The 144,179-nt window shown below is 37.2% G+C and overlaps 6 protein-coding genes and 2 non-coding genes across 9 annotated transcripts in view; 3 read left to right on the top strand and 5 right to left on the bottom strand.

Moving 5' to 3' along the window:
* The window catches only part of ABCF1 (ABC transporter family protein), a 5,873-nt gene extending 4,817 nt beyond the window's left edge, over positions 1 to 1,056 (top strand). The window contains exon 6 of the mRNA XM_059573707.2: positions 1 to 1,056. This exon is cut by the window's left edge and continues 459 nt beyond it. Within this exon, the coding sequence (XP_059429690.1) occupies positions 1 to 599 (599 nt within the window). The 3' untranslated portion in view covers positions 600 to 1,056.
* An 11,974-nt stretch (positions 1,057 to 13,030) lies between these two features.
* LOC148584129 (uncharacterized) lies at positions 13,031 to 16,442 on the bottom strand. The gene is made up of 4 exons (XM_088518755.1): positions 16,133 to 16,442; positions 15,116 to 16,045; positions 14,253 to 14,440; positions 13,031 to 13,987 (listed from the first exon to the last, which is right to left on the bottom strand). Exons 1-4 carry the CDS (start codon positions 16,440 to 16,442, stop codon positions 13,031 to 13,033), a joined length of 2,385 nt encoding a protein of 794 aa, XP_088374881.1.
* Positions 16,443 to 20,117: 3,675 nt separating this feature from the next.
* Positions 20,118 to 20,564, bottom strand: LOC132162942 (SAUR-like auxin-responsive protein family). The gene has a single exon (XM_059573151.2). The coding sequence runs from the start codon at positions 20,562 to 20,564 to the stop codon at positions 20,118 to 20,120; it is 447 nt and encodes a 148-aa protein (XP_059429134.2).
* Positions 20,565 to 31,112: 10,548 nt separating this feature from the next.
* On the bottom strand, positions 31,113 to 31,250 carry LOC148584128 (small nucleolar RNA Z247). Its single transcript, XR_015913058.1, has one exon. It is a non-coding gene; the product is annotated as a small nucleolar RNA Z247 (small nucleolar RNA).
* Positions 31,251 to 94,080: 62,830 nt separating this feature from the next.
* LOC132164701 (Ribosomal L18p/L5e family protein) lies at positions 94,081 to 99,224 on the top strand. Of its 2 annotated transcripts, XM_059575252.2 has the most exons (3): positions 94,083 to 94,227; positions 98,367 to 98,424; positions 98,646 to 99,224. In XM_059575252.2, the coding sequence occupies exon 3, from the start codon at positions 98,658 to 98,660 to the stop codon at positions 99,036 to 99,038; it is 381 nt and encodes a 126-aa protein (XP_059431235.2). In that variant the 5' UTR covers positions 94,083 to 94,227; positions 98,367 to 98,424; positions 98,646 to 98,657; the 3' UTR covers positions 99,039 to 99,224. The 2 variants fall into 2 exon arrangements, with proteins under 2 accessions (XP_059431236.2, XP_059431235.2); XM_059575253.2 differs by lacking the exon at positions 98,367 to 98,424 and having other exon boundaries at positions 94,081 to 94,227.
* Positions 99,225 to 113,373: 14,149 nt separating this feature from the next.
* Positions 113,374 to 115,850, bottom strand: LOC132164565 (Heavy metal transport/detoxification superfamily protein). Its single transcript, XM_059575097.2, has 5 exons — positions 115,656 to 115,850; positions 115,354 to 115,549; positions 114,698 to 114,903; positions 114,271 to 114,358; positions 113,374 to 114,147 (listed from the first exon to the last, which is right to left on the bottom strand). Exons 1-5 carry the CDS (start codon positions 115,662 to 115,664, stop codon positions 113,657 to 113,659), a joined length of 990 nt encoding a protein of 329 aa, XP_059431080.2. The 5' UTR covers positions 115,665 to 115,850; the 3' UTR covers positions 113,374 to 113,656.
* Positions 115,851 to 117,172: 1,322 nt separating this feature from the next.
* On the bottom strand, positions 117,173 to 122,149 carry LOC148584127 (uncharacterized). Its single transcript, XM_088518754.1, has 4 exons — positions 121,988 to 122,149; positions 117,844 to 118,080; positions 117,660 to 117,800; positions 117,173 to 117,523 (listed from the first exon to the last, which is right to left on the bottom strand). Exons 1-4 carry the CDS (start codon positions 122,147 to 122,149, stop codon positions 117,173 to 117,175), a joined length of 891 nt encoding a protein of 296 aa, XP_088374880.1.
* Positions 122,150 to 129,976: 7,827 nt separating this feature from the next.
* LOC132164839 (small nucleolar RNA snoR8a) lies at positions 129,977 to 130,064 on the top strand. The gene has a single exon (XR_009438441.2). It is a non-coding gene; the product is annotated as a small nucleolar RNA snoR8a (small nucleolar RNA).
* Positions 130,065 to 144,179: the final 14,115 nt, after the last annotated feature.

Genomic DNA, 144,179 nt, shown 5'->3' with positions numbered 1-144,179 from the left:
AGAACATTGATTTTGGGGTAGACTTGGACTCGAGGATAGCTCTGGTTGGACCCAATGGAGCTGGGAAGAGTACGCTGCTGAAGCTAATGACTGGTGACCTGGTTCCTAATGATGGAATGGTCCGGCGGCATAATCACCTTAGAATTGCACAGTTCCATCAGCATTTGACTGAGAAACTTGACTTGGAAATGCCTGCTCTTCTGTTTATGATGAGAGAGTACCCGGGAAATGAGGAGGAGAAGATGAGGGCAGCAATTGGAAAATTTGGACTGTCTGGGAAAGCCCAGGTGATGCCAATGAAGAACCTATCAGATGGGCAAAGGAGTCGGGTGATCTTTGCATGGTTGGCATACAGGCAGCCCCAGTTGCTGCTGCTGGATGAGCCAACTAACCACTTGGATATTGAGACAATTGACTCGCTAGCTGAAGCATTGAATGAATGGGATGGGGGTTTGGTTCTTGTTAGCCACGATTTCAGGCTCATAAACCAGGTAGCCCACGAGATATGGGTGTGCGAGAATCAAGCTGTTACCCGGTGGGAGGGTGATATCATGGACTTCAAGCGGCATCTAAAGAGTAAGGCTGGTTTATCTGATTGAAGCCTGTAGTAGCAGGATGGATCCAAGGCTCTCGATATTATTATTAGAGAACCCTGGTTTACTTATTAGTATTTTACAGTTGAAGCCAAGGATTATAGCTTCCTGAGTATCCGGATTTCTTCTCATAGATTGTGAAGAAGACCAAAGAGCAGAGTAGGGCCTGAAGGCTTTGTGATTCTGGTTATTGTTTCGAGCTAACAGGTTCCATGACCTCTGCCTCCGTTATTAGTCATCATTATCTTAATAGCTGATATTTTTATTTCATCATTATCTTCTTTGCGGTTCTAATTTACTTGGTTGTTGACCAAGGTTGATATTTTACAATTATCTATTTGTGCTTATAGCCCTATTGCGAATTGTGAACCCATCTTTGTACCTGTGCTTTATCCCGCGAAAATTTATATGTTGTACTGGAGAGCCTATTTGATTATTACTTAATTTTGCCCTTAAATTCTTATTAATCTTGCACTGTGAAATGTCTGCTGAAATTTGATTCTGCTGCCCAACTGGTTTCTTATAATACGGTCTTCACCGATTTCTTGGCAAGTCATGGTTTATGGAGAACGAAATATGCTATGTTCTGTTTTTCCTCCCCTTGCTGTCTCTCTTTTGGGAGGGCAACACTTGCCAACTTCTCTTGAGAAGGGATGTTTTATTACATCAAAAAGCTGCTTTCGTGCACCACGAAGTTTACCCCAATTGCATGGCATTCAACAAAATAGTATTATGGGACACGTCTTCCCTCGAAACTACTATTTGTCACCTTGACTCCTTTCCTAAGAATTGACGGAAACTTGGGTATGTGATTTATACGCGTAATTTTTATTTATTTATTGAATTGTTCACATTTTCTTTCAATAAAGGGGAAAAAAAAAAAAAAGAATGAAGAGGTTGAGGGTGGCTAAACCACTTCTTTTAAGGCCCAAGGGGCGGTCCTTTCTGTATTTTGGTCTTTGGAAGTGGCTGAACACCCCTTAAGTTGGAGGGGTAGTTCAATCTTCCTCTCAAGCCCCCAACCCTCCCTCTTTCTCTCTCTTCTTGTTTTAGATTTTTATTACAGTTTTTGTTTTGTTCCCCTTCGAAAGGTTTTTTCTCCCCCTACATAGAGGTCATATTTTAACTCTCAAAATAAAAGTATTATGGGTATCTCAAAATGGTATTTGTAGGTCGTGTTTTCGTCCATTTTATCGTGAAAATACCAACGAAAGGTGCTAACAAAAAAAAAAAAAAAAAAAAATCGTAATACATGGGGTCTAGTGTCAAAAATAACAAATTGAAAAGCTATTTACAAATGGTCTGTTAATTCCTGGCAATAAATATAATATTATAAAAAGAACGTGGACACAAATGATGATATATTAAGATGAGGCTGGGCTAAAGTAGCTTAGTAAAATGGATGAGAGACCTCTAAATGAAACAATAGTTTAATGGTTTGGCAAAAACAAAAAAAAAGACGTAGTAAATTGGCTCGAAGCTTCATACGTCTAACTTAGCGTTCTTTCTAAAGACAAATTTCTCAAGAAAAACCTAGCTGTTGCATGTATTTCATTAGGTTTTAAAATTTTGAAACAAGCTTTTTAAGGAAGATGATTCATGATGTTAAGCGTTAGCCCTTGGTACATGATGTTAACCATTGATTCCTGACGTTATTAACCCTTGGTTCATGATGTCAACCAACCCTTGGTACATGAAGATGAAGCTAACCACCCTTGGTCCATGATGTCAACTCTTGATTCATCAAGTTAACTTTTAGTCCAAGATGTCAACCCTTATTCAAGATTCATAATGTTAAGCCTTACCCCCACACCCCCCCCCCCCCCCCCCCCCCCCCCCCCCCCTTTTTTTTTTTTTTTAATTGAATAACATGAAGCCTACCCTTGATGCATGATATCCTCCTTTTATTTTATTTTTTGTGGTATGTATAGACAAACATTACAAACAACGAAGCAAAAACTTTTTTTCTTGCTCCTCATGAAAACATGATTAACCCCATAGATCTTAAGACTTTCAGATCTTCTTACAAATAGTAAGTATGTGATGCTTCGGCTTTTGAATATCAAAGCCGTAAGTGGAAACCTTTAGTTTCCATGTGACATTACGACATCAGAGTTATAATTTTGCACGGAATTTATATATATATTTTTTCTTTCTAAATACTCTAGGCATACTTCACAAATAATACCATGAGTTGACTAAACTTTCCCGAAATGATATAGCCATAAATATTGTTTTAGGTTGCATAATAAATTCACACTAGGTGCTTCGATGCAGTGTTAGGGCTGTTAAGTGAGCGAAGCGTCTCGCGAGCAAGCTCGAGCTCGGCTCGCATAAGCTCGGCTCGTGCTCGACTCGAATATTAAATGAAACACTTCATGAACACAAATCCTAGCTCGAATATTAAACGAAGCAAGCTCGGCTCGACTCGGCTAAGCTCGTGAACAGCTCGTATAAGCTCGAGTGTGTGTGTGTGTGTATATATATATATATATATATATATATAAACTAAGTAATACATAATTAATTATAAATCTCATAATTATTAAAACCTTAAAATTGCATTTATATTTAAGCGTTAGATAATGGAAAATTCTAGACTCTTCATGATCAAAGAGAGAGAGCAATCATTAAAAAGACCTTGATTCAATTAGAACATATCCAAACGAAAGGAAGAAGAATCAAGCAGAAACTATTGAGGGAGATTGTGAAAGGTATAAACTATTGAAGAATCAAATAGACCCAAACACTATCACTACCTGTTAAGAAAACATCAATCTCTAAGTTTGCTTATCTATAAAAGGATGCATATCCTCTCTCTTTGAAACCAAATGCCTTGCTGTATTGACTCAGGCTCCATACTCGACTAGTCAGGTTAAGCAAATGCTCATATGCAAACTAACTTCTTAAGCTGTTTAAGAGTACTTGAAGTTAAAAAAAAAATTGAAAACAAAAACATTAAATATAAGAGCCAGCTCGCGAGCTGGCTCGGCTCAACTTATTATTAGCTCGAGCTCGATTTTTTTGGCTCGCCCTTAAGCTCGACTCGAGCTCGAGCTCGAGTCAAATTTAAACGAGCCAAGCCTGAACAAGGGAAGCTCGCTCAAGCTCGGCTCGTTTACACCCCTATGGACAACCCTTATGTACTCTGGGATGAGGTTATACAGTTAGGAGTTAATAACTGGGGGAATAAGGCTCACAAAGGTATTCTATGCCGCCTAGTGTTGGGTTTTGTAATCTATAATCTTTGGCGCACAAAAAATGAGATTAAGCACTCTGGCCAGTCTAACACTAAAGAGAAGCTTCTAAAGAAAATTCTTTGGGAAGTGAGGGCTAGAATAGTTGGGAAGGGAAAATTTCCTATGACTAGAGAGAATCTTGTCTTAGTCTTTGTGGAATCTGCCTGCAGATTTGTTGTTGTAAGCTATTTTCTGCAAGTTGTGTTTTTGTGGTATGATTGTTGTTTTGTGTTGCTCTCTGTGAGGGTTGTCTCTGGTTTTGGGGGGGCTTTGATCTGTTGGTCTTGTTTTTGTTGGTTCCTTTTTTCTGCAGTTTTGTTGTTTTACAAGTTTGTGTTCTGGTTTAGTTTGATTGGTTAGGCCTTTGTGAGGCTGTGCTTTAGCCCGTTGTGAAGGCTTGTATTTGGTGCTACTTTGGTGATTCGGTTTTGTGCTTTTAAGGAAGTTGCTTATTCATCAAAAAAAAAAAAAAAAAAAAAAAAATTCACATTAGGTGTACTAAGTAAGTGCCATAGGCGGCACTGATGTAGTATTTTTGTGTGCAAAAATATCAATAATAAAAATAACCACTCGCAATAGAATGAATCTTGGTGAGATAGGGCTATATTGAAGGTGTCAAACCTCAAGAACTGCACCTGCGTTATTATTAAGCTTGTCAATATTGAAAGTAACTCAATTTAAAGAAAGTTGATTTGTTTTTATTTATAAATTAAATGCATAAAAGTAAAAGTAAGATAAATAGTAATGAGAGAGAGAGAGAGTAAGGAGTTGATTTCACCGCTAACTGCATAACAATAGTTAATCATAAATTAACAAGAAAAATTAAGGAACTTAAATATACAACATTCGGTGCCTTATCAGGCACATAAATACATATTTATACATATCAAACATATACAAATTTTAAGACATTACAATCTAGAATATAAACATTACTAAAACTAGCTTCTTAGAGACTTGTACAAAATATACAGCTAATGGTCTAGTAACCATCAAAGCTGGCGAAAGAACCATTGCCTTTAGCCTCAAATCCTGCATCAAAGTCTATGTAAATATGACGCTATCATATTTTCATAGACAAACAAGTGAATCTTCTGCTTTCATGGTAAAAAAGACTGAAACAATTTAAGAACAAAGATAATGAATGTACGAATATACAACGTAGTAACCATTTAGTTTGAGTCTTAGAATTTATCTTCTTTCTCTCCTCTCATATCAAGGCTCAATACCAGCCCATCTTAGGGTCTGTTAGATCCTCATGTTGGGAATATGATTGCAAAAACAAGATTGCGCAGCGGAAATAGAAATTTTCAAATTAAGATCGAACTTTAAGAAGAATAACTATAGAGTTATGATATTTAAAATAGGACAGAAATTTCTTTCAATTTGGGTTGAAGGAAATTTCCTTTAACCAGTTTAAAAGATTGACATGTGTCCTTTTTTACATGTGAGAAGCACATGTTTTTTTTAATAAACTTAACAGATTCTTACTCTTCTAACAAATGAAATTATTTCTGTTTGAAAGGAGTCCAACCGTCTCTCTTTCATGTTGTTCATCTGAATCATCTCCCAAAAGAGATCGATGACAAAGAGAATGAAACATTCGCTGTTGTGGCTTATTCGGCACAATCCGAAGCAAAAATCCCACTCTCTTCAACTCAACCATACCCCACCTTCGCGATCGGGTTCAAAATATCCCTTGCAGCATTCTTATACTTCTGCTGAGTTTGGTGGTTTATTGTCCGAATCCCAGAAAATTGAGACATTATTTTCAGCAATTTTCGATGCTAACGAAAATGATGGGTCAGAATGAAATTATCCCAGTTTCACTAAAAGTGACAATCTACTCAATGGGGTAAATGGGTTTAGGCTTTGATTTAGGATTCTTTTGTGCAGAAAAAGTTGCGGAATTTGAGGAATACAACCATAGGCAGATGGTTATTTTTGTTTTAATGTGAAATTACCAGGAAGAACAGCGTAAATTAAGAACAACAGAGAAAATTGGGGAGATTGATATTGACTAACCTTTGAATGTTGCTGATATCGCCTTATTACAAGTTGAAGAAATAATTTCATTAGTTAGAAGAAGGGACTAGTTAACGGTGTGAGAATCTATTAAGTTTATTAAAAAAACATGTGTTTCTCGCATGTAAAAAATGATAATGTCAATCTTTTAAACTGATTGAAGGAAATTTTCTCCAATTCAGTTTGAAGAAAATTTATGTCTTTTTAAAAAAAAGCTGCAAAACAAAAATTATTTACTTGAAGGCCACGATAATTCTTTAGCTTTTGGGCAAAACTTTCTTTCTTGCTTCTCCGAATAACACATACAGTCTCTAGGATTATGAAACCTTCAGATCTTCTCTGGGTGTGCATTTGTGAGCTTAAAAATGCGTTTAACATTAAAAGAGTTCGTTCGAAGAAAAAAATACCATTTTGGTAAAAAAAATTGAAAGCACTTTTAAGGGTTCAAAAAACCCATAAATGGTCAAAACACACTTTTGGCAAAAACTTAAAAATAAAGCTTTTGCCAAAAAACACTTTTTTTTGACTTAAAAGCTTTATTTCTCAAACACAATCCCAACCAGACCCTTACTCTTCAAAACTTAAATTTATTCTCGAGAGTTAACTTAAAAGTATTAGTTCTTAGTGAAAACTAAAAAATTGTAATGATGGTGTATTTTGCAAGAGCTATAGGTTTCTCTATTTATAGGTTTGGAATACTAGTTGAGGTGGGACAACTAGTCCATGTGGGACTACTACTAGGAGTGGACGTCTAGGGTTGTGAAAACCCTAGCCACCACCTTCTCTATAGATGATGCATAGGTCTAGAAAATTGCTCTTTGGCCCATGTGTCTTCCATCCTATTATTGGGCTTCGGTTTTATCCCAAACTCAGTCCCCCTCTCTTACATGTTTTGCACAATTTCTTTCTAGCCATGTTTCAATGAATAAAAACAAGCAGCCTAATAAATAAAAAGTCTGACTTTGTTAACTTACATCAGCTTGGTGAGGGATCCAAAGGAAAAAACAAATAAAAATTAGCTTTAAATAGTCCCGACAATCCAAAGTCACTATTTAATTACAATTGATTATACTAAATAATTGTAATTGCACTCTAGTTTATATTTTGATTAAATCAGTTAATCCATTATACTTACTTAATATTGACTTTTGATTCCTGTATGAAATCTTTTGTAGCATAATAAAAGCCAAAGCCAAAGACACTGTCACTTTAATTCTCTACCTCTTTATCTTTGAGTCATTGATTTTATTTATTATTCTCGTACTTGTGAAAGCCTTATCACATGTACATCACTATTTTGGTATTCTTTACCAAAATGATATGGCCAGAGATTGAGAATAATCAAATTCATACAATTTATCTCAAGAAGAAATTTCTTATCATTTTTAAGAAAAGAACTTGGATTCCTTCTTGATAAAAGTTTCTCACAATTCTACAAGTGATCGCCCAACACACCGAGAATGTTGACCATAGTAAAGGTTCCACTGATAAATGTATCAAAGTGGTATGCATTTCAAAACTGAGAACGCATCTTCTCAAGATTTAGAATCAATATCAAAGAAGTTTCGGGAGTTACAGTCTTTCCCGTCGATAGTATTTTTTGTGAAAAAACAACTCCCATGGTCCGTTTAGTGCATAACACCTACACATCAATCCAAAGCTTCCAACTTCACTTGATTAAGATAAATTATCAAGATTGATGTGCGAATATAATATAAGGTCAACTTGAGCATTTCCTCTCATTATATCGCCCGATAAGGCACAATGCCCATGAACGGTTTCGAAGTAGCGATAGAACGAAGAAAAATTGCCGTAGAATTGATGTATTGATGTCCGTGGATCCTGATATTGCTTCATTCAACCCCATTCACTACCCATGATGACACGACCCCCTCGGCCAAGGAACCGACCTGAAAGGAGCGACTCCTCCTGGATGTCTACCACCTCTTACAAATAAAAATGGGCTAGCCAAGGAGTTGCCCCGAATCAAGTGGACCGAGTGCTACCCCTGTCCACTGTCTTCGTAAATGTAATGCCCAATTTCATTACCAATAGCAAACAACTCAATATTTAAGACTACAAGGTTTATGAACTAATACATTGTGTGTTAATCCCGTTACTCACACCAGAAACCATGTTTATAGTAATTTAAGGACCTTTCATATGCATAATATACATAATCACAACAAGCATGTAAAAGATTATATAACATATGCTCACATGATTTAATAAGTGAATAACAACGTATATTCATTACAAACTTTTTAATGTCAACATAAATCATTGTAAATCATTGGGATATAGGACATAATCCCCAATAAACTCTCACTAGGTCTCAATTCCAATTAGGTATACATTTGACTCTCATTTCCTTTAACTAAGATTTGAAAATTTTCTGTGGCAACGTCTTAGTGAACGAGTTTGCCAAATTCTCGGTCGATGAAATTTTAGCCACAACTACATCTCCTCAAGATACTATCTCTCTAATGAGATGATACACTTGTGCTTGATGTGTTTTCGTTTCCTATGGTTCCTTGGATTGTGCAACTACTACATTGATGTCACAAAATAATGTGATAGGGGACTACTCTATCCTCATGATACCAAGATCAACTAGGAACTTCTTGAGCCATACTGGTTCTTTTGTTGACCCAGGAGCCGCAACATATTCAGCGTCTATAGTGGAGTCAGCAATGCAAGATTGCTTAATACTTCTTCAACCAATGCCTCCTCTACCTGCAGTCTTTCAAGAATCATGATTTGATTGAAATTTAGAATCTATGTAATGAGTAGCTGTCAAATCCTCACAATGGTAGACAAGCATATAATCCCTTGTTCTTCGAAGATACGTGAGTATATGCTTTACCGCTACCCAATGTGGTGGTTCAAGGTTTGATTGATATTTGCTGACCATGCCAATTGCAAAACATATATCTAGTTTAGTTCAAAGCATAACGTACATGAGGCTTCCCACAGCTGAAGCGTAAGGAACAACCTTCATATGCTCTTCCTCTTGAGTTGTCTTTGGACATTGTTCCTTTGCAAGAGAAGCTTCACGTCTAAGTAACCATTTCTTGGAGTCCAGCATGCTAAATATTGCCAAGACCTTATCTATGTATGCAGCTTGGGATAAGCCTATCTCCTATTTCTACGATCTCGCAAGAGCTTGATACCTAGGATATAACTTGCCACTCCGAAGTCCTTCATATCAAACTGATTAAACAACCAGATTCTTACTGTTGATAATGTCCATACATCATTTCCAATGAATATGATATCATCAACATATAACACCAAGAATGTTACTACCTTATCTTGATACGTCTTGTACACACATGGATCATCGAGGTTTTCTTCAAAACTGAACTGTTTGACTGTTTCATCAAACCTAATGTTCCATGATCGGGATGTTTTCATATCCTATAAATGGACATTTGTAACTTACATATCATATTCTCTTGGTTTTCAGCTATAAACCCACATGGTTGCATCATATAGATATTCTCATCAAGTTGCCCATTTAGGAAGGTTGTCTTAACGTCCATTTGTCAAATCTCATAGTCAAAATGAGAGGTAATGACCAAGAATATCCGGATGGACTTATGCATGCTACAAATGAAAATGTTTCCTCATAGCCGATTCCCCTTCTTTCTAAGTGAAACAATTTGCAACTAATCTTGTTTTGAAGCTTTCAACATTCCCATCCACCGCTTTCTTTCTCCTGTAAACCAATTTACAACCAATAGGTTTAATGCCAATAGGCGCCTTTACAAGAGTATAGACTTTATTGGAATACATAGATTCCAATTCATTTTTCATAGCTTTGAACCAATGATATGCATTCACATCATTAATCGTTTCAACATAAGTTCTTCGATCTATTTCAAGTTCATCAGGTATAGCCTTATGGGCTTTTCTAAGAACATGAATTTGTCAGGTGCCCTGACCATCCTCCCACTACGACTCAATATGATGGTACCCAATGTCTCACTAGTAGTAAGTTGTGGTGTATTTGATACAACCACCTTATCTTCGGGAACTTTTGATGATGTGAGATTTCTTGCCCTTCCAACAACTATTCTAGAACCACCTCACTCTTTGATTTGAAATTGTTTATATAGTCCTCCTTAAGAAACCTAATGTTTGTGGTGACAAATACTTTGCTATCCTCATGACTATAAAACAAATAACTCCTTGTCCCTTTTGGATATCCAACAAATAAACATACTTATGTTCTGGAATCAGTCTTTCTTTTCAACACATGTGATGGGCAACCCTAAATGTGGACATATCTCATGCTAGGCTTTAGTCTTGACCATAGGAAATAGACTTAGATGAAACCAAATTTAGCAAGCATGTTGCTGTTTCTAGAGCATATCTCCAAAATGACATAAATAGAGTAGTATAGCTCATCATTACTCTTACCATTTTTGTAAGTGTTCTACTCCTACTTTCTACCACACCATTCTGCTAGGGAGTTTCCGGTACAAGCAATTGGGATATAATTCTTACTTCTGACAAATGGTCTTTGAAGTGTCTGAAGAAGTATTCGCCACCTAGATCAGACTGAATGTCTTTTATATGTTTACCTAACTATTTCTTGGTTTAGCCTGAAACTCTTTAAATCTTTCAAAAGCTTCAAATTTTTGATGCATTAGGTAAACATAACCATACCTTGAGTAATCATAGTAAATGTGATGAAATACTCATAACCTCCTTATGCTTGGACACTCATGGGACCACATACATCAATATGTACTAACTACATCAAATCTTTGGCTCTATACCTTTTGTAGGAAAGGGTCTCGGTCATTTTACTCTCTAAACATGATTTGCACACTGGGTAATCCTCAAAATCTAATGGGCCTAGAAGCCTATCATTGACTATTCTTTGAATCCTCTTTGAGATAATGTGACCAAGACATATGTGCTGAAGATATGCCTCATTAGTTGAATGAACTTTTCTTTTAATGATAAAGAAATATGAGTAGAGTTTAAAACATAATTGTTAACCGAATACAAATTAGGAGAAATAATATACAAACCATCCATAATGATACCAAAACATATAAATAAATTACTTTTCTTTATTATCATGCTATCCCACATGGGTTAAGGTGTGAGTCCTACAAATTCAATGAATGATTTTTTTTAAAAATTTTGTACGAGTGAAGGATAGGAGAAGGACAAATAACCGTTCTCCTTTTTATATGTCCTTGTCAACACTCATATTTTCAAATGTTCATCTTTTTGAACAATCACTTTTTTCAACAGCAGCAATTCTTTTTTTATTTTTTATTTTTTATTTTTTTAACGATCATACTTTTCCAAAGGACAATCAATCACTTAAATTAACGATTTATAGTTTTCGAATCAATTTCTCAGGAGCCAAACACAACACCAGTACATAAACTGAAAATAGAGAAATCCGAAATTTATCATATGAAGTTCACAGATATATAAATTTCAACTTAAGAAAATTCAGGTGGAGGTTCACGTTTGCTTGGGACATACAGAGAAAAATTCAATTACGGATGTATTGCGTAAGTCGCAAGACAAATACTGTATTTTGTTGCGATACATCCCTTTATTAATTTGCAAGTTACATCCCTTTTAATTGGTGTACAACATGCAACTTATCTTGGATGTTCTGCTCTCATCTAATTGTCAGCCATAAATTCAATGTCATTCATGGGATGTAAACTAAAAGTGGACATGAAATTACATATTATTTTTTTCAATTATCTTTCAATCATTTATTGTAAATTCAATAAATTCATCATTAAATTTATAAATTTATGTGCATCTCACACAAATTGAACGATAGATTTATATCTTCACCATATAAAAATGGATAAAAAATAAATAAAAAATTATCTCATCAAAATGTTGGAATTAAAATAACACAGAAAAAATCAAATCAGGAGTAGGCTGTGAACTTACTCGGGAACAACATTAATGGTTCAAGATTCCTAGAAATATCTTCTTTTGTGTTTGGGTAAGTATACCATGAAATATCACAGAGAATGGATTCGCTGAAAATATTAGTAATCACTCACGCATATTTTTACTACTAATCCTAGTAGGACTAAATTAACTAAGTGAGACATTTGTTATATTTAAATATTAATTTTATTTTTCATTTAAACATGATTTTTATTGCTTCTTGCTCTTCATTTTTTTTCCCTTCTTCCAAACAATATGTATCTCTACTGCAAGACATTTAATTTGAACAAATAACACATCTAAGCTGCGTTTGATAAACGATTTCGTTTCAATACTATTCATCTCACTTTTTCATTTTTTCAACATTCTTTTACTTTTTACATTACATTAATAATTTTTTATTATTATTCAAATAAGAAAATGACTACAGAACAAAAAAATTTCATTTTCCCATACAAAACATTCTTACTTTTTATTTATTTATTTATTTTTTATTTTTTTTACATCAATCAATTTTTGCTATATATCAAATTATTAAAACCCCAAAACCCTTTACCAAACGGACCCTCAATTCATTTAACGGAGAATTTGATTTTCATATACTTTATTCTAAACATTATTTTAATAAACTAACTTAATTAGTCAATAAGTTAAGTTTTACGTTTGGGCAATATTATTTAAGGTGCCATAGTTAAATGTCAATATCTTGAGATTCAAATTGGATAGAAATTCCACTTAAACCAGTCTGAAGTAAATATCTTCAAGTCCATTTAAAATAGTGTCAAATGTCTATAAACATTTAAAAGGTAAATTAAATTCTTAACGTCATTAATAACAATTTACAAACTTAGACTAAATTTAATGTGCCTTTCAAATGTTTATATACACTTGACACTATTTTAAATGCATTGGAGGATATTTTATTTAGACTCGTTTTGAGAAAATTTCTGTCCATTCAATTTTTTTGTAATTTTTTTACAACAATTAAGCCTTAATTAAAGAGCATTAACTAACCGCTTTCTCATAATTAGGGCAATTTCCGGTGGTTTTTTAATGGTTCAGATTTATAATAAAATCTAAAACCAAAGATGTTCCATAAATAAACTTGAAAGGAGAAAAAGGTCCGACAAAATGACGAAATTCAGATTATGCTATGGAATTTTTTTTTTTGAATCAAAAGTAACTCATTTTATTCTCAATAGTGGAAAAATTAAGAGCTGTAAAGCTCTATACAAAAAGAGCCCATTGCTCTAGTGTAACAACATCCAGAATGGAGTTGGGTGTATCTTCCAGCCAAATTCTCTCACCTACCTCCCTGATGGCGGCCTTAGCTAACCTGTGAGCAGCCTCATTCGCTACTCTTTTGACATGGCGAACGTCCCATGTTCTGAAGGTCTTCCTTACTTCCTGAATATCACCCACAATATGTCCATATTTGCTCCATGAAGGACCTGTGTTGGTGATGGCATCAACCACTTGCTTGGAATCCCCTTCTAGTATGACATCGAAGAAGCCACTGTCTCTACTAAACTCCATTGCTGCTAAAGCCCCCAAAGCTTCGCCCACAACTGGTTCCTTAATAGAGTTTAGCGTTTTGCTCAAAGCTGCTAAAACCTGTCCTTTATCGTCTCTTATAATTACTCCAAGACCCAACCGGTTCTGTTTTGAATCTATCGCAATGTCCCAATTGGTCTTGACTTTACCCATCGGAGGTGCCGTCCATTTCTCCTCCTCCATTTGATCCACGTCAATATCATTCATTCGCCCAGCCTCCTGAATCGACTGGAAGAGCTTTAGATTCTCCAACACCTTGCTAACAATAATTTTTGGGTGGGTGAAGTCTTCCCCGTGTACCACAGCATTCCGTCTACTCCAAATGCCCCTAGCAATCACTGCACATAACTCAGCATCCTCCTTGTTGCAGCGTTCCAGAATCATTTCAATAATTGCTTCAAAGTCTCTCTCCATGGTTAAGCTTTTTTGGATTCGGACATTGCAGCATCCCCATACGTCCTGTGCTGCAGGGCATGACCACAAAGCATGGGCCGTGGACTCTGGTTCTCGTTTGCACAGATCGCATAAGTCATTATCCAGCACCCTTCTCATCATCAGGTTAACTTTGGTTGGGAGAATGTTACTGCATGCTCTCCATAAAAAGGATTTCGTGGGATTTGAGATCTTCATCTGCCAAATTGAATTCCATAGATTGTTACCTCGTGTACTGTTGGAACCTTCGCCGATGGTTCTTTTCTTTCTGTCCATCTCTAGATAATATGCACTCCGGACCAAAAAAATCCCCCGTGCTAGTTGCCCGCCAATAGAATTTGTCACGTTGATTGTAGCGGCAAATGGGCAACGAACAAATGATGTTTGCTTCAGTTTCACAAAATAATTCCCTTACTACTTGAACGTTCCAGCTGTGTGATTCATGATCAATTAACATGCTGACCTTTGCATCATAGTTGAGATCTAGACAGGGAGATTGGATTTGGTAAGATGAAGGTCTTGGTAACCACCTGTCCCCCAAGATGTTCACTGATTTACCATCCCCAATTCTCCACATCAAACCTTCTTCGAGCAGATCCATTGATGCCGTAATACTTCTCCATGCCAACGAGGGTCTATTCCCCACTTTTGCTTTCAACAAAGTGTCATTAGGATAATATTTCGCCTTTAGGGTTGTAGCGACCAAACTATCCGGATTTTGGAGGATACGTCACCCTTGCTTAGCGAGGAGCGCTTTGTTGAAACATACTAGGTCCTGAAAACCCATTCTTCCTTGTGATTTTGGCCGTCCCAATTTCTCCCAACTCATCCAGTGAATTTTCTTCTCATTTTCCTTGTGACCCCACCAAAACCTTTGCATAATGGAATTGATCTCCTTACATAAAGATTTCGGTAGCAGGAAAATACTTATACTGTACGTGGGAATAGCCTGTACAACTGCTTTCCAGAGAATTTCTCTGCCTGCCTGGGATAAAAACTTGGTTTTCCAGTCATTGACTCTTTTGCTTACCCGATCTTTAATTGATTGGAATTCTCCGATTCTGGATTTTCCAACCAAAGCAGGGAGACCCAGATATTTGTCATACCTTTGGGTAGCCGGGACTGCCGCTAATCGAGTAATCACTTATTTGACCTCAATGCAAGTGTTCCGGCTAAAAAAAATTGAAGTTTTATCCCGATTTAGCATTTGTCCCGATGCCCTCTCATACAACTCCAAAATCTCTGATAACCGTTGCCATTCCGAGGGGGTAGCCATGCAAAATAATAGGCTGTCGTCTGCAAAAAATAAATGATTAATACGCGGACCTTTGGGCGATGTGGACACCCCTTTCAGCTTTCCCAAATTTTCTGCCTGTAAGAGTTGTGAGCTTAAGGCCTCAGCACATAAGAGAAATAAGTAAGGGGAAAGGGGATCCCCTTGCCTAATTCCTCTTGTAGGACAAATATTCCCTGTTGGCATTCCATTAATAAGAATTGAATACCTCACCGTTGATATGCATTTTAGAATGAGGTTCACCCATCTGTCTGCAAAGCCTAGGTGACGCATGACTGCTTCAAGAAAATTATATTCCACCCTGTCGTATGCTTTGCTCATGTCTAATTTGAGCGCCATAAAACCAGTTTTACACCACATTCGGGTATGCATGGAGTGTAAAGCCTCATAGGCCACCAAAATATTGTCAGAAATTAAGCACCCTGGAATAAAGGCACTTTGATTTGCAGCAATGATATCAGGCAATAAAATCTTAAGCCTATTTGCCAGAGTTTTAGAGATAATTTTGTAGAAGACATTACAAAGAGAAATCGGCCTAAAATCCGACACCTTCTTAGGACTGGCAATTTTTGGAATTAAAGCAATATGAGTGAGATTTATGTCTTCTGCAAAAATTCCTGACAACATAAAATTTGATACAGAAGACCATACCTCCCTCCCAACCTCATTCCAGTGTTCATGGAAAAATCTAGCTGTGAGGCCGTCTGGTCCTGGTGCTTTTAAATCTGCCATCTGTGATACCGCCAAACTATGGAAATATTTATGAAAAGCCTCCTCTATCTCCTCTGTTTTGGAACATAGAACACCACCTTCATCAATGATCTTCTCAATCTGGTTTGATCTTCTCCTTTGATTCACACAAGCATGAAAAAACTTGGTGTTTTTGTCTCCATTTTTCAGCCAATGCTCCTTGGCCAATTGCTTCCATTTCAAGTCCTCTTTCTCAAGAATCACGTTAATTTCTGTTTGAAGTTAAAATATCTCTCCCAAGTTTTCAGCTCCCTCCTTTTCTTGGACTTTCAACAACTGCATCAGTTTCTCCTTGAGACCGTGGTCCCCTACGTTGCCATTCCTCCTCTTCCACTGCACAATTGCCTTTTTGCTACTGTTCAATTTGTTCTGAACACGGTCCCACACATTTGTTTGGACACTTTTTGCTCTCCATATTCTCCTTATCACTTTCTTATTCTCCTTGCATTTTCCCCATCCAGCCTCATATCGGAACAAGTGCTTCCCACGAGACTTACCAGTGTGATTTTCGACTAGTGACAGCAATATAGGCAGATGGTCCGAATTGCATGCAGCCAGTACCTCCAGCCGGTTAGCTGGAAAATGATCTATCCATTCCGAGTTTGCCATAGCCCGGTCCAGCCGCTCTTGCAGTCTTGCGTAAAATTATGATCCCCCCTCTTATTGCTCCAAGTAAATTTAGGACCCGTAAAACCAAGATCGTAGAGGTGGCAAGCCTCTAGTGTATCTTGAAAATCTTGCATTTGTTTTTGAGGTGTTTTAATGGTCCCAATTTTTTTTGAATCCCCCATGATTTCGTTGAAATCTCCTACGCAAACCCATGCCTTCGGTTGGAAAGAGCTTAGAAGCTCAAGCAAGCTCCACGCCTCCTTCCGTCTCGCTACTTCCGGATGCCCATAAAAGCCTGTGAATTTCCAGGCATTAGGATTATCCAAAGAGCCCACTATCACGCTTATATGTCTGTGACTAAAGTTCTGAATATTAATTCCAACCTCGTTATTCCACAATAGTGCCAATCCTCCTCTTCGCCCCACACTGTCAACCGTAAAAACACAGTCAAACCCCAGTTTTTTTCTGATAACCTCCATCCGTGGGGCTCGTAGCTTGGTCTCTATTAAGAAGACCATTTTGGGTTTCTTCTCCTTTATCAACCGGAAAAGGTCTCGAACTGTCCGAGGGTTCCTAAGCCCTCAACAGTTCCAACTTAATATGTTCATTTCTTTTGGCAGTGCTGCTCAGTAGCCACCGCCTTGGTTGAATCTCTTGTGAGCTTCCCCTTTGTATCCTCCTTCCCTTTCTTTTTCACTGGTGTTACTATCCCCATGTCCTCCTTGTCATCTGCATGTCGTTTGCTTGAAAGAATTGAATTTTGCTGGCCCGAGGCCCATTCTTTGTCCCCTCTTCTGGCTTGTTTTTTCCATTTACGTAAAGAGCCTCCCAGTGTCGACACCATAGGCCCAGTGGAGTCAGACTGGCCCAAAGGCCCACTTGATTCCTTCCCTTGAACGTTGGAGGCTTGCTTTATTGCTTCACTCCACGTGGCGTCATCCCCTCCTTCCCTGTCTTCTGAATTCTTGGAGCAATTAGCGCTGCTCTTGTCCAAACGTGCTGAACGTAACGCCTTCATGCATGCCTCCATCCTTTCCTTATCAGGACACATTGATTGCGTGGGAATATTACAAACGTTACATGATTGAATATTCGCATGGGCTGTGATTTGCTCATCAATGCACTGATTTCCTCCAACAGCTGCTCCTTTCTTTCCTTGCTCATCATTGCTTTTATTACCTCCATTAAATGCTCCTTTATTCTTCGCCATATTTTCCTTGCTAGCCGTTTCTTCCTCCATAGGAAAATAATCTTCCCTTGCCTTATATTCTGCATTGAAACGGACGTTGAGTCCCCTGATTTGTCACAGCTTGTCTCCCCACTACCAGGTCGCACATAATTGTTAGGATTATCTTCCGGTGACAGGAATCTGGCCGGACTGGACCATCCCCATTCCTCTTGCAGATTGTGAGCCCCTCCCTATGAACCTCTGCGTCTATCCACTCCCCGGGTTTGATAAGTCGTACTGAGCCACAGACCATATTCCATGGCCGCTCCCTTGGTGCGTCCCAAGCTGCTTTTCTAACAACCCGCAGGCCCATGCCAAATGATCCCACAATCATAGCAGAATTTTGGAATTTTCTTGTATTGAAAATGGATCCAAAGTGATCGATTTTTCAGATTCAACATACGTCCCCGAGCTAGCGGTTTCATAATGTTAATTCTGATTCGAACGTGTAAGTATTTTCCCCATCCAATGCCATTGATGAGTGCCAAATATTGTATATTTGAGCCCCTTAACTTATGTTTGTTAAGCTATTAGCTGTGTTAATTTATGATGTTTTTGGTTAGTTTTGGTGTTTTAGTGATTTGCAGGTTGTTAAGAGGAAAATACGGCTTTAAGGTGATATTTGCAACTCATTCCATTAATTCTGGGGCTTAAGACACTTCGTGGAGCATTGGCAGCAAATTGGGATCGAGCGATGATTCGCACTCGACGAGTCCCACTAAAAAGGCCATATCTAGAGTTGTATAGTTCGGATTGAGGTGATCTTGGTGTCATTGGAAAGCTAACTCAAAGATCTACAAAGTCATATTTCACAAGAGTAGGCTAATTCCGACTAGAAGTGCGCTAGAGCGCACATTTAGTACGATCAAGCGCACTCGCGTCCTGTGCAGTGTTGCACGAGTGTGATCGAGCGCACCTAGAGTGCGATCGAGTGCACTCGGCTGACCTAGCAGCGCTAAAACCCTAAAATTAGCTTATAAATATCATTCTTTTCCATTGTAAACGGACGGAGACAAGCCAGGGGTGCCGTACTTGGTCAAAATTGGTGTTTTCTAGGTTTTTGGAGCGTTTGCTTCAATTTTCCATTGTAAGTTTTATTTTCTCATGATATCAATTGAATTGTGGATTGTTTTTGTTATCATGAGAGGATAAATCTTTCAACTAAGGTTGAAGATGAAGCTTCGTCATTGATAAACTCATGTATTCTCGTATTTTGTTTATACAATTTTGACTTTGAATAAGGATGTTGTAGATTTTCATTCAATTAGTTGATTTATATATTTTAATTGAATGTGATGAACTGTTATGTGTTGGAGTTGGATATTTGATGTGTTTCATCCTTCGGAAGCATCGAATCATTTGATTGAAATCGGATATCCGTTGTGATTCGTTAACCAAACAGATACATAGGATGATTTAATTTCAAATCGGATATTTGTTGTGATTTGTAAAAATGGGTGGATTCATTGAATGATTTAAACTAGATATTTGTAAAACATCGAACAACAGTTTGAGCATAATAGTTTGTCGATTGTAGGAACAAATACGAGAATATAGAGTTAAGATTTGGCGAAGTGAATTATAAAACCTTAGTGTTCTTTACCATTTTATTTCATCATTTTCTTTAGTTTATGTTTTATTTTTGCACGACAAAAATCATGAAATTCGAAACTAGGTTAAAATAGAGTTGGTTTAAATAGAAATTGGTTTACACAACACAAATCCCTGTGGATCGACCTCGCATTTGCACACACGCTATATTGCACACGACTCGTGGGCTTGCGAGTACAATTAAATTTGTACATATTCATTCGTATCTACCTCCTCAACAGGTCCCACGGTGGATCCTAACTTGAATCCCATGTTTCTGCCCATGCACGCTAAAGGCATGTTTAGCATTCGAATCCAAAATGTCTCCGAATCAAAAGCCATTTGATAAGGAGGAGATAATCCATCAAAATTTGTAACCGAGAATAAATTCCCCTCAAATATCCACGGCCTTCCTTCCAAAATCCTGATTTTATCCCATTCATGCTCAAACTCAATGAGGAAAAGATTATCCCCCAATACTTTAAAAGTTAATGAACCTGTCGGTCTCCATCCCTTGATAAGCCTTGCTCGAACCAATTCTTTCCCCACAATCCTTTCGATCAGTAATTTCCCTACTAAACAATGGGAACGCCCTTTGCTTGCTATCTCCTCCAGACATTCTTCCTCCGCATCTAGACCAATGCTTTCCTCTTCAGTCAGTGACAGCTTCCCCCACATATGCGTCAAGTCTTCCTCCATGCCTTCTTCGAACAGTAGAACACCCCAAAGAATGCCCGATAGTCAGATGATAATTCTCACAGTCTTGGAAAGACGTGAAAAAATGCCTTCTACTCAAGGTTGTGGCGAACAACTCTAGAGAGAAAAAATCCTATGAGAGAGTTCATTATGCTATGGAATTAAACGTACATCATGTTCTTGCTTCTATAGCTTTGCACCATGGTTTTACAAGAACCCCAGTTAACCCCGACACTTGAGCCGCCGTCGGCCAATATCCTCTCAAGCTCGCTTGGCCGGCAAGGAATCGTAAGGTCACCCTCATGGTCAAAACCGTAATCCTCGGCTGCCTGCTCCAGCAGCCTAAAAAATGTTGGGTGCGTCAAACATGTTAACGGAACCAGAAATCTTTTGGGCTCGTCCCCCCCATCCACTACATCTACCGCAAAATGTCCTTCCTTCCCATCTTCTGGCACACAACATGAACTACTTGCCTCGCCAACTTCTTCATGCCTTGATTTCCTTCTACCCGATGAAAGGCTCTTATGGAGCTTTTGCACTACAATCTTGAGCTTCACAATGCCGTTGATCTTCTTCTTGATCTTGGCGCCGGTTCTGAGCTTAGCCATGAATGATGGATGATGAGAATTTGGTTGGGTCAATTTTTTGGTGCTCCTTTTAGCACCTCAATTCGAGTATATATATATAGTGTTAGAAGAAATAAGATTGGACCGTTGATCTAAATTGGGGGAGACCAGCATATGTGAGTGAGTAGTCCTAGTCTTCAACTGATCATGAAACGTCCCTTTTTGGCTTGTCATGTCTGCCTTCAAATTATTAAAATTGGCTTGTTTGGTACCTTTTCCCATACCTCTGTTTCTTATCTAACTTTTACTTCACTCTTTATTTATCAGTTTTTATGCAAAGAAATTTGGAAAGTACAAATCTTTCGTACCCTTGTAGCTGTTGCAAAATGTGTACGTTAACCACCTGATCATCTCATATAATTAAGTAGACAAGTGCTATATACATATGTCAATTTTTTTTTTTTAAAAGTTGGATATTAAATGATGTATCACCATCTCATGAGATTTATTATTTTGGAAAATGTGTCACCAACTCATGGAATTGTAACATATCATTTGGGAACCAACTTTTGAAACAAAAATTTAGGATGTTTAGCATTTCTCAATTAATTAAGACTTAGTTTGGAGGCAACTCATATTGTTAGAATATATTCAGAATATATTTTGATATTCACCATAATTGCTGATTTGATATATTTTCCCTGTATATATATATTTTGATATTATTCTACAATATTGTACATTAATTCCGTGATTATATTTCCTAGTTTATCTGGCCTTATTCAACTATAAATAGGCCTCTTTGTATACAGTTCAATACACATAGAAATACAATATTCTGTTTATCCCTATATTCTCTAGTATTCTCTAGTTTATTTTAACATGGTATCAGAGCCAGGTTCTGGCCTTGTCTAGAGAAGTAGGAAGTCAGTTCGTTCTTCACGCAATTTAAAAGCTTTTTCAATCTTGTTTTGGTATAACTATTATACCAACATGCTCAAAATGGTTTGATCTATCTTGTGGAGTTCTCAGATTGTCATTCTGAAGTTTAACGCGCTCTCACGCACCGTCGTAAGTGTCTGTGTCACTATTCACGCGCCACCGCTGGCCACCACGCACTGCCTAGTCAGCCATTTTTTCAGAAAAATACCGCCAGAATCGAGATCGGAGGCTGCCGATCTACTGGCCTGTCGAAAGAATGCGCCACCAGGAGACCCCACATGCCGCCACGCACCGCCACAACTTTCTGTGGAATTTTGAACCCCCGTACGCACTGTTTCCAACCACCACGCGCCACCCCTGTCAGCCGTTTTCAAGAACGAATCACAGTTTCATGATCGGAGGCTATTGATCTGTCAAACTAGTTGAAGCACGCGCCACCAGGAGCCACCACGCGCCGCCATGCACTGCCACGCGCTGCCACCTTTGTAAGTTATTTTTTTGAGTTCACCTAGTTACACTACAATTGACCACACTAGATTATTTCTGATTTTTTGAGCCCACAGACTTATAATACACTCAGCCACGCTAGATCTCAACCCCTATTTAACCAAGCTCATATCGCCTATCATACACTCGGCCACACCAGATTTGATCCTCTCACCAGGCTCACAGAACCTATCCGACACCCAACCACACCGGATTATATTCCAAAAAAACATAAAAAAAAGGCTGTACCTACTACCACTATCCCTATTATTCTCGATGGCTCCAATTACCTGGCTTGGTCTCAAAATATGAGTAGGTGGCTCAAAGGACATTGTCTTTGGGAGTATGTTTCTGGTGAAGAACCTAAACCTCTTGCTGGAGAAGAGGAACCCGTTGCGGCATTCTCTACCCGCCTCTGCACATGGAAAAGTATCCTTTACAGGATTATCTCTTGGTTATCCAACACTTGTGTTGTCTCCAGCAGCATGACATTTGGCAATCTTGACAATGCCAAAGATGTCTGGGACATGTTAGCTCAGCGCTACAGCACTACCGACCTTGCTCAGCGGTTTCAGATTGTGACCAAGCTTCATCGCATGTGTCAAGAACCAGGTCAGAGTATTACTGATTTTTATTCACAAATGACTTGTCTTTGGAATCAATTAGCACTATGTTAGCCTAAGTGGAGGAATAAGATTGATGCCTCTGAATACATCGCTTTTCGCGATAGCATGCGCTAAGCCGAGTTTCTTGCTTCTGTTCGAGATGAGTTTGAGCATACTCGAGCTTCTCTTCTTCACCGCTCACTGCTGCCATCCTTGGACAGTGCTCTTAGTGAACTCGTTTCAGAAGAGACCCGATTCGCCACTATGAAGTTACACACCTTTGAGATGGTTATGGCCACTGCATCTCGCAATACACATGCCCCTAATTCTATTTCTGCCGGGTCTTCCTCGTCCAATCGGAATATCCAGTGCTACTATTGTCAGAAATTTGGCCACAGGTATAGTGAATGCAGAAAAAGGCTCTCTTGTGGGAATCATCGAGCTCCTAGTCATAAGGCTGCTGCGGTCACTCATACTGATACATCAGATATGTCTTACACCGATGTTGCACCCCAACCCAGTACCCTTTCTCCTGCAGAAATTGAAGCTCTCATTCATCAGGTTTTATCTAAGTCCAATCTTAATACCGCCATGTCCACCACACCAGGTAATTCCTCTTGTTATATTAATTCTGCTTGTTGTAATCACATGACACCGAATTCTTCCATCTTTTCTGCCAAATCTGTGTTACCTAGGCCTACCACCATTTACACTGCTAATGGTTCCCATCTTAATGTTAGTCACGTCGAGTCTTTTTCTACTCATCAACTCTCTTTGTCTGATACATACTTGGTGCCTAATCTCTCGTTAAATCTTTTATCTGTTGGTCAACTTTGTGAACTTGGCTTAGAACTGCACTTTTCTAACCGAGGTTGTGATGTGTAGGATCCACTAACGGGACAGCTAATTGGGACCGCCTGTAAGATTGGACGTCTGTTCGAGCTTTCATCACTCCATCTTCCTCTTGCTGTGTCTGCTGCCACTCCATCTCGGTCTCCCTCTACCACCCTCAGTTTATGGCACTCTCGTTTAGGACATGCATCTATTTCTCGTATTCGTTCTTTCGCTACAAGTGGTTAGTTAGGGTCTGTTGAGTCTGAGTCATTTGATTGTGTTGCGTGTCAACTTGGAAAACAAAGTGCTTTACCTTTTAATAATAGTGCATCTGTTTCTTCTGCTCCTTTTGATTTGGTGCATTCTGATGTATGGGGCCCTGCGCCTATTTCCACCATGGGTGGATCCCGCTATTTTGTCATTTTTGGGGATGATTATTCTCGATACACATGGCTTTATCTTTTACAAAATCGGTTTGAACTTCCAAAAATTTACTCTGAATTTCAACAGATGGTTCAAACCCAATTTTCCCGAAACATAAAAATTTTTCGTTTTGATAATGCCATGGAATATTGTGAATCTACCTTCCTTACAACCCTCAAACAAAATGGCACTCTTCCCCATCGCTCATGCTCAAATACTTCTCAACAAAATGGTCATGCTGAACGTAAACCCAGGCACATCTTAGATATTGTTAGGGCTTTGCTCCTATCTGCTTCTATCCCTGAACACTTTTGGGGAGAAGCCGCTCTTACCGCTATTTATACCATTAATAGGGTCCATCTCCCACTACCTTAAATAGGTCCCCCTATGAACTCTTGTATGGTTCTCCCTCTGATTACCAATCCCTCCGCATCTTTGGTTGTGCCTGTTTCGTGCTTCTTCCACCCCATGAATGAAAAAAATTAGAACCTCGTTCTCGCCTATGCTGTTTTCTTGGGTATGGCATTGAACACAAAGGATATCGTTGTTATGATCCTATTTCCAAACGGCTCCGCATCTCGCGGCACGTCACTTTTTGGGAACATAGGTTCTTTAGTGATATGGAGTCTTTTCCTACTAGTCCCTATAATTCTTCTCCTATCTTCACTAATGTCTCATTTGATTTGCTCCCCGACACTACTGATCTTGATGCAGGGATGACAAGCTCTCTAGACAACATTCCGACGGTCGACCCCAATGACTTTGCCCCGCCTGTTGATCCATCTACTCTTGAGCCAGCTCCCTCTGTCCCTCGTCGTTCTACTCGGGTAACATCTCTTCCTTCCCACCTTCGTGATTATTACTGTTATTCTGCTTTTGCTACTCTACATGAACCTCACTCCTTCCGTGAGGCTCATACTAACCTTCTTTGGCAGAATTCTATGTCTGAAGAACTTAATGCCCTTTCCAAAACCCATACTTGGGACTTAGTTGATTTACCTTCAGGCAAAACTGCAGTAGGGTGCAAGTGGGTATACAAGATTAAGACAAAATCTGATGGATCTATTGAGCGATACAAGGCACGTCTTGTGGCAAAGGGGTTCAATTAGGAGTATGGTATTGATTATGAGGAGACTTTTGCGCTAGTGGCTCGCCTTACTTCTGTTCGATCCCTCCTTGTTGTGGCTTCTATGCCTCGTTGGGATCTTTTTCAAATGGATGTGAAAAACGCATTTCTTAATGGTGATCTTAGTGAAGAAGTTTATATGCAACCTCCTCCTGGGTACGATCATCCGCCACACAAGGTTTGCCGACTTCGCCGAGCTTTGTGTGGTCTGAAACAGGCTCCATGGGCTTGGTTTGCCAAATTCAGTTCTACTATTGCGCAGATTGGGTTCGTTTCTAGCCCCTATGAATTTGCTTTTTTTATCCGGTGATCTGATGCTGGTCTCATTCTACTTTTACTATAAATTGATGATATGATTATTACTAGAGATGATATTGTCAGTATTCGTAATCTTCAACAATTTTTGAGTCAACAATTTGAGATGAAAGATCTGGGTTTTCTAAGCTACTTTCTTGGATTGGAAGTGTCTTATGATCCAAATGGTTACTATCTCTTTCAAGCCAAATATGCTTCAGATCTCCTCTCCCGAGCTGGCCTTACCGCTTGTAAAATTGTTGATAGCCCTCTAGAGACAAATGTCAAACTTCGTGCCACTGATGGTGAGCTACTGTCTGATGCCACTCTCTATCGACAGTTAGTTGGAAGTCTCATCTATCTTGCTGTGACATGCCGGATATTGCCTATGCAGTCCATCTTGTTAGTCAGTTTATGACTGCGCCATGCTCAGTTCATTATGCGGCCGTTCTTCGCATCCTTCGCTATGTGAAGGGCACTTTGTTTCATGGTTCGCATTTCTCCTCTCACTCATCATTAGACTTACATGTATATTCAGATGCTGATTGGGCAGGTGATCCCACTGATCGCCGTTCCACCAAGGGTTATTGTTTCTTACTTGGTGATTCTCTCATCTCTTGGCGTAGCAAGAAATAATCTGTTGTTGCCCACTCTAGCACTGAAGCTGAGTATCGTGCTCTTGCTGACACCACCTCTGAGCTCCTCTGGCTCCTACAAGAAATGGGTGTTTCTCAGACCTCCAGTTCTCCTATCTTTCATGAACATACTAAACACATTGAGATTGACTGTCATTTTGTACGCCATCATCTTTTGTAGGGGACTCTCCGTTTCAGTCGTATTGCTTCCGCTGATCAGTTAGCCGATGTGCTCACCAAAGCACATCCACCTGGACGGTTTCGTGATCTTGTTTCCAAACTCAAGTTGGCATCTACATTACCACCTTGAGTTTGAGGGGGGATGTTAGAATTTATTTAGAACATATAATATATTCTAAATATATTTTGATATTCACCATAATTGCTGATTTGATATATTTTCCCTATATATATATATATATATATATATATTTTGATATTATTCTGCAATATTGTACATTAATTCCGTGATTGTATTTCCTAGTTTATCTGGCCTTATTCAACTATAAATTGGCTTCTTTGTATACAGTTCAATACACACAGAAATATAATATTCAGTTTATCCCTATATTCTCTAGTATTCTCTAGTTTATTTTAACACATATAATTAATTAATTAATATGTTCTTGCAACTCCAACCACCTATCCTCATTAAAACTTTGGTGACAAACAATGATTTATTAGGAAGCCCTTGTATCAATCTATGTCTAAGATTTAGACCTTCGTTAGAGTTTTTATCATAAAAAAAAAAAGCTTCAAATATATATATAACCCATCATTTTTAAGCTTTACCAAAACACAATTTTGGACTTTTTAAAGAGCAAAAAGTTCAAAAAAAAAAGAAAAAATTAAATTTTTTTTGGTCAAATGAGGTTCTTTTTTATGTGGTACTTCAAATTGAGATCTTGTGGTACGCGTAGCTCAAGTACATACGGAAAATTATGGTGGACGGCTAAGAGCATTCCCAGCAGCTACCCAACTATTTTCCCTAAGTTTAAGGATCCAAACTAGTTTTGCTTCCATATCCAAATACACTCAACAACAGATTCCCTTAATATTTCCCTATATTATTAAAATATTATTTTTACTTCAATTGTTTTTTGTTTTTGTTTTTGTTTTTGTTTTTCTTGAAACTCTTTTGCTTTCTCTCTCTCTCTCTCTCTCTCTCTCTTGTTTTCATCTCTTTGTTTGGTCCGTCTCTATTGTCTCCACTAGCCAAAAATGTTGTTTCGAAGGAAGTTGGTGTTTGGGTGGCAGAAGAAGGATTTCAATGATTTTGCAAAAAACCCATTTATGAATGAAACATATTAATGTGTGTAAAGTCTTTGAATCTATGTTTGTCACCTTATCTCAACATGGTATAGGTGTGTATATTTATATGAGTAACTGAATACAATTGTGATAAGAGTTAAACTTTACAAGATAACAGTTTACAATTGAATTCCATAAGATAACAATTTACATTATCTACGATGTTATCTTGTATTTGAACTTGTTATATGATGATTAGATATATCTTGAGTCTTTGAGTTTTGCATTGTCTTCTTATCCATGAGTTGTGTTGTTGAGAGTATATCCCTAATACGCCCCTTCAAGCTGAATGGTATAGAGACAACGTTAAGCTTGTCTTTGAGAATACTGAATCTTGGAGATGAAAAGTGCTTTGTGAGATATCTGCCACGTGATCTTTGCTGGAGATAAAATTGATAGATATCAATTTCTTTGCCACCATATCTCTAACAAAGTGAAAGTCTATCTCAACATGCTTGGTTCTAGCATGAAATACCGGTTTTGACGATAAGTATGTAGCTCCAATGTTATCACACCATAGGGTTGGTGGTTGGCTGATTTTTATGACAATTTTTGAGCAAAGTGACGTGATCCAAGTGATTTTTGTAGTAGTGTTCGCAAGAGCCTTATACTCAGCCTCTGTGCTTGATCGAGTTACTGTGGGTTGTTTCCTACAACTCCAAGATATGAGATTATCACCAAGAAAAACATAGTAACCTCTGGTTGATCGACGGTCATCACGGCTACCAACCCAGTTAGCATCTGAGAAGGCTTGAATGTGATTACAGAGGACTTTTGAAACTGAAGTCCAAACTGAATTGACTGTTTGATATATCTGAGATGCCTTTTTATAGCCTGCCAGTGGAGTTCTGTTAGTTTGTGCATAAAATGAGACAATTTATTGACACAGAACGAAATATTAGGAGGAGTGATGCATAAGTATTGAAGTGCCCTGACTGTACTTCGATACAAAGTAGGATTAGCAAAAATTTCACCCTCAAAGGCCGAGAGGTGAGTGGTAGGAGCCATAGGACAATTCACGGGTTTTGCATCTATCATGTTAGTGCATTTCAAAATATCCATGATATATCTTTGTTGAGATAACATAACTCCCTTAGAGTAGGGTAATACTTCAATGCCCAAAAAAAAGTTAAAGACTCCTAGCTCTTTTATAGCAAAGTCACAATGTAGAGCTATGAATAAATCACGAATGGTAGCATGATTAGAACATGTAATCAAAATATCATCTACATAAATCAAAACTAGCATAGTGCATGTAGGTGTGTGATTTATGAAAAAGGAGCTGTCTGACAGAGAACTGACAAAGCCTAACTTAATAAGCTTGTTGCTTAACTTAGAAAACCAAGCATGAGGGGCCTATTTCAATCCATATAGAGCCTTTTTATGTTTGCAAAAATGAGATGGAAATTGAGGATGACTAAAACCTGGGGGTTGAGTAATGTATACTTCTTCAGACAAATTTCCATGAAGAAATGCATTTTGTATATCAATTTGATGAATAGGCCAACCTTCAGATATAGCTAAAGATAGAACTAGGTGTGCCATTGTTGGCTTGATAATAGGGCTGTAAGTCTCACTATAATCAACACCCTCTTATTGATAAAAGCCTTTTGCGATGAGTCGGGCTTTATAACGGTCAATAGAACCATTGGCTTTTCTCTTCAATCTGAACACCCATTTGCAACCAATTATATTTTGTACTGGAGATGGAGCAACCAAATTCCAGGTCTGGTTGTGTACCAAAGCATCAAATTTCACATTCATGGCTTTTCTCTAGAGAGAATTTTTCATTGCTGAGGAGTAGCAGGTGGGTTCCGGTTCATGAAAGGTTGCGGTAGCAATCAAGGCATGAGGTAGGGGATAACGGACTGTGCCATCAGTTAGAGTTTTGGGTTTTGTGATGTTGTTCTTGGCTCGGGTAGTCATGGGATGATTGGGTAGAGTTGGATTGGTTGGATTTTTTGGTTAATCTTGCGTGGAGCTAGAGGTTGAAGAAGATAAAGATAAGATGGGTGGAATTAGGACAGCTGTATTTGGTTGATTGGCTAGATCAGTTGTTGCTTGGGATGGGTTATGTGGAGTAGTTGCCGCTTGAGTTGGGGTATGTGGGATTAGATTAAGTAGACCCGTGGCTGGTGGGGTTGGGCTACGTGGTAATGGATTATGTAGAGCCGTGTCTGGTTGGATTCGACTATGTGGACCCGTGGCTGTTTAGGTTGCTGAAGAATGCGCATCCGTTGAGTGTGCTGTTGAAGAACCAATAATTACGGGCATGGGTGAGAGAATAGGAATGGATGAGGTAACATTCACAACTGAATTATTTTGTGCTGGAGTTTGAGTGGAATTCAATGAGCATGGAAATGTTATTTCATCAAAACAAACATCACGTGAAATATATAATCAGTTAGAATTGAGATTTAGGCATTTGTAGCCTTTGTGTTGAGGACTATAACCTAGGAAAAGACACTGAGTTGACCTGGGTTGGAGTTTATGTGAATTATAAGGACGTAAGTTTGCCCAACATGCACAGCCAAACGTACGAAGAAATTTATAATCAGGAATACGTTTGAACAGTGTTTCAAATGGAGATTTATTTTAGAGCAATGGAGTAGGCATTCGATTTATTAAATAACATGCCGTGGAAAAAGCATCATCCCAAAAAGATGAAGGCATGTTAGCATTTGATAAAAGTGCAAGACCAGTTTCAACTATGTGACGATGCTTCCGCTCAATACCACCATTTTGTTGCTGCGTACATGGGCAAGATATGCGATGTGAAATGCCATGAGAGAGAAGTAATTTGTTCAAAGGGTGATATTCGCCTCCCCAATCAGATTGCACAGATTTAATTTTGGATTCAAAGAAACATTCAACATAAAGTTTGAATTTAATAAAAACATTTGTGACATCACCTTTACAAGAAATGGGATATAACTAAGTGTATTTACTACAGGCATCTATAAATGAAACATAATATTTAGAATCATTTTTTGAACAATAGGGGAAGGACCCCATACATCCGTATAAATGAGTTCTAATGGACTTTTTGCATGAAACTGAGATGTTGCAAATGGGAGTTGCTTGCTTTTGGAACTAAGGCAAGCCCGACATAGCTCTGGAATTTTATTTGACATAACTGGCAGACTAAACGATGAAAGGACTTGACGAACTAGCTTGAAAAACGGATGACCTAAACGTGTGCCACTGAGAGATAGAGGTACGCTCACCAACAAGAGCAGATGATGTCACTTTATTATCGGAAAGGAAAAATTGGTAGAGACCATGATTATTTGGGCCTTGAACCAGCACCCTCCCTGAACGGCGATCCTTCAAAAGAAAATATTAGGGATGAAAATATTAGGTTTTTTGTAATGAGAGGAACATGGAGAACATCTAATAAATCACAATTTAGAGATGGAGATAGAAGGCGTGAGTTTCCAATATGATGAATGGAAAGCCCTTTACCATTGCCTATGCGGATTTGATCGGTTCCAGTGTCCTCCTCAACTTTGAGATTGAGATTTGACAAATCTGAAGTTAAATGCTGTGTACCTCCAGAGTCTGGGTACCATATGGGGTTCGGATGACTGCTTGGCATAGCAAGATATGCATGTAAAGAAGGCTCAGATTCACGTTTATAGCTATTGTCAAACCTGGAGTAGCAGTCAAGGGCAATACGGCCAACTTTGCTGTAAACCTGACATATGGGACGATTTGATGATGATCCGTGTGAGAATCCACGACTGTAATAGCCTGAATGACGTCCACTGCCACGAGAGGAACATGAGATGTTGTTGGAAGCCGTATGACATCCAATGGAGTGGTTTATGTAAGAACCACGAGTAGTACGTCCTCCACGATAAGATGGACTGCGTGAGGCAGTATTTGCACCAGCAATAGAGAGATCTATTGCTTTGAGATTTTGATCTAGCCAATTCATGGGCTAGCAAATGACCATAAAGGTACTCTACGGAGAGAGGTTCAACTCGTGCATTAACTGAAGTAACAAACGGTCATATTCGGATCGAAGACCAGCAAGGATAAAGGATACCATCTCTTCATCAACGAGTGGTTTATCCACGGCAGCCAGTGTGTTGGCCATAATTTGAACTTTTGATAATAATCGGCTATGGAGTCATTGCCTTTCTTGAGGGTGATCAATTTGTAGTGGACTTGCTGAGTGCGAGCCTTCGATTGCGAGTGAAATAAGGTCTCCAGCGTGAGCTAAGCTGCACGAGTACTGTCACACTGTGTGACATGAGAAAGCATTTGGACTGACAAGGAAGAATTTATTGTTCCAAGAATCAGCTGGTCTTGCATGTACTAGTTGAGATACACCGGATTCAGAGAGATGGTTTCAATACCATCTTTGGTCAAGGATAATGTTTTTGGTGGAGCACAGATGGTGCCATCAACATATCCGAATACATTTCCACCTTCGAGGTGGGGAACAAGTTGCGTTAGCTAGTAGCTATGTTATAACGGTCTAATTTGATAGTATTAAAGTGGGAGAAGGTAACGAGTTGTGGGGTTGAAGAAGCCATCAGGAAAAAACTTGCAGAAGGAAAGGAAAGTGAAAGAAAAATGTCGTGAGTCAGAAAAGCTCTGATACCATGTAAAGTCTTTGAATCTGTGTTTCTCACCTTACCTCAACATGGTATAGGTGTGTATATTTATATGACTAACTGAATACAATTGTGATATGAGTTAAACTCTACAAGATAACAGATTACAATTGAATTCTACAAGATAACAGTTTACATTATCTACTATGTTATTGATAAGCGCTGAATGTTACACATTCAAGCCCTTTAAATCACATATGTTAATTCCTTAGCATTGTTATTTGTTTGATTTAGTATTCTTTTATTGTTTTCAGGTTATAAATAAAGATGCAATTAATTCGATTGATTTTGGGCTTAAAGCACACTTTGAGAAAACCTAGAAGATATGATTAAGCTTAGCCAATCATCATAGAGGACCTATATGATGTGGCTAAGTTTAATCAAATAAAGGAAGGGATTAAATCTGAATTTTTCTAATTGGAGTCAAAATCAGATTGGATTCAAATTTGGATTCTATACATGTCTCAGTATTTTTACCATAACTTTCTGCTCAAATATTCAATTGAGGTGATTCTAGCGGCCGTAGAAAGCTAACTCAAAATACTACAAATCATTGTGAAATATCATTTTCCTAATTCGGACGTTTGCTATTCCAAAATTGGTCCGCAATAAAAGAATGCAAATCTGGACAAATCCTATTTCGATTTGTGCTTGGATTGCTTCCTAATTTGACAAGGAGAGTGAATTACGATTTTTCTAGGTTTCCTAGGGCTCTTAGGACTTGCTTGCTCCCTATAAATAGACCCCTAACCTTCAAGAGAAGGTGTGCTTAGTTTTAGATACAAAAATCTTCTTGGAGGCTTGACAAGTTGAAGAGGAGATAATCCATGGCAGGAGGCCATCCTAGCACCCCGATGAGCGGCTAATTCTGTAATAGGGTGTTAATGTAGCCCTTTCCAAGTAACAATGGTTTAATTGTATTTAATTTTTAGATTTTTAGTTTATGCATGTTGATTGTATAACTATGAGAATTGCTACCTTTTGATTCTGTTCTTAATTTTTAAATGCAATTGTTTTTAATTTCAAAATCAATATTTGTGAAAGTCTTCTCTTGTCTTAGAAAGTCTTTTACTTTTATTAAAATCAAATCATTCTTATTTTCTGTGATTATGAGGATGATGGTTATACAATGGGTTTAAGTGACATATGATCAATAGGATTTGATAGGTCATGCCTAGGGAAGACGGATTGTACTACACTCTAGTTTAGTATAATTTAGGTAGACAGTCCGTGCCAACCAAAGATGGGTTACACTTATTCATTGATTGTATGTATGTATCCTGTTATAGAATTTGATAATTCATACCTAGGGGAGACGGGTTGTACTGCATCTTAGTGGTTAGGTGGACGATCCGTGTCAGCTGAAGATGAATTATACTTATTCTTTAATAAGGTAGTTTAATGTAAAGGAACATCACAATGACTCCAAGCCGCTTCCGAGGAGAGCTCCTCCTGCAAAATAGGTAAGGGGTTGTTAAAAGGGTGTGGGTTTGGAGACTGATGACACTCCATGCCCAAGGGATCAGTCAAAGCTTTCTTCTCTGCTGATTAATTAGCTAATTAATACACCACCATTTTGCTAGTGTTTGTTACACTGTCTTGCTGCATTTAAGTGGTTTTCAGACAAGATAATACTTAGGTTCTGTAATATATATATATATATATATATATATATATATATATATATATATATATATATATCTATGTTATGATTGCATTCATGCATTTGGTGGATGACGATTTAGTTCTATCTCTTGGAATTCTACACATTCATGTCATCTTTTAGAATTCCTATAACATTCATGTAATACATTGATGTAGTCTTTTGATTCATGTACTACCTTTTCATATTCTCCCTTTCATATTCCTCAACCTCCCATTATGATTCCATGCCTATAAAAATGAGTATTGAGTAGCATGTAAAATACACAATAATAGAAAAGAATCATACATAGTTCTTGAAGAACTAGTTTCACATATTGCAATCTCTTTATCTTGTCTTGTCATTTTCTTTGATTTACAACACGTTATCAGCACGAAGCTTTAGCCAATTGTTGTGTTCTTTTGATCTTTAACATTAAAAGCTATCCGTGAGGTATTCTCAATTCATTGTAAGTTTCTTTAACATTTAATAATCTTATTATCTATTTTGTTAATTAACATTCTAACATATGCTTAGAAATTTTTAGTGTTTTAAGAACCATATTATAGCATTTGCATATTATGATCCATGTGAGATTTATATGAACTAGAATGTTATTATACTAATGCTATGAATATGATGTCTTCTAATTTTGTATGCCTAAAGCATATAAAAACTGGGTACCTTACGGTAAAAGATCCCTTGATCTTGTGGAATAATTTAAGGGAGAGATACGGGCACCAGAAGACAGTTATCCTCCCAAAAGCTCGTTATGATTGGATGCACATGAGGTTGCAATATTTCAAGAGTGTCAGTGGCTATAACTCCGAACTCTTTAAAATCAGCTCACAATTAAAATTGTGTGGAGAAAAAGTCACTGATATGGATATGTTAGTAAAAACATGTACCACATTTCATGCCTCGAATGTGCTCCTGTAACAGCAATATTGAGAGCATAATTTCACAAGATATTCTGAACTAATATCTTGTCTTCTAGTGGCTGAGCAAAACAATAAGCTATTAATGAAAAAACAACAATCTTTTCCAACGGGTTCTATAGCATTTCTTGAAGCAATTGGAACCTCATTTCATGGTAATAAAGGAAACCATGGTCGTGGATGTAGACATGGTAGAAAAAAAAATTATAAAGGTCAAGGGAAACGTACTCATAATTCTTGCAAAAGAAATACTCCATACCTCCAGAAGTGGAACCACATTGAGACGAAATAAAATGAAAAGAAAGGTTTAAAGAATAAACCTACAAAGAACTATAAAAATAAATGTTACAGGTGTGGTATGAAAAGACATTGGTCACGTACCTGTCGTATGCCTAAACATCTGGTAGACCTATATCAAGCCTCCATAAAAGAAAAAGGAGATTGAAATGAATTTTGCTACTCACAGTAATCCTGAAGATTCTCCAATTTTTCTTGATACTCTAAATGGAGAGGATAACATTCATCTTGTTGTTTCTGATTTCTCTCTAGACTCTAATACAAAAACTGATCTTTTGATTGGTGATGAATATGTCTACTATAATTAATATGTTTTCATTATGTCTTAATCACAGTATGTTTACATTGTCAAATTTAATTGTATTTTGTTATTTTCTTTTTGATTAATGAAATTCAATATATATTTTGTTATATATGGAGGTATGGGTCATATTGACGGAATGATTAATTCCAAGATGATTGGTGAAGATTTGTATCTAGCAGACAATTGTACAACGCATACAATTCTTAGAGATAAGAAATATTTTCAATACTTGATATAAAACAAAGCTAGTGTCAATACAATATCAGGTTCATCAAATCTAATCGAAGGCTTTGGAAGAGCGAATATTATATTGCTAAAAGGAACAAAATTTTGTATTGATGATGTTTTGTATTCTTCTAAATCTAGAAGAAATTTAATCAGTTTTCAGGATATTCGTCTATGTGGTTATCATGTTGAAACCACTCTAATGAAGGCAGTGATGAATATCTTTATATTACTTCAACAATTTTGGGCCAGAAGCTCATATTGGAAAAATTGCCTGCTTTCTCTTCCGGGTTGTATTATACAACAAGAAGAACAATTGAATCACATGTTGTGATGCACCAGAAGTGCTTTAATCCAAAGATGTTTATGCTTTGGCATGATCGTCTTGGATATCCAGGAACAATTATGATGCGTCGAATAATTGAGAACTCTCATGGGCATCCCTTAAAGAACCAGAAGATTCTTTTACCAAGTGATTATCCTTGTGCTGCATGTTATCAAGGTAAACTTGTTATCAAACCATCCCCTTCTAAGGTAATTGTTGAATCTCCATCATTTTTACAAAGAATTCAAGAGGATATATGTGGGCCGATTCACCCTCCATGTGGGCCATTTAGATATTTTATGGTTTTAATAGATGCATCATCTAGGTGGTCACATGTTTGCTTGCTTTCTACTCGTAATGTTGCATTTGCTAGACTTCTTGCTCAAATAATTAGATTACGAGCTCAATTTCCTGATTATCCAATTCAATCTATTCGAATGGATAATGCGGGCGAATTTATATCTCAAGCATTTTATGATTATTGCATGTCAATTGGAATTAATGTTGAACATCCTATTGCTCATACTCATACTTAAAATGGTTTAGCTGAATCGTTTATTAAACGACTTCAGTTAATTGCTCGACCTTTGCTTATGAAAACAAAATTACCTATTTTTGCTTGGGGACATGCAATATTACATGTTGCATCATTAGTTCGTATCAGACCAATAGCTTACCAAAAATATTCCCCTTTGCAACTTGCATTTGGTCAACCATCAAATATTTTTCATTTTCGTATTTTTAGTTGTGCTGTATATGTTTCAATTGCGCCACCTGAACGCACTAAGATGGGACCTCAACGTAGACTTATAATTTATGTTGGTTTTGATTCTCCTTTTATCATTAGATACCTTGAGCCTTTAACTGGTGATATTTTTAAAGTACGTTTTAAAGATTGTCATTTTGATGAAAACATATTTCCATCACTAGGGAGAAAAAAGTCGTTGCTAGAAGCACGACAAGAAATCACTTGGAATAATTCGACGTTATCTCATTTTAATCATTTTACAAATCAATATGAACTAAAATTTCAGAGGATCATTCATTTGCAGAATATTGCAAATTAATTGCTGGATGCATTTACTGACAATAAGAAAATAGTTAAGTCTCACATTACAGTTGCTAATACTCCAGCGAAGATAGAAGTCCCTGTAGGACAATCAATTGATACAGCAGCAAATGAGTCTAAGGCACGCTTGAAGTGTGGAAGACCTATTGGTGCAAAGGATAAGATTCCCTGGAAGAGAAAAGCACAAGGAAATGAAATCGGCGCTCTTGAAGAGGCCTTACCCACAAAACAGGCAATAAAAACTGATCCATCCAAATTTTCTGTACAAAATTCTCCTGGAAAGGAATCCCCCAAAGAGGAACCTCTTGAAGAAGAATCTCCTAAAGTGTTACCCTTGAAGAGGAACAAGTACCTGAAAATAATGAGATCTCAATAAATTATGTTAGTACATGAGAAATATTGGATAGAAACAAAATTGTTGTCGACAACATATTTTCATTTAAAGTTACATTTGACATTACTAGAAGTAATGATAATATTGAACCACAAACCGTCGAAGAATGTCAATGTAGAAATGATTGGCTAATGTTGAATGAAGTAATTCAGGCAGAATTGAACTTACTAGCAAAACGTGAAGTATTTGGACCTGTAGTCCAAAAACCTGAAGGTGTATCGCCTGTTAGATACAAGTGGGTATTTGTACGAAAACGAAATGAGAAAAATGAAATTGTGGGATACAAAGTAAGACTTGTTGCACAAGGTTTCCTGCAGAAACCTAGTATTGATTATGAAGAAACATATTCCCTTGTAGTGGATGCAATTACATTTAGATTTTTGATTAGCTTGGTAGTTACAGAAAGTTTGGATATGCGTTTAATGGATGTGGTTACAGCATATTTATACGCATCACTTAATAATAATATATACATAAAAATTCCTGAAGGATACAAAATGCCTGAAGCATATAATTCGAAATCCCGAAGTATTTATTTTATCAAGCTACAAAGATCTTTATACGGGTTAAAGCAATCCGGACGCATGTGGTACAATCGTCTTAGTGAATATCTATTGAAAGAAGGATCTGAGAATAATCCAATTTGTTTATGTGTTTTCATTAAGAAATCAGAATCTGGATTTGCTATCATTGTAGTTTATGTAGATGATTTAAATCATGTTGGGACTCTAGAAGAGCTCATAAAAACTGCCACTTATTTAAAAAATGAGTTTGAGATGAAAGATCTTGGAAAGGCAAAATTTTGTGTTGGCTTACAGATTGAACATTTTCCAAATGGAATTCCTGTTCATCAGTCAATATACAGAGAAAAAGTCTTGAAACACTTTTACATGGAGAAAGCTCATCCTTTGAGCACTCCAATGGTTGTTCGATTACTTGATGTGAAAAAAGACCCTTTTCGCCCTCGAGAAGTTGACGAAGAAATTCTTGGTCCTGAAGTACCATATCTTAGTGCAATTGGTGCTCTGATGTATCTTGTAAATTGCACACGACTTGATATAGCATTTTCAGTTAATTTACTAGCAAGATACAGCTCTGCACTAACTCGAAGGCATTGGAATGGGGTCAAACATATTCTACATTATCTTTATGGAACAACTGACATGGGATTATTTTATTCAAGAGGTTCAAATTCACAATTAGTTGGGTATGCAAATGCGGGTTTTCTTTCTGATCCGCATAAAAGTAGATCTCAAACAGGATATCTATTTACGTGTGGAAGTACTGCTAATTCATGGAGATCAGTCAAGCAAACACTTGTTGCCACTTCTTCAAATCACTCAGAGATTATTGCAAGTCGGGAATGCATATGGTTAAGATCAGTAATTCAACACATTCGAGAAAAGTTTGGTTTATCCACAATCAAAGATAGGCCGACAATATTATATGAAGATAATGCTGCTTGTATCACACAGTGTGACGACACGCTTAATAAAACATGGCTAGAAATTTTTCTTTTAAAAAGCATTACCCACAATGAAGCGGATTGTCACAGTGGCATGGCGATACCGCAATATATCATGAACCCATGCATTAACATGATTGACAGTATAATATGCCACATAGAGCTACATGCATTATCAATGATTTGTCATAGTTCATATCTTTACAGTGGAATATAAATAGCGTTAGACATACGTATCACATCAGAGCTTATTAATACATCTAAGTGATTAAAGCTTACATACAAAAGAATGGCTCTACAAAAGTGTCACATGCGACACGAGCCATATACAAAATAACAATGTCTAAGCATATACATGAATGCTCTACAAAAGAGGGCTATCAACTAGTTCAACAAAATAAACACCTAATTTATACAGGCCTCAAACACTGTGGTAACCTAGATATATGGCCACAGGGTTATTGTCTATTGTCCTTATACCTGCATCATTAACATCGTTTGCACCACGGGAATCGCCATCACCCATGATACAGGCAGAATTATGAGCCCGTCGTCTCCATAAAATAAAGATGCTCAGTAGTATAAAACTTTTCAGTTTTATCCAAAATAACAATTGAACTTTGTTCACACTTACAAGATACATAGCTCAATAATAAAACATAGGGAAGTCATCATACAATGTCTAGCCATAACAATATACATATATGTTCTGTCCCATACCAGTCACATATGCATATTGATACGTCTAGTATAAAAATCATACAAAACCAATCATCATCATCATACAATCATTTACTATGCATGCTTATGCTCATGCTCATCATCTTGTGCTAGTTTCATTGTGAGGCCAACTCTCGGTAGTGAGACAATACTCAATCACCACGAGAGTTATACATGAGGCCTGTTCAATGGTAGTGAGACCATACTCAATCACCACCAGAGTTATACATGAGGCCAGTTCTCGGTAGTGAGACCACACTCAATCACCATCGGAGTTGTCACCCCGTTTTCCATTATGCATTGGGCCAGCTCCACGATAGTGAGACCATACTCAATCACCACCGGAGTTGTCACCCCGTTTTCCATTATGCATAGGGCGAACTCTATGGTAGTGAGACCATACTCAATCATCCCCGGAGTCGAACCCTGTTTCAGTTATGCATGGGCCAGCTCCACGGTAGTAAGACCATACTCAATCACCACCAGAGTTGAACCCAATTTCCATTTCATTTCTCATGCCATGTTCATGCTTATGTCAATAAATCCTTGAACTCATATGCTATCATAACTCATATCATAAAATCCTAGAATCATGTCATAAACTATGCCAACCATCAAAATGCTCATAACAACATAATCATCACATTATCTTGTAAACCCATAAAAGGTCATAGAAACATTACATCAACCATTCATCCAACATATCTCATAGAACATCATCAATAGTCACAGTATCTTAAAACATCATTCATCAATCGTTCAACCAAAACATCTTTTATTCTTTAAAAATAGTATCTTTTTGCCTAGTAAGTAAAATACTTACCTTGTTCAGTTGAGTACCCTCCAGTGAACTCTTGACTCAATTGCGATACACCTAAGCATTTACATAATAAACATATAATTAAGTTCTATTCTTAGCTCAACTCTCACTATTTAAAAAGTACTAGAGCACTACAAGTATCATGTTCTATAGGTTCGCCCAATAATTAATATTCTCTTCCTAAGCCATTTAATCTAGCAATTTACCCCCAATTTTATAATACCCATAATATTCCCAATAATCATTATGATTCTAATATGACATATTAGAACCTAAACCCCATAGATATCAATTTCCATAGAACCCATGAAAGCCTATGATTAATTAACACTTACATGTAATTAACCCATTCAAATAGCATTCCTAGTGTTTACATACCAAAAGCCCAAAATTAATTCAAACTATATAAAATTAGGGTTTATACCCATACTTCAATCATTGGCAAAATTGAAGTTTCATTCCATTAATTTAACAATCCAATGCGTAAATAATGTGTAGCAATTCACTACACACAAAAGCCCTAAGCCAATTTTAGGAATTTAGTCATACACCCAAAAATTGACCTAACTTAGAGGGAAAATTAGGGATTACAAAATTACCTCAACTCAATCGGTAAATTGGATGTTTGAATGCCAACAAACGTAACCCGGTACTTGGAAATGGTAGTAAAGTGGGTTTGAATCAAAGCCCAAACTCAAACCTAGTTCATACATGAAAGAGAGTGAAGTTGCTTGAGTGAGAACAATGGGTTTTAAGCCATAAAGAAAAATGTGTACAGCCCTCTTAAGGGTGATTTTTAAGTTCAAAACCCATCTCCAACAATCTCAAACCCATATGGAATAGCAAGAGAAAATGAGGAGGAGAGAGTGAGAGAAATGAACTTACTATTTAGTTAACTATTTGCTATGCCTTCACTATTAGAAGCTCAAAATTCATGGCCAACCTTCATGCTTCACGTGAGAGAGGAAGAAAGGAGAGAAGAGAGGAAATGGGGGAGACTTTCGGATGGGTTGGTTCTTCTCAAGTGAGGAGAAGCTAAAAATGTGGAAGATGGTAAGCTCAAGGTGTAGTTCACGTGAGCCAAGGGAATGGATAAGGGTGTGAAGCAGAAATTACAGAAATAGCCCCCTAGCTTAAATGAATTTGAGGGAGAATGGGCCAAAACATGACATTAATGCTTGGGCTCAAAATGGGTAGTTTAGTTCTCTTATTAAATGGGCTTTTCACTATGACCCACAATATAAGAAATGGCCATCTTATATTATTTTACCACACAAATCTAACTTATTTTTATTTAATCATAATAAAGTCATTAAATAATTTATCGGTCATTACACACAAATCAGAGGAGGATATATTAAAGGTGATAGAACCAAACACATTTCACCGAAGTTCTTTTATACACATGAGCTTTAGAAGAGTGGTGATATTGATGTCAAGCAGATACGATGTGACAACTTGTCAGATTTATTTACCAAAACATTACCAACTGCAACATTTAAGAAGTTGGTGAATAACATTGGATTGCGCCGACTCAACGATCTTTCATCATAAACAATTGAAGTTCTTCATGCCAGTGAGGGGGAGTAAAATGATTATGCTGATTGTACTCTTTTTCCTTTGCTAAGGTTTTTCCCATTGGGTTTTCCTTTGCAAGGTTTTAATGAGGCAGTCCTAAAGCATATGAAGACACACAAGAATATTGTACTCTTTTTTCTTTCGCCACAGTTTTTTTTCCCACTAGGTTTTCCTTGGCAAGGTTTTACCGAGGCATATTATTAGTGTATGGTCATCCAATGGGGAGTGTTATGAATGCATTCATGCATTTGGTGGATGACCATTTAGTTCCATCTCTTGGAACTCTACACATTCATGTTATCTTTTAGAATTCCTATAACATTCATGTAATACCTTGATGTAGCCTTTTGATTCATGTACTACCTTTTCATATTCCCCCTTTCATATTCCTCAACCTCCCATTATGATTCCATGCCTATAAAAAGGAGTATTGAGTAGCATGTAAAATACACAATAATAAAAAAGAATCATACATAGTTCTTGAAGAACTAGTTTCACATATTGCAATCTCTTTATCTTGTATTGTCATTTTCTTTGATTTTACACACACACACACACACACACATATATATATATATATATATATATATATATATATATATATATATTGATATTGTTGAAAAATCAATGACGGAAAAAAAGAGGATAACATTTAAGTGGTTTTGAGAGAAGGTGATACTTGGTAGTGATATACATCACATTTTTCAGCTGCCTAAAATTTACTTAGGGTTTGTTTGGGATTGCGTTTGAGAGGCCTAAAAATGCCTTTAACACTCAAAAAACTTATTTGAAGAAAAAAGTACTCGTTTGGTAAAAAAATTAAAAGCGCTTTTAAGGGTCCAAAAAGCCTAAAAATGGTCAAAAAGCACTTTTGGCAAAAGCTTTTTTTGACTTAAAAACTCTATTTGTCAAACACAATCCTAAACATGCTCTTAGTAAATATCTTTTGCAAAAATTTCACTCTCGCGCCTAGCTACAACAGCAACCTCTATGATATTTTTGGGTGTGCCGGCCTTGTGCCAGGCCGGCCCCCATATATTTTTCATGCAAAAGTTAAGTGAATGGGTCCCTTCACTTGTGCATGTTGATAAAAGTGTTTCAAGCTCCTTGTATCTGATGATAAGATGGAAGAAAAAGAGGTAGAAAGAATCATCTGACGTGGGAAAATCTTTTTGTTGATTTTTGTTTCGCATTTATTTATGAATTTCTTCATAATATCAAACCCGCCAACTCACACCAGTGTTTGATCAAAATGGTCCTGTGGAGTTTTTTATTCCTTTTATTTTATTTCTCATTTTCAAGAAAAAAAATCTTGGTTGCATAGCAGCGCCGTGGCCACATTTTTCTGAGAATCTTGAGCCTCTATGGTTCTCTTTTTACTGCAATTCTTTTTTGTTTTGTTTTGTTTTTTTTTGTTTTGTGTTTTTGTTTTGTTTTTTTTTTTTTTGTTTTTGTTTTTGTTTTTTTGTGTTTATAATTGTTGTGCATCGTAAATGCAAGATGGTTTATTTTTTTGGTTGACAAAAAAAAAAAAATTGTGGTCACTCATCACAACTGCCGCATCTCCATCAGCGCCACCGTCCACGGCTCAGCTCCGATCTCTGCCCCCACCAGACCTCAATTCCGAGGCACCGCTACTAGCTGGACATCGCCAACAACAGTCCACCACCCAGAAACAGGTGCTCAGCCGCACCGCTCGCATCCCGATCTCTTTCGCACCCAGCCATATCACCGGTCTTTGCCTCACCGATCACAGCTCCGCTTCGACTGATTCTAACGCATCAATCGTCGTCGCGCCGTCCAGCAAAATCCCATCTCGCCAATATTGCAATTGAAGTCACCACGGGCTTCATCTCGCACCAGATTTTCAGGGTTTGTTTTGTGGAGAAGAAGTATATTTGGTTAAGGGATTTGATTTACCCTTATTCAAGTGTGCATATTTTCTTATTCTAGTTTAGGAATAAGTTATCCTGGTTTAGGTTTTTTTTTTTTTTTTAAAAAAAAAAAACTTAGATCTGTTTGGTTACAGGATTAAGGTCATCCTTATCCCATTTTAATGTAATTCACAACATGATGTTCTTGAAAAAAAAGAAATCTAGGTCGAAGAAGAAAAAAAACCAAAAGATGCCAAGTTGCCCATTTTTTGGCCTAATCATTATTTGGTTTATTGTTGGTCCTTTGTTGACCTAGACCGATTTTTGGCCCTTTGTTGGCCCAACATCTTCGGCCTTTGTGGTATTGTTAAAAACCCAGGCCTATTTTAGCCCACAGTTGGCTTTCATTTCTGGCCCATATTTTGCCCATTTCAGCCAAAAGTTGGCTATCATTTTAGCTCATTTTTTTGGCCTTGTGTTATTGTTTATAACCCATGCTCATTTCAGCCCATAGTTGACATTCTTTTGTACTAAGGCACATCTCAGATCACTGTCGCTGACCGCCTTCAGTTACCGCCATCAAGTGTTGCCATCTCCAGCAAAAAATAATAAAACAAAAGAGAGAGAGAGAGAGAGAGAGACGAAGAAGAAGAAGAAGAAGAAGAAGAAGAAGAAGAAAATCAAACTCAAGACTTCAGAATCTTCGGCCTTGAGTTTGAGGGAGAATGCTAGAGAATATATTTCCTACGTTGAAAGGAAATATATTAAATTGTATAAGAGTGATTGTAATCAAGTTTGATGGTAATCAAATCAATCAGATTTGATTACCATACTTATCTATTTCAATTCTTCTGTAAATAGGAGCATTTGTATTGTAATATCAATTTAACAATAAGAGCATAATGTATTCTTTTGGGCTTTATCTGTGGACGTAGGTCATACACCGAACCATGTAAAAGTCCTTTTGTCTATTTTATTTTATTTGCGTATTGAGAATAATTATTATAAGGTCTTTGCACAAACCAAGTCCTTTATGCCATCCAATAAGAGTATGACAAATCAACAAGGAACATCATAACAAAAATATGTGATGCAGCGTGACTTAGTGGGCTGTAGCGAATAACAACAATAAGGAATAGGATAAATAATTCTAGATCTTGAGTCTATCAAAGATCTAAGAATTTTTTTCAAAACGATAGAGTCTATCTAAGGTTTGAAGGAAAAAAAAAAGAATAAACTCAACTCTAAGTATTCTCATTGATAAAAACTGATTCATAAACAACAACTACCTTTATGTAGGCGATAAGCATGTATTTATAGGCACCCAAACCCTAACCCTAATTATACTACGAAATAAAGTCGAATTGAAAACCTACAACGCCCGTCTAGACAGCCATGACTAAAACATGGAAAATATTAAAAAGCTACGGAGCTCGTCTGGATGGCACATAAGTTCGTCCAGATGGCCACCGACATAAACCCTAATAAAAGCAAAATAACATAGGTGTCTGGACTTGCGGCAAACGAACCCTAGACGAGGACTCTCGGGTTGATGACTGTCTTGACGAGCTGCAGACAGGATTGCAGACAAGGCATTCTGATCTACATCATTCTCCCCAGGTTGGAGAAAATTTGTCATCGAATTCGGCCGGTTCTTTCCATGGTCCTTCGGATGCCTTATTAGCTCATTTCATTCGTTCTTTCTCAAGATCAAGACAAGGCAACACCTCGCAAAAAATGCGATGCTCTTCATCATCAACATACCTTGATGATTGTCGTGAAGGCCCCACACACCACTTTGCCATGTAGACTTGTCATGCTTCTCTCGTGCTTTGCCCTTCCCGGAAGCCATAACAATTCTCAAAGAACTCACAAAGACCCCTTCACTCTTTGATAGAAAGTCGTCTTTGCCCCACAGACCTCATCACAACTTTGGTTAAAAGTCTTTGACAAAATAGCATCAACTCCAAGGAAATCAACTTCCAAATCAAAAACTTGTCATTTAGGGCTTTTATCAAGCACTAGATGTATAGAACTCACCTAGTCGTTGGGGTAGGTGTCATAGATTGGTGGAGAGGCCTAATCTACCGAGCAATCTTCCTCAATAAAGCCATCTTCCTCCTCCACGACCGATTGACTCCTAATCTCCACAGCCTCCTTAGAAACCATCTTTTTGTCGATTGTTTTCTATTTTTTTTGTCACCAGGAACTCTTTGGGTTGTGCGCAACCTTGGAATTTTGGTATATCAAGTTTGAACCTGTTCACCCGCCGATTGGCATGAGCTTGCGCAAGGTGCTGACGTCCGTGTGTTTGGCACTCCGCAAACGGGTTTTTGGATCCATTCCCATTGTGACCACCCATGTTGGATAATCGGATAGTGAGGTCTTCAATTTGATCCCTGATGTGGTATTTTTGTGACCAAAAATATCAATTATAAAATTACCACTCTCAATAGAACGAATCCCATAGGATAGGGATATATTGAGGGTGTCGAACCTCAAGAACTGCAGGGATTTTAATTATCAAAATTTGAAAGATTAAAATTAATTTAATTCAAAAGAGAATGATTTGTTTGTGAAAATTCAAAGTGCATGAAAATAAAGAGTGTAAATATATGAGAGAGAGAAAGAGTAGGGTATTGACTTCACCACTATCCGCACATCAATGGTTAACCATATTTAATTCTAGCAATTCATTCTACGCATGTTATAATTTAAACAAGAAAATACATGAAAATAATTTCATACAATCAATGGAATAGCATAACCCATCTTCGGTTGGCATGGATCGTCTACCTAAATTACACTAAACTAGGGTGTAGTACGATCCGTCTTTCATAGGTATGGTCTATCTAACCCTATTGATTGCATATCGATTAAGAACCATTGTATAACCATCATTCTTATAATCACAGAAAATAAGAATGATTTGAGTTCAATAATAGTAAAATACTTTCTAAGACAAGATAAGAATTTTACTAATATTGAGTTGGAATTTAAGAACAATTGCATTTAATATGAAGAACATAAATCAACTGTAGCAATCCTCAGAGTTATACAATCAACATGCATAAATTGAAAAACTAGAAATTAAATATAATCAAACCATTGTTCTTGGAAAGGATTACATCAATACCCCACAATTGGTTTAGCCGCTCATGATCTTCTAAGCTCCACAGACAATTTACTGAATTTTTACCCTAGAAAGCGGTCTGTCTGTTTACAATGTTTAGAGCCCTATTTATAGGGATTAGGAGAACCCTAAAAACCCTAGAAACTCTGAGAAAACCGGAGGTCAATCTCCCAGTTCAATTGGGAGACTGAAAATAAATCCACGCTGGAAAAGGATTGCTGCCGTGCACCACATGCCCGTGTGCGCTCAATCCGAGGTTTGTGTGCTCAAGCTTAGCTGTTGTGCACACGAGCATAGGCATGCGCTCGATCCTTGGCCGCAGACGCTTGAGCGCAGGTGCGCTTGAGCTCAGGAATAGCTGTGCTCGATGCCAAGTCCAGAATGCCTAGCTTTTGCCCTTTTAAGCCCAATTTCCAATGGTTTGTCAAATAAAACCTAAAACACAAAAATCAAACAAAATCAAACAAATAACAATGCTAAGGAATTAACATATGTAAATTAAGAGGCTTGAATGTGCAACATTCGGCGCTTATCACACCCCACAACTTACATATAGCTAGTCCCTTAGCAATACAAAACAAAAAATGAAGTAAAAAATAAAAAGATAAAACGATCTTTCGTGAGATGTACGGTTGCATTTAGCGTATGCAACAAGCCTTTTAAACCCCTAGGAGTTCCCTAGAGGACGAGTGAAGTCTCGTGAGGGTTTTCCAGGAATGATACCCACAAACATTTTTCAAACATGTAGTTCCCAAGAATGCAATATCATGACCATCATGGTTCTCATTCATTAGCAGGCTTAATATAACAAACACCATCTTCACAATTTCAAGAAATTACAAATTAGCTCCAATCATGGCAATTATGAGATATTTCACGATTCAACTAGTGTATGTAAACTCAACACATAGTCATGGGATTTCAAAACTAATCTCAATCATGCATGGATCAATACTCAAAATTCATTAGACTCCCCATCGAATAAAACAACCAAGGCAAAAATTCTCTTTTCTCTTTTTTTTTTTTTTTTTTTTTTTTTCAATTTTTTTTTTATAGCACTTAGCTCCCTTAAGCTTTCTGATTGACCCATGTATCGAGCGTTAGGCCAATGACTCCCAAACCAGACAGTTTTAGGGTATTAGGTGTAAAGACACCCCTAAGGACTTACTAACTCGGGTCAAAAAGGCTACGAAGCTAAGTTATATATATATATATATATTTTATCAATCAAACCAAACTTCTCACTTTTTGACGCAAACACTCACTGCTTAATGAGGCAAGAGGTCGGGTTACTTGGTGGAAAGCTCAAAATGACCATTTTTTTTTTTTGAAGAATGTATGCCAAGGTCATTTTCCCGATTAGTTACCCAACTACATTTCAAATATTAAAACCAGATATCACTGATTCTAGATTTTGTGGCCCACAGACTATATGCTAGTGTGCTTGTGAAAATCAAATTGAAACAAGTAATATCTCATGCTGCCAATGAAAGTAACACACTTTGAGTTCCTTAATCAAGTGATCATGTGTTTGTCATATTAAGCCCATCAATGAATTTCAAATCACAACAGGAAAATTAATTGCACGCTCAGAACTAACATGTATGCCCACACCCCCCAACTTAAGATACACAATGTCCTCAGTGTGTGCATAACGACAATAAAGCAATGCAAGGGATAGGAGTACCTGACCTGTCATTGCGCAGAAGAAGATGCCCCCGAATCAAGTGGCAGTCGTGCTAAAATAGAGCGCAACAGTGCTTGCTGTGCTTCAAATCTTTCATCTGCCAGGCGCTTGTCCTCCGCCCTTTGGATAGCAAGCTCAGATCGAAGCTCCATTAGCTCTTTATGGAGGGACTCATATTATGACACGCTCATAGTGGTGGTCTCTGCCGCTCCCTCTCTCTCTACTGGCTCAGCTGCAGGTGGATCATTGTGCATAGGGCCATTAGCCTCCTTAACGACCTCAGTTACTGCGGGCTCCCGACGTCGTCTCGGCATGTGGGAACAACTCTGGTTCCACTAGATCAGTCCAAACTGAGGGTGAGTAGAAATAGGCCCATCCTCGAGTGTACCCTCAATGCCTTGAGTCTGAAGGATATGGGTGAGGGGAAAAGGGAAGGGAAGTCCCCATGAAGATGACCCCTGAGTGCAGCGCACCATCGCCCCATCCCAAAACTTGTGCATATGATCCCAAATGAGCTGGGGAATGGAAATTCAGAAACCTCTCTAAAAGGCATACAGGGCCGCAAGAAAGGGACCACGTCGCTGAGTCTTGTGTCCAAATGGACACACATTCTGCTGCAAAATGAAGTCTACGAACCAAAGTCGGGAAGGCAGCAAAACCTTGCTTGTGCAGTTGTGGAGATCATCGGTGTAACGGCCATGGCAGATGTCATGCACAATGTGCTGAAGTGTAAGCTCGGAAGGTAGGTCGGAGTACCGAGGGGTGCCATCCAGAGCCAAATTATCCGACGGGCACTCATGAGAACATTGCAAAGCAGCAGCAATGTTGGCGGTGGTCAACTCAACATCTATGCCCACCACAGATGAGGAAAGGATGCCTGGCCGAGTATAGTCGAAAGTGAGATGGTGATAAAATTCTTGGACCAGGCTTTCATATGCAATGGGACTGACTGGCTGGAATAGCGCTGTGAGGCCGCGGCGTTTGCATTCTTTGATCGCCCACTTGGTTGCTTGGAGATTTTTGAAAACAGTGTTGATCGCAAAAGAGGTCTCCAAGATAAGCTTTCGTTGCTTCCCATGGCGTGGTGAAGGCTGGGCGGGGGCCTCGGAGGTGGTATCCCCAGCAGGGGAAGACCAGGAGGTGGGGGTGTGGGCCTGAAGCATGCTGCTGCTTGGTTGAGGCTTCTCGTCGAACACCTGATGGGCACCTCAAAAGAGAAGTGGTAGAGAACCACTCTACACAGCTGCCCAACCCCATGCAAAAAGAAGCAAATCCAACACAAAAGCAATCCGTGTGTGGAGAGGTTCCCATAGACTATTTTTTACAAGAAAAAAAAATGATGGGGAAAATGGGCACGGGGGAGTTTGGGGAGGGTAATGTGGTGGCGGCATTGGGTGGTTCGGTGGCCGTGGGGGGGTGCGGCGGTGATGGGGTGGGTATTCGGTGCAGTGTGTGGTGGTGATGGGGTGGGTATTCAATGCTGGGGAGGAAATGGGGGAAAGAAAAAGGGAACTGTGACCTAAAAAGGTCACGTGAGGCCTCTAAACGAGTGCGCTCAAGCGGCACTAGAGTGCGCTCAATCGCCCTTGCGCAGAGGGGTGAATGGATGGCCTGGAGTATGCTCGAGCGCTCCTAAAGGTGCTCTCGAGCGCATTCGTGCAAGTGTACGAGTCAGTGTTGAGCTGCTGCGCTCGATCCCACTCGGGGTAGGCTTGAGCGCAGGCCTTTGTCTGGGATCGAGTGCATAGTGGGAGCACTCGAGCCCAGGGTGCCAGCGTCTTAATTCAAAAAATAGACAGGATTCATCAAATTGATGGATTCCACGTCAATACCTAGCTTCAAGTGCTAGATGCAGGGCTTCAACCTTTGACCGTTGACCTTGAACAGAGTGCCATCCTTTGGATCCCACAATTCAACAACGCCATGGGGAGACACCAATGTGACTATGAAAGGATTGTCCCATCTTGAACGAAGCTTCCCAGGGAAAAGTCGGTGTTTGGAATTGAAGAGCCATACTTTCTGGTCCTGACCGAATGTCTTGGGCATGATATGTTTGTCATGAAAAGCCTTAGTCTACTCCTTATAAGGGCGAGCACTATCATATGCATCTTGTCGCAGCTCCTCCAACTCTATCAATTGAAGTTTCCGGTGGGGCCCGGCTGCTTGCATGTCGAAATTGAACTGCTTAATTGCCCACAAAGCCTTGTGTTCTAATTCCATAGGGAGGTGACATGCCTTGGCATATACCAGTCTGTAGGGAGACATTCCAATTGGTGTTTTGTAAGCTGTGCGGTAGTCCCATAATGTATCTTTGAGGCGCAACGACCAATCCTTGCTGTCTGGCATGACTGTCTTCTCCAGGATGTGATTAATCTCCCGGTTAGAAACTTCCACTTGGCCACTTGTTTGAGGATGATAAGGAGTGGCTACTTTATGTATAACAAAGTACTTGAGAAGCAAGGTTTTGAATAACCGATTGCAAAAGTGTCTACCTCCATCACTGATGATCGCCTGAGGAGTACCAAATCTGCTGAAAATGTTGGCTTGATGGAACTTTACCACAACCTTGTGATCATTGGTCTTGGTGGCAATGGCTTCTACCCACTTAGAGACATAATCCACTCCTACCAAAATGTACTCATATCCACAAGACGGTGGGAAGGGTCCCATGAAGTCGATACCCCAAACATCAAAAATCTCGACAATGAGGATGGGGCTTAATGGAATCATGTCCCTCCGAGACATAGGTCCTAGGCATTGACATCTCTCACAAGCTCAGCAAAATTCATAATCATCTTTGAACATGGTTGGCCACGTGAATCCGCATTGTAGAACCTTGGCTGCTGTCTTCTTGGCACTAAAATGTCCTCCACAAGCTAGAGAATGACAGAATGTAAGAATGCTAGAAAATTCACTCCCAGGGACACAGTGTCGGATGATCTAATCAGCACCATACTTGAACAACTCCGAATCTTCCCAAAAATAGAACCGAACTTGCTTGAAGAAGCGGTCCTTATCTTGCTTAGTCCAATGAGAAGGAATCCGACCTGTAGCTAGATAATTGACAATATCAGCATACCATGGTGGATTTCTCAGAGTAATCGCAAATAGTTGCTCATCCGAGAAAAAGTCATGAACGGGAACCGGCTGGGGTGTCTCAAAGAAAATTTGTGATAGATGGTCGGGAACAACATTCTCAGTGCTCTTCTTGTCCCGAATCTCAATATCAAATTCTTGTAGAAGTAGTATTCAGCAGATCAACCTAGGTTTTGTTTCCTTCTTGGCCAGTAAATGTCGCAGAGCAGCAAGATCCGAATAAATGATGACATTGGATCCTAGTAGATATGAGCGGAATTTATCCAAGGCAAAGACCACAACTAGCAATTCTTTCTCGGTGGTTGTGTAATTGACCTGAGCATCCATTAGAGTCTTTCTAGCATAATAAATGACATGAGGGAGCTTACCTACCCGCTGTCCCAATACTGCACCCACAGCATAGTCAGATGCATCACTCATGATTTCGAAGGGCAAAGGCCAGTCAGGAGGTTGCATGAAAGGGGCAGAAGATAACAGAGACCGGAGCTTCTGGAATGCCTCTTGACATGCTTTATCAAAGTGAAAAGGGGTGTCCTTAGCAAGCAAGTTACACAAGGGCCTTGAAATTTTACTGAAGTCCTTGATGAAGCGGAGATAGAAGCCGGCATGCCCTAGGAAAGAATGAATCTGCTTCACTGAAGTGGGCGGCGGTAAATTTTCAATTGGCTCAACTTTGGCCTGGTCCACCTCAATACCTCTTTTGGACACTATATGGCCTAAAACTATACCTTCTTGCACCCTGAAGTGGCTATTCTCCCAACTTAAAATCAGGTTACTTTCTGTGCAACGTTGAAGCACAAGTGAAAGATTATGGAGACATTTATCAAAAGAAGATCCAAAAACAGAAAAGTCATCCATAAATACCTTCAAAAAATTTTCCACCATGTCGGAGAAGATAGACATCATACATTTCTGCAATGTGGCAGGTGCATTGCATAATCCGAAGGGCATGCGATTGTAAGCAAAGGTGACGAATGGACATGTGAACGTCATCTTCTATTGGTCTTGATGATCAACAGCTACCTGATTATACCCGGAATAGCCGTCTAGGAAGCAATAGTAGCTTTGGCAAGCAAGACGCTCCAAAATTTGATCAATGAATGGGAGCGGGAAGTGATCCTTCCGGGTATGGGAGTTGAGCTTTCGGTAGTTGATGCAAACATGCCATCCCATGGTTGTGCGCTGCGGAACCAACTCTCTAGCTGAGTTCTCTACGACAGTGATGCCAGATTTCTTTGGAACTACTTGAGTGGGGCTCACCCATATACTATCTGAGATAGGGTAGATGATGCATGCATTAAGTAACTTGACTACCTCTTTCATCACTACCTCTTTCATGTTAGGATTCAGCCGGCGCAGTGCCTCACGGGAAGGTTGAGCATCTTCTTCCAAATGGATCCGGTGCATACAGATGGAAGGGTCGATGCCTTTCAAGTCTATATTAGTACATCCAATTGCGTCTTTATGCTCCTCTAACACTGCTAGCAGACTGTCCTCTTGGTCCTTTTGAAGGTCGGAAGCAATGATGACCGGCAAAGTGTTGCTAGATCCAAGAAATGCATACTTGAGCTTTGTTGGCAGGGGCTTCAACTAAAGCTTCGGTGGAAACACTAGAGAGGGAACAAGAGGAGTGTTTGATGTCACAGGTAGGGGCTCCTTTACTACTCTCCATGGATGAAAGTCTGCCCTTGCGGCTGTTTCTAGCAAATCATGGACCTCTTTGATGTACTGGTCGGTGTTGAACTCTTCAAAGTCGAAGTGAGTCAAGCAGGCTTCCACTGGATCCTTGGTCAGGAGAGTAGTTAATGAATCTTTTACATATTCTTCAATGCTGTCCAAAACGAAACACTCATTTTGATTAGGAGCATGCTGAAATGTAGTAAAGATATTCAACCTAACCTTCATATTGCCAATGAGATCTCCATGACTCCAGTTTGACAATTGATGCATGCATTAGCTGTGGCTAAGAAAGGACGCCCAAGGATGACAGGAATCAGCTTATCAGGATTGGGCACAAGCTTGGTGTCAAGCACTATAAAGTCGACTGGGAAGAAAAATTTATCCATTTGGATGATCACACTTCTACTATCCCTTTAGGCTTCTTAATAGACTGATCAACTAGTTGCAGAATCACAGTGGTGGGCTTCAGCTCCCCTAGGCCAAGCTGCTGATATACTGAATATGGAAGTAAATTCACACCAACAACCAGATCTAGGAGTGCCTTATCAATTTCCCTTTGTCCGATGATGCATGAAATTGTAGGAGCCCCGGGGTCCTTAAACTTCGGAGGAGTGTTGTGCTTAATCAGGGAACTCACTTGCTCAGCAAGAAGGACTTTCTTGGGGATGTTATTTCTGGTCTTCCTCTTTTGAGTACATAAGTCTTTAAGGAACTTGGCATAGGCAGGTACTTGTGCGATGGCATCAAGAAGGGGAAGATTGATTTTTACCTGTTTGAACACCTCCATCATTCCTTGTATTTTCTCTCCTTGTTTCCCAAAGTGGGAAGGTGCCTTGAGACGTTCTGGGAAGGGGGTACGTGTCTCATATGGAATCTCTGGAGTGGGAGTTGCTGATGACGAAGCCTCATTGCTTACTTGCTTGCATTTATCATTCTGTAGATTCTGTGCAATCTCTGTGTGCTCATCCTTCTTCTCCTCCACATGATTATCAATTATTCTTCCGCTTCGTAAGGTGGTGATGGCTTGAACTTGCTGATGGTATGTGTTGTGCAAATTTATTTAACTCGCAAGTGCACGAATCAATTGTAGTTAATGGATTGCAAGTGCGAGGTCGAACCCACAGGGAATTGTATTTTTGAAAGAGCAATTTATATCTAAACTAATTAAATCCTAATCTAGTTCCAAAATGGTTTTGATTTTTGAGTTTTGAAAATTAAAGGATAAACATAAACTAAATAAAATAAGTAAATCTAAGGATAAAGGTACTAAGGTTTGGAAATTCACACTCACCAAATCATAACAACATACTTTATGTTCATTAATATTAATCCGAAGTTCTCACAAATTAAATCATAAATATGTTTTACTATGCTTCAAAGAATTAATCAAAACCATCCCATGTATCCATTCATTGACCAAATCACAAAAGGAATCCAAATTCAATTGAAACACCAGATGTATCCGTAGAACAAATCACAAGGGATATCTAATTTTTATGAGTTAAAAGCTAAGCAATCAATCATATGAAATTATCTCAAATCATCACATGTATCCTTGAATCACAAGAGATATCCAAGAATCACTCCATACAATTGATTAGAAGTAAAACAATTGAAATATAAAACCCAATAAAATCAGAATAATAAAAACTTACATAAAAGTGATGTTGTTCTTCATCGGTGAGGCTTCATCCCCAACCTTAGTTGGGAATTTAGCTCCACATAAAAATAAAACCTAAACTAAAGAAAACCTAAACTAAAAAGAGAAAAACTGTAGAATTTTGCTCTCTAGGATTGTGTCTATTTTCTTGAATGCAAAGAAGTCTATTTATAAGCTTAGGAAAGTCCTAGAAGCCCAAGTAAACTTAGATAATTCGGAGGTCTGTCTCCCAGTCAAAATAGAAGTCTGAAATCGGAATAGGATTCGTCCAAATTTATGTCTCTTAATTGCGGGGCGATTTTGACATAGAAACCGTCCGAATTACGAAAATCCTATTTCACAACAAATTGTAGTATTTTGAGCTAGCTTTCTAATGCCGTTTGAATCACTTCAATCCGATATTTGAACGGAGAGTTATGGTCAAAATACTTAAGACGTATGCAGAATCTGAATTTGAATCCGATCCGAAATCTTATCCAATCTGAACTTTAATCTGATTTAACCTTTTCTTGGATTTGGTTAGACTTAACCACATCATCTAGGTCTTCTCAAAGTATGCTTTCTTCCAAACTTCGCATTTTTCCCTTTAAAGCTGCAGTTTTTCTTCAATGACTTACAAAACACTAAAAACACAAAACTAACACAAAATATTAAATAACGACACAGCTAAAGGATTAACTAATGTAAATAAAGGGGTCCAAATATGCAATATTTGGCACTTATTAGTATGAAGTGCCCTCATCTACCATGTAGTCCCCCTTAGGATTTACCACTGGCTGACTTGGAAGCTTTCCTTCATCCCTTCTATTGAGGGTGTTGGCAAGTTGTCCGACTTGAGCTTCCAGCTTGGCAAGGGATTGGGAATGTGAGTTCACTATCTCCTATTGAGATTTCACCGTGTGCTTTATCTCACCCACTTGGCCGGTCAGCTCACTCATCATTTTTAGCATCCGGTCCTCAAAATTAGAATCTGAGTGAGGTGGTATGGCCTGGTATTGCTGCTGTGGGGGCCAATAAGTGGAATGAGGTTGGTAGGGCTGCCTGTTGGATTGAGCTTGATTGTGTGGCCCTGAGGCTGGGTTGCCAGAATTTGAGTTCTTCCATGAGAAATTTGGATGATTTCTCCACCCAGGGTTATAGGTATTGGAATGTGGATCATTACCCGGTCTGGAGAAAGCTGCATTAACTTGCTCATTAGCAACATCAGTAAAATTTCCAGTAAGAAGGCAGTTATTTACATGATGCATAGGACTTGAACAAAATGAGCAAGATTCATGTGGCGTGTGCGTGTGGGCAGTATTAGGAGCAAAACCTGCAGACATTAAAACTTGATCTAGTTTCTTGGTGATAGTCTCAACCACTTGGGTGGCCATGTTTGGGGAATGGCCTGCTTCATACAAACTCTCTGTCTTGAGTGCTTTAGGTGCTGGTGCCCTTCGTCTGGTGGAAACCTGCTGAAGAGAATTGTTACTCAAATTTTCAAACATAGACCATGCTTCATTTTCACTTTTTAACATGAATGTTCCCCCATAAGATGCATCCACCATTTTTCTATTGGACTTGGTTAGGTGATAAGTGCTAAAATATTCATATTTTCAGGCCTTATCTTACATGTTTTAATCCTTTGGTTTTGGTTAATTAGGTCATTTTACTTCCTTTTTGTGTTTTTGATGTTTTTACAGGCTTTTGGAAGAAAGCGAAGTAAAACTGGGTGATTTAGGCTCAAAAAGAGAATATGGGAAAATTGGAGCTCCCTGGTACTGCGATCAATCGCAGGGTACCTGCGATCGAGCGCAATACCAGAGGAGATGCTGCATGAGCCAGGCCAGGAGCGATCGAGCACATGCAAAAGAGGCATCAATCGTAGACGTGCGATCGAGCGCACATGGGCTGTGATCGAGCGCACCCGGGTGCAGGAGGCATTCCAAGTGGTGGCTACAATGTACCTATTTCCATAATAGGGTTTTTCCAACTCCAAATTGTAATAGAACTGAAACCCTACAAAAACCCTAGGGTTTACTACTTTTCCAAGGACTTCTAAAGCCTATAAATAGACTCCTAAGCCTTTAGAATAAGGGGGCTTGGAGAAGGGAGAAGAATAGGAGCTCTCAAGTCAAGTCTCGGGTTTATTCTTTCTTTTCTTTTCTTTTATTCTATGAAGATGTTTAACATCAACTCTATGTGTAGCTAATTTATTTAGTAGGGCTAGATTGAAGCCCTAGTTATGTTAAATTAATATTTCAATATTGGCGTCTTGTGATGATCATGTTGTGCTATTTAACTTGATTAATACCTGCTTGCATGAATTCCTCGTATATGTATGCCTGATCAACATGTGGATGTGGTATGGACTTGTTAGTTAGATCAATTTGGATGACCGAGTCCTGGGTTTAACTTAAGTAACAAAAGAATCCACACCGCGATTCTTGGGTTAATCAACATAGGGAACTAGGAGTATGTATCCATTCCCTAGGCCTTGTGTGTTTGTCGATTTCCATAGAACATATGCTTTTCTAAAGAACAACTTAGTATAGACATGCTAAATCCTTTAGTAAAGAAAAGAATTAGAGCATGGACCAAGTGGCTAATTCGTTGCTTAGGGAAATCAATAGCTTAAGGCGTTAGAGTTTAACCCTTAGGTTGGCAAACATTAAATATGCATAACTTGATCAAAGCATTGGCATATTGATATACTAGTTTCACATAATTAATGGTGGATATCAGAGCCCTACCCTTTGTTATCATCACATCAACAATCAATCTTTATTTTGTTTTTGCTTAAGGAATTTATTTTTAAACATAAATTCATCAATCTTCGTGGGAATGATCTTGTACTTGCACTCTATACTACCATGTTGACCTTGTGCACTTGCAGGTAAAACGTACAATTATTTACCTATTAATTTAGGTATATTTTTGCACAACATTAGGCCATCATAGAAACACTGCACTAGCTGCCATTTCGGGACAGCGTGGTGTGGACATGATCTAAGTAAGCCCTGCAGCCTATCCCAAGTCTCATGGAAATCTTCTCCCTCATCTTGGGAGAAACTAGTGATAGCTCTCCTAGTGTCACGACCGAGTTTGACCTCTGGTGGCCCACACCGCTAATGATGGTCGTCCTATAGTGAAAGCCCATTAAGGCCTCGCCGGCCACGAAACAACTATTAGATCCACGGCCCATATCATGACACACACATTTGACCATAAAGTTAACATGTATTGTAAGCCCATGGCCATTATACCGCACGTACCAGTGTACCATGTCATACGATGTAATTTATCTTGTCTATATTTTACATGCATGCTTTTACAAGTCTCACTTTTTTACCATATTCAGCACAACATTTTTCTCAAAAATGCTAGAGGTCATGTGCAAAAAAGTGTAATAGTGAGAGCTGCAAATATGCATGTTTTTGTACACAAAATAGTCGTGCAGTCATGGAAAATAAAAACGAGCATTATGTGAGTTAAAACTCACTTGGGTCGATTAAATCCTCCAAGTAATCCTTTAACAAGTTTGGATCCTCCAAATCTTTGGAAAACCTTCTATTAGTCCTAGGTCTGACTAAAACAACCCTAGAGCGTGGAAACAAGAGCTATCGGACGGCCGACCAAAATAGTGTTCCCTATAATGCTTTTGACTGTACGTCTTGGCTCGATGTTGTACATCTGCCTAGAACTTTCAAGTGGAACCTTATTTTGTGCCTTCATCCTCCTATCCTCCCACATCGATTTCTAAGGCTACCAAAAGGTCTCCTGAGACTATGTATCTTAAAACAATGTCCTCATGCAATAGAAAACATAATGGAATGCTAAACCCAACTCTAAACAACATCACAGGTATAATATGTCTAAGTTTCAAACCAAAGTCTAACCTACTCTAGAAAGCATTAAAAGAGCATAACTTAGAACGAAATGTTAGGCACAGAGGGTTACCTCCTAGAGGCAACCTTCTAGAAAACACCTCTCCTTCTCCACAAAACACACAATCTCATAAGAACACACTCACAAGAGGTTTTCTGGGAGCCTGAGAGTGAGAAATATATTTGAAGGATGATGCTGGGGTTAGGTATTTATAGAGGAAAAAAGTTGGAGATACTCACCAACTCTTCTGAAAAGTAGCAGACGTCTGATACTATTAGGGCGTATGTTCGGTACTATTTACCCAGTGCTCCAAAGGTTGTATCGTACATCCAGGTATTATCCAAAGGTTTTCCAAAAAGTAGCATACGTTCGGTGGTCCCCCATCGTACGTCCTTGTACTATTTGCAGGCGTACGTACGGTGGTCCCCCCACGTATGTCCTCTACTAATGACAGGAGCGTACGTCCGGCAATCCTAGCATACGTCTAGTCAGAAAGTTCAAAATACCCAAAGTGTTCTTCCAGCTGTTCCTAGTGACCCAAAACCCAAATCAACCCTCTAACTAAGCTACCTAAGCTTAGTTAATTATTTGAGTCACTACATTCTTCCCTCCTTATAAATATTTTGTCCTCGAAATTTCTAGATAAAGTACCAAAAGAACAACATTCAAAGAGGAATAGAATGTTACCTTTCGTCTATGGTATTGTCGATATCGTGCGCAGTAGGTTCCCGGGCTACCTCTTCCCATCCATTAACTGGCACTTCATCATCCTCGAACAACAGCGGAAAATCACCTCGCAAGTCATCTAATGGGTTATACTCAATGTTACCAACACTATACCAGTCGTCATCAATCTCTACTCCTAAATCCATCAGCTCACAAAATGAGTAGTTCCACATACAGTCTGGGTCAATTGGTATAGGTGCCATGATCCTGTAGAGAAAAGCAAAATATTTCTTAATCAACTATTCCATTACGCAAAACAGAAATAGGTATACTATCCAAGTATAATCTTGAAGAAAAGAGTCATACACAACCACTCAAACAAATACGGATAACGACTCTGCATGTCTTGCTCCGCCTCTAATGATGCTTCCTCGACACCATGGTTACACGATAGTACCTTAGTGATAAGGATCATTTTGGTACGTAACACTTGCTCCTCCTTGTCTGATAAGCGCCGACTGTTGCAATTCAAGCCTCTTAATTTGCATATGTTAATTCCTTAGCGTTGTTATTTGTTTGATTTTGTCTTGTTTTTATTGTTTTTAGGTTATAAAAAAATATGCAATTAATTCCATTGATTTTGGGCTTAAAAGCACACTTTGAGAAGACCTAGAAGATATGATTAAGCTTAGCCAATCATAACAGAGGACCTATATATTGTGGTTAAGTTTAATCAAATAAAGAAAAGGATTAATTCTGAATTTCTCAAATTGGAGTCAAAATCGGATTGGATTCAAATTTGGATTCTGCATATGTCTCGGTATTTTGCCCATAACTTTCAAGTCAAATATCCAATTGAGGTTATTCAAGTGGTACAGGAAAGTTAACTCAAATTACTACAAATCATTGTGAAATAGAATTTTCCTAATTCGGAGCACCGCAATGCCAAAATCGCCCCGCAAGATAGGAACGCAATTCTGGGCGAATCCTATTCCGATTTGGACTTAGGTTTTCTTTATCCTAATTGGACTCGGACTTAAATCTCCAAAATTTCTAGGATTACTAGGGCTTCTAGGACTCTCCTAAGCCCTATAAATAGGCCTCTAAACATTGAGAAAAAGGACACACTGCTTCCTAGAGCTAGAAATCAGAAATTTGTCTATGGAGCTTAGAAGATCATGAGCGGCTAAATCCCTTCGTGGGGTGTTGATGTAATCCTATTCAAGCACAATGGTTTGATTGTATTTAATTCTAGATTTCTAATTTATGCATGTTGATTGTATAACTATGAGGATTGCTACAATTGATTTATGTTCTTCATATTAAATGCAATTGTTAGTAAATTTCAAAATCAATATTTGTGAAATTATTCTCCTGTCTTGGAAAGTATTTTACTTTTATTGAAATCAAATCATTCTTGTTTTCTGTGATTATGAGGATGATGGTTATACAATGGGTTTAATTGACATATGATCAATAAGATTTGATAGGCCATGCCTAGGGAAGACGGATTGTACTACACCCTAGTTTAGTGTAATTTAGGCAGACAGTCCATGCGAACCAAAGATTGGTTACACTTATTCATTGATTGTATGTATCGTGTTAAAGAATTTGATAATTTATACCTAGGGAAGACGGGTCGTACCGCATCTTAGTGGTTAGGTGGACGATTTGTGCCAACTGAAGATAGATTATGCTTATTCTTTAATAAGGTAATTTCTTGTTTATTTATAACATGCATAGAATGAATTTCTGGGATTAATTATGATTAACCATTGTTGTGCGGATAGAGGTGAAGTCAATACCCTACACTCTCTCTTATTTTAAATCTCTTTTATTTTCATGCACTTTAAGTTTTAAAGAAAATCAAATCAATTCGCTTTTTAATTAAGTTAATTTTAATCTTTTGAATTGTGATAATAAAACCCCTGCAGTCCCTGAGGTTCGACACCCTCTCTATAGCCGTATCCTACAAAGATTCGTCCTATTGCGAGTGGTTATTTTTATAATTGATATTTTTAGTCACAAAAATACCACATCAATTTTTGGCGCCATTGCCGGGGACTGCTTAACGGTTTCATTATCAAATTTTAAGGATTAATTTTAACTTAATTTTTAATTTTCTATTTTTCTTTATTTGACGGGTCTAATTTAATTCTTTTTTTGTTTTGTTTTATTTTGGTTTTGTTGAGTTTTTCACTCAGGTCCGTAGCTGCCCGTCCCTGTGACTGCAATCGAGCGTAGCTCGCGTGCGGTCGAGCCCAAGTACACATTCCAACAAGAATTCAGCAAGCTGCGCTCGAGCCCTCTACTCCTGTGCTCACACCCATCCGCGGCAGTACGCTAGAGCGTACCTTACCGTGCGATCGAGCGCATCATCAGCAGTCGGCATCCAAATTTCTAGCGCACCTAAGGGCCGTTTGTGAGTTTTTATTTTTATTTTTCTGTTGTTATTTTATGTTAATTCTATTAGTTAGTTTATGTGGGGAGGCATTCCAACACCCCATGGACCATGTTCATATTGCTATAGTCCTTATCATCATGTTAGAGATTGTCCTACGGCAGGACAATTTTCTAATTATTCTTATGAGCATATGAACAGACAGTTCTCTAGACCGGGGAATGACCTTTATTCTGATGCCTATAACTCGGCATGGAGCAACCAGTCTAATCTCTCATGGCAAGCTCAAGCTCGTGGAAATTATGCTTCACAATTTCATGAACTGTACCATCAACCATATCCGCAGTTCAATGATCAATCATATTCCCCTCAATATCAAGCGACTCCACTGCAGAAATACCAAACTGAACCACCTCCTCCAATGGGTTCTGACTGTAAAGAAAAAATGTCAGCTTCTCAAGAAATTTTTTTAGAAAAGATGTCGAAACTTGTGAGCGAGGTGAGTCAGGCTATTCAGGAGATGGTGAACTCTCAATCCATTGCTAAGATAGAAGCTCACGAAGAGGAGCCATCTTCAATCTACTCACCTCCCCAACAACAATACCAAGAAGAGCCACCTCCTCTCTCAGATGCTGACTTTCAAATTAAAGTGTTGGAGGCTATTAGCGAAATGAAGGAAGCTAATCAGATTATGGAGTCGCAACAGGAACTTTATACCCCTCAATTCTTCGTCGAGATAGATGCCAAGATGGAAGCTCATGTTGAACAAATCATCAACCACCTCAATAGGATGGAAGAAGAAGAGTTTCAAAGTCAGCCGATGCCCAATCCTGATAGACACTACATGGAGGAAGAAAGTACTTCTTGTCATGAGTAAGTTATCACCACACTGAGGAGTGGAGAGGTGGTCGAAAACCACATGAAAAAAAGGAAGGAGGAGCAAATTGAGGTCCCACAGGATCTACATCGGGAAAAAAGCAAGGAAGCGAGCACTGAGGCTTCTTCACCACCAACTCTTATTCCCAAGATGCCATATGAGCCCCAAGCCCCTGTTCCAAGTAATTTGAAATCTTCATTTTTAGGGACAGATGACACTATCCCGGTTATTATTTCTTATGACTTACCAAGAGGCCAGGATGGTAGTTTGTTAGAGCTGTTAGACGAGCAAAAAGAGACCATCGAGGTAGAAAAACTCCCCAAGTATTCTCCCCATTTTATTCAAATTCATGATTCCTTTTCGGATGAGAAATTGTTTGGGAATACTCAGAAGGATCTACCTTGATATGCTGACATTTGGAATTACCTATTTGTGGGTAAAATTTATTCTCTTTGGTCAAAGAGAAGAAAAGGTTGGTGCTTCAAATTTAAACTTAAGGGTTAGAGAACACTGTGCGCATCAAGGATGTGGATTCCGTTGACTTGGCGGATTCCATATATTTTGACTAGATGAGTCAGTTTCATAGGATCGAATGCAGGCCCTGTGTACTTGAACCTCACTTCACCAGGGTACATGATCTCCATCCAGGTTTACTTTATCCATTGTTGTTTCATTCCTTGATTATATTTTTACAACAATGTGTGCACTTGATTGGTATTTGGTTGGAGTATCACATTTTTTTTAGGACATGTGTTTTTGCATTCAAGTTTAGGGGTATGATATGCCTCCATTTGCTCATTCAGGTATTCCTATACTCTTGATCTTATTCTTTAGTTCTATACATACATTGGGGACAACATATGGTTCAAGTTTGGGGGTATGGAAAAACAAAACACGGTCCATTTTTGTTGTTATGTCATTCTTAAGCATATGGTTGAGCTTTCATTCTGGTTTAAATTTCATTGATAGGCTTAAAGTTATGAACACATGATCATATGACATAGGGATTTTAAGTCTTGTTACTTACTTTTGGCAACATGAGATGCTTCTTGTTTCAATTTAAATCTATCTTGAGCACACTAGCACATGTCTGTGAGGTATGAATTTTGAGACCAATTATGTTTGTTTTCAATATGTTGAAGTCTGTTGGGTGACATATTGGGTGAGTAACTCTAGCATGCTATAAAACAAAGAAAAAAAATCAAGTTTGAATTTTTTGCTGAGTAACCGGACCTCTTGCCTCATTAAGCAGTGAGTGTTCGCGTCAAAAAGTGAAATTTTTGGGTTGATTAATAAAATGGCTAGCTTAGCTTTGTAGCCTTTTTGATTCGAGTTAGTAAGCCCTTAGGGGTGTCATTACACCTAGTGCCCTAAAGCCATTTGGTTTGGGAGACATTGGCCTAACACTCGATACATGGGTCAGCTAGAAAGCTTAAGGGAGCTAAGCATTGTAAAGCCTAAAAAAGAAAAGTATGCGTTGGTTGTTTCATTTGATATGAAGTCCAATGAATTCTGAGATGTTGATTCATTCATACTGGAATTATTTTGAAGTCTCATGATTATGTGTTAGTTCACTTTGCACTAATTGAAATTTGTGTATCTCAATCTACCATTTGTAAGTGATTTGACTTGTAAATTCCTTGGAATTTTGAAAATGGAGTATATAATTTTAAGCTTGCTAATGAATGAGAACCATTATTTTTGTGATACTTTATCCTTTTGAATGACATAATGATGATAATGTTTGTGGGTATCATTCCTGGAAAACCCTCACAAGACTTCACTCGTCCTCTAGGGAATGCCTAGGGGTTTAAAAGGCTTGTTGCATACTCTAAATGCAATCGTACATCCCACGAAAGATGGACTTATCTTTTGTTTTTCAGTTTATTTTCTGTTTTGTATTGCTAAGGGACTAGCAATATGTAAGTTTGAGGGTGTGATAAGCGCCGAATATTGCACATTCAAGCCCCTTAATTTGCATATGTTAATTCCTTAGCGTTGTTATTTGTTTGATTTTGTTTTGTTTTTATTGTTTTCAGGTTATAAATAAAGATGCAATTAATTCCATTGATTTTGGGCTTAAAAGCACACTTTGAGAAGACCTAGAAGATATGATTAAGCTTAGCCAATCATAACAGAGGACCTATATGTTGTGGTTAAGTTTAATCAAATAAATAAAAGGATTAATTCGGAATTTCTCAAATTTGAGTCAAAATCGGATTGGATTCAAATTTGGATTCTGCATATGTCTCGGTATTTTGGCCATAACTTTCAGCTCAAATATTCGATTGAGGTGATTCAAGAGGCATTGGAAAGCTAACTCAAATTACTACAAATCAATGTGAAATAGTATTTTCCTGATTTGGAGCGTCGAAATGCCACAATCGCCCCACAAGATAGAAACGCAATTCTGGGCGAATCCTATTCCGATTTGGACTTAGGTTTTCTTTCTCCTAATTGGCTTGGACTTAAATCTCCGAAATTTCTAGGATTACTATGGCTTCTATGACTCTCCTAAGCCCTATAAATAGGCCTCTAAGCATTGAGAAAAAGGACACACCGCTTCCTAGAGCTAGAAATCAGAAATTTGTCTCTGGAGCTTAGAAGATCATGAGCGACTAAACCCCTTCGTGGGGTGTTGATGTAACCCTATCCAAGTGCAATAGTTTGATTGTATTTAATTTTAGATTTTCAATTTATGCATGTTGATTGTATAACTATGAGGATTGCAACAATTGATTTATGTTCTTCATATTCAATGCAATTGTTCTTAAATTCCAAAATCAATATTTGTGAAATTCTTCCCCTGTCTTAGAAAGTATTTTACTTTTATTGAAATCAAATCATTCTTGTTTTCTGTGATTATGAGGATGATGTTTATACAATGGGTTTAATTGACATATGATCAATAGGATTTGATAGGCCATGCTTAGGGAAAACGGATTGTACTACACCCTAGTTTAGTGTAATTTAGGTAGACAATCCGTGCCAACCAAAGATGGGTTACACTTATTCATTGATTGTATGTATCCTGTTAAAGAATTTGATAATTTATACTTGGGGAAGACGGGTCGTACCGCATCTTAGTGGTTAGGTGGACGATTTGTGCCAACCGAAGATAGATTATGCTTATTCTTTAATAAGGTAATTTCTTGTTTATTTATAACATGCCTAGAATGAATTTCTGAGATTAATTATGATTAACCATTGTTGTGCGGATAGAAGTGAAGTCAATATCCTACACTCTCTCTTATTTTAAATCTCTTTTATTTTCATGCACTTTAAGTTTTAAAGAAAATCAAATCAATTCTCTTTTAAATTAAGTTAATTTTAATCTTTTGAATTTTGATAATAAAACCCATCCAATCCTTGAGGTTCGACACCCTCTCTATAGCCGTATCCTACAAAGATTCGTCCTATTACAAGTGATTATTTTTATAATTGATATTTTTGGTCACAAAAATACCACATTATTGTCCACAATCTTTACCGGCTCCTCGACATAGGTCAATCCTTCCTGAATTCCAAACGGCTCGTATTCCATAATTACATCAGGGTTAGTGATGTACCTTCTTAGTATCGAGACATGAAACACATCATGCATTCCGACCGAGTTTGGGGGTAAGGCAACCCTGTATGCTAACCTCCCTATTCTCTAGGTGATCTCAAACGGTCTAATAAATCGAGGGCTGAGCTTCCTGTTAAGTGCCAAAATATTCATATTTTAGCCCTTAACTTATATTTGTTAATTCCTTAGTTTTGTTAGTTTATGTCATTTTAGTTCTTTTATGTGTTTTCTATATTTTTGTACGCTTTTGGAAGAAAACGAAGCAATTCTGGAACGATCGGGCTTAAAGACCAAATTTGGGAAAAGCTGGTGGCTCTGGTAGTGCGCTCGATCGTAGGGACCTACAATCGAGTGCACTACAAGCGAAATGGCCGGACGAGCGCAATGAGTGCGCTCGGCGCACAAGCCGCAGCCTCGATCGTACCAGCGATCAAGCGCCCAACACCAAAGATCAATCGCAGTCTTGCGATCGAGCGCACATGGGATGCGCTCGAGCGCACCCGTGCGGGAGGAGCAGTTAGCAGTAGCCCTATTCTGGAAAGTGTTTTCTTTTAGGGTTTTCAAGCCTTGTGCAAACTATGGCTCAAACCCTACGATTTTTACAGTTTCGAGAGTGTTCCTAATGCCTATAAATAGACCCTTAAACCTTTAGAATAGAGAGACAATTTCCAAGGAGACGAATTGGAGCTCTTCAAGTTCAAGTTTCGGGTTTATTCTTTTCCTTTCTATTTTATTTTATCAAGATGTTTAACATCAAACTCATGTGTAACTAAATTACTTAGTAGGACTAGATTGAAGCCCTAATTATGTTTATTTAATATTTCAATATTGGCGCCATTGTGATAATCATATTGTGTTGCTTAACTTGATTAATTCCTGTTTTCTTAAATTCCTCATATGTATTTGTTTGATCAACATATGCATGTGGTGTGGATTAGTTAATTAAATCAATTTGGATGATCAAATCCTGGGTTTAATAAGAGTAACAAAAGAAATCCACACCGAGTTCTTGGGTTAATCAATATGGGGAACCGGAAGTAGACACCCATGTCTTAGGCCTTATGCGTTTGTTGATTTTCATAGATTTATGTTTTCTTAAAAAACAACTTAATAGACACCTATGCTAAATTCTTTAAGAAATAAAAGAATTAGAGTAGACACTCATACCTAATTCGTTGCTTAGGGGAAATCAATAGCTTAAAGAGTAGACGCCCATACCCTTAGGTTGGCAAACATTAAGTACTCATAATATGATTGGATCATTGGCATATTGTTATATTATCTAAGTATGATTAGTAGTGGATATCAATGCCTTACCTTTTATTATTATATACTCAAAATCAATTTTTGTTTTGTTTTACTTACGGAATTTATTTTAAGCAAAATTTAACAATCCTCGTTAGAATGATCTCGTACTTGCACCCTATACTACTATATTGATATTGTACACTTGTGAGTTAAATGTACAATTATTTGCCTATTAATTTAGGTAGATATTTGCACAACAAGTTTATGGCGCCATTGCCTGGGATTGCAGCAAATTTTGTTTAGAATTATTTTCCTTTAGTTTGGTTATTTTAATTTTTAATTTTAATTCTGTTTTGATCAAAAATCAAAAATATTTTCTGTTTTTATTTATTTATTTATTTATTTCTCTGTTTCAGCTCTGCAGTCCAGCATTCTGTTACTACGATTGAGCGGAGACCGAGTGCGATCGACCGCATTAACCTTCGATCGAGCGCAATTCCAGTGAGTATCTGAATAGCAGCACTGAAGATGCTGTGATTGCTGAAGCAAATCTTCTTATGCAAGGTCATCGATCTCAAGCTTCAACCATCTTTCCACTTGATCCAGAAATTGAGTGGACCATTAGACAAAGGCCTAGAGACAACTCCAACACGGAAGGAGAAGAAGAAGTTGAGGAAACAATGGAAGATCTACTAGAAAACCCGCCACCAGTGCGAAGGCCCATGAAACAGTCTTTCATCCCGAAAAATCTCAACCAGCCATCATGCATTGCCTATCAACCGAAGGTGGAAGGAAATTACTATATATCCCCGCAAATACTCAATGTTTTGACACAATTCAGAGGAACAGCTACTGAGGATCCAAACTTGCACCTCAGGGAGTTCTTTGATCTCTGCAAGCTTCAGCACATTCAAGGCCTAACTCTAGAGAGACTCAGGTTAGTCCTATTCCCTTTTTCCTTGAAAGACAATTCTAAGTTGCAGTACAATTCCTTGCCTGCAAAATCCATTCATACTTGGGAAGAGTTGCCCAGTAAGTTCCTGAAAAAGTTTTTCCTAGCTCAAAGGACAAGGGAACTTAGAAGGGAGCTACAATTGTTCCAACAAAGAGATGGAGATCTTTTCTTTGAAGCATGGGACCACCTCAATGCACTGCTTCTTAAGTGTCCACATCACAACATACCTCAAGATGATTAGGTACAAATTTTTTATGAAGGGTTAAATGATATTAACAAGGGTATTATTGATACAGCTTGTGAAGGTGTGCTGATGGAAAAGAGCAGTGAGGAAGCCATAGAAATCTTTGAGACATTGAGTGAACACTCCCAACAATTCTCATCCAGAGGGAGGTAAGGAGTAAAGAGCAAGGGCTTGTATGAAGTAAATAGCGGAGTGCAAAATCAAATGGCTACCATGCAGAAGACATTAAATATGATTGTAAACTCCATGATTACTCAAAACATCTCTCCCATTCAGCCAGCTGCCCAACTCCAGGTATGTGCCAAATGTTCCCATTTTAATCACACTCCTGAGACTTGCCCTTTGTATTCACCTGCTGATCAGAAGCAAGCAAACTATGTGGGACAGAACAATTATCCTCCCAAGAGCAATCCTTACTCCAACACCTACAATCCAGGGTAGCGAAACCACCCCAATTTCTCATGGAGTAATAATCAGAATGCTCTGAACCCTCAAGGGCAGCAAAGGAAACCCAAACAAGCAAGCCAACCAATTCAAGAGTCAAAGCTAAATGACCTGGAGACTATGGTACACACCCTAGTGACTTCGTAACAGCAATTTATAATTGATCAAAAATAAATCAATACAAGGGCTGATCAAGCATTTCAAAGAACCGATCAAGCCATTCAAAGACTAGAAGTACAGATGGGGCAAATGGCTAAGGAGCTTTGTGAGAGAAAGCAGGGTGAATTTCCAGCCCAAACAATACCTAATCCAAGAGGCCACTAGCAACTCAAAGCTGTAACAACTCTCAGAAATGGTAGGATCATAGGAGCTGATGAGCTAGCACAAGCATCTCTAGATGAAGCCTCAACATTCAAGGTAAGTAAAATGGAGAAGATGAATGCACCACCCTTCCCTTAAAGGTTAGTAAAGCCAAAGAAAGAAAAACAGCGTCTAGACATTTTTGAGACTTTGAAAATAGTAGAGATTAACATTCCTTTATTAAATGCAATTAAACAAATTCCTTCATATGCTAAATTTTTAAAGGATTGTTGCACTCATAAAAGGAAGTTTCAAAAGCATGGGACAATGGCTTTAACAGAGGAGGTAAGTGCAATATTATTAAGAAAACTACCACCAAAGCTAAAAGATCCAAGTAGTTTTACCATTCCTTGTAGGATAGGAGACCATTGTTTTGAAAAGGCACTACTGGATCTAGGAGCAGGGTTTAACTTGCTGCCCTACACTGTGTATGAGAAGCTAGGTTTGGGAGAGCTTCAACCAACATCTATCACTTTGCAACTGGTAGACAAAAGCATCAAAAGACCAAGAGGTATACTTGAGGATGTCTTAGTAAAGGTAGGTGAATTCATTTTACCTGCTGATTTTATTATTTTGGATATGGAAGAATCCCCTATGCCATTGCCTTTGCTTATCTTCTCAGGAAGACCCTTTATGAGAACTGCTGATACAAAAATATGCGTGAAGAAGGGTATTGTGAGTATGAAGGTGAATGGTGAGAAGAGAGTTCAAAATATTCGATGCATTAAAATTACCTCAAGATGATTTAGAATGCTTTAATGTCTGTATGGTCCAAAGCATTGTTGAGAAAGTTTTTCAGGCCCATCACATTAACCCGTTGGAGGCCACCCTCACCCATAGTTTCACAACGCTAGACATTGAGCCAGAATCTGAAGATGTTACTAATAACATCATTGAAGCCGTGCACTTTTTAAGGCCTCTCCAAAGTATCCAAGTAAGTACACCCCCCCTTTTAAGACTCTTGTGCCTACTAATACTACTCTTGTCCCTTCTATTGTTCAAGCACCAAGATTGGAATTGAAGCAATTGCCAGAGCATTTGACATATTCCTATTTGGGAGAAAACAAGACACTACAGGTCATGATTGCTGCAAATCTCAGTTTTGGGGAAGAAGAGAAGTTATTGAGAGTTCTTAGAGAGCATAAAACTACTTTGGGATGGACCATTGCTGACATCAAGGGGATAAGTCCAGCCAAGTGCATGCATCAAATCTACCTTGAAGATGAAGCAAAGCCAACCAGGGATGCACAAAGAAGACTCAACCCACACATGAAGGAGGTAGTAAAGGCAGAGGTATTGAAACTGTTGGATATTGGCATTATCTACCCCATCTCAGACAGTAAATGGGTAAGTCCAATTCAAGTAGTTCCAAAAAAGAGTGGGATCACAGTGGTGAAGAATGAAGATGATGAGCTGATACCTACAAGAATAACCACTGGTTGGAGGGTATGTATTAACTACAGAAAGCTGAACAAGGTGACAAGAAAAGACTATTTCCCCTACCCTTCATTGATCAAATGCTTGAGAGATTAGCTGGCCATAGATACTACTGCTTCTTGGATGGGTACAGTGGCTACAACTAGATTGCAATAGCACTAGAGGACCAAGAGAAGACCACCTTCACATGTTCTTTTGGCACATTTGCCTATAGAAGGATGTCATTTGGATTATGCAATGCACTAGCCACCATTCAAAGATGCATGATGAGCATTTTCTCAGATATGGTGGAGAAATTCATTGAGATATTTATGGATGATTTTAGCATTTTTGGTTCTAATTTTGATGAATGTCTTGATCATCTGAAGATTGTCCTCAAGAGGCGTGAAGAATGCAATTTGGTACTCAATTGGGAAAAATGCCACTTCATGGTTCAACAAGGCATTGTGTTGGGTCATTCTATTTCCAGCAAGGGCATTGAGGTAGATAAGGCCAAGATTGACATCATCTCCAAACTTCCTCCTCCTATGATAGTAAAGGGGGTGAGAAGTTTTCTTGGACATGTCGGGTTCTATAGAAGGTTCATCAAGGATTTCTCCAAGATCTCTAGACCCCTCTGTGCATTGATAGCCAAGGATGCCAAGTTGGAATGGACTAAAGAATGCATGACTGCTTTCAACACACTAAAAAAACTGCTCACATCTGCACCAATAATGATGGCACCTAATTGGAATCTACCATTTGAGCTCATGTGTGATGCTAGTGACTTTGCCTTGGGAGCTGTCTCAGGTCAAAGAATCAATAAGGTACCTCATGCTATTTATTATGCTTCTAGAACATTGAATGATGCTCAGCTAAATTATTCTACTACTGAGAAATAATTATTAGCTGTCATATTTGCTTTGGAGAAGTTTAGATCATACCTGATTGGTTCTAAGGTTATTGTATTCACTGATCATGCTGCTTTGAGATATTTGTTTGCTAAGAAAGATGCAAAGCCTAGATTGATCAGATGGGTATTAATACTGCAAGAGTTTACCCTGAGATTAGAGAGAAGAAGGGTAGTGAGAATGTGGTGCAAGATCACCTATCCAAGCTACTTGATGAAGAAGAAGGAGATGAGCTTCCATTGAATGAAAATTTTCTAACTGAGCAGTTGTTTGCAGTTGAGGTCCAACTTCCATGGTATGCAGATATTGTTAATTATATAGCTGCCAAGGTTTTTCCTCCAGGTATGTCTAGTCAAGAAAGGAAGAGGTTGATGTCTACATCTAGACATTACCGTTGGAATGACCCCTATCTGTTCAAATTCTGCCCTGATCAAATCATTAGAAGGTGTGTCTCAAAGGAAGAGCACTTGAGCTTATTGCAGCATTGCCATCAGTTTGCTTGTGGAGGACACTTTGGGGCAAAGAGAACAGCTCTTAAGGTATTACAATCTGGTTTCTATTGGCCTAATGTGTTTAAGGATGCCTTTTTGTTTTGCAGCTCTTGTGATAGATGCCAGAGGACAGGTAACATCTCATCCAGAAATCAGATGCCATTGCAAAATATTCAAGTGGTAGAGCTCTTCGATGTATGGGGTATTGACTTCATGGGTCCATTTCCTAACTCATATGATTATTTATATATTCTCGTGGGTGTGGATTATGTGTCTAAATGGGTCGAGGCTGTCCCCTCAAAGACTAATGATCACAAAGTGGTTGTGAAGTTTTTGCAGGATAACATCTTTGCTAGGTTTGGGACGCCAAGGGTAATAATTAGTGATGGAGGTAGCCACTTCAACAATTATGCCTTTGCTTACTTGATAAAGAAGTATGGGATCACACATAAGGTTGGCACTCCATACCATCCTCAAACCAGTGGTCAAGTGAAGATAAGCAATAAAGAGATCAAAAGCATCCTAGAAAGGATAGTGAATCCCATCAGGAAGGATTGGTCTCTGTGCTTGAATGATGCACTATGGGCTTATAGGATTGCATACAAGACGCCTAACGGTATGTCCCCATATCGGTTGGTCTTTAGGAAAGCATGTCATCTACCAGTGGAGTTGAAGCACGGAGCATATTGGGCCATTAAGAAGTTCAACTTTGACATAAAACAAGTTGGTGACAAGAGGAAACTGCAACTGAATGAATTAGATGAATTGAGGTGTGATGCTTATGAGAACGCCAAGCTCTACAAGGAAAGAAACAAGGCATACCATGACAAGCAACTGGTCAGGAAGGAGTTTTATGTGGGACAGAACGTGTTGGTCTATATTTCAAGATTGAGACTTTTCCCTGGTACGCTTAAGTCAAGATGGTTTGGTCCCTCTATTGTCACCCAAGTGTTCCCTCATGGAGCTTTGGAGGTTCATAGGCCACAGAAAAACCGGTCATTCAAGGTGAATGGACACAGAGTGAAGCCATACATTGAAATAAACTTTGCACCAAGAATTGAAGATTTGGCACCACAAGATTTGGCACTTCAATCTGTTCAATATGTAGAACAATAATACTGAACCAGAACCACAGTCTAGCTGAAGACGTTAAACTTGGCGCTCATGGGAGGCACCCCATAGTTTATCCTGGACAAGTGTGCTTCAGTTCAAGTTTGGGGGTGTGCTAAGAGCCATGCTATTCCAGACAGTTTTGTCCATATCCCAGATAAATTCTTTCCATGTATAGACACATTGGGGTCAATGTGTAAATTAAGTTTGGGGGTATGAGAACACTTTACACACACTTTGTCCCAGTTTCATTTTGTTGATATATATATATATATATAAATGCATGTTCATGCTGTCTTAAAATTTTGGTTGATCTTAAAAATTGTGATTTAATTTCATTGGTGAGCTTAAAATTTTGAACACATGATCTGATGACAAAATTTTTCAGTTTGGTTACTTGCTTTAGGCAGTTGAGAATTCACATGTTTTGATCTGTAACCTCTGTCTTTGAGTAGAGTGTTGGTGCTAACAGCAAGTGCCACCATTTGAGCCTTCATCTCTGAGATTTTCCCTAATTGACTACCGATGTGATCTATCTCCTTCTGCATTTGAGACAATCTGGTTCCATCCGCCATTGTTGAAGCTGTTGAGAATCTGTATTGTGCTAGTTGTAGGACCGAATGCATGCTGATACCACTTGTAAAAAAATTCCTGCTTCTTTATATTTTTCTGTATGTAGAATATGACATTTGTATGAATAAAAGGAATGGAAGGATAAGAGAGAGGTGGATAATGAGAGAATGAGTTGGACAAATCCTAAGATACTATTATTAAGTTTTCGAGACACTCGATGAATCTCCAGGTTACAAATTGCAAACAAAGCACAAGCTAATTTCATAATGCACTTCAGTTGAGCTGATTGCCTTATACACATGTGCAATCAACCTTAACAATTCATTAACTGCTAAACAGTAATCTAACAGACTAACAACCCCAACAGTTATGCCCAATTAGTAACAACCCCTCAATTGAAGCCCAACTGATTAACAATCCCAACAGATTGCAACCCAACTAATAACAACCAAACAGATTGAAGCCCACTGCAACTTCAAACCAAGTCGCAGCCAATAAATCCATGTGCTGATACAAAATATATCCTGAGGCCCAAACCAAAAGGCCCACTTTGAATAAGAGGCCCATGGCTCGCCAAGACACCAAAGCATTAAAGCCCAAAGCCCAGAAAATCCTAACACGATCACTCTATCGTATCAGGTCCGCACTCAAGCATGTGATTATGCACCATATCGAAATGGTTGCATGCAGAATCACATACCCCTATAATCAAAGGAGCACGATTGCTCCCCAAACAGCCCAATCGGGGAATTACATCCAAATCTGGGAATAACTAATTAAATCTCTCCCAAAAGGAATCTAAATGCATAATATTCTATCTACTTAAATCTCCCATGTTATCTCAAACAATAATATTGGTTTCAACCACCCCCACGAATCAAGGGAGTCAAGTGAGAGTCCCACTAGAGTTCACCTACTCACAGCCTCTACAAAAGGAGGAGTCATCTTATGATACAGATACGTACTCATTCTCTTACTCTTATTATTCTCAGTTATTATTCCTCATTACTTCCTTATTTTATTACTCTTGTCATAATCAAACTCTCACTCAAGCATTGGGGGTGGCACGACCGCCACACCCCCCACTTTGCGGTCTGTCACTACTGATCCTTGTTCTTTCTTAGTAGGCTTTAAATCAAGTCGCTACCAGGGTTAATAACTATCTAAATAGTTGGCGCCATCTGTGGGAACGAGGATCATCTAACGATCAAAAGTTCAAACAGGACAAAAGTCACTAATAGTAGCCAAGAGATCTAAAGGACAAACTGAAAACACAGTCAACATGGCCAACGTTCCTCCTACCCAGCCAAAAAACATCAATCAACACGATGCTAACAACCACAAAACTGAAGAGGTTCCCACTGACCCCCTTATCTTCAGCCCACACCTGCCAAACAGCAGGCGTCTGGGAACCTTAGAGGCCTAGAACGAGCACATAATGGAAACCTAGGAGCTCTTGCTTCAGATAAGCTATGAGAACCACAACCTAGAGAAGGACTCAACGAATGTTGGGCCCAACCTAGAAACACCAGTGAACCTCCTAGGCTGCCTCCAACCCAAGAAGATGGTTCCACGGGTAGCGCATGGATGGACGCTATCCAAGCTACGCTGGATAACATAACCCATCGATTGAATGGCTCATGCTCCACAAATCATGATTTCTTAGTGATAGATCTGCCATTTACCAAGAAGATCATAGAAGCCGGTCTACCTGAGAAGTTCAAGTTGCCACACATGGATCGTTACGATGGAAGCCAAAATGCAGCTGACCACCTCGAAAGCTACGGAGCTCACATGACGCTGCAAGCCGCATCTGACGCAATCCTTTACAGAAAGCACTGGTTTAGCAGTCTACAAAGGTGCTGCCAAGCGCTAGTTTAGCACTCTGCAACCCCAGTCAATAGGAACCTTTGATGAACTTGGTAAGAATTTCCTTTCTCATTTCATTGGAAACTGTCGGCGTCGCAAGCGAGCGGCATATCTACTAACCATCAAGCAAGAATGTGACGAGTCATTAAAAAGCTATATGGCTCGATTCAACCACGAGAAGCACACAGTCGATGACCCAGACGAGAGAATTGTTTAGCTTGCTTTGATGGGTGGTATATGGCCCTACAGCCCATTCATGGCCGATGTAAGCCGTGATCCCCCAAGGGATTTAGATGAGCTCATGGCTAGAGCCGAGAAATTCATCAACAGTGAAGAAACGGTAAGAGCCTTCGCTGAACAGTCTCAACAACCTCTAGAAAGGAAGAAAACAAGCAGACAATTAGAGAATAGTCTATGACCTTATACAGCAGACAATCAGTTCAAAGCATATCCGGCAAGTGCACCTGCTTCGCGCTTCCAGCAAGGCCAACTCCAACACCAACCTCCAGTTCCAAGTACGGCAACTAACTTGTTAATGCAGGTAAGGAATCACCTTGGATTTCGTTGGCCAAAGCCCATACGATCACCCCCAGAAGCAAGAAAAATACACAAGTACTCCGAATATCACCAAAACATAGAGCACAACACAGAAGACTGCTACCAGTTGAAGAGGCTGATTGATAGGCTTTTCCAGCACAGAAGAGAACAAAATGAACGTCTTGGGATACGTCAACCTCCAAATCCAAGGACGAACCACCAAGAAGAACAACAAACTCAGCCAGTCGCAAGAGGAGAAATCAGAATGATTTTCGGAGGATTCGCAGGGGGTGGTCCCACGAATGCTATGAGAAAGGCATACATCCAATGGCTCTGAGCAATGGAGGTGTACATCACAGACCACCCAACCAAAGCCCCGAAGCCTCACCAACTAGAGCAGATGTCTGATATAACTTTCACTGAGGAAGATGTGCACAAAATACAGTATCCCCATGATGATCCACTTGTAGTTACGCTGGCTCTGGCCAACTTTACTGATAAGTGCTAGAATATTCATATTTTCAGCCCTTAACTTGCATGTTTTAATCCTTTAGTTTTGGTTAATTAGGCCATTTTACTTCCTTTTTGTATTTTCTTTGTTTTATAGGCTTTTGGAAGAAAATAAAGCGTTTCTGGAAAAATTCCAAGCTTAAAGGGCAAATTGGGAAGATCTAGAAGATATGGTTAAGCTTAACCAATCATGGTTAAAGTTTAATCAAATAAAGGAAAGGATTAATTCGGAATTTCTCAATTTGAAGTCAAATCGGATTGGATGCAAAATTGGATTCTAAATACGTCTCGGTATTTTGGCCATAACTTTCAGTTCAGATATCCGATTGAGGTGATTCAAGTGGCATTGGAAAGATAACTCAAACTTATACAATTCATTGTGAAATAGTACTTTCCCAATTCGGAGCACCGCAAGGCCAAAATCACGCCGCAAGATAGGACCGCAATTTTGGGCGAATCCTATTCCGATTTGGGCTTAGGTTTTCTTTAACCTAATTGGGCTTGGACTTAAATCTCCGAAATTCCTAGGATTACTAGGGCTTATAGGACTCTCCTAAGCCCTATAAATAGACCTCTAAGCCTCACAATTGAGGGGGATCAGACGAAGACGCGCCGGGGGCGCCGTTCTTGGTCGCTTTCCGTGTTTTCTAGGTTTTTGTAGCTTGGAACTCGAATTCTTTTGTAAGTTTTTAATTTTAATGAAGTAATTTAGTTTCTTTATGATTTCTTTTGTCATGAGAGGCTAATTCTTCAACTAAGGTTGAAGATGAAGCCTCACCATTGATTAGTTTTATATTTTTATGTTTCGTTCGTACAAATCCGTCGTTTAATGTAATGTATGTTCGTTTCAGTTCAATTGTGTGACAAAATTGTGATTGATTGTTGTTTATAAATCGTGAAAATGTTGGATATTCGTTGTGTTTCATCCAACGGCTACATCGAATGATTTGATTGAGACTTATATCCATTGTGATTTACGGATACAATGGATGATTTGATCTTAATTGGATATTCGTTGTGATTTGTAATAGAGATGGATTCATAGAATGATTCAATTGGTTTATAAAAAAACAATAGAACATATATATAGGGTTTAATTGTTTGTCGGATGCATGAATGAAAACATAAGAATGTATGCTTTGATTTAGTGAGGTGAATTCCAAAACCTTAGTCGTTTATCTTTTGATTATTTTTATTTTATTTAGTTTATGTTAGTTTATTTTCAAAATCAAAATCATTCGGAACTAGGTTAAGATATAATTGATTTAGATAGAAATTAAATTTCACAAACACAATTCCCTGTGGATCGACCTCACACTTGCACACACACTATATTGCACACGACTCGTGCGCTTGCGAGTACAATTAAATTTGTACATCAAATTTTGGCGCCGTTGCCAGGGATTTGTTTGTTTGTGAAAATTGATTTTTGTTTAAATTGATTTTATTTTTCTACTAGTTATTTTCTTTTTACAGTTTGTTGCCTTTTATTTTTATTTTTTTTATTTGTTTCTGTTTATAGTTACTAATAAAAATAAAAAAATAAAAAAAAAATAAAAAAGAGAAAAAGCTGTTTGTTTTTGTTGTTTCTGTTGCAGCTCTGCCGAAGGAACTAGTCCCTGCCAAAGCGCTTGATCGCACATCACCTACACTCGAGCGCATTCGAGCCTAACGCAGCAAGCATCCCGCGTGCCTGCGCTCGACACTTCCGCAGGTGCGCGCGAGCGCACACCCCGCGCCCATGTACGCTCGATCGCACATCACTTGCACTCGAGTGGACCTTCGCAGACTACACCAAAACGGGCCAGCACCTTGAATTTTGCCAAACTTATGTTTGGTCCGTTTTGTGAGTTTTTGTTTTGATTTTTTGTTTTTAATTTTTGGTATTTTTGTTTATTTTATTTTTTTAAAAAAAAAAAAAAACCAAAAAAAAAAAATCCAAAAAAAATTTTGGTTCATGTTTCATGTGGAGAAGTGTGCTTTGTTTAAAGAGTGAGGATAAGCATGAATTTTCCTTTAGGTAATTTTAATGCTACCCTTAGTTGTAGGACACCCGCTTTTTCCAACCATCCTCATCATTTTGACCCACATGGACCATGTTCATACTGCTCTAACCCTTATCATAGTTCAGGTAATTGTTCATCTTGGGGACAATTTTCCAATTTTTCACATGAGCAGATGAACACCAATTTCTCCAGTTTGGGGTCTGAATCAAATTTCAATTGCTACACCCTCGATTGGAGCAACCATTCTAATTTCTCGTGGCAAGCTAATGCTACGGGAAATTATGCTCCCCAATTTGATGAACTGCACCATCCTGAATATCCGCAGTTCGACAACCAATCCTCTACCCCTTCACCCTGCAATTATCCTCCACAAGATTTATCATTGGAAAACACCCTCAAAGAGTTCATACAGTCTAATGGCCAAACCTTGCAAGAGCTTAAAAATGCCACCATGGTCAACTCCCAAGCCATAAATGAAGTGAAGAATGCAGCCATGGCCAACACTCAAGCAATTGAAAAGTTGGAAGGACAGCTTGGTTATTTAGTTGCTGAACTCACTAGAATAGAGGAAGAAGAGCTTCAAAGTCAGTTGATGGCTGAAAGGCACTACATGATTGATGAGGATGATTCTAGCAATCCTTATCATGAGCATGTCAAAGCCACCACCCCAATTAGGAGAGAGAAAATTGTTGAGGAGACTGTTCATGAGACAAGTCTAGAGGACCCATTGGGAAGTGCTTTGCTCAATTTGGATGTGACCTAGACCTTGACAAGTTACTTGAGCAAGGTGATGCCTTATTGGACTCCACTCCTAAGATGCGAATTGAAAATGGGGAAACCACTGAGATATCATTCCCTAACTCACCCTCATTAGCAGCTGAGCCTTTCATTGTGGGTAACCATGAGGAGAAAGAAAAAGAGGAGCAGGTTGATCACATTGAGCCCCCATCAACTCCAAATCTGTCCAGTGACAAGGGAGTGAGTACTGAAGCTCACTCCTTCATCAAAATCCCTCTTGAGACAATTCATGAACCCCAACCTTCAATTCTTCAATGTCTCAAAGAGCCGTCTCATGCTGAAATTCTCAAGGATCTATGCACACAAGGTCACAAATCCAGGAACCATGTTCATAAGAAGATCCTTCGAAGCAAGCAACTAGGCTACCTAAGACGGCAAAACATCCTTCCAGAGGGATATCAAATTCTTAAGAAGAAAGGGTGGAAGGGATTGGTTGGACACCCAAATGATCGAGGAAAGTGTGGTATTCTTTCTTTCTTTTTATTTTCAACACTTTATTTTGATTTCTTTTCCTTTTTGTCATTTCATTTTGTGTCATTTTCTTTTTATTTCTATCAGCAATTAATCTTTTGATATTTGTTTCTATGAGAAAATATTGCTGCTAGATTTTGACAGGTGTTTTGGTGTTCAAGTTTGGGGGACGCCCTGGCCTTTGCACACTCAAGTTTCCGCATCCTATGGTATTGTGTCTCTTGCTACATTTGGGACAATGTGTCATTTAAGTTTGGGGGTGTGGACAAACACATTGTCTTTTTGTTTGTTTTTATCTGTTTGTTTTGTTTAAAAAAAAACAAAAAAAAAAAAAAAAAATTGTGCTATGTTGTTGATTGGTCATGAGTTACATCATAACTGTGGTTTGCATGTCATTAGTGTGTTTAACTTTTTGAACACTACATGTCATTAGAAATCCGAGTCCTTTGACTCGTTCGGTGGATTAGAGAGACTTCACATGTCTGAGTTGATTATCACAAGCACACTAGCATAAAGTTTGTGAGGTCTGAGATTTGGATTGATTAGGGTGTGCCTTGTGATTTGTAGGATGAAGTGTTGATGAAACCTTGGCTTGAAGATAGAAATTTTTTTTTTTAAAAAAAAAAAAAAAAATTGTCATCATCAGTTTGAGCTTTTCATTGAGTAACCGGATCTCATGCCTCACTAAGCATTGAGTGTTCGCGTAAAAAGATGAGAAATTCAACTTGGTTGACTGTATGGCTAGTTTGGCTTCATAGCCTTTTTGACTTGAGCAATTAAGCCTTAGGGATGTTTTACATCTAGTGCCCTAAAACCATCTGGTTTGGGAGTCACTGGCCCAATACTCGTTACATAGGTCAATTAGAAAGCTTAAGGGAGCCGAACATTGCACAGCCTACACAAAAAAAAAAAAAAAAAATGAAAAAAAAAAAATATATATATATATATATATATATATAAATGCATGTCATGATCTAAGCCTTTGGTGTTTTCATTTGTAAATTCCTATGAATTTTGAGGTACACCAAACTTTGAGAAAAATTGAAGCCTCTTAACTTCGTGTTAGTCTCACTTTGCACATTTGGAGCTTGTGTTGTCTCAAATTTCCACCTTTGAGTTGAATGATTTGTGGTTGGCTTGATGATTTGATTGTAGTGTTTACTTTGTTAAACCTGCTCATGATATGAGAACCATATGTTTGTATGAAAATTGTGTTTGTCAATGACGTAGTGCTAAAAATGTTTGTGGGTATCATTTCTATTAAACCCTCACGAGACTTCACTCGTCCTCTAAGGATGCCTAGGGGTTTAAAAGGCTTGTTGCATACGCTAAATGCAATCGTACATCCCACGAAAGATGGATTTATCTTTTGTTTTCTGTTTTTCCATTCTTGTTTTTAGTTTTGTATTGCTAAGGGACTAGCAATATGTAAGTTTGGGGGTGTGATAAGTGCTATAATATTCATATTTTCAGCCCTTAACTTGCATGTTTTAATCCTTTAGTTTTGGTTAATTAGGCCATTTTACTTCCTTTTTGTATTTTCTTTGTTTTATAGGCTTTTGGAAGAAAATAAAGCGTTTCTGGAAAAATTCCAAGCTTAAAGGGCAAATTGGGAAGATCTAGAAGATATGGTTAAGCTTAACCAATCATGGTTAAAGTTTAATCAAATAAAGGAAAGGATTAATTCGGAATTTCTCAATTTGAAGTCAAATCGGATTGGATGCAAAATTGGATTCTAAATACGTCTCGGTATTTTGGCCATAACTTTCAGTTCAGATATCCGATTGAGGTGATTCAAGTGGCATTGGAAAGATAACTCAAACTTATACAATTCATTGTGAAATAGCACTTTCCCAATTCGGAGCACCGCAAGGCCAAAATCACGCCGCAAGATAGGACCGCAATTTTGGGCGAATCCTATTCCGATTTGGGCTTAGGTTTTCTTTAACCTAATTGGGCTTGGACTTAAATCTCCGAAATTCCTAGGATTACTAGGGTTTCTAGGACTCTCCTAAGCCCTATAAATAGACCTCTAAGCCTCACAATTGAGGGGATCAGACGAAGACGCGCCGAGGGCGCCGTTCTTGGTCGCTTTCCGTGTTTTCTGGGTTTTTGTAGCTTGGAACTCGAATTCTTTTGTAAGTTTTTAATTTTAATGAAGTAATTTAGTTTCTTTATGATTTCTTTTGTCATGAGAGGCTAATTCTTCAACTAAGGTTGAAGATGAAGCCTCACCATTGATTAGTTTTATATTTTTATGTTTCGTTCGTACAAATCCGTCGTTTAATGTAATGTATGTTCGTTTCAGTTCAATTGTGTGACAAAATTGTGATTGATTATTGTTTATAAATCGTGAAAATGTTGGATATTCGTTGTGTTTCATCCAACGGATACATCGAATGATTTGATTGAGACTTATATCCATTGTGATTTACGGATACAATGGATGATTTGATCTTAATTGGATATTCGTTGTGATTTGTAATAGAGATGGATTCATCGAATGATTCAATTGGTTTATAAAAAAACAATAGAACATATATATAGGGTTTAATTGTTTGTCGGATGCATGAATGAAAACATAAGAATGTATGCTTTGATTTAGTGAGGTGAATTCCAAAACCTTAGTCGTTTATCTTTTGATTATTTTTATTTTATTTAGTTTATGTTAGTTTATTTTCAAAATCAAAATCATTCGGAACTAGGTTAAGATATAATTGATTTAGATAGAAATTAAATTTCACAAACACAATTCCCTGTGGATCGACCTCGTACTTGCACACACACTATATTGCACACGACTTGTGCGCTTGCGAGTATAATTAAATTTGTACATCATTTACCATTCACCGGGTGTTAATAGACAATGGCAACTCTGCAAACATACTGTACGCCCCAACATACAATCTGATGTAGTTTGGCAAGGAAAAGCTTCGACCAGAACTTCCCCTCTAATTGGCTTTGCCAAAGACAAGGCCCACCTAGTGGGAACCATCAACCTTCCAGTCACAACAGGTACGCCCCCATGCCAAACTATTGTTATGGTTTCATTTTTAGTAGTAAACTGTCCTTCGGCCTACAACGCCATCTTGGGGAGGACCGCTCTCAATAAAATGAAAGCGATCCCATCCACCTACCACTTGAAAATGAAGTTCCCAACAAAAGCTAGGATAGGGGAAGTAAGGGGCCACAAGTAGTCCACTCGGAGATGCTACATGACGTTGTTAAAAGACCCGCAGGCCAAAGCAACCATGATGATCGATACTGTGGACACATGAAATGAACAAAAGCTACTGCAAGCAGAATCGACAGAATCGCTCTCTCCGATCCAAGTCGATAGCAACACAGAACGTGTAGTTCAGATTGGCCAGCACTTAATGGGAGAATATCGTGAGAAGCTCATCCAAGTCCTTAAGAAACACAGAGGAGTCTTCGCGTGGACTCACAGTGATATGCCTGGCATCAACACCAAGGTAATCTCTCATCGGCTGAATATTGATCCTCATATCAAGCTAGTAATCCAGAAGCGAAGGAATTTTGCCCCTGAGTGTAACATGGCGATAGCAAAAACAAGTAGAGAAACTCTTGGCGGTAGGGTTTATCAAAAAAGTTGACTACCCCAACTAGATCTCTAATGTTGTAATGGTGAAGAAAGCAAACAGTAAGTGGCGTATTGTGTAAATTTTACAGATCTCAATCAAGCCTGTCCCAAGTATAGTTTTCCGTTGCCACGGATTGATCTCCTAGTGGACTCTACCTCTGGTCACAAGCTATTAAGGTTCATGGACGCCTCCTCTGGCTACAACCAGATCAAGATGGACCTGACGGACTAGGAGAAAATGGCCTTTATCACTGACAGAGGACTGTATTGCTACATCGCCATGCCCTTTGAACCGAAAAATGCCGGGGCTACATACCAAAGGTTAGTAAATTCAATGCTTAAAAAGCAAATAGGCTGTAATATTGAAGTTTATGTTGATGATATGTTAATTAAAAGTCGTTATGCTAGTGATCATGTAACTGACTTAGAAGAAGCCTTTGACGTCTTAGAAGAACATAATATGAAACTTAACCCCTCTAAGTGTGCTTTTGGAGTGTCTTCCGGTAAATTTTTAGGCTTCATGGTGTCTTAGTGAGGCATCGAAGCAAACCTAGAAAAAATCAAAGCCCTTATTGGCATGCTGCCGCCTCATAATACCAAATAGTTGCAAAGTCTCACGGGACGTTTAGCAGCGCTCAATAGGTTCATAGCTCGTTCCATGGATAGAAGCCTCCCATTCTTCAAAATATTGCGGAAATCATTTGAATGCAAGGCAGCATTCCAAAACCTTAAAAAATACTTGGCAAAACCACCACTCCTTAGTAGAGCCGAACCAAGTAAGCCACTCTATGTCTATATGGCGTCCACTGCCACCACTGTCAATTATGTTCTTATAAGGGAAGATCGAAAAATATAAAAACTAGTCTACTACACCAGCTGCATATTACAAGGGGCAGAAACTAGATATCCGGGAATTGAGAAGTTAGCATTCGCTTTGATCACCTCCGCCAGACGGCTCTGACCTTATTACCAAGCTCATCCTATTAAGGTACTTACCAGTCATCCACTAAAGAAGTCTCTCCACAAGCCAAACACCTCGGGTCGCCTGGTACAATGATCAGTCGAACTAGGCGAGTTCGATATTAAGTATCACCCAAGGACCGCAGTAAAAGCACAAGCAATTGCCGATTTCCTGGGACAATTCACAGAAGAGATTGAAGAAAAAAATGAAGGTGAGTCAGAGCCCGTTTGGTTCATTGAAGTTTATAGGTCATCATCCTCAGAAAAGAGTGGAGCTGGAATTGTTATTAAAACACTTGATGGGGTCATCATTCAACACGCAATCCGGTTCAAGTTCCAGGCAACCAATAACGAAGCTGAATATGAGGCGCTCATCACCAAACTCCATCTGGCAAAACAACTAGGAGCCACCAGTGTAAGTGTGCAAAGTGACTCTCAACTGGTGGTGGGCCAGTTAACCGGTGAATATGAAGCGAAAGGAGAAAAAATCAAACTGTATCTGCAGAAAGCACTGGACTCCAAGGAGGATACATTTACAAAATTCTGCATTCAGGAAGTCTCACAGGACTCAAATGTTAAGGCAGGCCAATTAGCCTGCATGGCTTCTTCCAGTTCTAAATCACCCCCAAGGGAGAAAACCATTATAAGCGAAGCAGAAACACCAGCAATTAAGGACTGCCAAGTTTCAAGGTATATACTGTCTATTCACGATATAAATTAGGCTAAACTCGTTGTTAAATACCTTATAGAAGGAAACCTTCTGGAGAACCCAGCAAAAGCCAAGGCAGTTCGCTGTCAGGCAGCAAGGTACCTTGTCCAGAATGATGTCCTATTCAAATGGAGTTTTATACATCTAATCTTGCGATGTCTATCCAAAGAAGAAGCAGACTATGTCTTGAGGGAAATCCACGAAGGAATATGTGGAAATCACTCGGGAAAAAGATCCCTAGCCCACAAAGCTCTAAGGACGAGATACTATTGGCCAACAATGGCTCAGGACACACACGACATGGTCAAAAGCTGTAAGAAGTGCCAGCAATTTGCCAACGTTCCAAGGAGTCCGCCGGAAGATCTCACATCAATATTCACTCCTTGGTCATTCGCACAGTGGGGGGTAAATATTGTAGGACCCTTACCACCGGGAAAAGGAGGAGTCAAGTTTGCTATGGTAGCAGTCGACTACTTCACCAAATGGGCAGAAGCTAAAACACTAGCCACCATCACCAAAAAAAAAAAAAAAAAAAAAAAAAATTGAGCACTTCATGTGGCGATCTATGGTCTGCTAGTTCGGTATCCCGCACTCAATTGTATCAGACAACAGTAAACAATTTGATAACCCAGCATTCAGGGCATGGTGTTCACCACTTGGCATCAGCAACTATTACTCTTCACCAGCACACCTCCAGGCAAATGGGCAAGTCAAAGCAACTAACAAAACAATTTTCAAGATGATCAAGAGGAAGCTGGACAGAGCCAAAGGTTTATGGGCAGAAGAATTACCAGAAGTCTTATGAGCGTATCGGACGACCACAAAAATAAAAACCGGAGATACCCCGTTCGCTCTAGCATTTGGTAGTGAAGCTATGATCCCGATTGAAGTTGGACTGCCCAGTCACAGGCAAGCCAATTTTAATGAAGAAGAAAATGATGAGGCTTTGCGAGAAGGTCTGGACGTACTTGATGAAAGAAGAACTCAGGCCGCCATTCATATAACAGCCTACTAGCGAACCACAACAAGATATTACAAGCAAAAGGTAAGGCATCGCAGTTTTAGCAACGGAGATCTAGTTCTGCGAAAGGTGATGCCTCTAATGAAAGATCCAGCAGACGGCAAACTGGGTCTATCCTGGGAAGGCCCGTATAAGGTGAAGGACAATCGACGATCCGGGACATACCATGTCGAAACGCTGGACGAAAAATAGCTGATTCACCCCTGGAATGCTAAATTATCAATAAATTCAGCTATAAGGGGTATTAGCCCACGTCCCTCAGGTATGAACCGCATACTATCTACTTTTATTATGTCTTCTTTTAGCTAACATGAACAAGCAAAAGAAGCAAGGGAGAACAAATCAGGAGCGTCAAGAATAGGAAACGCAAACAAACTAAAGGTGATTAACCTCACTTAAATCCATTTCTTTATTTCTTTTCCCATTTTAAATTCTATACACCAATACTGACTTAAGCATCGGAGAGTCCCTGGTAACCCGGGGATGCTTCCCCCCAAAAATAACTCCAGGTGGATCACTCAACGGTTCCACATCTCTTTCTATCTCTAGCAAAAAGATGTACAAAAACATCAGAAGGGAAACTCCACTGTGAAACTAAGGTACTATGGTACGGTGATCGGTCATCATCCCACTTGGGTTGGTAGAGGTATACTCCGTATATATTAAAAACGGTACTCCTTTATACAGCAGTTAAAATGGTGTTGGGTAGCCATCAAATTAAATGCCTCCGTTTGAATAACGGAAAACTAAAAGGTGATCATCCCACTTGGGTTGGTAGAGGTATACTTCGTACATGTTTAAAAACAGTACCCCTCTATATAGCTAGTTAAAATGGTGTTGGGTAGCCTACATACTTCTCCTAATCTCCCAGTTTCACAATGTAAAGCATCCCCTAGGAATGGTCCTTTTCCCATACTTTTTCCACACAAAGAGAAAACTCAAACACACAAGGAGCACAAAGAATTTTAGAAAACTAACACAAACTTGTTTCATTCCAGTAAAGTGCAGGTACATAAGCAAAATACTAAAATAAACAACGGCCCAGAAATGGGTCCAAAACAAAAGCTTTATAGATCATCTTCACTATCAAGATCTACGAAAGTCAGATTCTCCTCAGCATGGGGCTCTTCACCTTCAGCCAATGGGAGAGGAAGGAAAGCAAAAGGACAAGCGATCCTGAGGGCCTGATCCCTAGTTGTAAACAAAGACTGTCAAATCTCAATAGGGATGTCCCGCCAACTCAATGTTTTAGGGTTCCTTGGCCCAAACTCTCCACGCCAGAAACTTTGGCACGCCCTGAATCCACTCCTAAAGATGCCCCTCTAACTACTACGATTAGCCTCTGGAACACGCCATAGCTCCTCTTTGAGAGCAAGGATTCGGCCATGCTAGAAGCGCAAAAGAGCAAAAAACTCATCTCTTTCTTCTGTGGCGTCTTCTCTCACCCTTCGATCCACCAAGTGCTTTTCCTCAGCTTCACTGCAAACACCCTGAAGGTGGATACACTCGGTACATACTGTTTCCAGGGACTGCTGCCTCTCTAGCTCCAGCAATAGCTCACGGTTCTGTTCATGAAGCTGGGAGTTCTCCCTCAAAGCGGCCTCCAACCTTAACTCCAGCTCTGACACAGTAGGCTGCCGAGAAGTGCTAGCCATGTCAGGGGCTCTGTGCCCTAAAGCCATTCCATAACACAAGGCCACGACATCTAAAGTGGTATGTGCCAATGAAGAGCAAACTTGAAGAGCTATGAGGTCCACCGGAACAGAGGTTGATGCTGGCCCCAACAAACGAACTAAAGCTCCAAGTGAACCATTAATATCAGAGTTCACCCCAAGACAAGGCAAACTCTCAAACACTTGGGGAGTGGTAGCCTCTGGAAGACTTCTAGTCCGGACAGGGGGAATAACTTTTGATGAAAGCCTCCCAGGAAAAACCTGCATCTCCTCCACATCTCGTAGGGGAACTTTTAAATCTGAGATGGCTGTATCGCCATCCTCAAAAGATTCCAAATTTTTTGTATGAACGGACTCCGTACAAATGACGGTATCTTCCGCAACCATTGGATCGCACTTAAGGAGCACATAGAGTTAGCCGGGGCTGCATCTCCTCTATTGTAGTCCCAACAGACTGGTCATCCTCAAAAGCTGCACACAAAGGTGAAGGCGGCTGCATATCTTCCATTATAGCTTCGACCGGTTGATCCTCTTCAGGAGCAGCTCCCAGAGCTAGGAAGGCACCTCTTCTACAACCATCTCAGCAGGCTCATAATCACCAAAGTTGCCTTGTTCATCCGAAGACTCTCCATCCTCAGAAGACGTGATGTTTATAAAAGTTGGAGGACAAACCCCTTTACCTGTGCCAGGTGAACCAGTCTGGCTGGCCATTAAAGAAGACGATGATGAAAAAACTAAATGCACCACAGGTTGACCAGGTCGCTGTATAGCCAGAGGCATCATTCAAACCGCCTCACCAACAACAGCATCCGTTGGAGGAGAACTAGGATGAAAAGAGGCAAAAGGACCTCTCGCAGTAAAAGGCGAAACACTTGGTCCGCCAGCAACAGAAGACAAAACCTTTGGTCCACCAGCAGTAGAAGGCGAACCCTCAAATGAATTGCCTGGTTTGCCAGCAGAAGAACTCTCTAATCTGTCAACATAAGGCAAACCCCCTTGGTCTATCAGCAGGGGCGTTAACAAAACTATTTGCCAAGGCGCTGTCACTAGCAGTATTGGATGAAAGGACATGAATAGCATCTAGAGGACCCCCAAAACCTCTACGTAGACGTCTCCGTTTGGGGGGCCTCACAAATGAATGTTCCCCATGGGAAATATGATCTGCAGCTACACCTTGCCAATCACCCAATGCCACAGACCCAATAGAAGCAGGACTGCCAGATGACTTAGCCCTTGCCTCACCAATTCCGGCTACAAGGTTTGCCTCCTCCCCAGCAAGGCCTCCCGCTTCAGCAACATTCACAATCATGAAATGGGTTTTCGGCCTGTAGAAGTCTGGCTAGCGACTACGGATTGTATCATCAGCCAAATAGCCAAGGCAAGTACCAGCAAAGAAAAGGTGAGGAAAACTATCAGCCCTACGCTCCTGTTCCCTTTTCTGGGCCTCGCTCAAGTTTGATAAGTCTCCATACCCAAGAGATGCTACCATATGCTCAGCTCAGATCAACCAATCACCAAGGGTCCAGAAATTCCATACCGTAACTTCATCCTTTGCCCAATTGATGGCCCTATGCAAACGGATCAGTATAGAGTTAGGAAGTACGGGTAAATGCAAGGCTCCATTGGCAATCTTGCCCCACTGAGATCTTAGAGGAAAATCATGAGGTTTGTTCTCAAAAAACTCAAATCCCCAAGAGATGAAGAAAAATTTGTCCTTTCAGCTCTTGATTTTGGAAATCCTATAAGGAAGCTCGAATACAGCCCCTGCTTTTCAGGCATGAAACTTCTAGATATCGTCCGCCTCGTCATTAACCGGGAGAGCATAATACAGGTAAAGAAACTCCCTCGCCGTGATTTGCAGACGTCCCTGATCCTTATGTAACTCGCCCAAAGGATGGCCATCCCTATTAGAACTCGCCAGCCATTTGGAGAAACTTGAAAAGGAGCCAAGTTTAGTATGTGCGAAATTTCTCTAATCACCCGGGGAACCGGTAATCTGAAACCAGCTTCCAGAATTTGGAGCAATAAATAGATCTCGTCTCCGTTTTCTGGACCGGTGGCACCTTCGCCGACGACAAGGACTCGGATTCAGACACCTTCGGGAAACTTATATACTTCCTTGCAAACCTCCAAGTCTGAAGATCTGATTCGGGAACGAAGAGTAGTCCGCTGAATTCCATCGAAAAACAAGGAGCAGAAAAGAAGAAGATAGACAAATTTGAAACAAAAGGAGAGCAAGATACTTGATGGTAGTGAAGAAAGAAAAGGAGCAACCCTAGTTTTAAGGCGTCCCCGCAATTAATATTGCAACTCACTTTGCCAAGTGTCCACCAGAAGTTTAAGTGTCTCATGGCAGACTTAAAAAATCTCAAAAGGAACGCAGCTAGATGGAACATTCTTATCCGCTCGCGCACTAAAACCTGCCACTTGTCTCCAAAGGGTTCAAACGACCCTCAAAATAATTTAAAAAGTATCTTGGAGAAAACGATGGCAAGGAAGACATACCATCGCCTCATAAATGCCCGAATACAACCAAACCCTGAGTTGACACGCGTCAACCGCAGGTGACAGAAAACGTGTGCCATATTTTGTCATTATGGCCATGATCATGTTCCTCAAAAAAGCGTGACACGCCTCAAAACGTGGCATTCCTGGATGATTGAAAAAAGTTAAGGAGGGGGGGGGGCGCCAAAGTAAATTGGAGAGATAAGATGGGTGGAAAGTTTCGAAAGCCCAATTCTGCCATAATGAGCCCAAGAAAAGATAGAAATTCATTTATTCCCATTAGGCCATTATAGTGACCTAAGGGAATGGTGGGGTACTGTTGATACAAAATATATCTCGAAGCCCAAACCAAAAGGCCCACTTCGAATAAGAGACCCATGGCTCGCCAGGACACCAAAGCATTAAAGCCCAAAGCCCATAAAATCCTAACACGATCACTCTATCATATCAGGTCTGCACTCAAGCATGCGATTATGCACCATATCGAAATGGTTGCTTGCAGAATCATGTACCCCTATAATCAAGGGAGCACGATCACTCTCCAAACAGCCCAATCAGGGAATTACATCCCAAATCAGGGAATAACTAATTAAATCTCTCCCAAAAGGAGTCTAAATACATAATATTCTATCTACTTAAATCTCTCATGTTATCTGTTGTGCAAATTTAATTACTCGCAAGTGTACGAATCATTTATAGTTTAATGAATTGCAAGTGCGAGGTCGAACCCACAGGAAATAGTGTTTTTGAAAGAGAAATTTATATTTAAACTAATTAAATCCTAATCTAGGTCCAAAAGGGTTTTAATTTTGGTTTTAAAAATTAAAAGACAAACATAAACTAATTAAAATAAACTAAGAGATAAAATACTGAGGTTTGGGAATTCACACTCACCGAATCATATGTTTATCAATATTAATCTGAAGTTCTCACAATTAAAATCTTAGATATGTTTTACTATGCTTCAAATAATTAATCAAAATCATCCCGTGTATCCATTCATTGCACAAATCACAAGAGCAATCCAATATTAATTAAATCATCAGATGTATCCGTAAATCACAAAAGATATCAAATTTTAATTGAAACACCAAATGTATCCGTAGAATAAATCACAAGAGATATCCAATTATTTAGTCAAATAAAATCAAGCAATCAATTATGTGAAATTATCTTAAATCATCAAGTGTATCATTGAATCACAAAAGATATCCAAGAATCACTCCACACATTGAAAAAACGTAAAACAATTGAAATATTAAACCCAATAAAATCAAATAAATAAAGACTTACATGAAAGTATTGATGTTCTTCATCGGTAAGGTTTCATCCCCAACCATAGTTGGGAATTTAGCTCCACATAAAAATAAAATATAAATCTAAAGAAAACCTAAACTAAAAAAAGAAAAATTGTAGAATTTTGCTCTCTAGAATTCTCAATCTTTTCTTGAATGCAAAGAAGTCTATTTATAGGCTTAGGGAAGTCCTAGAAACCCTATTAAACCTAGATAATTCAGAGGTCTGTCTCCTAGTCAAAATAGAAGTTTGAAATCGGAATAGGATTCATCCAGATTTGTGTCCTTTAATTGCGAGGCAATTTTGGCATAGTAACCATTCGAATTAGGAAAATCCTATTTCACAATGAATTGTATTATTTTGAGTTAGCTTTCCAATACCGCTTGAATCACTTCAATTCGATATTTGAGCGGAAAGCTATGGTCAAAATACTGAGACATGCACAGAATCTGAATTTGAATTCCAATCCGAAATCTTATCCAATCTGAAATTTAATCAAATCTGATCTTTAATCCGATTTAATCTTTTTCTTGGATTTGGTTAAACTTAACCACATCATCTAGGTCTTCTCAAAGTATGCTTTCTTCCAAACTTTGCATTTTTCCCTTTAAAATTATAGTTTTTCTTCAACAACCTACAAAATATTAAAAACATAAAATATTAAATAACGACACGGTTAAAGGATTAACTAATGTAAATAAAGGAGTCCAAGTATGCAATATTTGGTACTTATCATTATCTCAAAGGATAATATTGGTTTCAACCACTCTCACGAATCAAGGGAGTCAAGTGAGAGTCGCACTAGAGTTTACCCATTCACAGCCTCTATAAAATGAGGAGTCATCTTATGATACAGATACGTACTCATTCTCTTACTCTTATTATTCTTAGTTATTATTGCTCATTATTTTCTTATTTTATTACTCTTGTCATAATCAAACTCTCACTCAGGCATCAGAGGTGTCACGACCGCCATACCCCCCACTTCACAGTCTGTCACTACTAATCCTTGTTCTTTCTTAGTAGGCTTTGAATCAAGTCGCTACCACGGTTGATAACTATCTCAACACCATACAATTCAACGATTTCATTCACTACCCTTTACTGAAACAACAAGGTATTATACAGCTGTTAAGCATTCTTGGAATAATGCTTGCTAGCTCTCCTATTGAACTACGCCCCCTCATGCCACGTGTCCAACCTACTTGATATTTTTCAGACACTTCTCTTTCTCACTCAAGCCACCTTCAGGGTTTGTTTGGTAATGGGGATGGGGATGGGCCAAACACTGTTCATCACCATTTCCCAAAAAAATCAACATCAAAACATTCTAACTTTTTCACTTTTAATATCAAATCATACACTTTTTATTATTATTCAAATAAAAAAATCACTACAAAACAAAACTTTTTCACTTTTCCATACCACTTTTTCATTTTTTTTATACCAAACATTCTTACTTTTTTTCACATCAATGTACATCAACTACAGTGTTTAGGCCATCCCATTTGCCAAACACCCCCTCAATCCTACAACATCTTCTTCCTCTCTTCTTCTCAGCCGCCATAGCCACAACCTTAGGTTTAATCTCACCCTAACACAAAAAACAGGGAAGAAGACTCTTTATTTTACTTTCTCGAAATTTTCTGGTTTTTCAAAGTTTGGTTAAAAGAACAAAGAAGATGATGAGATCAAGTCTTTTATTATTTAACTAAAGCTCATCATTTAAATAACGTGTATGTTTGGTTTTAATGCCAGCATTTAATTGACACCCACACCATTGGCATGAAAGAAAAAAAAAATTAAAAAAAAAAAGGAAATTACGTATACCTCTCTTAAATTAGTATCCAATTAACAATATTTGTCAAATTTTTAATTGCAATAATATTCCTAAAAAAAAAAAAAATGTCGATATATCCCAATGATGAAAATACCCTTAATAAAATTAAAATTAAAAATTAAAAAAATAAAACTCAAAATTTTAAAAAATGGAAAACGGGAATTTTTTTTTTTTTTTTTAAATCCTCTTTGTTAAAGACAAAAATAATAATTTTTTTTTTTTTTGAATTTATTAGGGTATTTTTATCTCATTTACAAAAATGTATGATATTTTTGTCTTTTTTTACTAACCTTGAGGAACATTGTCAATTTTTTAATAGTTTGAACGGGTAGGCTTTTCCCTTAAAAAATAACAATAAAAATAAAAATAAAATTTTAAAAAAAATCATTTTACTTTATAAAGAATGTAGCCAGCACAAGCAAGCGGAACGCGGAGTTTTGGGGTTAAAACTGCTACGCTGTCGTTTGCTTTCTCAGACTCAAAAGTGTCAAAACCGTCTCCCTTTACATCTCTAAATTCCATTTGCTTGCTCGAAGGTTGCCGCGATCAATGGCTCTTCCCGGTTTCCTTTCTTCTTTAACTGACTTTGGGTAAGTCTTCTTCAAGCATTATGTGCAGCTAATTGTTTGCTTCTTTCCGTTCTGTTTTGCTTAAACTTTTTACAGTTGCAATTAAACCTCTACTGCTATTTGCTTGATTGTATACTTTCTCCAATGTCTTTCTTTCTTTGTTTTTTCTTTCTTTTAAGAAATGGATTTCCATATTTATGTTTATTCAATAAAACCCATTTCCGTTATTGCTTTAGTACTCTGCAAACAAACCGAATTTTGTTAAAGGGTGTCTTTAGGAAACCGCTTTGCTTTGATGTTCATAAGGTAGAAGACAAACAATTGTGTGGAGGTCGCTTAAAATCCAATTCTATAATAGCCCACGATTAGGTTTTTCTGTTCCTTCAAATCTGATTGATAATAGAAGAATTAGTTTTTTTTTTTTTTTTTTTTTTTTTTTTGGTTGGGGCGGAGGGCTGGTTTGAATTTGGGAGAATTATTGGGTTTTTCAGCTTCCCAAGTATTACATAGGAAAGTGATTCTGTAAGAAAAAGAAAGTGGCTGCCAGTTGCTTTTCATGTGAAGTCGTTATTACAAAGATTTGAGGTTCATGGGAAGCTAATCGGGTTGAATCGGAATGTTTGGAAATGCTTCTAAATTCATTGATTACTTCATGAACTTCATAATCTCTACCAGTAAAGCAAAATTCTCCTTGCTATCCAATTCACACATGTCCTCATGAACCCAGAACAGCCACCAAATCCAACCCTACCACCACCATACGAATCCTTCGGAAACCAGGCAAAGAACTACCATTCTCCTTCACGGTGACAAGAGCCAACAATTAAATGTGGGAGCAAGTTGGTCGAGATATGGAGGTGAGTAGAAGAGGTTGTGAGGAAGAGCAATGTTCTAGCATTTCACTGGACACTTCTGGGGTGTAAAATGAGGTTAGATTAAGGGCAAAAGAGAGACAAGGTGAGAGAGAAGGGTGAGAGAGGAGGCCAAGTTGTAAGCCCAGCTATTGTAAATCTTAAAGTGAGATTTAGGGGCATTATTTGTGTATCATTTTTATGTAGGTAATGTATTTGAGAATGATTAATTTGCTTGGTATAAACTCTTCATTTTAGAAAGGTTAATCTTTGAAATGTTTAAGAAATTTAATAATTTATGGGACAATTTCGGTAAAGCCACTCCAAGGTAGTTCTAATTGTGGCCATTCCTCCCATGCCAACCCCGCCTCCCTTTTTCACTCCCTTTGTAACCAATACCCCCAATTTTGGCAGTCTCTCCCTCTCTCATTTGGGTATCTCTTCCCCTTATATATCTATTTCTAGCCGACTTCCTCTTTGCCATGCCTTGCCTGCACACACAGCCGTCCACAAAATCATTGTCACACCATCGGAACAGTCACCACAACACCGCCAACCACCTTTTCTGTTAAGGGTCACCAAACCCCAACCAAGACATGTCCCATTTGTCAATATCGCCGGCTGGTCTTCATTAGATGAGCCATTTAAGGCCAGCCAGGCCACCTTCAGCCATTAGCTAGAGCAAATTGAAACTAGCTGGTCCCATTGAAGTGAATCTCTCTCTCTCTCTGGTTTTCTCTTTGCCAAACCTTGCAAGAGGTCTCTTTCCTTCACCAATTGGTCATGCATTCCCCACCACCTGAAGCTTCTCTTTACAGCCATCTTTTCCACGGTCCCAGTCATCGGATTGCGTTTAACTCACCTAAAAGTTAAGAGTGAACTCTCTCTAGGTTTGGCTTGACAAGAATCAAGGTAACAACTCATTTTATTTCAAATTCAAAGTTTCCTTAATTGGGTTTGATTAGGGACTTATGTTTTGTGTCAAATGGAGCTGTTGGAGTTGTTTTAATGAAGACAAGAGGTTTAACCCATGGTAAGGGCTGTTCTAGCTGGCTAACTTATACCTCTATGGAAAAATTCTTGATGAGGCATATTTAGAATTTGTAAAAACTATTTGAATGGCATATTTTACTGGCAAAGTATGTTGTTAAACATTGTATCTATTAATTATAAACTTGATTTTCATGGACTTTATTCAAGGTAGGTTTTATAGTTAAAATTGGGATTTTTCTTAAACACTGAAACCGGCTTTGGGAATGGCTATGAGAAGCCATGTAAACTTTATTTGAACATTTGAAAACTTTTTTTTTTCAACTTTTGTTTAGTATTTGGGGGGCTGAAACTATCAATGATAATGTTGGGAGCTCGGATAAAATTTGGAAGTCCTAGACCAGGACATGGCCTTTTTACATCTGTATTGTTGGGGATCAAATTTGTGTTGTTAGGGGCTGTTGGAATGATTTGGAGTTGTAAGGCACCTCTGTTGTGAAATAGATCTGGTTGGGTGCTTCTTGAAGAAGTTTGATCGATTGGGTTGGTTTTGTAAAACTGGGCCAGGTTTTGTTTTGAGCAGCTATGTATTTGTACTATTTAAGCTTTTTGGAAGAATTTAGTGGAAATTGCGGCTGTCTTGTTTTAGGTTAGGGGCTGCCCTATGGAGGTTAGGGCTTTCCTGTTTTAGGTTACCATGCTATTGGCAAAGAACTTTGTTCTTGTTGTTGTTGTCCTTTAAATGAAAAATGTTATTTCAGTTACTTTTTCTTTTTCTCTCTATTTTTGCTTAATTAATTGTAGATTTCAGCTATCATACCTACTTGATAGGTTTGTTCATTCTTGGTGAGGTTCTAGTTGAGTTTGTTTGAGATGGTTCAAGGAAGGTTTTAGATTGTGCTTGCGAGGGAGAAAGTAGCTAGTTAGTAGGTTTTTTTAAAAAGTACAAGTTTATTGCATGAAAGCATCTTTTTGATCAAATAGCATTTTGCAACCTTTTTCATGGAACTACTCTCTTTTCAGTATAATATTATGTGTTATCCTTTTGAGTTGATTACTATACGAATATTGAAAATGCATAATTTTCATATGGGGAAATGTTTGAATTGTGGCTTAGAAATGATGAGCATCTTGATCTTACCATGTGATGTTTGAGCGTGGTGATTTATTGGACTATTTGCTTATTTAAAATAGATGTTTTGTTGTATATTTTGGTAACTTGACAGAAAATTTTATTTCTTAAACTCATTAAACTCACTAAAGATTTGGAAACTTGTTATGAAACTTGCAACCGTTTTCTAAGCTTCTTACTGAGTGTTGGCTCACTTATGTGTTAATATCATGAATTTTTAGAGCTAGATGGTGATCCCTCGAGTTGAGGTTTATTGTTAGCAGTTGTATAAATTGTAGATGGAGAATAAATGGTTTCGGAGATATTCCTTATGACTTTGGTGGCATGTGTTCAGATGAATTATTGTTGAATTGTATTTGGAGGTCTGATAAACCCAGATATGCTGCCGAGATTACACATCATAGATAGGATTTTAGTATTTGGAGTACGAATGTATTTGACATTTATGGTATATTTTATTTGAGGAAGTATAATTTTGATAGCCTATGATCTTTGCAGATATTTACAGAACTCTAGCTTATTTCTTGAAAAAGTTTTAGTGGGAAATTGATTTATATCTTATGGATTAATCATTTACCTCAATATAAAGGAAATATTTGAAGAAATTTTATACAGGCTTCTCATAAATACAAAATGGGGTCTCAAAAGTTCAACTGCAGTGTATCTTGGACATGTTTCTTTGCATGTTATCTATATTTTTTGCTTAAGTTTTCAATGTCTCTTTTAGATTTAGTATCCTACAGGATTCATGGGTGCGAGAACTAAATGTGGGCCTTGCTATGAGTCATAATCCATTGTGACACAATGGAATTTACTATGTTCCCTTTGTAGAAGTAAGATCCTGTATGTTGGAATAGTTTGAGGGAAGAAATTTCATTATAGATAATGTAACACTTGGAATTTAGAGGTGTCATATCTATTTTCTGTTATTTCTTAAGGTTCCATGTGACATATGAAGTGATTTTAACTTTGATTTCTGACCATATGGGCTCTTTTATCTTACATCTAAGAGTTTTAGTTACCTCCTTCAATGACTTCAGTAATGTGAAAATTGGGTGGTTGAGCTCTCATCTAAGAAAATCATTGGTTAGCCCATTTCCTTAAAAATGGAGAATTTGACAATTAGAAGGATTATCCTTTTTCGTGTATGGAATATGTTTATACATGCTGTTCTCTTTCTCTTTCAGTTTGGAAGGGTTAAGAACTTCACAGTGAGCTCCACCTAGGAATTACCTTACATCTGAGGTACTTTCTTTCTTCTTTTTTGTTTCTTTATATATTTTGTTGTTTAAATTCCATGGTACACCATTACAAAGTTACAGGATTAATTTGCTGAAGTTCTTCTGTGGACTATGTTTAGGGTTGGGTTACCCCCAAAAAGTTTAGAAGTAAAGATTTAGTCTTATGATGCTTCTGATTTAGATGTAATTTGAAATCTAGTTGATTTACCATGAACAAAACATCAGGGCTGTTGAAGAATGACTGTGTTAAAGCGGTTCGTGCTCCGATTGTTCATATCAATAAAGTACATCACAGCGAATGTGGTAGACAGAAATAATGGACGGATTGTTGCAACGGCATCAACAGTTGAACATGCTATCAAGGAATCACTTGAGTGCGGCCGGTCCTGCAATGCCAAGGCAGCAGCAGTTGTTGGGGAGGTGTTGGCCATGCGGCTCAAGGTGGAGGGTCTTGAACAAGGGCAGGGAAGAGGGATTCATGTTGATGTAAACAAGGAAGTAGAGAAAAAAGGGTTTAAGAACCGCACCAAGGTATGGGCCATTGTCAATGCTCTTAAGAACAATGGAGTCAACCTTATTGCTGATGATAATGATGATACTACTCGGCCGAGTTACTAATATGTTCCTTTTTCCCTTTCCTATTGTATGTTACTAATATTCCTTATGTCTCATTGGCTTGTTTATATTCTATTTATTACCTGAAGACAACTTTGATCGGTCTATATAGTATAGATCACATGAGCAAGCCCAATGATCCATAAGGAGAAACTTTGATGGCCATCTTCCTCCAGGATTGATATTTTCTGTGGGTTTTGTTTCCTGTAGCAAATATTTGTTTGTCCAAAAATTAGATGGGTTTGAGATACGCTTATGGCAAACCCATCTTCAGTTTCAGGGCTAGTGCTCTTCACCCAAAAACCTCATCACAAGAGAAAACGGTAGCTTTAAGAGCAAGAAACACCCATCTGGATGGTCTATGTTTCTCCTCCAATCAATCACACAGTTCTATATGGTCTTCTTCTATTCGGACAAATTCAAAATGATCATGTTGTTTGTTGAATATATGAATATTACTGGAATGAGGTGATGTGTCTTTTATGTGATTGTCAAATTCAATGCATGAAGGATGGCGTGCATAGTGTGAATGCAGACGAGCCGTATGACCATCCGACGGCCAGTTCTATGAATGGATCCATGGAATGATGTGGACATCATCTCATCTCACCAATAATTATGTTCCTACTCTAATTTACAAGCTCATTTGGGTGTGTGATATTTTTGTATTTTTTCTAGCTCAACTCAAAATTGTGAATATTGAAGAAAAAAAAAAAAAGTCGAGATTATGTTTGAGTGACTTGAAATTATAAAAAAAATTTACAAAAAAAAACAAACAAACAAAACAAAACAAAATAAATTTTGGAGTGGTTTTGAACCACTCCTAGGGGTGTTTGGGTGACCTCTAACAACGATTTTTACGGTCACCCCCGAAACAGGCAGTGTGGATTTAGACCACTCCTAAAATTGATGACGGTGGCCGAGCCACCCCAAGGCCACCCCCAAATTTTATGAGGGTGGTTGAGCCACCTCAAAAAGTCCTTGGGGTGGCTGATCCCCCTTGAGAGTGGATCAACCACCATCAAAATTAATGGGCAATGGTTTAGCCAGTACTTTCAAATTAGCCACCTCTGAAAACTAGTCAGGGGTGGCCGATCCGCCCCCATACTCTAGGGAGTGTTCCAACCACCACCCTTATATATATATTTTTTATTTTTAAAAAATATTTATTAGTTTGTTTGAAAATTTTTAAGTTAAGTTGAAATTTTTTGAATTGAGTTAAGTGGTGTCAAATCAACCCAAAAAAAAAAATGTTGGGAAAAGTTTGGTTCCAAACAAGCTACGTAGGCACCCAAATCTTTTGTACTCATCTAAGAAACTCACTCAACGGGTACCTTCTTATCTAAAAAGATCTTTGCGAAAAAAAATCCCTTCCTTCTCTTTATGTCAGTCAGCGATAAACTCCTCTTTATTTCTCTGTTCAGCACAACCCAACATCTCCATCAATATGAGTTATTAGCTACTCATAAACTCATCTTTTTTATTTTATTTTTTACTCATTTTTCAATACAAATTCCAGCGGTTAACAAGCTATTCTCTTTAAATAATATTTTTTAAATAAAGAGAAATGAAAGAAAGAGACGAGAAAATAATAAAGAAAAAAAATCCTACAAGTTGTTATAGTAGACTTTCATATTTAAAAGTTCACTGTAGCAAATGGTTAAAAAATTTTCATTTTAAAATGTCTGTTGGAGGATGAAAACAACACATAATAACTAAATTTAACTTAAAACACCTATTTGAAGGCCTTGCCGGAGATACTCTAAGCTGGTTAAGAGTTAAGTTAAAATTGGTATCTTTTGTTAATACCCACAACGTTAATTATGGGTAATTACAACCAACTTCGCTGGCAGCATTTCTAATTGTCTTTTCCGCCTTTAGGGATTTCCTTTAGAGCTATTAGGGATAGGTATCGATTCAGTTCGGTAAAGCCATTATCGGTCGGTTAATCGAAATTGTCGGTTAAATCGGTTAATTCACCGATTTCATTTCGATAACGAATTATTTCAAAATTTCGGTTAATTTCCCTAATCGGTTACCCGTGGTTTTTTTTAATTAGGTAAATACTATTTTTAAATGGGCCAAAATTACTTTTTTTGGGGGGCCCAATTTTTTTTTTTGTTGTTGCTAAAATAGCTTATTGAACATAAGATGCAAACAATAAAGAATATAAGATGCAAAAAACTTATCAAATACTTTTAACAAAACATCACTCCGCAAAGTTCGTCCATCAAAGCCTTAATCCATGTTAAATTTGGCAGTTTAATTCTGTTTCGTTATGCATATATCGGTTCCGTTCAACATACCGATTAACCGAACCAAACCGACGTCGATATAAAAAATTCATACCAATTTTCAATTCTCATAAGTCGGTTGATGGTTAATTTCGATCCAGTCGTAATCAGTATGCGGTTAATTTGCCCACCCCTAAGAGCTCTGACTAGATCACTGCAAAGATTGGAATTTTTTTTTTCCTTGGTCTTTGTATTTTAAATTCTGTAATTTTCTGTTTTTGTAACTTTACTGATTGTTTGCACTAGTTCTTACTCGTCTTAAAAAACTGGTACCTTGCTCAATCTTTATATAATAATAATAATTATATAATTTTGACGGTCCTATGAAAAAAAAAAAAAAAAAAAAAAAACAGCTAATTTAGGAAGTGAAGACAATATCTGAGCTCTCACGGATATATTACGAAAACCCAAAAATATATATATAGTAAAAAGGAAATAAATAGCTATCAAGGGTACATACTCAATTGGCGAGGGGCCCCTTCTTTTCCCAGAGGTGGACTTGATCCAAGCCTCCACTAAAACGTGACCAATCCACATTGCACACCAATCATCAAAATATGTCATTTTTCTTTGTCTTTTATTTTTCTCGTCCTTTTGCAAACCCATAAAGCTCCTTTGATTGTAAGTTGAGGACTTGAAACTCATAAGTCATAACCAAAAAGAAGTTGAGGAATATTTCAACCTACCAAAAGAAAGTTGTAGACTTTTAGGTGTCTTAAAACCCCCTCATGCATGAAAACTTTAAGACAATAATTTGAATAAGTTTAGTAAAAGGAAAAGTGATTTCACACCGTCAAAAGAGTTAATGTGGACTCATGCTGATGCAGTCGACTCAATAATGCAAAATCATCCAAAGATGGAAAGAAATTAATTTACGACGATCATAGTTTAAATGAGACAAGGTTAAAATAAATCATAAAAAAAAAAAACTACATAAACTTAATCCCATAATTGTGTCGGCTTGGTATTATCTACAATGGAAGAAATTTTGTAGCCGTGTGTCACGATCAAGCCAGAGGTTCTTTAGCTTGTGTGATGGGAGTTTGAAAAGTCAGCCTGGCTTTGGAAAATGGCCTTCAAACTTCAAAGACAATATCATTGTTTTCATTCGTCATTCATGGCTTGGCTTTTCCCCTAGACAATACCCCTTCAATAAGTTGCTTCTGTGCCCCTCTAACTGCCTCAATAAGTTACCAAAAAAATAAAACTCTTTTGTATCTCAAAATTGAATTTCCTTGTAGAGGAAGGGTCAAGGGAGGGAGGGGAGTATTTAAACATTTATTAAATTTTTGTTTTTTACATGTCCACATAAGGAGAGTCAGAATCAAACCCTAAAATGCTTAGGTCTTTTTAAAGCAATTAATAAATAGGATAAAGTTCACTTAAAGTCTTCAAACTACTACCCTAATAACAATTTACTTCTCTAAACTATCAATTACAATAATTTATCCCTCAAACTATCAAAATAATGACAATGTACTCCTAATGCTAGCAAAATGACGAAATTACCCCTATAAAATTTTCAATAAGACAAAAATACCCTTAAAATTTTGGAAAAAAAAAAAATTAAATTTTTGTATTTTTGTTTTTATTTTAGTAAGGATAATTTTGTGATTTTGTTAAAATTTGGGGTACATTGTGATTGTTTTGGTAGTTTATGGGGTAAATTATCGCAATTGATAATTTTGGGGGTAAATTGTCATTGTGGTAATAGTTTGAGGGGATTAAGTATACTTTACCCTAATAAATACCATAGAAAATGGAGCACATGTAGGGAAGATGAAAACTGTTTTTCTTTCTTTGGCTAAAAAATAAAATAAAAATAAAAAATAGGAAAAATAGCTCTCGGCCTTGATCATAGTTTCCAAGGCATAGTGATGGGGGGTTAAAAAACTAATTCTATCAATTAATGTCGTAGCTAAGAATTTGGGGGTTTTTTTTTTTTTTCTCAATATTTGCTTATCACTTGTCACTACTTAAAAGTAAGTTTATTCTGTTTGATTTACTAATTATGTTTCTCAATTATCAAATAATGATTTTTTTTTTTTTTGTAAGTATTACTAAATGATGAATTGATTGTACACAACAACGCTGTTGCTTAAATAAATTGACAATAAAGATGTTTCCCAATTTATATTGAAATTGTTTTGAGAGCTTTCTATTTTCTATATTTTTTTTTTATTTATATCATCAAAAATAACCCAAAGTCGTCTATTTTAGCTTAAACCTTTATGGAGAAAGACAAAGAGAGTGTGAAGCAAACAAAAAATGCCATCTGGAGAGGGAATGTAATGACTGATCAAGAGCTTCTTGCTGATCCAGAATTATTTTTGTTGGTGATCAACCACAAAAATTGTAAGCTTTTGGTCCTACATTATCAATAACTTAATCTCCCGTCTTTTTTTTTTTTTTTTTTTTTTTTTTTAACTATTTCTTTTATAGGTTGGGGGTGTGATGGAAGTGCCTACAAACAACCCAACTTTTTTTTTTTTTATTGACTAGGAATACAATTTCCTATTTATATCTCTATTTTTGAAAGTTTTAGCATTTTTTTGTTTAAAAAAGCGATAATTAATTTCATGCAACAATTTTTTAATGTGAAAACTCGTTAAGGATAAATTGACCGGAGGCATGAAAAATAAATTATAAATTACATTTATATATGTTTTAAATAATAATGGACAGAATTTTTCTACAAACTGGGTTGGAGGAACTTTCTTGAGCCTAGTCTATAAAATTGACATGTATCTTTTTTTTTAATAACATGTGAGATGCACATGGGTTTTTAATATTATTTATTCCAATTTTGTCCTTGCTATTAAAAAAACATGTGCATCTCACATATTCAAATGACACATGTCAATTTTATAGACTGAGTTGGAGGAAGTTTCTCCAATCTAATTTGGAGGAAGTTTCTCCAATCTAATTTGGAGGAAAACTCTGTCCAATAATAATTACATTTTTTGAAATTGTTTATTTATTTCGTTAGTATTCTTTAATATTTTTTGGGAGAAACTTCACAAAACTCTCTTGGAAAGCACTCCTCGAAGTTCAAAAACTCTAAATTAAGGGTATCGAACTTTCAATTACCTCATTCCATTAGAATTTTCCATTAAAACTAGTCAAAATTTTCAAAATGCCCCTATTTTTTATTACAAAAATAAAATAAAATTTTGTAACGCTTTAGGCATTTATATTTTTTTATTAAAAAAAAATCTTTGCAATATTTTTACAACATCTTTCCATTTTTATTTATTTATTTATTTTTAAAAATGAGTATTTTGAGAATTTTGACCAAATTTAACGGAAAATCCTAACAAATGAGGGTAATTGAAAGAAATTAGAAGTTCGATATTCTTAATTGAGAGTTTTTAAACTTTGAGAGATAGTGTCAAAACGAGTAGAAGTTTAAGAATGTTTTGAAATTTTTCTCATATTTTTTTATTAACTTTTGTTTCACTCCATCTTTTAATTTTGTCCCTCATGAACTAGCTAGATTCATGACTTTGCCACTCCTAGTATGTGACAACCTTCAAGAAACATGACGGAAGAAAAAAGTTGAAAAATAGAAAGAGCATTCATGATTACCTAAATAATAGTCAAAACATTGCTTTCGCAAATAGATTAAAACAAAAGTATCACTATTCTTTCATGTAAATTATTGTCTACTTTTTTCCAATTATTTATGCCTTCTTTTATTTATATGTTTTTCAAAATGGTTTATTTTCACGTTTTAGACATAAAAAACTGTGACTAAAAACGAAGTTTGAGGCTATTTTTACAAGAGAATGTTGGAGAAGAATGAAGATATTTTTGTATTGGTTATTTTGTAAAAATATAGTGAGAGCGAATATTCAAAGAATTGATGTGGTGACCAAATATTGAATGGAGAAATCAGTGAAACAATTTCATAATTTTCTCAATCAATTTAACTACTTTCGTGCTTAAAAAATAAAATTAAGTACATTCCCATGAAGTTTTTCATTTGAAAATTTGAAGGAATTCGTTAATATTCTACGTCAGCATATATCAAATATTTTTAAAATAAATAAAATAAGAGGGTGGTCGGATAACACCTAAATGGGTCAGATGGGATGGCCAAACCACCAAGCTTATATATATATATATATATATATATATATATATATATATATATTATGGAGGACACTTATTGTAATATTAATCGCGTTAATATGGCAATTTTTTTTTATTATGGAGTACACTTTTTATGTTTATAATAAACACTAAAATATGCCACAGGTGGCCTAAATCGGATCCAATGTGGGCGTTAGAGCATTGAGAGATCAAGCACAATTATAAAACACACGAATTCATTATATTTGAGAAAGCTGTTGTAATTATGTCTGTGATGGAAACTAGCCCGACAAGTAAACTGTGTCAGTACATGAACCAAACTCAGTGAACATGTTTAGTGACAACTTTGTCAAGGGATGATTCAGGTTGGAAAAACATGTATTCATTAACTTGCGTGTAAAGAGTTGAAGAAAATATATAATTTAAGGGACACGAGGATCATCATTGTTGAAGAGTTTGTGGGTTTTTCACTTTTTATTTTTTATTTTAAGTCATGAGTTTGAGAATAAAAGTACAATAAATGTTTCAACATTCAAAAGAAATAATTAGTAGACATTTTACTCATGTGTTAATGGTCATTTATAGAATAGTGGTTGACATTATTGAACATGTTGATGGGGAATCTAAGGATGCTCTAAGCAAAATTTGTGAAGATAAGCGGTATTGTCTATACTCTAAATTGTATTGGATTCATTGATGAAACTTACGTACTAGTTACAATTTATCTATCAAAACAAATACCATCTATTGGTTGAAAAGAGTTTTCTAATCAAAATATTATAAATGCTTGTGATATTCATGTATTTCATCTTTATTTGGACCGGATAAGAAGGACTACAAATAATACATGTATTTTTTTGAAAGCTATTCGAAAGGAAAAATTACGATATTCACACCTATCTAGATGTTTATATTTTAATAAGAATAATAATTATGAAATATACATGATAAATATATGTTTTTTCATTATTGGTATATTTTATGCAAGTAAGCATTACTTGGTATTTTGTCATTTTGTTTTTTTTTTTCTAAAAGCAATTTTATTTTTTTATTTTTTAGTTACTAAACATAAGTGACAACAGAAAATACACTTAAAGGTATGAACTTACCAAACAAAATTTTTGGCAAATTTTTACAGACAACCTTATGCCTACACCTACCAAAAATGTCTGGATTTATTGTTGTCAGAAATAGTCGTACGTAATCCTTGGTTCCCTACAGGTGCATTTAGGCAGTTTCATAGGTCGAACTTCCCCCAAAAATAATAATATAAGCTCTAATTTAATTTACGACCATTTGTATTTAATATAGACTGCTGGCATACTAGTACGTTGCCTGTAACTTACCTACCACAACGTACGACAATGTCGACATGCATCTGAAGATTGAACTATATTAACTGCATTATTATCAAATAATAATAATAATAATAATAATATAATTTGGTTGAAAAAGTTGGGTGGTGTAGGGTTGTTTCAATCGATTCCAATGGAACCAAAAATCACCCCGCAAGACTTTATTGCATTTGCTGCTAATGATGGAAAGGAAAAAAGCGACAAGATGGAAGAGTTGGAAATTGGCTGCTTCTCCTTTGATGGCTTTGCTTTCTAAAAAGATAAAATCACCAACATCTTTCTTAAATGCAAGTTGATCTCTATCGACATTATCATTACTTATCTTCAATAATATCTCTATATCATTAACGCTATGAATCTGCGTAGATCATAGAATTGACCAACCGATGTGACTACAAAGAAACCTCCCATCTACTCAAAACGTACATATAGCAAATCCACAAATTCACCTTATTTCTTTCATATTTTCTTTTGATATATATATATATATATATAAATATATATAGAAAAACTCTTCTTATACATTTAATTTAATGAATTATTAAATTTAAGATAATTATTATTAAATTTAAGTTATTAGTGATTTTAAAAATCATATTACTTTTGAAAGAATTTTAATTCTCTTTCTAATATTATAGGTGATCACCTTATTATTTTCTATCCCAAAGCAGACGTGGCATAGTAAAAAAATATAATCATAAATTTTTTAGAAAAATGATAAAAATCATGTAATTGAATGTTAATTAATGCCTTCGTACCAAAATGAAGATACAACCACGCAACCTCGTAAGAGTTTATTACAGTGAATGTCATCCATCTAACTGAGTTACCCCACCTCCATCCAAACAATAAAGGCACTACCGGAGTGTAGCGACAATGTAAAAGAAGAAGCTAAACCAATCTTACATCCATATATAATAGCACCATCAAAATTATTTTTTATATTTGAAAGTTTTTTAAGGAGTAGCTTAATCGGCAAAAGATCATATATTATTAAGCAAAGGTCACTAGTTTGAATTTTCTTCTACCTCTCTCTTTATTTATACGGACATGAAAAAAAAAAAAATAGGTCATCTCGAAATCTCCGATTGGAGTTAAATCAAATTTCGTATAATTTCTCTACTCTCCAAATCTTCTCGTCTCTTTTCCAAATTTATAAAACGACTAATGAATTTGAAACTTCTTTAAAATTTTTTATAAAGCCCAGTTTTACCTACTAATCAGACAGTGTGAAATTTAACATTTACGACTATTTTTATAAACCGCACATTCTTTGTGGCCTACTTTTCATCTTCCTAATATAAGACGGAGGTGTTACATTTTTAGATTCGTAAGTTACTCTTCTTCTCGCAAAATCATGTTTACTTTATGTTTGAATAAATATATATTATCTTGTCTTACAATTTTCTTCCAAGGCCTCCCCAATCCTATAAAAATTTTCAATAGAAATAGGGTACATATATATAACTAACAATTCTATCAAATACTCTTTACAAATTTGCCCAATTTCCGTTGGTAAATTAATTAAAATATTCCACAATTTCCATGGCCAGTTAATGATCATTATCACCAGATAAATCACATAGCTTTGGGTTGATAGTGCAAAAACTCCAAAAATAATGAAGGATCCATTTTCTCAATCGTTTGTGGTACTTGAGAAGAAACCTGACTTGTTCAATATTCCTCTGATCAATTGAGAAGTTTTTATTTTTATGATGATTGTAAATAGTCTTATTGTGAATGGGATCTCCAACGTTATTCCCATTGGAGAGTTGATTTTGATGATATCTAATTTTAGTGGAAGGTGGGGATAAACAGAGTTATGCACAATCACTCTAAAGGATTCTAGAAATGGAAAACTTTACTTATCAAAACTTTTGCAATCATACCCTTCAATTTTAAAAAGCATCAGTTTAGTGTATTTATTTTTCAATCTTTTTCCAATTTCACCATTTCATTAGGATTTTCCATTAAATCATATCAAAATTTTCAAAATACCAACTTAAACAAAAAAAAAAATAATAAATAAAAAAACTTTTTGTTTAAAGATTCAAGCGTAGGTATTTTTGTAAATTCCATTAAATCCTAACTAACACCTAAATTCTTGCAATTTTTATTTTTTCCCTTTCAAAAATGAGGGGTATTTTAGAAATTTTGACCTCCTCCTTTATTATTTAACGAAAAATCCTAACGGATTGTTGGAATTGAAAAAAAGATTGAAAGATGAATACAGTAAACTGACACTTTTTAAAGTTTAAGGGTATAATTGTAAAAGTGATGAAAGATCAAAGGTGATAAGTAGAGTTTTTCCATGAAAATAAGTCCATAACATGCCTTTGTACAAAGTGGCGGAGCAAAATATTTCATATTATAGGTGCTGCTGATTTTTTTTTTTTTTTTTGATATTGGAACCTCTACAAGGTAGGTCAGGATGGAACCAGAAAGTTTTGTGGGAGGGGGCCAAAGCAAAAAAATTTCTGTAGTTTTTTTTTTTTTTTTTGGTTATTAGAATTGTGTCAAATTTTCTAATTAAATGTTTAAATTCTAACAACCAATATTCTCAATATTTAATAATCAAAATATCGAAATTACAAGACCACTTAAATTAAGAATTGTGTTGATAGGGAAGAGGAGAAGAAATTGAAAGGGAAAGGGAGACTATGAGAGAGAAAGAAAGAGAGACTATGGGCAATCACAAGGAAAAAAGAGAGAGAAGATTTTTTATTTTTATTTATAGGGTGTCGCTAGTCTCATTGAAAAATTAAAATTAAAATCTTTGGGGGTGCCACGAAGGCTGCTGTGCCTTCGCCACTGTTTGTACAAAATACAAATTCAAATCCTAAAAATACTTTTAAGTCTTAGTCCAATTACATAAGGACTCCTAATCATTGAGGATTAGGATTTATATATAATTATTAAAAATAAAGACTAATGGACAAGGATTCATAACAAATTTATTAATTATGAAAAGAAAAAAATACACTTTAGAAAAGCTAATAAAACATAACAAAATTCATGAAAAGTGAATCTATTGTCCTACATCACAATCCCACCTCTGATCTAGCTTTTATCATATGAATCATGACCTTCAATGAATTTATATGCATGCATGGGCACATATAAATTATCTACTTCAATAATGTATATATGACTCGTTTTTTCTTCTTGTTCTTTTGGTTGCGGGGGAGAGAGCCATGAACCAACAGAACATGAACATCGTACCACATATTTTGACATATCAAACCCGACAACATCCCTAGTGCAATCAGAAAAACCCATGATCCAGATTATTGCATCCATGGCAAGAATCATGTAGGTCATGTATTTTGCTTTTACATGTGAACCATCATCTCCAACAATTTAAATAGCTTTATGCCTTTCACTCTAGCAATCATTACGAGCAATGTGTGCATGAATTTACGGGTAGGTCCAAAATTGATTATCCGACAATATTCAATAAGTAATTAGATTCTAATACGAAATTAAAATGTTAGGGCTGAAGAATTTGACCTGTTTAATTAATCAGGCCGGTTAAAGTTGACCTATAGTGTCTTACACTCATGACACGATTCGAACTAGATACTTGACATAATGGTTGGTAATTTTTGACATAACCCAATAATTCAACACAAACTCAATACAAAATTAAAGTGTTATGGTCGAGGGATTTGACCCATTTAGTTAGATAAATCATGTTAAGATTGACCTATGTAGTTTTATATCTATATCTTAATACGACGTAAACCTGATATGCGAACACTAGTTATCACCCCTAGACCAATATAATGGAAAACTTAACTATTTTAGCTTTCTGGGAAATTAAGGAAGAAAAAGGGATGGATAAGGTATAGAAAAGAGAGTGTCATATTGTAAACTCTAGAGTGTAAAATATTTGTAGATGCCCACGGAAAAGGACTTTTCCATGAAGAAATGCCCTTTATTTCCTTTAATCCTCTTTTTGGCATGCCCCACTTCTGCTCACATGGGTTTGAGCTCATGCAATGATCATCACGTCTAAAGGAAAAACGTTCAAAAGAAACTCCTTTGGTCACATGGATTTGGAATCTCAAGTTGACTGAATATGCAAAAAGCAGACCCACTTAATCCCAAATTAATTTATTAAATATGTCATTATTCAATGAGGTTGACCACTTATGACGTCGTTGAGTGTCTAGAATGTTCTCGTTTTCTCTGCATTTTTTTTCTCCTAGACACGTGTCTCTTTGCTATTGATCACCAGACAGAAAATTTATGTGATTTGCTAATTGCCAAAATTAATGTGATTATGGGAAAGTGTTGGTAAGTCCGTTTGCGCCACCCTTTGTGGGAGCCGGAAGGTTCATGTTTCTATCACAAAGGCAGACAAAACTAAAGGAAACCGAGAAAGTTGTGATGATATATGTGGCATTATAATGTGCATCACCTACATGCATAACACCCTCATCATCATCATGATTCACACGTTCACAATTGTTTAGGGTCATGATGGACACCTACAATAAATGGCCTAGATAATGTGGCTCTTTTTGTCATACAAACCCTCACTTCTATGACATTTGATTATGGGTCTTAGGTCTATAAAGTAAGCACTAGATTTTCTTTCTTTATTAAACTTTTGTTCTTCAAAAATTCAATATTAACCAAACTCATTCAACCTCATTTATTTTTTAAAGGAGAAAAATAATTTTTTTTTTTTTTGACATGTCCGCACAAGAGGAAGATTCGAACTAGTGACTTCTGTTTCATTAGGCGTGCTTCTAGCCGCTTGAACTACTACTTGGAGACAAAAAAATAATTTCTTAATAGCTTGGGGAATTAGCCCAAGTATTCCAATTTTACAAGTTTGATTTATTATGTTTGGAGAACGAATAAGGCATTTAGAATGAATTAAGTAGTCTCTGCCTCCTCCCTCCTATATGGAATGAATTAGGCATTTCACTTTTTGCTAATACCCATATTATCATGATGTTTTTTTTTTTTGTTTCTTTTCTTTTTTAAAGCTACTACAAAGAGAAAAAGGTGAAGGGAAAAGGTACATTAAAAACAAACACTAAATATGGGTGGACAACGCAATAAACACCCAAAGAAACCAATAATTACAAATAGATCTTAAAATTAGTAAAAATGAACCGCAAAAAAAAAAAAAAAAAAAGAAAGTTAGCATGACCCATTTGAGCTTTGGCTCACATTCCAAGAAAAAGGCCGCCACAAATGGCAATTTGGGACAGTTTTCTCACCGGAAAGACAAAAAAAAAAAAAATAATAATTTCAAATAAGGATTAGGGATCCAATTTTTTTTTTTTTTTTTTTTAAATATCTAATAATTTTGTTGTTCAAATTATTAATAATTGAGATAATAAATATGAAAAAATTAATAGGAGACGGGTATGTGCAACAAACTTTTATTCTTTCGGTCCACTTAATTGAACAAGTAGGTCCAAAAGGGCAAAAAGGGACATATCATTATTGGTGAAGCAGGAGAAAATAGAGAAAAGAGAGAATTATAGCAAATGGAGAAAGAAATAAGTAAGTTGTCGTCTGGCGTAGCGTACGTCGCAGTGGGGCATTCAAACTCCACTATCACTATTGACGTACTTTCCAGGAAACGCAACGTTGGTGGCAAATTGGCAATGAAGGACGACGACAAAAAGAAGCACTAAACGGTGGGTTTTGGGACGACAGAAAAGAGAATCATATATGTAGCTGTGCCTCTGCCTGTGCCTGTCAGCACACCTCTACGGTCACCAAGGACACCCATTACGACGCCAACCAGTAGGAGTGTAGGACACCAAAAATAAAAAATAAAAAAAGCAGAGAAAGAAGAAAAGTAGGACTTGTTTCGCAGGTTCATGGCTCGGTCGTGCCATGGTTTGGTCCCACTCTAATATATATATATGTATATATATATACGCCTTGCCCCTTGGGGTGGGTAGCTTGTCATTGTATAACGCTGGGGCCCCCACGGCTGCTTTAGGCAACACCACGTGGCATTAAGTATGGTAGCTACACTTTAAATACACTGAAGAAAAAAATGAGCCGATTTTGTGACGGATCATATACATGAAAGAATGTTTGCTATATATTTATTAATTAACAAGTTTACCATTATCATAATTGGGTATTAAATGCTTTGGAAATGCTTTAAAGGTGCAAGTTCAAAAGTATATTATAAATTTAAAGTTGGTATATTTAAAAATATATATATTAGATATGTCAATTTTAAGTTATGACCCAATTCAATTTTGAGGTACAGCTCATTATTATTTGATGACTCTTACCAAATTCAGGAGGGACATGGCATGTCACGTTGGTACGACGGTGGGTGTTGCAAGATTAATTAAAAGAAATTCAGTTTATAAATAATATATTCTTCAGAATATTCCAGATCATGCATACAACAAATTGCATCTACTTATTATTATAATGTTATTAGTTAGGTGGCATATTGATGGAATCCTAACCTTTGTTTCTTTCATTTTAACTGCTGCCAGCCTATGATGATTTAGATAAGTGTCACAAAAAGTAGACCGGCCACTTGACTGCTAAATATCACAAATTTCTCATCTACATGGCATAGGCAAACGACAAAGCTGATTTGTAAACAAAATATCACTTGTATTGAACAGAATCAATATAACGACTGATGAACAACATAAAGTAAAACATGATAATATCCTGAATATTCAAGAACTGTCCAACGAGGCTATTGGGACTAAACAAAAAAACAATCAACTCCTCCTCAGTCCGACAACCGGGGCAGACCAATTTGGGTCAAGCCTTGAAACCCACCCACCCAGTCTTTCCATCACCTACTACTTTGTCTGTCTGCTCTCTTTATTTACATTTCTATTTCATATATTGGTCTCCCCCCCTTCCCTCACATGATAGAGCAGGCATTGGGGTTTTCGTCGCTGAACATTTGCGGGGGGTGCAAGTGATCCCCCACAAACCCTCCATGCCCATATCCATGGGCATGCATGGGATCCCCCACAAACCCTCCATGCCCATACCCATGCCCATACCCATGCCCATTCTCATACGGGTATGGGTACCCATTTCCATACCCAATGTTCCCGTACCCGGATGGTGCCATAATCATTTTATTCCCTTGATCACCTTTGGCATTACCACCACCACCACCAGCAGCTTCTTCCTGCCCGGCATCTCCTCCACCGCCCTTCTTCTTTCCGCCGCCGCCGCCTCCGTCATCCTTCTTCTCACCCTCTCCTGCTTTCTCCTTCTTTGGTGGCACGACATCCACTTGCCTCCTAAGCTTGTCCTGAAGGCTTTGAGCTAAGGCCTTGGCATCCATGGTACCCTTCACGGTCACCAGCTCTTTCTGTTTATCAACCTCCATGCTCTCCACACCTACAATCAACCGAATCGTTTTCTTGTCAATAATTTCACTTCCATTAATTTAATATCAGTTTTCGGCGTTAATGGCGGCACCGTGACTGCAACGGAACGGGGTTAATGGAACGATAACCTCACCTTTGGTCTTCGTAACAGTCCTGTGAATCTTGTCCATGCACCCCTGGCAGTGTAGCACCACCCTCAAAACCGCCGTCGTCACCGGAGGCTGCCCCCATTAAATTATATTAAATTAAATTAAATCAAATTAAAAACAAAGAGCCTGCCCCCATTATCAAATTAAAATCAAATTAAGTTGAATCGCAAAAAAAAAAAAAAAAAAAAAAAGAGGGCGTCCCCACGTGCTCACAAGGAAACAAACGTAAGGCGCTGATACTCCAATCAGTTTGAAAGACAGCGTGAAAATGCTAAATTGCGCAGCGTGTTAATTGTTAAAATACAACACCACCAGAAGCACCGGAGCAGGCGGAGTGTCAAGTGGTTAATAATATTAAAAAGAAAGGAATGAAAGGAAGGGGCGCACGGTAAGCGGGGACCAGTGGATTACCTCTTTGGGTTTTTTTTCGTCAGCTTTCTTCTCAGGTTTTTGGTCGGATTTGTCGTCCGCCTTGTTGTCCTTCTTGGGCTGCGGGGAGATCAGCTCCACCTTCTTCTTGGACTTCTCGGCCAGCTTGTCCCGGAGACTTGTCGGATCCACGTTCCCGACCACCGTCAGTTTGCTGGATTCCGGGTCCGCCTTCACCGTCTCCACGCCTGAACAAGCAATCAGACCAACAACGTTACTTCCCAGGAATCCTAACCAAATTCATTCGAATCTGTTTGGGCGATTGGAATGGGAATCTAAGGGTAGTTTCGGAAATCACTCGAAATTAATGGGAAGTTGGAAACAGAGGACTGGCATGTGAAGCACACGGAAAAGGAAGGGAAACAAAATCCAAATAACAGGGAGGAAATCCGAAATCTCACTAAATATCTGTTGGAAAAAACCCAAAGAGAAAGGCAGATAAAGAGCAGAGAAGAAAGAAACAAACACTTGCAAGTCATTTGATAATTCTTCTAACACATTCAAGTAAACAACCAAGGAAGATAAGGGCCCAATGTTAAATCTTCTTCCCAATGTCAAGAACAACAAAATCAGAAAAATAAGAAAACAGAGAGATTAAGAAAAAGCACACGATTTGCTCAAATCGGAGAGAGATAGACCTTCAAAACTGCGAACGCATCGTATAATCTTGCCAGCGCAGCCGTCGCAATGCATGTGGATCTTCAACACCACCGGAACCGGACCCGCCTCCTTCTTCTTCTTCTCTCCCTCGCCATTTTCCTTCTTCTGGTTCTCGTTCTCGTTCTTCGTCTCCTTCTCGTTCGTATTCTGGGCGCTGTTGCTCTTGTTCTTCTTCTGCAACGAAAAAAAAAAAACCAACACCCTCATTAACATATACAAAATGGGAGATCTACACAAAGAAATAACTCTGAAGAGCTAGTTTTGTGGCGAGTCGGCTCACCTTCCCCATTGTTTGATTTGCTTTTTCTTTTTTGCGAGTGATTTGCTTCTTCTTTTTTTGTGTGTGAGAGAATTTGCTTGGTTCCGTCACCGAATGGGAAGAAAAACACGCCGATCGAGCTCCGTATTTATAGGGGGGGAGCGAGAGAGTTCTCTGTACAGGAGTAGTGCTGTGAAGGCGGAGCTAACGTGGCCATATTATGATGATCATCATGATGTTGTATGCATGTTGGAATGGTATGTATGTTAAAACGCGTGAGTCACAGTGCCGTTTAACGTGTGGGGGTGCCATCTGACACGTGTTACGGCGTTTTAGTGGGAGCAGAGAAATTTCCAGGTAATGTGATGGCAGGTGGTGAGTGGGCTGTACGGCCTTGATTAAGGGCTTGGGAAGCCTTGGCTCTTTCGGAACTTACAGCTCTGTGGACCCTCTATGTTTTCCTTGATATTTTTATTTTTCTTTTTGTTTATCATTGATTGTTGATTTTTATCAGAGAAAACTTTACAAAGTTTTTCTAGACTTCTCCTCATTTTGTAATAATTTTTTAAAATTTAAAAAATTTCTCAATTAGAGTAACAAAATTTTAATTTCTATCAATTATTCATTTTCATTACGATTTTTTCATTAAATTTTGTTAAAATTCTTACAATACTTTTTTTTTTTTTTTTTTTATTGTTTTAGTAAAAAAAAAATTAAAAAATATATTTCAAAATAAATTTTTGAACTTTCGAGAAATAATTTGAAAAGACGTGATTTTTGTGAAGTTTTTCAATTTTATTAAAAAGATTTGAAATATGTTCGAGAAAAAATATATACTCTGAAATTAACTGATCAACGGTAGGAAAAAACCAGTAATTTGCGGAGAAAATTAATAGATTTGTAAGTGATTGAAACCCTATACGTCTCCATCTTATTTTTCGGAAATTCGGAATTCAACAACCTAAGATTTTTTATTTTTTATTTTTCTTGATAAAATGTATGGCATAGATTTGTTAAGATCCTATCTCCCTTCTATTGGAGCGAGAAAAAAGCCTCTTTTAAGAATGTTGTTCTGTTCTTTAGTAATGCCTTCCGTACAATTTATTATTATTTTTCTTTTGGACAAGATAATTGATCTTGAACTTTCTTAGGGACACTGATTTTTGTGGCAAATGATGGACTAGACGGCGGGGAGCGTGCAAAACAAGGAGAAGTTGCCCACCCACGAGAAAAATTGAATGAAAAAAAGTTGATTGAACTTTACATGGCAATTAAACTATCATTCAATTAATAATGTATTTTTTATTTTAATATTCTTAAAAAAATTCTACTTTCATTCAATAAAGAATAAACATAGTCGAAGCTCTACAAAACAAGAACTAAATACTCTAAATTGACAGTGTTAACAATACATTCCGGGATTTCTTAAGCCAAATTCTATCAAACTTTTATAAGTCGCCTCCTTTGCAAGTCGTGTGCCGTCATGTTTGCTTCTCGTTTAACGTGGCACACTTACCATCCTCGGAATGCATTCAGCACTACTTGGGATCATCAATAACCTGCCGATACCTACAACAATTAGACTCCGTATCTGTTAAAGCCATAACCACAATCTTTGAGTCCCCTTCAAGCATTACTTCATGCAATCCATAATCTCGACTAAGTTCCAACGCATATAAAGCCCCTGCTGCCTCAGCAGTGGTAGGATCATATAGCGCATATATTGTCTTGCTTTGGGCCGCAAAGACCCGCCCCAAATTGTCCTGGATAATCACCCCAATCCCAGTCCTTTTCTCCTTTGAATTCAACGCAGCATCCCAATTAACTTTGTAGCTATCGGGAGGAGGATTTTTCCATCGACTCTGGATCGACTTGTTAATCTCCACCACCTGATCGTTATTTTCATTGGCCCTCCTATACTGAATTAGCAACTCCTTCGCTCCTTGTACCAAACGATTCGGATGTACAAAGTCCCCCCCATGCAGCACAGAATTACGCCTCTTCCATATTTCACTTGCAATTAACCCCAGCCAGCTCCAGCTCTTCGATGTTGCATCGCTCCATCAAATACTCCATCACTGCCAGGAAATCCCCCCCAAACATCTGATCACTTCCACCCCAAACATCTTGGGCAGCTGGACAATCCCAAGGAGTATTTCGCAGTCTCTACAAATCTGTTACAAATAAAACATGTATCCTCTTGGACTACCTTTCGCCTCTTTAGGTTGTCTTCCGTTGGAAGAATATTACTACATGCCCTCCATAGAAACATCCTTGCAACATTTGGGATCCTCAATTTCCATATACAATTCCACAAGTCCCTATTTTTATTAAGATAGGAACATTCTCCCTTCAAAGATCCACACAGCTCCATCTCCAAATGATAAGCGCTTCGCACCGAAAATTCTCCTGTGCTAGTTGGGTACCACACTAGCTTATCCTGAACCTGATATTTGGTAATGGGTAAACTGCAAATAACCTCCGACTCCTCCTCCGAGAAAGAATTCCGAATGAGCTCCGTTTTCCATGAAGATGTCAAAGATCAATCAGGTCACTCACCTTTGCATTCACAAGCAAATCATTACATGGCGATTGAATGGAAAAAGTTGTTGGCTTGGGGATCCATCTAGCCCCCAAATGGAAACTTTCCTACCATCTCGATCATATCCTCCAAATAGCCCCTGCATGAAGTAATTCTCTAGCTGAAAGGAAACTCCTCCATGCATATGATGGCCTACTCCCAACCTTAGCTTCCCAGAAAGACCCCTTAGGATAGTATTTAGCACTTATGATTTTTGCTGCAATACTCTTCGGTTGTTTGATTAACCACCAACATTTTTTTCTAGGAGCGCTTTATTAAAGCAAATAAGATCACGAAATCCCAAACCACCTTGAGATTTAGCCCGTCTTAACTTCTCCCTGCTCATCCAACGGATCTTTTTCTCCCTCTCTTTCTGACACCACCAAAACTTTTTTATAATTTGATTTATATCCTTGCATAATTCTTTAGGTAAAAGAAAAATACTCATATTGTATGTGGGAATTGCCTGTATAACAGATTTCAGAAGGATCTCCTTACCTGCCTGTGAAAGAAACTTGATTTCCAATCATTTATGCGCTTCCTCACTCTTATCTTTCAAACACATGAATTCCCTACTCTGGGACTTTCCCACAAGGGCAAGAAGACCAAGGTACTTGTCATATCTTTGCGATGAAGGTACTCCAGCTAATTGTAAAATATAGTCTCTGTCCTCTTGCTTAGTGTTTCTACTGAAATAATAGATGTCTTGTTAGAAACAAAAACAAAAAAATAAATACAATAAAATAAAATTGCAAAAAGAAAAGAAAACAAAAATCTACCTAAACTAGTACAAAAATAAAATTAATTCAAACAAAAATCAATTTTCACAAACAGACAAATCCCTGGCAACGGCGCCAAAAACTTGATGTGCAAATTATAATTACTCGCAAGTGCACGAGTCGTGTGTAGGTACAAATTAGGCAAGTGCGAGGTCGATCCACAGGGAATTGTGTTTGTGTAAATAAACTTCTATCTAAATCAATTATATCTTAACCTAGTTTCGAATGATTTTGATTTTGAAAATAAACAAACATAAACTAAATAAAATAAAAATAATCAAAAGATAAACGACTAAGGTTTTAGAATTCACCTACCAAATCAAAGCATACATTCTCATGTTTTCATTCATGCATCCGACAAAAAATTAAACCCTATATATGTTCTATTGTTTTTGATAAACCAATTGAATCATTCGATGAATCTATCTCTATTATAAATCACAACGAATATTCAATTGAGATCAAATCATTCACTATATTCGTAAATCACAATAGATATAAGTCTCAATCAAATCATTCGATGTATCCGTTGGATGAAACACAACGAATATCCAACGTTTTCACAATTTACAAACAACAATCAATCACAATTTTGTCACACAATTGAATTGAAACGAATATACATTACATTAAATGACGGATTTGTACAAATAAAATATAAAAATATAAAACTAATCAATGGCGAGGCTTGATCTTCAACCTTAGTTGAAGATTTAGCCTCTCATGAAACAAAGAATCATAAAGAAACTGAAATACTTCATTGAAATTGACAAACTTATAAAAGAATTGGAGTTCAAAGCTCCAAAAACCCAGAAAAGTCGAAAATTGACAAAGTATGGCGCCCCCGGCTCATCTCCATATGTTTACAATAGAAAAGAATGATATTTATAAGCTAATTTTAGGGTTTTAACGCTGCCAGGTCGGCTGAGTGCACTTGATCGCACTCGAGGTGCACTCGATCGCACTCGTGCATCACTTTCCACTTTCGATGTGCACTACCTTCGGAATTGGCCAACTCTTGTGACACATGACTTTGTAGATCTTTGAGTTAGCTTTCCAATGGCATCAAAATACTTCAATCCGAGCTCTAAAACTCTAGATATGGCTTTTTAGTGGTACTCGTCGGGCGCGAATAATCGCTCGACCCAAATTTGCTGCCAATGCTTTCTAAAGTGTCTTAAGCCCCAGAATTGATGGAATGAGTTGCATTTTTTCCATTAAAGGAGCATTTTTCCCTTAGTAACCTACAAAACACTAAAACACCAAAACATCAGAAAATAATAAAGCTAAAGGCTTAGCAAATGCAAATGAAGAGGTCCAAATATGCAATATTTAGCACTCATCAAATACCCCCAAACTTATATTTTGCTAGTCCCTTAGCAAAACAAAAGAAAAAATAAAATCAAAACATGAAACATAGATCTGCTGTCGTGGGAGAGACGATTGTATTTAGAGACGATTGCTAGTCCCTTACGCATCCCTAGAGGACGAGTGAAGTCTCGTGAGGGTTTAACACCAATGATACCCACAAACATTTTTAGCACTATGTCATTGAAAAACACAAATTTCCACACAAACACATGGTTCTTACATGATGAGCAGGTTTAACAAAGTGAACACTACAATCACATCATCACGTCAACCACAAATCATTCAATTCAAAGATGAAAATTTTTGAGACAACACATGTTCCAATAAGTGTAATGTGAGACAAACATATAATCATGAGGCTTCAATTTTTCTCAAAGTTAGGTATACCCCAAAAGTCATAGGAATTCACTCAGATGAATACACCTAAGGTTTAAATCAAGACATGCATTTTTTTTGTGTAGGCTGTGCAATGCTCGGCTTCCTTAAGCTTTCTAATTGACCTATGTAAAGAGTGTTGGGCTAGTGAATCCCAAATCAGATGGTTTTAGGGCACTAGATGTAGAAACATCCCTAAGGGCTTAATTACTCAAGTCAACAAGGCTATGAAGTCAAACTAGCCATACAATCAACCAAATTGAATTTCTCATCTTTTTATGCGAACACTCAATGCTTAGTGGGGCATGAGGTCCGGTTACTCAATGAGAAGCTCAAATTGATTTTTTTCTTTTTGAAGCCAATGTTTCCCCAAAAATTCATCCTACAAATCTCAAGACACACCCTACTCAATTCAAATCTCATACCTCACAAATTCTATGCTAGTGTGCTTGTGATGATCAACTCAGATATGTGAAGTCTCTCTAATCTAATCAAATGAGTCAAATGACTCAGATTTCTAATGACATGCTGTGTTCAATAAGTTAAACAAACCAATGACATGCAAACCACAGTTATGATGTAACTCATGCTCAGTCAACAACATAGAATTTTTATTTTTATTTTTTTTAATTTTTTTTAGCACATAAAAACAAACAAACATACACAAACAAACAAACAGAGTGTTGTTCCACACCTCCAAAATTAAATGATACATTGTCCCCAATGTGTGTGAAGAGATACAATACTGTGGGATGAGAAAATCGGAGTGTGCAAAGGCCAATGCGTCCCCCAAACTTGAACACTAAAACACCTGTCAAAAACTAACAGCAATATTCTCTTACATGAACAAACATCTAAAGGTTAATTGCTGTTAGGAACAAAAAGAAAATGACACAAAAATAAAATGACAAAAGAAAAAGACTCAAAAATAAAGTGTGAAAAATAAAAAATACAAAATATAGCACTTTCCCCGATCATTTGGGTGTCCGACCAATCCCTTCCACCCTTTCTTCTTAAGAATTTGATAGCCCTCTAGAATGATATTTAGCCGTCTCAGGTAGCCTAGTTGCTTGCGTCGAAGGATCTTCTTAAGAACATATATGGTTCCTAGATTTGTGACCTTGTGTGCATAGATCCTTGAGAATTTCAGCATGAGACGGCTCTTTGAGACATTGAAGAACTGAAGTTTGGGGTTCATGAATTGTCTCAAGAGGGATTTTGATGAAGGAGTGAGCTTCAGTACTCACTTTCTTGTCACTGGACAAATTTGGAGTTGATGGGGGCTCAATGTTCTCAACCTGCTCCTCTTTTTCTTCCTTCTGATGGTTATCCAAAATGAAAGGCTTAGTTGTTGATGAAGATGATTTAGATGATGATATCTTAGTGGTTTCCCAATTTTCAGTTCGCATCTTAGGAGTGGAGTCCAATAAGGCATCATCTTGCTCAAGTAACTTGTCAAGGTCTAGGTCACATCCAAATTGAGCAAAGCATTTTTCCAATGGGTCCTCTAGACTTGGCTCATCAACAGTCTCCTCATCTTTTTCCTCACTCCCAAGTATGGTGGTGGTTTGAATATGCTCATGTGCAGACTTGCTAGAATCTTCCTCATCAATCATGTAATGGTTAATGAATGGACAATCATCTATCCGATGAGAAGAATGATAACAATATGAGCATGACTTATGAGGTGCGTGAGTGTGAGGAGGTTGGGTATGGGCACGCCTAGCTGCCATGAGTTGGTTGCACTAAATATAAATAAATAAATATATATATTGGTTTTTTTTTTTGACAATAGAATAAACAAAAATACAGAAAATAAAAATAAAAACACAAAACACAAAAGGACAAAAAGAATTTGCAATTTTTTTTTTACTTAGTTGCTTATGGTTTGCTGAGGCTGATTTCTGGACGTGCGCTCGAGCGCAGGTAAGTGCGATCGAGCGCAAGTGTGCAATGTGCTTGAGTGCAAGCGCGGGATGGATTGAGCGCAGGTACGATCTCTTGCTGCCCGTGTGCTTGAGTGCGCTCAAGCGGAGGTGTGGTGCAATCGATCGCACTAGCAGGGTGTGATTTTTTCGAAACTGCAACAGAACTAAAAAACAACCAAACTTTTCTTTTTCCTTTTTTCTTTATTCTTTTTTTATGGTTAGACAAAATCTCAGAAACAAAAACAAATACAATAAAATAAAATTGCAAAAAGAAAAGAAAACAAAAATCTACCTAAACTAGTACAAAAATAAAATTAATTCAAACAAAAATCAATTTTCACAAAGAGACAAATCCCTGAAAACGGCGCCAAAAACTTGATGTGCAAATTATAATTACTCGCAAGTGCATGAGTCGTGTGTAGTACAGATTATGCAAGTGCGAAGTGGATCCACAGGGAATTGTGTTTGTGTAAATAAACTTCTATCTAAATCAATTATATCTTAACCTAGTTCCGAATGATTTTGATTTTGAAAATAAACAAACATAAACTAAATAAAATAAAAATAATCAAAAGATAAACGACTAAGGTTTTATAATTCACCTCACCAAATCAAAGCATACATTTTCATGTTTTCATTTATGCATCCGACAAAAAATTAAACCCTATATATGTTCTATTGTTTTTTATAAACCAATTGAATCATTCAATGAATCCATCTCTATTATAAATCACAACGAATATCCAATTGATATCAAATCATCCATTCTATCCATAAATCACAATGGACATAAGTCTCAATCAAATCATTCGATGTATCTGTTGGATGAAACACAACGAATATCCAATATTTTCACGATTTATAAACAACAATCAATCACAATTTTGTCACACAATTGAATTAAAACGAACATACATTACATTAAACGACGGATTTGTACGAACAAAACATAAAAATATAAAACTAATCAATGGCGAGGCTTTATCTTCAACCTTAGTTGAAGATTTAGCCTCTCATGGCACAAGAAATCATAAAGAAACTGAAATACTTCATTGAAATTTACAAACTTACAAAAGAATTGGACTTCAAAGCTCCTAAAACCCAGAAAAGTCAAAAATTGACAAAATACGGTGCCCCCGGCGCGTCTCCGTATATTTACAATAGAAAAGAATGATATTTATAAGCTAATTTTAGGGTTTCCGCACTGCTAGGTCGGCCAAGTGTACTCGATCGCACTCGTGCATCACTTTGCACTTTCGATGGGTGGAACCCAATTTTTGGTTTTTGGTTTTTCATAGTGCCTGCTATGGTAGGCTATTGCAGTCGCTAACAAATATGGTTGAACTCTTGCATTTTATTGCTAAAATTGTGGGATATATATCTCTCCAACAGGAATCACAAGAGGGTTCTTGGGAGGAGGTTGTCAACAAGCTAAACGACAGCATTAAACTTTTCAAGGAAATGGTTTGCTCCTCAATTAAGTGTTCTGAACAAGTCACTTCGATAAAGTCGCTCACATTGCTTGAAAAGGAGCTCGTGAAGAAAAACGTTTCCTGTGATGATGATGATGACCTTGAGTTGGGAAAATCACAAAACCCAAAAATTGTTTTGGTTTCCAGTTTACATCATGAGAATGGGATGGAGGAGAAGCAATTTCAAATGTCAAATCATAAATGAATGAGTGAATGAATGAATAAATAAATGATAAAAAATATAAGTAAATAATCTATGGAAACATTAATGCTTATGCCTTTTAATACCAGACATTAGCATTATTTGTTTACATTTTGTGATTCTTCCATGATTAGTGGTTCCCTATTTAGTTGGGTTATGTACATTTTGTGATTCTTGTATTATTAGTGGTCATATTATTATTTTTTTTTCCAAAGTATTGTATATCTTTTATTATTGTCCAAAAGTAGTGGTCCCCTATTTAACCCCTTATAATTGTATATCTTTTATTTTGTTTATTACAAATATTTATTTCACTTTGTAGGATGGCCAATTCAAAATTAGTGTTTGAGGTCCATTATGGGGGTAGATTCAATAGGAAAGTTGGATGTGAATACATGGGGGGTGATGTGACAGTCCATACAGAAAGTGTTGACCCTAATGAATTGTCATACTTTGTATTGAAAGCTATATGTGGACATTATGTGGACAACTCAGGGGATTTAATATTTTTTTTAAGAACCTGATAAAAGCCTAGTTAATGGGTTGAATTTGATTACATTTGACCATGATGTGCTAGTTATGGTTGCCTCCCATAGTGCACTCATTCATTGTATCTTTTGGGGAGGGTGGAGTTGATGAAGAGGAATGTGAGGAAGAGGATGAAGATGAGGATGAAGGGAGGGTTGATCTTAATGACCCTTGGTGGCATGATAAGATTTCCATGTCGTGGATCTAGGTAATCCAATCATTCATCTTGAGATGCAATTCCCAAACAAAAATGTTTAGGGAAGCTGTTATGGTGTATAAGCTTAAGAGGGGGAAGGACATCAGATGTTTTTTTTTTTTAAAAATGAAACAAGGAAGTGCGTAGTGGTATGTAGAGATGCCAAATGTAAGTACCGGGTGTGTACAAGAAAGATGCTTGATGAAGAATCATTTCAAGTAAGATGTTTAAACTCTAAGCGCATTTGTGGTCGGAACTACAGAAACACCATAGTCAACTCAACTTGGATAGCCAACAAGCTAATTGAGAAGTTTAGGGTTCAGCCCAACATGCCTTTGGATGTAATCCAACATGAAGTTAAGGATAAATGGAGTGTGGATGTAAATCCAAGCAAGATGTATAGAGCTAGGAGGAAGGCCAAAAAAAAAAAAATATGGGAAGCTTGAGGATCAATATGGGAGTCTGTGATACTATTGTGAAACCTTGAGGTAGACTAAAAATAGAAGCTGTGTTATGATGAAAGTGGATAGACCAAACCCAAATTCGGCTCCAAAATTTCAAAGAATATATGTTTCTCTGGCAGCCATGAAGAAAGGCTTTTTAGAGGATTGTAGGCATGTCATAGGGGTAGATGGGTGCTTCCTAAAAGGACCATTCAAGGGCCAACTCCTAATTTGCAAAACACATTACAACTAATAATCACCAACCTAAATAAACTAAAAACTAAATTTTTTTTTTTTTTAAAAAAAAAACAGTACACAATGAAGGTTGATATCTTGATTACATAAAATATCAAGTACTTGCCTTCCAATTTTTGCAACTCACAAACCTCCTTCCAAAGTTTTTCTTAGTGTTGGTAGTTTTGACAACAGTGGGCCGCTCGTAGAAGCAAAGGCGTTGCACTGAAGATGAAGCACTACTATGAGCTGAACCAAAAAAGCTTGTACCTTCATTTGAGGTATCCATCGTGTTCTGGTATTATGTTCATATAGAGGTAGAATGTCAATTATCAACCATACCAAAAATAATATTACTACGCATAGAGGTATAGAGGTATTATGTTCAGTGCTACTACATGTTCAGTGTTACCAAAAATAATAATATTGTTTTGGATAATGGCCTATATGATATACTAATACATAATTAGTCTACTTGCACATTAATTAAGAGCAAGTCATTGGGATAGTATTAGCATCACTGTTCTTAGATATGTAAGATATTATGGAAGTATACAACATGGTCACATGTTGATATTACATGATGTTTGTTTTATGAACCTGTGTTACAGCTAAAAATGGAGTACACATCTGTGCTTCAATTTTAAGACCATATTTTGAATAGTTACATAATTATCTAGATATGAAGGATTTCTGTTAAGAAATGGTAGGATAATTTTCATAAAGTTTCTTCTCTACAGTTTTGCTAATCTCTAGAAGCATCATGTCAATTATTATCTGTTGCATTGTTAGATTAGGATCAACAATAATAATAATGATTCACAAATTTTACTAAAAAGCTTGATGCGAAGACAAATTTTACAAATTTTACTGAGTACTATTTATTTTGTTGTTGATCACATTTGAAAGTAACCAAATTACCATCATCTATCAACGTTATAGAAAACCCTAAAATATACAAGTAATTTCACAAATTGAAACTTCACAAGTCAATGGCAAGTACTAAACTATACAAGTAATTTAAGAACTACACAACAAAATAAATTACAAGAACCCACAATATTCCCCAAAAACCCCTAATTTTACTTAAAACCCTAACTTTAACTCTACCTCGAAAATTACATGAAAATGAGGTGATTCTAATGTCTTGGGCATACCTCCTAAGAAAGCCAACTTCGCGACAATTTATGTGCTCTTGGTCGAAGAAAGACGAGAACCACGAAGAAGAAAATGATGCTTTGTCCTCAACTTGGGTTTGCTGCTGTCGTCGCTGTCGAGTGGGTGTTGGAGCGCTATTGTGTGGGTAGGTTAGCAAACAAACGGAGCTTCACAACTTTGTTAAAAATAGGTGTGGGTTTAATGAGGGGCACTGCGGTCATTTCATGCAGTGGGTTAGGTACAATACGGAGAGACTCAGCCTAAAAATATCACATGAGACGTATGTGATGAACTTTTCGTTTACTTAGATGATAATGAGTGACGAAGGGTTTTAATTGCAAATTTTTGAAACATTAGGAGTGTACATTGCAAATTTTTAAACATTGGGGTTCAAATTCAAAAAGACCTCAAACTTCAGGGGGGTAAAGTGCATTTTTCCCTATTTTGTATATGGCTTGTGTCGCTTGTGACACTTTTGTGTAGTCATTCTTTTGTATGAAAGACTTTATTTTCATAGATGTATTAAACAACTCTAAATGTGTTATGTCATGTCTAATGTCATTTAATTTCTACTGCATAGATATAAACTCTGGTGAACCATGGATTATGCATATAGCTCTATGAGACTTATTATATTATCAATCAGGTTAATGCACGAGTTCAAGGCATATTGCGGTATCGCCATGCCACTGCGACCATTCACTTTACTTGTGATATGTTTTCAAAAAAAATCACATTTTTTATCAAGCGGGTCGTCACAATTAGAGTGGGTTGGAGGAAATCCTCTCCAACCCAGTTTGAAAGTGTTAGGGATCGGCCTGGTAACGAAGGCCCAATCTGATCACAATATTGAGGAGCAACCCTCTTATGGAAGCCCAACCATGATCGAAGAAATTCTTCTCTGTTGGCGGTCGATCCTGAAGGATCAAGGCTTGAGTTGGCTAGTTGAAGTACCATATGAGCCTATAAAGTTTTCCCACACGTTTTCCCATGCCTGACGCACAATGAGACCTGTTGCAGACACGTATCTTTGAATTTTCAATAGAAGAAATGACTAATTAAGGGATCGCCATGCCGCACACATCACAACCCATCATATAGACGTGACAAGGGTTTTTTTGCATTAAAGAATAATAATTACACATCATGAGAACTAATTGGAACCCCATAGCGTACTCAATCTTGCAGGCCGTATAGATTATGGGAAGACAATACTTGTGGGTCTCTGAGTAGTAACGTCCCCGATCTCAGAAACCAACAAATTATCTACAATGGACTCGGTGTATACATTTCGTACTCTTCAATGACAACCCGTGTGTGAAAGTAGGTGTCGTGTCATTCATGCGCTTCTTGAGCTCACTTCATGTACGCAAGTTACGTGACAAGTGTGGATTCTTCCCTATGGAGACACATAGTCTCTGGCATTTCAGTAATCGATCACATCACAATTGGACTGCCTGACAAGAATGATGCTTTAAACCCTCAACCAAAAGAGCCACACACACACAAAAAAAAAAAAAACTTCACATAGGCAAAGGAGAAAAGCCATATAAATAGGAAAATGATTGACCAAGAAGTTAAGATCCATAAGACACCAAAAACTAAAGTTAATTCCTTATCCTCCCCTTTCACCCCATGCTAACTTAAGCATCAGAGGATCTTTGCTTTGGCCGAAGATCTTCTCACCCACTCCTGTTTTGCAGCAACTCGTAAGGATCCTACCATCATCGATTTGTGAAAGCCCACCTTAGAAGACCCGAAGAGCAAAATGAAGAACCCGACCCAAAATTTGCACCAAGAAATTTTTGTTCATATTGAAACTTGAGATAAACCTTAGGATAGAAACCAACACATCCTAAGGGGATATGTAGAATCAAGGCTAAGAAGCATACCATTGTTGTTTTCACCTTGTACAATATGTAAGCATAATTACATTGTTGCAATTTGCAAGACATTTCTTTCAATAATCATCTGTTCAATCCGCATCTTTGACCTAAAGGCAACTCTAACATGTTAGAACTACTAGGGTGTTACCAAAGTAGCACATACTCATTGGAAATTGCTCATTACCTCTAGAAATTGGTTAAGAGGGGCATAGACGGGGGAAGAACCACAAGCATTCCCTCAAGACCCATTGAATCATAACTTGACCCAACTCTATTAGGGCATCAATAGGACCCAAAGTGATTAACACTAACTAGGAGTGAGTGATTCTTATTGTGAGAGTTGAATTTTCTCCCTAGTGTATGCCTAATGACATGAGAATTGCCTTGAGACCACTGAACCAATGTCACTAACGGTTGAAGTTATACCTTAATTGGTCTTAACAAACCTCAATCCAAATAAAGCCACCCAAGCTATTTGACCTTTGAAATTGATGAAAATGCTGCAAAATCAGGCGAAAAATGTAAAATCAGTCCATATGGTTATACTGATTTGCAATAAGGTCTCAATGGTATAAAAATATTGGGTAAAGTCCACTTAACCCCCTCAAACTACCACCCCAATGACAATCTACCCCCCAAACTATCAATTGCGACAATTTACCCCCAAAACTACCAAAACAATGACAATGTACCCCCAAATTTAACAAAATGACAAAATTACCCTTACTAAAATAAAAACAAAAATACTAAAATTTATAAAAAATTAAAAATAATACAAAAACTAAAAAATAAATAAAAAGCAAAACAGAGGTGCCAGACCACCCTTAGATGGTGGTCCGACCACCCCTAGGTAACTGGGGATGGTTCGACCACCCATTAGGGGGTGGATCGGCCACCCCCGAGCAATTTCTGAGGGTGGCTGACCGTCTTAGTAATGGGGTGGCCGGCCACCCCCAAGATGTTTTTGGAGGTGGCTCGATGTTTCTGGGGATGGCCGGCCACCCCCATGATGTTTATAAATAAACAAGGGCTTTGATTTACCAAGTTCATAGCCTAAGCAAAGCCTCTGCACCGCCCATCAAAGACCTGGTTCTTTCTCTTCGTTCTCTCTTTTTTCCAGTTCTTGTATTAGTTTCCAAGTTTTTGAAAGGTTTCATTTTGCTTTTTTGTTATAAGCAAATACATGGGGTTGGTTGCGATGATTATAAAAATTCCTTGTTCTGAATGCTATTGCCATGGCATGACAGACACGTTTACACCCATAGAATATAAGTGCTGTCCAATCTCAATTACATTTAGTTTATTACACGTTCAATTGCTCACATATTATTCGAACTTGCATGGTTTCTTGATGGTTCTATTTGAAAATTTGTTGTGTAAATGGAAAATTAATTATATATTTGGAAGAGAAGTAAAACGCTTTCAAATCCCTACCTTTAGTGGTGGCCGATCCATCCTCTAGGGGTGGCTCAGCCATCCCATGCACCTGGGGGAGGCAGAGCCGACCCTACCTGGGGTGGTTCTTGAACCACCCCTGTTTTTTTCAACCTTTTTTTTTAAATAATAAAATTAATTTTATGTTGTAAAATCAAAGAAAATAACAAGACAAGATAAAGAGATTGCAATATGTGTAACTAGTTCTTCAAGAACTATGTATGATTATTCTCTATTGTTGTGTGTTTTACATACAACTCAATACTCCCTTTTATAGGCATGGAATCATAATGAGAGGTTAAGGAATATGAAAGGGGGAATATAAAACAAAAGGGTACATCAATGTATTACATGGATGTTATAGGAATTCTAAAAGATGACATGAATGTGTAGAATTCCAAAAGATTGAACTAAATGGTCATCCACCAAATGTATGAATGCATTCATAACACTCTCCCTTGGATGACCATACATTAAGAATGTGCCTCGTTAAAACCTTGCCAAGGAAAACCCAGTGGGAAAAAACCTGTGGCGAAGGAAAAAGAGTACAATATTCTTGTGTGCCTTCGTATGCTTTAGGACTGCCTCATTAAAACCTCGCAAAGGAAAACCCAGTTGGAAAAACCTTAGCGAAGGAAAAAGAGTACAATGAGCATAATCATTTTACTCCCACTCATTAGCATGAAGAGCTTCAATTGTTTATGATGAAAGATCCTTGAGTCGGCGCATTCCAATGTTATTCACCAACTTCTTAAATGTTGCAGTTGGTAATGTTTTGGTAAATAAATTTGACAAATTGTCACTTGATCTTATCTGCTTGACATCAATATCACCACTCTTCTGGAGCTTATGTGTATAAAAGAATTTCGGTGAAATGTGGTTGGTTTTATTACCTTTGATATATCCTTCTTTGATCTATGTGATACAAGCAGCATTATCTTCATATAATATTGTCGGGCTATCTTTGATTGTGGATAAACCACACTTTTCTTGAATGTGTTGAATTACTGATCTTAGCCATATGCATTCCTGACTTGCTTCATGAATTGTAATAATCTCTAAGTGATTTGAAGAAGTAGCAACAAGTGTTTGCTTGACAGATCTCCATGAAATAGTAGTACTTCCACATGCAAATAGATATCCTGTTTGAGATCTACCTTTATGCGGATCAGAAAAAAAAACCCACATCTGCATATCCAACTAATTGTGAATTTGAACCTCTTGCATAAAATAATCCCATGTCAGTTGCTCCACGAAGATAACGTAGAACATGTTTAACCCCATTCCAATGCCTTCGAGTTGGTGCAAAATTGTATCTTGCTAGTAAATTAAATGAAAATGCAATATTAGGTTGTGTGTAATGATAAGTGCTAAATATTCCATATTTGTATCCCTTTATTTAGTAGTTTATCCTTTAGTTGTATCATTATTTAATGTTTTGTGTTAGTTTTGTGTTTTTAGTATTTTTTAGGTCATTGAAGAAAAACTACAACTTTAAAGGGAAAAATACAAAGTTTGGAAGAAAGCATACTTTGAGAAGACCTAGATGATGTGGTTAAGTTTAACCAAATCCAAGAAAATGTTAAATCGGATTAAAGATCAGATTGGATTCAAGTTCAAATTGGATAAAATTTCGGATTGGATTCAAATTCAGATTCTGCACATGTCTCCGTATTTTGACCATAACTTTCTGCTCAAATATCGGATTGAAATGATTCAAGCGTAATTGGAAAGCTAACTCAAAATAATACAATTCGTTATGAAATAAGAGTTTCATAATTATGACGGCTACTATGCCAAAATCGCCCCGCAATAAAAGGACACAAATTTGGATGAATCCTATTCCGAATTTAGACTTCTATTTTGGCTGGGAGACAGACCTCCAAATTATCTAGGTTTAATAGGGCTTCTAGGCTTCCTAAGCCTATAAATAGACCTCTTTGCATTCAAAAAAATATATACAATTCCAGAGACTAGTTTTGGGATACAATTTTGGAGACAAAATGTAATCCACAGCTTTTCTTTCAGTTTAGGTTTTTTTTTGTTTAGGTTTAGGTTTTAGTTTCATAGTCACATGGAGCTAAATTCTCAACTAAGATTGGGGATGAAGCCTCACCAATGAAGAAGAACATCGCTTTATTGTAAGTTTTTATTATTCCAATTTTATTGGTTTATTATTTCAATTGTTTTACTTCTTTTCAATATGTGGCATGATTCTTGGATATCTTGTTGTGATTCAATGATACACTCGATGATTTAGGATAATTTCCCTTGTGATTTGTTCTACGGATATATCTGGTGTTTCAATTAAATTTAGATTCCTTTTGTGATTTGGTCAATGAAGGATACATGGGACGGTTTTGATTAATTCTTTGAAGTATAGTAAAACATACAAAAGATTTAAATCGTGAGAACTTCGGATTAATATTGATGAATATAAAATATGTTGTTATGATTTGGTGAGTGTAGATTCCGCAACCTTAGTGCCTTTATCTATTGATTTACTTAGTTTATTTAGTTTATGATTAGTCTTTTAATTTTCAAAACCAAATAAAAAAAAAAAAAACGCTTTTGGAACTAGGTTAGGATTTAATTAGTTTAGATTTAAATTGCTCTTTTAAAAATACATTTCTCTGTGGGTCGACCTCGTCCTTGCAATCTATTAACTACAATCGATTCGTACACTTGCGAGTTAAATAAATTTCACAACAAGTTTTTGGCGCCGTTGCTGGGGAATTATTTAATTTTTGAAACCAATTTATTTCTAGATTAGTTTTATTCTTCTACTAGTTATAATTTGGATTTTATTTTTCTGCAATTTGTTTTTTTTTTATTCTTGTTACTAAAAAAAATAAAAAATAAAAAATAAAAAAATTTCTTGTTGTTTTGTTTTGTTTTGGATTGTTTTGCATTTCTGCCACAGCACCTTCCGCAAACCCCTGCTAGTGCGATCAATCGCAGCCTTACTACGATCGAGCGCACTCGAGGCCAAGACAGCAAGCTCAAGCGCACTTGCGCTCGTTAACTGCTGCATCTTCACTCAAGTGCGATTGAGCACACATCAGCTCGATCGAGTGCACTCACAGCAAAGGCAGCAGTTCCGTAGATTTTTGCCAAAAACTTATTTTTGGTCCTCTTTGTGAGTTTTTAAATTTTTTTTTTATTTAATTTTTTGTTAGTTAATCGTTTTTTTTAGTTTACTTTATTTATTTATTTTTTTCAACAATGGTTAATGTTTTATGTGGTATATCTACATGCTAAAAAGTGAGGGGGAAGCATGAATTTTCATTTTAATGATTTTAATACATCTCCTAGTTATAGGACACCAGCTCCTACCAACTACCCTCAAAATTTTTACCCACATAAGCCATGTTCATACTGCTCCAATCCTTATCATCATTATAGTGATTGTCCATCATGGGGACAAGCTTCTAATTTTCCATATGAGCAAATGAACACCAGTTTCTCCAGTCTAGGGTTTGATTCAAATTTCAATTATTACAACCTAGACTGGAGCAACCAATCTAATTTCTCATGGTTAGCTCAGACTACAGGAAATTACGCTCACCAATTTGATGAAGGGCACCAGTCAAACTATATGCAGTTTGATCATCAAACTCACCCCCCTGCTTATCAATCCACCACTTAAGTGCCACAGCTTGCACCACAATCATCACTGGAAGACATGATGAAAACATTAATAGAAAAAGTCGACCAATCCAACATGGCTAAAAATAGAGCTATACAAGAGCTCAAGAATTCCAACTCCCAAGCTATACAAGAGCTCAAAGATGAACTATGTTAATTCAATCAAGAGCTCAAAGATGCTAATACTCATGTTATCGCAGGGATGGAAAAATGGATTGGTGAGAGTGAGAATGAACATCCACCTGAACATCAACTTGACCCAATGACGCAATATTGGGACAATGAGAGCATAGAGGATACCAATGAGGAAGAAGAGCTTCAAGGTTATCTGATGGCTCAAGGATACTACATGATTGATGAGGATGAGCCCGAAAATTCTTATCATGAGCATGTCCAAGCCACCTCCAACTTTGAAAGAGAGGAAAGTGCTATAAGAAATTATCTTCTTAAAGATGAGGTATTTCAATTTTGTCCAACTGCTCACATTGATGACTTAAAAAGGAGAATAGCGGAACTCAAGGCAGTTAGGTCGGCCTATATCAGAACTATAAATAAGTGAGGACTATCTCTATTTTGTGAATATTGTTATAAACCTACTCACCACCAAAGCGAATGTCCATTCATTTTACACTACATGGTTGATGAGAAGAAAATTGTGGATAACAAAGAGGAGCACGCAGAGCAAGTTGAGCATGCTCAAGTCACCACCACACTTGAGATTGAGAAAATCGTTGATAACATTGAGGAGGAAGAAAAAGATGAAGAAGTTGAGCACCCTGATTAAGTTGAGCACCATGAGAACAGTGAGCCACCAACAGATCCTGATCTACCCAGTGACATGGAAGTGAGTACTGAAGCTCTTGCGTGCATCATTGTCCCTCTTGAGACATATCAAGAACCCAAAGCTTCATCGGTTGAACGTCTCAAAGAGCCATCTTATGTCAAGATACTCAAGGACTTGTGCACACAAGCACACAAATCTAGGAACCTCTTTCCTAAGAAGATCCTTCGAAGCAAGCTAATCTACATAAGATGGCGATACATCCTTCTAGGGTGCTATGAAGTTTTGAAGAAAAAGGGGTGGAAGTGATTGGTTGGACATCCGCATGATTGGGGAGAGCGCTGTAAAGTTTTCTCGTCCAATTTATTTTCTGCACTTCACTCCACAAATTCTTTCTTTCCTTTTTCATTATATTGCATTTCTTTTTATTTGTTTTTGTTTCTAACAGCAATTAATCTTTTGATGTTTTTTTTTTCTGTGAAAAAAATATTGCTGTTAGTTTTTGTTGACAAGTGTTTTGGTGTTTAAGTTTGGGGGACGCCCTGGCCTTGTTCACAGTCAGATTTCCTTACTTCTAGTAATGTATTTCTATACTACACATTGAGGGCAATGTGTAATTCAAGTTTGGGGGTATGGAGAAACACTTAGTCTGTTAATTGTTGTTCTTATTTGTTTATTTTTATTTGTCATTTTTTGTTAAAAATTTTGAAAAAAAAAAAAAAATTGTGCTATGTTGTTGTCAAGTTTGAGTTAAACTGTAACTGTGATTTGCATTTCATTAGCTTACTCAAAGGGTTGAACACATCATTATGTTATTAGGAGTCTGAGTCCTTTGACTTATTTTTGGGTAAAAGAGATTTCACTTGTTTTGAAATAAATTTTTATGAGCACATTAGCATGTTTTCTGTGAGGTATGATGTTTGAGCTTAAGCTTGTTCTCTTTGAGATTTGTTGGATGACCTATTGATGAATAACCATTGGCTTGCAAGATATAAAATAAATAAAAGGAAAAAGAAAAGAAAGATCATGTTAAGTTTTCCGCTGAGTAACCGGACCTCTTGCCTCATTAAGCATTGAGTGTTCGCGTCAAAAGGTATGAAGTTCAATATTGATTTATGATATGGCTAGTCTAGCTTCGTAGCCTTTTTGACTTAAGTTAATCAACCCTTAGGGATGTTCTACATCTAATGCCCTAAAGCCACCTGGCTTAGGAGTCATTGGCCTAACACTTGTTACATGGGTTAATTAGAAAGCTTAAGGTAGTTAGACATTGCACAGCCTGTAAAAATAAAATAAAAAATAAAAAAAAAGGGAAAAAATGCATATCTTGCCTTGGTTGTTTTATTTGATAGAGATTTTCACAAATTTTATGGAATTTGTCTTGAGTTTAAACTGAAAACTTCATGATTGTATGCTAACTACACTTTACACTTTTCAGAACATATGAGGTCTCAATTGTCCAATTATGAGTGATTTGATTTTTGATTTTCTTTTGACTGTGATAATGGTGTTTTGTTGTCACAATTACCTAGCTAAATTAATAGGCAAATAATTGGATGTTTTACCTGCAAGTGCACGAGGTCAACACAGTAGTATAGTGTGCAAATACGGGGTCATTCCTAGGAGGAGTGCTGAATTTTGTCTAAAATAAATTACCAAGGTAAAATAAAACAAAAGATTGGATTTGAGTTGATAATGATAAAAAGGTAGGGCTTTGATATCCACCACTAATTATGTTTAGCTAATATGTCAATATGCCAATGTTTTCATCATGTTATGTCTATCTAATGTTTGTCAACTTAAGGGCATGGGTGTATACACTTTAAGCTATAGATTTCCCTAAGTAACAAGTTAGTCATGGGTGTATACTCTAACTCTTTTCTTTCCTAAAGGATTTAGCATGGTGTATACTAAGTTGTTCTTTAGGAAATCATATTTTTTGTGGAAATCGACAAACACATGAAGCCTAGGGCATAGGTGTATACTCCCGGTTCCCCATGTTGATTAACCTAAGAACCTGGTGTGGATTACTTTTGTTACTTATGTTAAACCCAGGACTCGGTCATCCAAATTGATTTAACTAACTAGTCTATACCACATGCGCATGTTGATCAGGCACACACATATGAGGAATTTATGAAAACATGAATTAATCAATTTAGATATCACAACAAGATCGTCACAAAGGCGCCAATATTGAATATCAACTAAACATAACTAGGGCTTCAATCTAGCCCTACTAAATAAATTAGTTACACATGAAGTTGATGTTAAACATCTTCACAAAATAAAATAAAAGAAAGGAAAAGAATAAACCCGAAACTTGAACTTGAAGAGCTCCTATTCTTCTCCTTCCAAAGTTGTGCCTCTTCCAGCTTGATTATTCTCAAGGTTTAGAGGTCTATTTGTAGGGCTTTAGAAGTCCTTGTTACACTAGTAAACTTAGGAAATTCGTAATGTTTTAGTCCTATTACAAGTGGGACTTGGAAAACCCTAATATGTAAGGAAAGGGAGTCTGTCTGCAGCTTCTAGTATTCTCTAGTGCAAAGGTGCGATCGATCACAACCCGTGTGCGATCGATCACAAGTCACCTACGATCGATCACACTACCAGAAACTCCAACTTCTTCAAAATTCTCGTTTTGAGCTCAAATCTTCCAGATTTACTTCATTTTCTTCCAAAAGCATGGAAAACACATAAAGGAACTAAAATAGCATAAATTAACGAAAACTAAAAGATTAAAACATGTACGCTAAGGGCTAAAAAAATGAATTTTTTAGCATTTAATATGTTTGTCTTTTTAAGTTTGCTCATGAATAATAACCATGGTTTATGTGAAACTTCTTTCTTGTTAACAATATAGTGCTACAATGTTTGTGAGTATCATTCCTATTAAGCCCTCACAAGACTTCACTCGTCCACTAGGGATGCCTAGGGGTTTAAAAGGCTTGTTTCATATGCTAAATGCAATCGTCTCTCCCACGAAAGAGGATTTATGTTTATTGCATTCATTTTGTTTTTTGTTTTGTTTTGCTAAGGGACTTGCAAAATGTAAGTTTGGGGGTGTTTGATAAGTGCCAACTATTCCATATTTGGACCCCTTTATTTACATTAGTTAATCATTTAGTTGTGTCGTTATTTAATGTTTTGTGTTAGTTTTGTGTTTTTCGTATTTTGTAGGTCATTGAAGAAAAACTACAGCTTTAAAGGGAAAAATGTAAAGTTTGGAAGAAAGCATACTTTAAGAAGATCTAGATGATATGGTTAAGTTTAACCAAATCAAAGAAAATGTTAAATCAGATTAAAGAACAGATTGGATAAAATTTCGGATTGGATTCAAATTCAGATTCTGCACATGTCTCAGTATTTTGACCATAACTTTCCGCTCAAACATCGGATTGAAGTGATTGAAGTGGAATTGGAAATCTAACTCAAATACGACAATTCGTTGTGAAATAGGGTTTTTCTAATTCGGAGGGTTACTATGCCAAAATCGCCCCACAATAAAAGAACACAAATCTAGATGAATCCTATTCTGATTTCAGACTTCTATTTTGACTGGGAGACAGACCTCCGAATTATCTAGGTTTAATAGGGCGTCTAGGACTTCCTAAGCCTATAAATACACCTCTTTGCATTCAAGAATATATGTATAATTTCAGAGACTAGTTTTGAGATACAATTTTGGAGAAAGAATGTAATCTACAACTTTTCTTTTAGTTTAGTTTTTCTTTCGGTTTAGGTTTAGGTTTTAGTTTCATAGTCATGTGGAGCTAAATTCTCAACTAAGGTTGGGGATGAAGCCTCACCAATGAAGAACAACATCGCTTTATTGTAAGTTTTTATTATTCCGATTTTATTGGTTTATTATTTCAATTGTTTTACTTCTTTTCAATATATGTCATGATTCTTGGATATCTTGTTGTGATTCAAGGATACACTTGATCATTTAGGATAATTTCACATAATTGATTGCTTGGTTTTTAACTCATAAAAATTGGATATCCCTTGTGATTTGTTCTACGAATACATCTGGTATCTGAATTAAATTTGGATTCCTTTTGTGATTTGGTCAATAAATGGATACATGGGATGATTTTGATTAATTCTTTGAAGCATAGTAAAACATACATAAGAGTTAAATTGTGAGAACTTCGAATTAATATTGATGAATATAAAATATGTTGTTATGATTTGGTGAGTGTAGATTCTGCATCCTTAGTACCTTTATCTATTGATTTACTTAGTTTATTTAGTTTATGATTAGTCTTTTAATTTTCAAAACCAAATTCAAAAAAACCCTTTTGGAACTAGGTTAGGATTTAATTAATTTAGATTTAAATTGCTCTTTCAAAAATACAATTCTCTGTGGGATCGACCTCGCACTTGCAATCTATTAACTACAATCGATTCGTACACTTGCGCGTTAAATAAATTTGCACAACAAGCAATTTGTAAGATACATCAGAGCACCAATTGCACTAAGATATTGTATTTCAGGACCAAGAATTTTTTCGTCATCTTCTCTATGGCGAAAATGGCCTTTTTTTTTTTTCACATGAAGTGATCGAACAACCATTGGAGTGCTAAAATGATGAGCTTTCCCCATGTAAAAGTGCTTCAGAACTTTTTTTTGTGTATGTTGACTGATGAACAAGAATTCTATTTGAAAAATGTTCAATCTGTAAGCCAAGGCAAAATTTTGTCTTTCCAAGATCTTTCATCTTAAACTCATTTTTTAAATACGTGGCAGTTTTTATGAGCTCTTTGTTGTGCAAATTTTTTTAACTCGCAAGTGCACGAATCATTTGTAGTTTAATGGATTGCAAGTGCGAGGTTGATCCCACAGAGAATTGTATTTTTTAAATAGCAATTTATATCTAAACTAATTAAATCCTAATCTAGTTCCAAAAGGGTTTTGATTTTTGAGTTTTGAAAATTAAAGGATAAACATAGGTTTAAGAATTCACACTCACCGAATCATAACAACATACTTCCATATTTATCAATATTAGTCTGAAGTTCTCACAATTAAAATCTTAGATATGTTTTATTATGCTTCAAACAATTAATCAAAACTATCCCATGTATACCTTCATTGCACAAATCACAAAAGGAATCCAATATCAATTAAATCATCGGATGTATCCGTAAATCACAAAAGATATCAAATCTTAATTGAAACACCAAATGTATCCGTAGAACAAATCACAAAGGATATCCAATTATTTAGGCAAATAAAATCAAGCAATCAATTATGTGAAATTATCTTAAATCATCAAGTGTATCCTTGAATCACAAAAGATATCTAAGAATCACTCCACACAGTGAAAATAAGTAAAACAATTGAAATATTAAACCCAATAAAATTAGATAAATAAAGAGTTACATGAAAGTATTGATGTTCTTCATCGGTGAGGCTCCATCCCCAACTTTAGTTGGGAATTTAGTTCCACATAAAAATAAAACCTAAATCTAAAGAAAACCTAAACTAAAAAGAGAAAAACTGTAGAATTTTACTCTCTAGAATTCTATATATTTTCTTGAATGCAAATAAGTCTATTTATAGGCTTAAGAAAGTCCTAAAAGCCCTATTAAACCTAGATAATTTGGATGTCTGTCTCCCAGTCAAACTAGAGGTTTGAAATTAGAATAGGATTCGTCCAGATTTGTGTTATTCAATTTCGGGGCGATTTTGGCATAGTAAACTTCTGAATTATGAAAATCCTATTTCACAACGAATTGTATTATTTTGAGTTAGCTTTGCAATGCCTTTTGAATCACTTCAATCTGATATTTGAACAGAAAGTTATGGTCACAATACTGAGACGTGTGCAGAATCTGAATGTGAATCCAATACGAAATTTTATCCAGATCTTTAATCCGATTTAACCTTTTCTTGGATTTGGTCAAACTTAACCACAGTATCTAAGTCTTCTCAAAGTATGCTTTCTTCCAAACTTTTCATTTTTTCCTTTAAAGCTGTAGTTTGTCTTTAATGACCTACAAAACATTATAAACACAAAACTAACACAAAATATTAAATAACGACACAGCTAAATGATTAACTAATGTAAATAAAGAAGTCCAAATATGGAATATTTGGCACTTATCACTCTTCTGGAGTCCCAACAAGATTTAAATCATCTACATAAACTGCAATGATAGCAAATCCAGATTCTGATTTCTTAATGAAAACGCATGGACAAATTGGATTATTCTCAAATCCTTCTTTCAATAGATATTCACTAAGACAATTGTACCACATGCGTCCGGATTGCTTTAATCCGTACAAAGACCTTTGTGGCTTGATAGAATAAATACTTCGGGATTTGGAATTATATGCTTCAGGCATTTTGTATCCTTCAGGGATTTTCATGTATATGTCATTATCAAGTAATTCATATAAATATGCTGTTACCACATCCATTAAACGCATATCCTAACTTTCTGTAACTATAAACCTATTCCCCTTGCATCCACTACAAGGGGAATAGGTTTCTTCATAATCAATAACAGGTTTCTGCAGGAAACCTTGTGCAACAAGTCTTGCTTTGTATCTCACAATTTTATTTTTCTCATTATGTTTTCGTAGAAATACCCACTTGTATCCAACAAGCGATACACCTTCAGGTGTAGGTCCAAAAACTTCATGTTTTGCTAGTGAGTTCAATTCTACCTGAATTGCTTCCTTTCATATTGGCCAATCATTTCTACGTCAACATTCTTCGACGGTTTGTGGTTCAATATCATCATTACTTCTGGTAATGTCAAATGCAACTTTAAATGAAAATATGTTGTCGACAACAATTTTGTTTCTATCCAATATTTCTCCTGTACTTACATAATTTATTGAGATCTCATTATTTTCAGCTACCTGTTCCTCTTCAGGGGGTAAGTCTTCAATTCTACCTGAATTGCTTCCTTTCATATTGGCCAATCATTTCTACGTCAACATTCTTCGACGGTTTGTGGTTCAATATCATCATTACTTCTGGTAATGTCAAATGCAACTTTAAATGAAAATATGTTGTCGACAACAATTTTGTTTCTATCCAATATTTCTCCTGTACTTACATAATTTATTGAGATCTCATTATTTTCAGCTACCTGTTCCTCTTCAGGGGGTAAGTCTTCAAGAGATTCCTCTTCGGGGGATTCCTTTCTAGAAGAATTTTGTACAAAAAGTTTGAATGGATCAATTTTCGTTGCCTGTTTTGTGGGTAAGGCCTATTCAGGAGCGCCGATTTCATTTCCTTGTGCTATTTTCTTCTGGGAAATCTTATCCTCTGCATCAATAGGTCTTCTACACTTCAGGTGTGCCTTAGACTCATTTGCTGCTTGATAAGTGCCAAATATTGCATACTTGGACTCCTTTATTAGCATTAGTTAATCCTTTACTTGTGTCGTTATTTAATATTTTGTGTTAGTTTTGTGTTTTTAATGTTTTGTAGGTCAATAAAGAAAAACTACAGCTTTAAAGGGAAAAATGCAAAGTTTGGAAGAAAGCATACTTTGAGAAAACCTAGATGATGTGGTTAAGTTCAACCAAATTCAAGAAAATGTTAAATCGGATTAAAGATCAGATTGGATGAAAGTTCATATTAGATAAAATTTCGGATTGGATTCAAATTCAGATTCTGCATATGTCTCAGTATTTTGACCATAACTTTCTGTTCAAATATCGGATTAAAGTGATTCAAACGGAATTGGAAAGCTAACTCAAAATACTACAATTTGTTGTGCAATAGGATTTTCCTAATTTGGACGGTTACTGTGCCAACTTCGCCCTGCAATTAAAAGATACAAATCTGGACGAATCCTATTCCAATTTCAGACTTCTATTTTGACTGGGAGATAGACCTCCAAATTATCTAGGTTTAATAGGGCTTTTAGGACTTTCCTATGCCTATAAATAGAATTCTTTGTATTCAAGAAAATATAGAATTCCAGATAGCAAAATTCTACAGTTTTTTTATCTTTTTAGTTTAGGTTTTCTTTAGATTTAGGTTTTATTTTTATGTGGAGCTAAATTCCCAACTAAGGTTGGGGATGAAGCCTCACTGATGAAGAACATCAATACTTTCGTGTAAGTCTTTATTTATTTGATTTTATTGGATTTAATATTTCAATTGTTTTACTTATTTTCAATGTGTGGAGTGATTCTTGGATATCTTTTGTGCTTCAAGGATACACTTGATGATTTAAGATAATTTCACATAATTGATTGCTTGATTTTATTTACCTAAATAATTGGATATCCCTTGTGATTTGTTCTACGGATACATTTGGTGTTTCAATTAAGATTGGATATCTTTTGTGATTTATGGATACATCTGATGATTTAATTGATATTGGATTTCTTTTATGATTTGTGCAATGAATAGATACATGTGATGGTTTTGATTAAATGTTGAAGCATAGTAAAACATATCTAAGATTTTAATTGTGAGAACCTCAGATTAATATTGATAAACATGAAAGTATGTTGTTATGATTCGGTGAGTGTGAATTTCCAAACCTTAGTATTTTATCTCTTAGTTTATTTTATTTAGTTTATGTTTATTCTTTAATTTTCAAAACTCAAAAATCATAACCCTTTTGGAACTAGGTTAGGATTTAATTAGTTTAGATATAAATTGCTCTTTAAAAAATACAATTCTCTGTGGATTCGACCTCGCACTTGCAATCCATTAAATTACAAACAATTTGTGCACTTGCGAGTTAAATAATTTTGCACAACACTACTGTATTAATTGATTGTCCTACAGGAACTTCTATCTTCGCTAGAGTATTAGAAGCTGGAATGCGAGACTTAATTATTTTCTTGTTGTTAGTAAATGTATTCGGCAATTGATTTGCAATACTTTGCAAATGAATGATCTTCTGAACTTCTAGTTCACATTGATTTGTATGAGGATCAAAATGAGATAACGTCAAATTATTCCAAGTGATTTATTGTCATGCTTCAGGCAACGACTTTTCTCTCCCTAGTGATATGAATATGTTTTCATAAGCAAATGTCGAGCAATTAACTGAATTCGTTTAATAAATGATTTTGCTAAACCATTTTGAGTATGAATATGAGCAACATGATGTTCAACATTAATTCTAATTGACATGCAATAGTAATAAAATGCCTGAAATGTAAATTCACCTGCATTATCCATCCGAATAGATTGAATTGGATAATCAGGAAATTGTACTCGTAATCTAATTATTTGAACAGGAAGTCTAGCAAATGCAACATTACGAGTAGAAAGCAAATAAACATGTGACCACCTAGATGATGCATCTATTAAAACCATAAAATATCTAAATGGCCCACATGGAGGGTGAATCTACCCACATACATCCCCTTGAATCATTTGTAAAAATGATGGAGATTCAACAATTACTTTAGAAAATGGATGGTTTGATAACAAGTTTACCTTGAGAACATGTAGCACAAGGATAATCACTTGGTAAAAGAATCTTCTAGTTCTTTAAGGGATGCCTATGAGAGTTCTCAATTATTCGACGCATCATA

Source organism: Corylus avellana, chromosome 8 (genome assembly GCF_965113065.1).
Source record: "Corylus avellana chromosome 8, dhCorAvel1.hap1.2, whole genome shotgun sequence".
NCBI lineage: Eukaryota > Viridiplantae > Streptophyta > Magnoliopsida > Fagales > Betulaceae > Corylus > Corylus avellana.
The sequence above is the reverse complement of the archived record's forward strand: the minus strand, read 5'-3'. Positions and strand labels throughout refer to the sequence as shown.

What these genes read in the sequence shown, in the direction of transcription:
- LOC148584127 (XM_088518754.1), bottom strand. Translation starts at nt 122,149, where the DNA reads ATGCGAACTGAAAATTGGGAAACCACTAAGATATCATCATCTAAATCA. An exon ending in ATTTGTCCAGTGACAAGAAA is followed by an intron (nt 118,081 to 121,987) that starts GTGAGTACTGAA and finishes ACCAAATATCAG; the next exon opens with GTTCAGGATAAGCTAGTGTG. An exon ending in AAGAGCTGGAGCTGGCTGGG is followed by an intron (nt 117,524 to 117,659) that starts GTTAATTGCAAG and finishes AATAACGATCAG; the next exon opens with GTGGTGGAGATTAACAAGTC.
- LOC148584129 (XM_088518755.1), bottom strand. Translation starts at nt 16,442, where the DNA reads ATGGCAAACTCGGAATGGATAGATCATTTTCCAGCTAACCGGCTGGAG. An exon ending in TGGCAACGTAGGGGACCACG is followed by an intron (nt 16,046 to 16,132) that starts GTCTCAAGGAGA and finishes AACTTCAAACAG; the next exon opens with AAATTAACGTGATTCTTGAG. An exon ending in ATCTCAACTATGATGCAAAG is followed by an intron (nt 13,988 to 14,252) that starts GTCAGCATGTTA and finishes TCAATTTGGCAG; the next exon opens with ATGAAGATCTCAAATCCCAC.
- LOC132162942 (XM_059573151.2), bottom strand. Translation starts at nt 20,564, where the DNA reads ATGGCTAAGCTCAGAACCGGCGCCAAGATCAAGAAGAAGATCAACGGC.
- LOC132164701 (XM_059575253.2), top strand. Translation starts at nt 98,658, where the DNA reads ATGACTGTGTTAAAGCGGTTCGTGCTCCGATTGTTCATATCAATAAAG.
- LOC132164565 (XM_059575097.2), bottom strand. An exon ending in ACGAAAAAAAACCCAAAGAG is followed by an intron (nt 114,359 to 114,697) that starts GTAATCCACTGG and finishes TAATGGGGGCAG; the next exon opens with CCTCCGGTGACGACGGCGGT. An exon ending in GACTGTTACGAAGACCAAAG is followed by an intron (nt 114,148 to 114,270) that starts GTGAGGTTATCG and finishes GGTTGATTGTAG; the next exon opens with GTGTGGAGAGCATGGAGGTT.